General features: G+C 47.9%; 4 protein-coding genes, 1 long non-coding RNA gene and 1 pseudogene across 26 annotated transcripts; 2 read left to right on the forward strand and 4 right to left on the reverse strand.

Annotated features, from left to right (window-relative positions):
• Positions 1-4947: 4947 nt before the first annotated feature.
• On the forward strand, positions 4948-56405 carry LOC125152807 (cytoplasmic tRNA 2-thiolation protein 1). Of its 6 annotated transcripts, XM_047835246.1 has the most exons (7): positions 4948-5199; positions 8599-8859; positions 10774-10887; positions 30606-30732; positions 31012-31107; positions 53571-54115; positions 55699-56405. In XM_047835246.1, the coding sequence occupies exons 4-7, from the start codon at positions 30680-30682 to the stop codon at positions 56271-56273; spliced, it is 1269 nt and encodes a 422-aa protein (XP_047691202.1). In that variant the 5' UTR covers positions 4948-5199; positions 8599-8859; positions 10774-10887; positions 30606-30679; the 3' UTR covers positions 56274-56405. The 6 variants fall into 6 exon arrangements, with proteins under 6 accessions (XP_047691202.1, XP_047691201.1, XP_047691199.1 ...); XM_047835245.1 differs by lacking the exon at positions 10774-10887 and having other exon boundaries at positions 4954-5199; XM_047835244.1 differs by lacking the exons at positions 53571-54115; positions 55699-56405 and adding an exon at positions 37013-39249 and having other exon boundaries at positions 4985-5199.
• On the reverse strand, positions 19434-51975 carry LOC125152808 (uncharacterized). Of its 4 annotated transcripts, XR_007147329.1 has the most exons (5): positions 51466-51972; positions 41326-41589; positions 40535-40851; positions 39821-39929; positions 39275-39323 (listed from the first exon to the last, which is right to left on the reverse strand). XR_007147329.1 is itself a non-coding variant. In XM_047835251.1 (3 exons), exons 1-3 carry the CDS (start codon positions 51882-51884, stop codon positions 19455-19457), a joined length of 690 nt encoding a protein of 229 aa, XP_047691207.1. In that variant the 5' UTR covers positions 51885-51975; the 3' UTR covers positions 19434-19454. The 4 variants fall into 4 exon arrangements, 2 of the variants coding, with proteins under 2 accessions (XP_047691207.1, XP_047691206.1); XR_007147328.1 differs by having other exon boundaries at positions 39821-40851; XM_047835251.1 differs by lacking the exons at positions 39275-39323; positions 39821-39929; positions 40535-40851 and adding an exon at positions 19434-19461 and having other exon boundaries at positions 51466-51975.
• LOC125152809 (uncharacterized) lies at positions 55093-55813 on the reverse strand. Its single transcript, XR_007147330.1, has 2 exons — positions 55675-55813; positions 55093-55274 (listed from the first exon to the last, which is right to left on the reverse strand). It is a non-coding gene; the product is annotated as an uncharacterized LOC125152809 (long non-coding RNA).
• A 7270-nt stretch (positions 56406-63675) lies between the features above and the next one.
• On the reverse strand, positions 63676-76339 carry SIGLEC5 (sialic acid binding Ig like lectin 5). Of its 12 annotated transcripts, XM_047834936.1 has the most exons (10): positions 73319-73689; positions 72869-73240; positions 72367-72645; positions 71983-72027; positions 71628-71748; positions 71191-71448; positions 70815-70945; positions 70475-70574; positions 69788-69869; positions 63676-64129 (listed from the first exon to the last, which is right to left on the reverse strand). In XM_047834936.1, exons 1-10 carry the CDS (start codon positions 73353-73355, stop codon positions 63938-63940), a joined length of 1617 nt encoding a protein of 538 aa, XP_047690892.1. In that variant the 5' UTR covers positions 73356-73689; the 3' UTR covers positions 63676-63937. The 12 variants fall into 12 exon arrangements, with proteins under 12 accessions (XP_047690892.1, XP_047690884.1, XP_047690891.1 ...); XM_047834928.1 differs by lacking the exon at positions 73319-73689 and adding exons at positions 74029-74143; positions 75820-75834 and having other exon boundaries at positions 70815-71105; positions 71191-72027; XM_047834935.1 differs by lacking the exon at positions 71628-71748 and having other exon boundaries at positions 70815-71105.
• On the forward strand, positions 73354-75175 carry LOC125152593 (syntaxin-12-like; annotated as a pseudogene).
• A 7754-nt stretch (positions 76340-84093) lies between the features above and the next one.
• LOC125152714 (sialic acid-binding Ig-like lectin 14) lies at positions 84094-106350 on the reverse strand. Of its 3 annotated transcripts, none has more exons than XM_047834940.1 (8): positions 106292-106350; positions 89640-90014; positions 89138-89416; positions 88744-88788; positions 88106-88156; positions 86064-86321; positions 85820-85955; positions 84094-85679 (listed from the first exon to the last, which is right to left on the reverse strand). In XM_047834940.1, the coding sequence occupies exons 1-8, from the start codon at positions 106326-106328 to the stop codon at positions 85610-85612; spliced, it is 1251 nt and encodes a 416-aa protein (XP_047690896.1). In that variant the 5' UTR covers positions 106329-106350; the 3' UTR covers positions 84094-85609. The 3 variants fall into 3 exon arrangements, with proteins under 3 accessions (XP_047690896.1, XP_047690895.1, XP_047690897.1); XM_047834939.1 differs by lacking the exon at positions 106292-106350 and adding an exon at positions 90092-90286; XM_047834941.1 differs by lacking the exons at positions 88106-88156; positions 106292-106350 and adding an exon at positions 90092-90283.
• Between the last annotated feature and the right edge of the window lie 13982 nt (positions 106351-120332).

Below are 120332 nucleotides of genomic sequence, written 5' to 3' on the forward strand. Positions count from 1 at the left end.
CACCCAGGCACACTGCCCCCCCCCCAATAGACTATTTTTTAGAACAGTTTTCATTTTACAGAAAATTGAGCAGATGGTACAGAGAGTTCCCATATATACCCACTTCTCATCACGGTCTCCCCTATTATTAACATCTTGCATTAGCATAATACATTTATTACAATTAAGGACTCAATATTGATACATCATTATCAACTAAAGTCCATAGTTCAAACTAAGGTTCTGTTAGTGTATTGTACAGTCTAATGGGTTTGGAAAAAAGCATATTATCATGTATCCACCATTACCTGATCTTACATACATGTTATCATATATGCATGACATATACTCATCATATATAACATGCAAATATATTTGTGTATAATAAATACATTTTGTATAGTGTATTTATATATAGTACCCAGGTTTTAATGAGTTTCGATAAATGTATTCACCACCCCCCCCAATCAAGATGTAGAATATTTTCATCACTACACACATTTCCATCATACTGTTCCCTCCCTGAGGCAGCCTTTACTGATTTCTATTGCCATAGCTTAGTTTGGGTCACACTAGGACTTCATAAGATGGAATCATATTGTAGACTCTTACATCTAGCTTCTTGTGATGCCTGCATGCTATCGTATACATCAGTGGATCACTTGTTTTATTGCTGAGTAGTATCTCAGGAGCAGGGAACCCAGAATCTGCTGCTTCCTATGTCTGCCCTCAAGTTCTAGAGAACAGTTCCAGGAGCTTCTGCATACCTTGTATGGTCCATCCTGCTCCTCTGGGGCCTCAGCAGGCATGTCCTCTGGGCTTTATCTCTCAGTCTCTCTTGCTGACAACTCCACTTCCCCCAGGCCGGGTGAGCATCTGATGGCTCCCATCAGAGCTGCTGGGAAGAGTCTGGCTGGGGTGTGAAGAGACCTGCAGCCTTGGTGATGTGGTCTGACCTGGGGGTTCTGCAGAGACACCAAAAAGTCCTGGAGAGGCAACACCCACATGGTCTCCACGTAAAATTTCCGGGCACCCTCAGGTAAAGGTCATTGTGCTAGACAGTGAGAGTAGTCAAGGCTCAAACTCAGAAAAATCAAACTCTACTACTAAGAAAAAGAAAGAAAAAAGAAAGAAAATACCAGGAGATTTGGACTAAGCTTAATGAAATTTATGATGACGACGAGTGTTGTGATGTAGTAACTCAGGCTAAGGAGGCAGCTCAATGAGACAACAATCAAGAGGGGCCTCCTGGAGGAAGAGGGACTTAAGCAGAGTAAGATGGACAAGTAGAAGTGTACATCTGATGATTTTGGAGTAGAAAAGCATGCTAGGAAGAAGGAAGAGCAGAGCAAAGACAACTGTGGATCGAAATGGCCTTGGATTTTCAGGTTGTGGAAATTAATCCTGTAAGGCAAGAGGGAAGGAGTGTGTGTGGAAATCTGGAGGGCAGAGGTGAAAAGAGGAAAACTTGGCAGGATATAAATATAAGCATAAATATAAATATGTGAAATATGTGTGTTTATACACACATACATTGTGTATTATATATACGTTATATATAATCTCAGAGTTGGGAATGACAGCATTAGAAGTTGACTTATAAACTAAACTACAGGGGTACCTGGGGGGCTCAGTCAGTTAAGCATTCAATTCTTGATTTCAGCTCAGGTCACGATCTCACAGTTAGTGGGTTTGAGCCCCACCTCGGGCTCTGTGCTGACAGCTCAGAGCATGGAACCTGCTTCGGATTCTGTGTCTCCCTCTCTCTCTGCCCCTCGCCTGCTCACACTCTGTCTCAATCTCTCAAAAATAAATATACATTTAAAAAAATTCAACAAGTCTTTCTTGGAGGCCTCCTGGCTTGCTCAGTTGGTGGAGCGTGCAACTCTTGATCTTGGGGTTGTGAGGTCTAGCACCATGTTGGGTGTAGAGATTACTTAAAAATAAAATCCTTAACTTTTTTTTCCTTGGGCACATCATAGGAACCTAATATTTGTTGAATGAATGAAATAGAATATTTTTCTCCAGTGACAGCTCATTCTTATTATGTAAAATCACTGTTTCAAACATTTTGAATATGATCATTGTAGAGGCTGCTTTTAGGCAACAACAATGGAATAGAGAAAGGGCCCACAGAGACCAACAGAGCATCAACTGAAAACAACCAGGCCCATCAGGCTGATGGGGTTTGGCAGTGGTGGTGGGGGTCCGGAGCTGATGGCCAAGAAAGAATTCTTGAGACGTCCTTGGTGCAAAAAGGTGACTTATTAAAGGACAGAACCCTTGGGCAGAAAGAGCCACACTGGGATTGTGAAGAGTGACTGATTATATACTATGGAATTGGGGGAGGGAAGACAAAAGGGAGGACTCCAGGACTTTCATGTGCTAAAGAGGACTCCTAAGATAAGGGAGGCCTTGCTATTGTTAAGCTAAGGTTGTTTTCCCTCCTGTAGGACATTAACTTTTGGACAGTAGGGGGTTCCTGGAGAAATGTTCTACTCTGTATTTGCCTCAAGTATTTGTCAATGGGCTGTAGGTTATGAGGAAATCTAATTTTACCTCCCATTTCCTTCTTGCCTTTGTTCCCCACATCACTATGGAGAGGAGGGTGATGTTAGGGCTCCAGGGAACTGAGTCTATGGGTTTCTGGAAGATTGCCTTTTTCTTGTAATTTACTAAGACATAGGTAAACTGATGGAGACTCCTGTCCTGCATGACTGTGCTCTCTGTCAGTTAACCATTCATTTCCCCCTTTCCTTTGTTCTTGGGCAGCTGGGAGTCCCTGAGGGATATCACACATATCCCACCTGGCAGGGTGTTTGTGGGGTGAAGGCTTGCCTTCTGCTCCCACATCAAGGTGACCCACCTCAAAATATCCATAGGCCCTAACTAATCAACGGGTTACTTACAACCAGGCACAGTTACCAAATACCAAAAGGGGTTTCCCCCTTAAAATTCGTTTTTAATGTTTATTATTTTTGAGAGAGAGAGAGAGAGACAGACAGAGAGCAAGCAGGGGAGGGGCAGAGAGAGAGAGGGAGACACAGAATCGGAAGCAGGCTCCAGGCTCTGAGCTGCCAGCACAGAGTCCGACGCGGGGCTCGAACTCCCTGACCACGAGATCGTGACCCGGCTGAAGTCGGACGCTTAACCGACTGCGCCACCCAGGCGCCCCTAATGTTTATTATTTTTGAGAGAGAGAGAGACAGAGAGCAAGCAGGGGAGGGGCAGAGAGAGAGAGGGAGACACAGAATCGGAAGCAGGCTCCAGGCTCTGAGCTGCCAGCACAGAGCCTGACGCAGGGCTCCAACTCACAGACCGCTAGATCATGACCTGAGCCTCTCAATCGACTGAGCCACCCAGACACCCCAAGGGTCTTACACCTTTAAATACAGCCCCCACCCACTACCTCCCTGCAGACAGTGTCTCCCTCACTGTCTTTCCCCAGTCCCCTTCTGGTGTATTCATTAAACTTCTATTTCCTTGTTCTGCCTTGGGTGGATTCTTTCACTACCCATGCCGCCACCGGCTCTCACACAAATCGGGCTAGGTACCCCGCCAAAAGCACAACTTTATGAAACAAGAAACTGAAGAACAGAGGGGTTAACTAACTTGCCCAAATCTGAACAGCTGGCTTCAAACCCAGGGAGTCCAGCTCCAGAACCTTTGTACTGAATTATTATACATACTGCAGTAAATGATGTGGAAATGTTGGGGTTTGGAGCTGATCACCAAGAATTCTTGAGATGTCTTTGGGGCACAAAAGGGTTTTTATATTAAAGCACGGGGACAGGACCCAAGGGCAGAAAGAGCTGCGTTGGGGTTGTGAGGAGTGACTGATTACATACTTGGGAATTGGGAGAAGTAAAGATTGGGGGAAGTTTCCAAAAGGATTTTCATATGCTAAAGAAGATGTGAGGGATCCCGGAAGTCTTAGCTACCCGCAAGCTAAGATTGTTTTTCCCTCTAGCAAAGCAGTAACATTAAAACAGTCGGGAGTTCCTAGAGGAACATCCTACTCACCTGTCTCAAGTATCTGTCAATGGGCTGCAGGTTATAAGGAAATTTAATTTTATCTACTTTTCCTCCTGCCTTTGTTCCCCACAACAGCAAATGCCTACAGAACTTTGTAAATAAATAGACAATGGGGACTGAGAAACAGAAAGAGGAATTACTTCTGAACACTAGGTCTGGCTTTGTCTCTCTTTCTGTCTCTACCATTTTCTTACCACAGCTGCAGCGCACTGGGGAATGGCTCCTCTCTATCAGTCCTGAAGGGCCAGTCCCTGTGTTTGGTCTCTGTGATTGTCAGCAACTCCTGCCAGACTAAGCTGGACCCTTGAGAAGCAAGCCCCCAGCCTACCCAGTCCTCAGAGCCTGGGGTCCCAGCTGCCTCCAGGGGAATCTGGTGATGGATGGAGAGTTTGAGTGCCAGACTCAACACCCTCTGGGATCCCATTTGCCTCTCACCATTAGCATCTCTGTTGCAGGGTGAGTTGTGGTAGGGAAGAGGGAGCAGAACACCTGGATTTTGAGCAGTTATTTATTTTTCATTTTTTAAAGCTTTCTTTAAAATTGTTTATTTCTTAAGATTTTATTTTTAAGTAAACTCTACACCCATTGTGGGACTCCAACTCACAACCCAGAGATCAAGAGTCGCATGCTCCAACTGAGCCAGCCAGGCACCTCCTGAGTGTGGAGTTTTAAATCAGTGTGAAAATACAAAGAAAAGGTATTTTTCCGGATATACAATGCCAGTTTCTCCTAGAAATACATATACAAACAAGTAAGTAATACATCTGCCAAGGTGGGATGGATCCTAAGACTTGGTGAGGTTGCAAACGCCCTCCCTGGCTGTACGGAATGGAAGTCTTTGGAAAATGGCGGCCTCCGGTATCATAATCCTCATGGACGCGGCCATGTCCTTCCCTTGACAACCGCTGTAAGAAGATGGCCCGCCGAATAGACTGTAGTACGCCATGATAACTACTGGCAGGGCGTGGCCTCACGGCTTCTACTAAGCCTGCGCACCATTCAATCGCCGGCGCGCCAAGAAACGCCCACGGGAATCGAACCCAGGCCGGAAGTGGGCCAGCGCGGCCATTTCGCTAAGGTTGTTAACTGGGTCTAACCTGTCCGTCGCCTGCGTGGGACGCTGCGGTGATTTAGGATGTCAGCAGTGGACGTCCTGTGGGGCCAATGAGGGGAACTCGGCTTGCGGTGAGTGTGACGGGCTCGGGGGACGAGTGGCGAGGGTCTGCGAGTGATGGGGTCTTTAGTGACGGGAGCTGTGGGGTAGGCGGCGGCTGCTAATCTGAGTTGGGTGATTGGCTCGGTCATTGTCAGTCTTTGCGTGTTTTCCGTGTGTCTAAGTATTTGGAGGGAACTTAAATTCCAAGTGTGTTTTAATACCAACTTTTATACTGTTGGTCCTTGACAGTCGTTCATTTGAGGACGGCGAACTGGCTTCTTGGACGGGCCTCAGGTGGCACTGGGGACGCTGGGGGAGTGACTCCCTGGAGGCAGTGATTGATGCAGGGGCAAGCGGCTTCAGGGATTGGGGGACTTGGAGGGTCCCATTGTAACATCGGGGACCAGTGTACTTGGGGACCTATAGAAATCAGTAGAGTGGGGCGCTGAGGGTAGCTTATGGGAGCCCATCGACTGGAGGCCTAGGGAATCTGTTATGGGGGTTTCCACGGTCTCTCCTTAGGTCCTTGTGGACGTGATAAGGGTCAGAAATTGGCAGTGGAACAGATGGATGAGGATCTCCTATTGGGATGCATTAATTGGAAGCCGGTGTTGGGGATTATTCCGGGTTCTGTGCAACTCAGTGCCTGGGAGAGAGACCTTTCTTGGCAGCCTGTGGAGCCTGGCTGTGACCGTGTTGTGTCGGGGGAGGCATTAGGCGACCTTCTGGCCATCCTGTGGTTCACTCTTCGGGGATTTCTGGAGGTCCTTGCTGTCATGACTGCATTTGGGTGCAGCGTTGGAAGGCAATTTATTATGTATTGTCAAGACATGGTAGGTGATCGGGGTCCTGATGCATGTCTGCAGGTTTTGGGGTGAAGGTAGGGGTTAAGTGCAGTAAACTTACTTTATTTTGGGAGGGAGAGGTAGAGAGCAAGCAGGGGAGGGGCGGAGAGAGAATCCCAAGCAGGCTCTGCTCGGTCAGTGTGTAGCCGGATGCTGGGCTCGAACGCAAAAACATTGAGATCATGACCTGAACTGAAACCCAAGAGTCAGGCGCTTAACCGCCTGAGCCACGCAGGCGCCCCATAAGTACAGTAAATTTAAGTTTTATCTTTGTTAGAAAAGTCCGGGCTGTCTAGGGTGTTATGGATGGGCACGGAAATGTCCAGAAGCTTAGACACACCAGCGTGGCCGGCTCAAAGCCTCAGCTCTCTGAAGGCAACGGGAGATAGAGATGGATGGTGTTTATGGAAGCTGACCGGGTAGGGGACCACGTGGGATAGAGGCAGCTGTGTGCAATTTAGGAGACACAAGAGAGGGGCACCTGGGGCGCTCAGTCGGTTAAGCATCTGACTTCGGCTCGGGTCATTATCTCACGGTTGGTGAGTTTGGGCCCCGAGTCGGGCTCTGTGCTGACAGCTCGGAGCCTGGAGCCTGCTTCGGATTCTGTGTCTTCCTCTCTCTCTCTCTGCCCCCTTCCCCGCCCACTCTCTGCCTCCCTCTCTCTCTCTCAAATATAAATAAACATTGAAAAATATACGTTAAAAAAAAAAAGGAGGCGGAGGAAAGTCTGGTTCTCTTTCCTTCCTTCTGCGGACTGAGTGACCGCAAGGCAAATTGTGTAACGGCACTCAGCTTCAGTTTCCTCATCCACAAAATGGGTATAATCGTGATGGTAATGTTTAGTTGACAGGGTTACGTGCAAATAGAACCAGGTACCTGATAACCTTACTTAATTTGCTGATTTTTATCCAGCGTTCACCGCATGCCGCGCAGGTGCTGGAGGCGTCGTAAGCCTCATCAGCATGTACCAGTTTCCCGTCGCCTGTGATGAAAACTTGCATTTCCATTTTGGAAGCTGCAGTTAAAGTAACATCTTCATATTCTCACAGCTAAAAGGTGGCAGAGCTACAATTCACCCGTCCTCTAGAGCAAACTCTTACTGTGATTAGGATCTTGGGGCGCCTGGGTGGCTCAGTCGGTTAAGCGTCCGACTTCGGCTCAGGTCATGATCTCGCGGTCCGTGAGTTCGAGCCCCGCGTCGGGCTCTGTGCTGACAGCTCAGAGCCTGGAGCCTGCTTCAGATTCTGTGTCTCCCTCTCTCTCTGACCCTCCCCCCATTCATGCTCTGTCTCTCTCTGTCTCAAAAATAAACGTTAAAAAAAATAATAACTGGGATCTTCTGAGCTTTTATTCCATAGCAGTGTGGTTTTGGAGTGGTGGTGGGGGTTCAGAGCTGACGGCCAAGAAATCTTCAGGGGTGCCTGTGTGGCTCATTTGGTTGAGCGTCTGACTTCGGCTCAGGTCATGGTCTCGCGGTTTCTGGATTCGAACCCCGCGTCGGGCTCAGTGCTGACAGCTCAGAGCCTGCAGCCTGCTGCGGATTCTGTGTCTCCCTCTTTCTCTGTCTCTGCCCCTCCCCCGCTGGTGCACGCACGCACGTGTTCTCTCTCTCTCTCTCTCTCTCTCTCAAAAATAAACATTAAAAAAAAAATCTTGAGACAGATGTCTTTGATACACAATGGTGATTTTATTAAAGCATGGGAACAGGACCCCTGGGCAGAAAGAGCCGCACTGGGGCTGTGACAGGTGACTAGTTATATACTATGGAGTTGGGGGAGGGAAAGGCAAAAGGGAGGTTTCCAAAAACGATTTTCATGTGCTAAAGAAAAGAAGACTCATAAGATACTAGAAGCCTAGCTGTTGTTAAGCTAAAGTTGTTTTTTCTCTAGCAAAGCATTAACATTAAGACTGTAGGGAGTTCTGGGAGGAATGTTTCACTCTGGCCTCCATGCACTGCAGGTTATAAGGAAATTTCATCTTATTTACCGTTTCCTTCTTGCCTTTGTTCCCCACATCTTTATGCAGGGGAGGGTGATGTTAAGGCTCCAGGAGACTGAGTCTGGGTTTCTGGAGGTTAGGCTATTGATAAGATTGTCTTTTTCTTGTAATTTACCAAGACTTATGTAAACCCACGGGATTCCTGTCCTGCTTGACTGTGACCTCGGTCAGTTAACCAGGTCAGTTAACCATTCGTTTTCCCTTTTCCTTTGTTCTTGGGCAGCCATGAGTACCTGAGGGATATCACATGTATCCCACCTGGTGGGGGTGGGGGTTGCGGATGTCGGCTTGCCTTATGATCGATCACACATCAATAGTATCTAGCATAGGGGCACCTGGGTGGCTCAGTCAGTTAAGTGTGGCTCAGGTCATGATCCCAGGGTCGTGGGATCGAGCCCCGCATCAGGCTCTGTGCTGACAGCTTGGAGCCTGCTTGGGATTCTGTTTCCCTCTCTTTCTCAAAATAAATAAATAAACATTAAAAAAAATATATGTCTAGCACAGTGGCCTTCCCCGAAGGACTCTCGAAAATCCTTGCATGGAGCAAATGTTCGATGAATGACTGTGTGGGTGTTCCCTTTCCAGGACTTCCCGGTGGCTCTGCAGAGCCCCCGGATCAGACCACACCAATGACGCTGCCGGTCTCCTTAGAAGCCCAGCCAGACTCTCCCCCGCAGCTCTGACTGAAGCCTCCAGATGCCCACCCAGCTTTGGGCTCCCAGGAAGAAAGGACTTGCCCACAAGAGAGACCGAGAAGTGAAGCCAAGAGGAGACATGACTGCTGGTGAGAATTTGCCCCAGAGGTCCCAGGCCCTGGGTTCAGAGGAGCAGGATGGACCATGCGAGGTAAGCAGGAGCCACTCCAGGGACAGTTTCCAGAAATTGAGGGCAGATACAGAAAGCAGCAGATTCTGGACTTTGTGTCACTCAGACCATGTGCATCCGCCTGCTGAGAGCGGGCCGCGGGGGCTGATGTCCCCTCGTTCACAGGCCATCTGTATTGTAGAGGAAACCAAACCGGGCTGATGGAGGGGAGGCTTGGCCCTGGGGCAGAGGAAGAGGAAAAGGTAGCTCCTGATGCAGGTGAGAAGCCCCAGCCACTGGCAGGGAAATGCGAAACTTCATCCACCACTGGGTGTGTCTGCATGTTCTCAGCCTCTTGCCCCCTACCTGACTTCTCTTTACCTGCTGGCAGGGGTTTGCTTGGTTTCCTGTCTCCGCACAGGTTACAGGAACATAGGATACTAGAGCGAGAACTGCCTTTTAAGGACACGTGTGGGTTTTCCTGTTTTCAAGATGAATAAAAATGCCAGAGAATAGTGTTTCTAAGTTGCCCCAGATATTAATATTTAATATATGGAAATAAGAAAGAAAGATTGTTGGGTATACTCAAGACTTCCTAAATTACAAGTTAGTCTGTGTATTTAAGGACATTGTGTGTGTGTTTTTTTTTTTTTAATTTTTTTTTTTTTTTAACGTTTATTTATTTTTGAGACAGAGCATGAACGGGGGAGGGTCAGAGAGAGAGAGACACAGAATCCGAAACAGGCTCCCGGCTCTGAGCTGTCAGCACAGAGCCCGACGCGGGGCTCGAGCTCACAGGCTGTGAGATCATAACCTGAGCTGAAGTCGGCTGCTTAACCGACTGAGCCACCCAGGCGCCCCAATGTTTATTTATTTTTGAGAGAGAGAAAGATAGTGTGAGCAGGGGAGGAGCAGAGAGAGAGGGAGACACAGAATCCGAAACAGGCTCCAGGCTCTGAGCTGTCAGCACAGAGCCCGACGCAGGGCTCGAACTCACGGACCGCGAGATCATGACCTGAGCCAAAGTCAGCCGCTTAACCGACTGAGCCACCCAGGCGCCCCAAGACATTGTGTGTTTTAAAACAGTAATGGGTGGCCATAATAATAAACTGTGTGTCACTGCCTTGTGACAGGTTTATAATCAGTTACAGAGAGATGTCCTGTTTTTTAAGTATAGTAAATGCATGGGTTATTACCACTGTGAACCAACATACTGTGAGAAGATTATATATTTCAATTATGTTTAAAATCCACTCCACCTGACAAACATTTGATAATAGAAAACATCGAAGAACATTAAAACTATTAAAAATAAATGCCGAGTAAAAATCATTTAAAAATTAAAAGATATTGCCGCAGATATTTAAAAGTCATTCTTTTTTTTAAAAATGTTTATTTTTTGGGGTGCCTGGGTGGCTCTGTCGGTTAAATGTCTGACTTCGACTGAGGTCATGATATCGGGGTTCGAGGGTTTGAGCCCCTCATCGGGCTCTGTGCTGACAGCTCAGAGCCTGGAGCCTGCTTCTGATTCTTTGGCTCTCTCTCTGCTCTCTCCCTGCCCCTCCTGTTTGCACTGTTTCTCTCTCAAATACATAAATAAAAACTTAAAACGTTTATTTCTTTTTGAGAGTGAGAGCGTGAGCAGGGAAGGGGCAGAGAGAGGAAGACAGAGAATCCCAAGCAGGCTCTGCACTGTCCACACAGAGCCTGATGTGGGGCTTGAACTCCCAAACCGTGAAGTCATGACCTGAAATCAGGAGTCAGACGCTTAACCTACTGAGCCACCCAGGTGCCCCCTAAAAGGCATGCCAAAAATGAAAAGGTAAAACACCCAAATTTCACCCAGAACTGTCCAAGATCTTTGTTGTGTGACTGTTAGTTTGCTCGGGCTGCCGTCACGAAGTGCTACAGCCTGGGTGGCATAAACAACAGAAATGTATTTTCTCATGATTCCAGGGGCTGGAAATGCAAAGTCAAGACGTCAGCAGGGTTCTTCCTTCTGAGGCCTCTCTCCCTGGCTTGTAGATGGATGGCTTCTGACTGTCCTCGTGTGATCTGCCCTCTGTGGGGGTCTGTGTCTCATTTCCTTTCCTTTTTTTTTTTTCTTTTTTTCTTTTTTTCCCTTAATGTTTACTTATTTATTTTGAGAGAGGGAGAGAGGATCCAAAGCAGGCTCCTCACTGGGGAGCAGCTCGATTTCATGAACTGAGATCGAGACCTGAGCTGAAATCAAGTCAGCTGCTAAACTAGCGGCTTAACCAGCTGAGCCACCCAGGTGCCCCTTAATCTTTTATCAGGACCCCCAGTCATACAGGATCAGAGCCCACTCTACTGACCTCATTTTAACTTGGTTACCTCTTTTATTTATTTTTTTTGAATGTTTCTTTATTTTTGAGAGAGAGGTAGAGACAATGCGAGTGGAGGAGGGTGGGGCAGAGAGAGAGAGAGACACACACACATACACAGAATCCGTAGCAGGTTCCAAGCTCTGAACCCACAAACCACGAGATCATGACCTGAGCCAAAGTCAGACAGACAGACAACCAACTGAGACACCCACGCTTTTATTATTTTTTTATTTTTTTATTTTTTACCTTTTTTATTTATTTTTGAGACAGAGAGAGACAGAGCATGAACGGGGGAGGGGCAGAGAGAGAGGGAGACACAGAACCTGAAACAGGCTCCAGGCTCTGAGCCATCAGCCCAGAGCCAGACGCGGGGCTCGAACCCACGGACCGTGAGATCGTGACCTGAGCTGAAGTCGGACGCTTAACCGACTGAGCCACCCAGGCGCCCCTTGAGACACCCAGGCTTTTAAAAGACCATGTCTCCATGGTACTGGGGGTTAGGACTTGGCCATAAGAATTTTCTTGGGTGCGGGGAGCTTGGAGGGGAGACACAGTTAAGCCCATAAACGGTGACAAACAGTACATCGTAGGTAAATGCCTTTCCTTTTGCCTTGATATGTGTTGAATTGTTAAGAGCAGGATTGAAAGCGTGTTCAAGTGGGTGTTATGACACATGTTACCTCATATCGGCTCATTTCCTTTTAGATGATGAAAATAATTTTGCCGGCTTGCCCTGGTTTTCGTTTTGCCGTTTCAGTAGATCCTCCCGTTGCTAATTCAGATTTTCACTCAGCTTCTCTGTTCGTCTTAGGCTATTTGCCACCAACATTTCGCATAGTCTTTTCATCGTGGTCTTCCCTCGGCTTCTGCCAATATTGTGTTGTTGTTCTCTACTTTTTAAGCCTGTTAATCTGATCAAAAATAAATAGATGCCACGGCTGCTTTAATTTGTATTTTTTACGTTGTCGTTGCTTTATTGGTCTTTTTAAATTGGAGTGTAGTGACACAATGTTACGTTGGTAACAAGCGTACAACATATTAAATTGACAAGTGCTATCATCTGTCACCACAAGTGTTTGCTACGCTGTATCTTTTATCCTTGAGACTCACTGGTTCCGTAGCTGGAAGCCTGTACTCCCCACTCCCCACCTTTGCCCATCTCCCCATCCTCCTCCCCTTCGGCAACCACTGGTTCTCTGTGTTTATGGGTCTGTTTCTGCTTTGCTTGTTCAACCGTTTTGTTTTTTAGATTCCACATACAGGTAAAATCATACGGTATTCGTTTCTGACTGATTTCACTTAGCACAAGACCCTCCTGGTCTATTCACGGTAAATACACACACGTATGTCTAACGTTTATACGCACCCCACATCTTCTTTATCCGTTCACCTGTTGATAGATACTTAGGTTGCTTCCATATCTTGGCTGGTGTAAATAATGCTGCAATAAACATAGCTTACCTCTTAAAAGACTGTGTCTCCAAATACAGGCACACTCTGAGGTACTGGGGGTTAGGACTTCGACAAGTCCTAACCTTTTCAAGGCAGTGTTTCCATTTTCTTTGGGTAAATATCCAGTAGCGGAAATACTGGATTGTGTGGTATTTCTATTTTTAATTTTTAGGGGACCTTCATGCTGTTTTCCACAGTGGCTGCACCCATTTACATTTCCACCCACAGTGCGTGAAGGTCCTTTGGTCTCCACATCCTTGCCAACACTGTTACTGTCTTTTTGTTTTTTTGTTTTGTTTGTCTTTTTATATGAAAGATATTGTCAAATTGGTTTCTATACAACACCCAGTGCTCATCCCAACAGGTGCCCTCCTCAATGCCCATCGCCCACCCTCCCCCCCCCCCCATCAACCCTCAGTTTATTCTCAGTTTTTAAGAGTCTCTTATGGTTTGGCTCCCTCCCTCCCTAACTTTTTTTTTCTTCCCTTTCCCTCCCCCATGGGTTTCTGTTAAGTTTCTCAGGATCCACATAAGAGTGAAACCATATGGTATCTGTCTTTCTCTGTATGGCTTATTTCACTTAGCATCACACTCCAGTTCCATCCATGTTGCTACAAAGGGCCATATTTCGTTCTTTCTCATTGCCACGTAGTACTCCATTGTGTATATAAACCACAATTTCTTTATCTATTCATCAGTTGATGGACATTTAGGCTCTTTCCATGATTTGGCTATTGTTGAGAGTGCTGCTATAAACATTGGGGTACAAGTGCCCCTATGCATCAGCACTCCTGTATCCCTTGGGTAAATTCCTAGCAGTGCTATTGCTGGGTCATAGGGTAGGTCTATTTTTAATTTTCTGAGGAACCTCCACACTGTTTTCCAGAGTGGCTGCACCAGTTTGCATTCCTACCGACAGTGCAAGAGGGTTCCCGTTTCTCCACATCCTCACCACCATCTATAGTCTCCTGATTTGTTCATTTTAGCCACTCTGACCGGCATGAGGTTGTATCTCAGTGTAGTTTTGATTTGTATTTCCCTGATGAGGAGCAACGTTGAGCATCTTTTCATGTGCCTGTTGGTCATCTGGATGTCTTCTTTAGAGAGGTGTCTATTCATGTTTTCTGCCCATTTCTTCACTGGATTATTTGTTTTTCAGGTGTGGAGTTTGGTGAGTTCTTTATAAGTTTTGGATACTAGCCCTTTGTCTGATATGTCATTTGCAAATATCTTTTCCCATTCCGTTGGTTGCCTTTTAGTTTTGTTGATTGTTTCCTTTGCTGTGCAGAAGCTTTTTATCTTCATGAAGTCCCAGTAGTTCATTTTTACTTTTAATTCGCTTGCCTTTGGGGATGTGTCAAGTAAGAAATTGCTGTGGCTGAGGTCAGAGAGGTCTCTTCCTGGTTTCTCCTCTAGGATTTTGATGGTTTCCTGGCTCACATTCAGGTCCTTTATCCATTTGAGTTTATTTTTGTGAATGGTGTAAGAAAGTGGTCTAGTTTCATCCTTCTGCATGTTGCTGTCCAGTTCTCCCAGCACCATTTGTTAAAGAGACTGTCTTTTTTCCATTGGATATTCTTTGCTGCTTTGTCAAAGATTAGTTGGCCCTACTTTTGTGGGTCTAGTTCTGGGGTTTCTATTCTATTCCATTGGTCTATATGTCTGTTTTTGTGCCAATACCATGCTGTCTTGATGATTACAGCTTTGTAGTAGAGGCTGAAGTCAGGGATTGTGATGCCTCCCGCTTCGGTCTTCTTCTTCAAAATTACTTTGGCTATTCGGGGCCTTTTGTGGTTCCATACAAATGTTAGGATTGCTTGTTCTAGCTTCGAGAAGAATGCTGGTGCAGTTTTATTGGGATTGTATTGAATGTGTAGATAGCTTTGGCTAGTATTGACATTTTGACAATATTTATTCTTCCAACCCATGAGCACGGAATGCTTTTCCATTTTTTTGTATCTTCTTCAGTTTCTTTCATAAGTTTTCTATAGTTTTCAGCATACAGATCTTAGGTTAATTCCTAGGTATTTTATGATTCTTGGTGCAATTGTAGATGGGATCAGTTTCTTTGTCTTTCTGTTGCTTCATTATTAGTGTATAAGAATGTAACTGATTTCTGTACATTGATTTTGTATCCTGCGACTTTGCTGAATTCATGTATCAGTTCTAGCAGACTTATGGTGGAGTCTGTCGGGTTTTCCATGTATAATATCATGTCATCTGCAAAAAGTGAAAGCTTAACTTCATCTTTCCCGATTTTGATGCCTTTGATTTCCTTTTGTTGTCTGATTGCTGATGCCAGAACTTCCAGCACTATGTTAAACAACAGCGGTGAGAGTGGACATCCCTGTCGTGTTCCTGATCTCAGGGAGAAAGCTCTGAGTTTTTCTCCATTGAGGATGGTATTAGCTGAGGGCTTTTCATAAATGGCTTTTATGATGTTTAAGTATGTTCCTTTTATCCCGACTTTCTCGAGGGTTTTTATTAAGAAAGGATGCTGAATTTTGTCAAATGCTTTTTCTGCATCGATTGATGGGATCATATGGTTCTTATCTTTTCTTTTATTAATGTAATGTATCACATTGATTTGTGAATGTTGAACCAGCCTTGTAGCCCAGGAATGAATCCCACTTGATCATGGTGAATAATTCTTTTTATATGCTGTTGAACTCAATTTGCTAGTATCTTGTTGAGAATTTTTGCATCCATATTCATCAGGGATATTGGCCTGTAGTTCTCTTTTTTTGCTGGGTCTCCGGTTTGGGAATCAAAGTAATGCTGGTTTCATGGAATGAGTCTGGAAGTTTTCCTTCCCTTTCTATTTTTTGGAACAGCTTGAGAAGGATAGGTATTATCTCTGCTTTAAATGTCTGGTAGAATTCCCCAGGGAAACCATCTGGTGACAACCATCTCTTATTTGTGGGAGATTTTTGTTAACTGATTCAATTTCTTCGCTGGTTATGGGTCTGTTCAAGCTTTCTATTTCTTCCTGTTTGAGTTTTGGAAGTGTGTGGGTGCTTAGGAATTTGTCCATTTCTTCCAGGTTGTCCAGTTTGTTGGCATATAATTTTTCATAGTATTCCCTGATAATTGCTTGTATCTCTGAGGGATTGGTTGTCATACTTCCATTTTCATTCATGATTTTATCTATTTGGGTCCTCTCTCTCTTCTTTTTGAGAAGCCTGGCTAGAGGTTTATCAATTTTGTTTATTTTTTCAAAAAGCCAACTCTTGGTTTCATTGATCTGCTCTACACTTTTTTTAGATTCTATATTATTTATTTTTGCTCTGATCTTTATTATTTCTCTTCTGCTGGGTTTGGGGTGTCTTTGCTGTTCTGCTTCTATTTCCCTTAGGTGTGCTGTTAGATTTTGTATTTAGGATTTTTCTTGTTTCTTGAGATAGGCCTGGATTGCAATGTATTTTCCTCTCAGGACTGCCTTCACTGCATCCCAAAGGTTTGGATTGTTGTATTTTTATTTTCGTTTGTTTCCATGTATATTTTTAATTTCTTCTCTAATTGCCTGGTTGGCCCACTCATTCTTTAGTAGGGTGTTCTTTAACCTCCATATTTTTGGAGGTTTTCCAGACATTTTCCTGAAGTTGATTTGAAGTTTCATAGCATTGTGGTCTGAAAGTATGCATGGTACGATCTCAATTCTTTTATACTTATGAAAGGCTGTTTTGTGACCCAGTGTGTGATCTTGGAGAATGTCCCATGTGCACTCGAGAAGAAAGTATATTCTGTTGCTTTGGGATACAGAGTTCTAAATGTATCTGTCAAGTCCATCTGGTCCAATGTATCGTTCAGGGCCCTTGTTTCTGTATTGATCCTGTGTCTAGATGATCTATCCATTGTTGTTAGTGGGGTATTAAAGTCCCCTGCAATTACTACATTCTTATCAATAAGATTGCATATGTTTGTGATTGTTTTATATATTTGAAGGCTCCCGTATTCAGTGCATAGACCTTTGTTAGCTCTTCCTGATGGATAGACCCTGTAATTATTATATAATGCCCTTCTTCATCTCTTGTTACAGCCTTTCATTTAAAGTCTAGTTTGTCTGATATAAGTATGGGTACTCCGGCTTTCTTTTGACTTCCAGTAGCATGATAGATAGTTCTCCATCCTCTCACTTTCAATCTGAAGGTGTCCTCAGGTCTAAAATGAGTCTCTTGTAAACAGCAATTAGATGGGTCTTATTTTTTTTATCCATTCTGATACCCTGTGTCTTTTGGTTGGAGCATTTAGTCCATTTACAATTCAGTGTTATTATTGAAAGATAGGGGTTTAGAGTCATTGTGATGTCTGTAGGTTTCATGCTTGTAGTGATGTCTCTGGTCCTTTGTGGTCCTTGCAACATTTCACTCACAGAGTCCCCCTTAGGATCTCTTGTAGGGCTGGTTTAGTGGTGATGAATTCCTTCAGTTTTTGTTTGGGAAAACCTTTATTTTTCCTTGTATTCTGAATGACAGACTTGTTGGGTAAAGGATTCTCGGCTGATTTTTCGTGTTCATCACATTGAAGATTTCCTGCCATTCCTTTCTGGCCTGCCAAGTTTCAGTAGATAGGTCTGCCACTAGTCTTATGGGTCTCCCTTTATATGTTAGAGTACGTTTATCCCTAGCTGCTTTCAGAATTTTCTCTTTATCCTTGTATTTTTTCAGTTTCACTATATGTCATGCAGAAGATCGATTGAAATCACGTCTGAAGGGAGTTCTCTGCGCCTCTTGGATTTCAATGCCTTTTTCCTTCCCCAGATCAGGGAAGTTCTCAGCTATGATTTGTTCAAGTACACCTTCAGCCCCTTCTCTCTCTTCTTCTTCTGGAATTCCTATGATATGGATATTGTTCCATTTGATTGCATCACTTAGTTCTCTATTTCTCCCCTCATACTCCTGGATTTTTTAAATCTTTTTCTCAGCTTCCTCTTTTTCCATAATTTTGTCTTCTGATTCACCTATTCTCTCCTCTGCCTCTTCAATCCGTGCTATGGCCGCCTCCATTTTATTTTTCACCTCATTTATAGCATTGTTTAGCTCCTTGTGACTATTTCTTAGTCCCTTGATCTCTGTAGCAATAGATTCTCTGCTGTCCTCTATGCTTTTTTCAAGCCCAGTGACTAATTTTATGACTATTATTCTAAATTCTTGTTCCGTCGTATTGCTTAAATCGTTTTTGATCAATTCGTTAGCTGTTGCTACTTCCTGGAGTTTCTTTTGAGGAATTCTTCTGTTTCGTCATTTTGGGTAGTCCCTGTGGTGGTTCCAAACTGCAGGGCACTTCCCCTGTGCTGTGTGGAGTAACTTGTGTTGGTGGTCGTGGCTGCAGTGAGACCCGATGTCTGTCCCCAGCCCACCGCTGGGGCCACAGTCAGACTGGTGTGTACCTTATCTTCCCCTCTCCCAGGGGCAGGACTCACTGTGGAGTGGTGTGGCCCCTGTCTGGGCTACTTGCACACTGCCAGGCTTGTGGTGCTGCTTCGATGGGATCTGGCGTATTAGCCAGGGTGGATCCGCAAGGTGCACAGGGGTGGGAGGGGCAGGCTCAGCTCGCTTTGCCTTCGGTGGTCTGCTTCGGGAGGGAGGCAGACCTGTCGGAGGGATGGATCCCCAGAAGCACAGTGTTGGGTGTTTGCGTGGTGCAAGCAAGTTCGGTGAGGGGAACTGGTTCCCTTTGGGATTTCGGCCCTTTGGGAGAGGGAGATGGCGCTTGCCAGCACCTTTGTTCCCCGCCACGCGGGGCTCTGTCCTCCGGGGCTCAACAACTCTCCCTCCCAGTGTCCTCTTGCCCTCCCCGCTCTCCCCGCTCTCCCCGCTCTCCGAGAGCAGAGCTGTTGACTTTTAACATTCCAGATGTTAAGTCCCGCTGGCTGTCAGAACACACTTGGTCCGGCCCCTCCACTTTTGCAAGCCAGACTCAGGGGCTCTGCCTTGCCGGGCGGGCTGCCCCTCCACTGCCCCGGCTCCCTCCCGCCAGTCCGGGTAGCGCACTGCCTCTCCGCCCTTCCTACCCTCTTCCGTGGGCCTCTCCTCTACGCTTGGCTCCAGAGAGTCCATTCTGCTCGTCTTCTGGCGGTTTTGTGGGTTATTTAAGCAGATGTGGGTAGAATCTACGCGATCGGCAGGACGAGGTGAGCCCAGCGTCCTCCTACGCCGCCATCTTCCTGTTACTGTCTTCTTGATACTAGCCATCCTGACAGGTGTCAGGCATATTTTTTGGGTGTGAATTAACTTTTTTCTTGCCCTTTGATTTATAATTTATGTTTATATTGTATATTTTTGTTTGCCTTAGCCTCTGGTTTTCAAATATATTTTCTAATACTCATCACCCATATACGTACATTTCTGAGACATTTGGCACTTTTTCCTTTGCAGGTGGTTTTGGTTTTATTTGTACATAGAAAAGATTGTTTTGGTAGGCTTGTAAATAACAGCTGTCTTTGCAAGCACCGCTGTGTGGCAGATGATGGAAATTGTGTGACAGTCTAAGCTTCCTCTCGCTGGAAGGTCTGTCCTGTTCCACTTACCTCTCCTCCCAAAGACCAGCTGTTACATAGACTTACACAGTGTTCCAGCTTAAAAAAGCAAACAAACAGCTGTCAGCATTGTCTCTTCTCCTTAGAGGAAATGAACTTTTACCCTATTAACTATTTTGGTATTTACTTCCTGATCTTTTAATGACACTCTTACAAAGCTGTGTGATACTGAGATTTAGGAGAAACGAGGATATTTGGTCTTCATCCATGGTTCCTGGCTCACAGCCCCCCAGATCCTTGGAATTTTCCTGAGCCCTAAGCAGCAGGGGCATCTTCTGTCATAATATTTGGTCTTGTCTTCAGTTCCTGGCAAAAAAAACCAAACCCTTTAGAGCCATGACCCTGGTGTGTGTAAGCCCCTGTCCACCACTATTGGGTGTATACAAGTAAGGGGAATTTTGGAAATCCCCTAAGGATGGTGGTTGCCAAGGGAACCAGCCCTGTGATTGGAGGGTCGGGGCTTCCAGCCCCACCTCTTCACCTCCAGAGATGGGGGAGGGGCTGCAGGTGGAATCAGTGACTCAAGGCCAGTGATACACTCCAAGTCAATCACAGCTATGTAATAAAGCTTCCAGAAACACCCAAGAGGGTGGGGTTTGGGAGCTGCCAGGTGGGGTGGAGGTGCCCCGAGAGTGGCTCACTGGAGGGGAGCATGGGAGCCCTAGCCTCCTTCCCCCACACCCCCTGTCCAGGGCATGTCTTCACCTGGCTGTTAATTCATATCTTTTACTGTCTTTATAGTGAGTGATCCAATGGAGTAAATGGGTTTCCTTAATTCTTCGAGCTGCTCTAGCATGGTTTTTTGTTTTGCTTTTTTTTAATGTTTGCTTATTTTTTTTATTTTATTTTTTAAAAAAATTTTTTTTTTACGTTTATTTATTTTTGAGACAGAGAGAGACAGAGCATGAACGGGGGAGGGGCAGAGAGAGAGGGAGACACAGAATCGGAAGCAGGCTCCAGGCTGGGAGCCATCAGCCCAGAGCCCCGACGCGGGGCTCGAACTCACGGACTGCGAGATCGTGACCTGAGCTGAAGTCGGACGCTCAACCGACTGAGCCACCCAGGTGCCCCAATGTTTGCTTATTTTTGAGAGAGAGAGAAACAGCATGAAAAGGGGAGGGGTAGAGAGAGAGGGAGACACAGAATCCGAAGCAGCTTCCAGGCTCCAGGCTCCAAGCTGTCAGCACAGAGCCCGACGTGGGGCTTGAACTCACAAACCATGAGCTCATGACCTGAGCCAAAGTCGGACGCTTAACCCACTGAGCCACCCAGGCGCCCCTTCTCTAGCATGTTAATTGAGCCCAAGAAGGGGGTCATGGGAACCTCTAATTCCAGCCCCCCACCCACTTGCTGATCAAAAGCATGGGTGATAGCCGGGGCTTCCAGGAGAGTGCCCTCACCTGTGGGATCTGACGCCACCTCCAGGTAGATGGTGTCAGAATTGAGCTGTAGGCCACCCCACTGTAGGGATCCCGCCTGGTGGTGTGAGGGGATCCCCCTTCCTCCACCCATACAGTGGAACTTGGTCCAGAAAAAAAAAAAAAAGCACTACCTCAGAGTCTGCTCAGGTTGCCATTGAGCATCTTTATTTTATTTTTTTGATTAAAAAAAAGTTTAATGTTTATTTTTGAGAGAGAGTGGGAGTGGGGCGCGCGCGCGCACACACACACATGCGCACACACACACACACACACACACACTATCCAAAGCAGGCCCTAGGCTCCAGGCTGGGTGCCATCAGCACAAAGCCCAATGTGGGGCTCGAACCCATGAACCTGAGATCATGACCTGAGCTGAAGTCAGAGGCTTAACTGCCTGAGCCACCCAGGCGCCTGGCATCTTTTGTGTTCTTCCACCCTCAGCACTCACGTGCATGCCTTCATGCCTACTCTTCCTAGAGGTCAGCTTCTGCTCAGAGTAGTATGACCTGTTTCGTTTTGTTTGAAAGTTTGTTTATTTTTGAGAGAGACTCCCAGGCAGGCTCTGCACTGCAGCTCGGAGCCTGATGCAGGGCTCAAACTCATGAACTGTGACGCTCAACTGACTGAGCCACCCAGGTGCCCTCACAGTCCCCGTTGTAAAGGGAAATCGCTTCTCCTGTGTGGCTCCTTTACCCACACAGAACATGGCGCCTCTGACTCTCCTGGTCACCAAATGTGTGGAGATTTTTCCCCACAGCCACTCATTTCCCTGTGACACCAGCTGGGTGTCCTGCAGTTTGTCAGCAGAAACTCCTGGGATGCCACGATTTGGTCACAGGCAAGGGGAAGCTTTGCTGCCACGATTTGCAGACTGGGGAGATCACAGCCTTCGGCTGTGAACGGAAAGCCCACTCCAGAGGGGAAGGTTTAGGCTTAAATAGGCAAAACCCGCAAGTTTGTCCCCTTGTCGAGGGTGGTCAGACCCCAGACTTCAACCTCAGGAGCAGACAACAAGCAGGACCCAGCCCTCCGTTTCCGGCAGTGGCTCCAGGGTGTGGTGGCTGAGGAGGAGCACGATACCGTGTGTCTTCCCGTGAATTTTGCTGAATTTTGTGCGGGCCCATTGCCACAGGCCGTGCTTTTATTCTTCAGGGTCATCTGGCCTGGTGAAAATTTCTGTTTTCTCTCCCTTGCCATGAGGGAACCCATCTTGTCAGTTAGCTGTTGCTCTGATTATTGGGGTCTTTTGTTCTCAACGTTAAAAAAAATTTTTTTTCTTGGGGCACCTGGGTGGCTCAGTCGGTTGAGTGTCTGACTTCGGCTCAGGTCATGATCTCTCAGTTCATGAGTTCAAGCCCCAGGTCGGGCTCCGTACTGACAGCTCAGAGCCTGGAGCTTGCTTCAGATTCTGTGTCTCCCTCTCTCTCTGCCTGTTCCCCACTCATGCTCTGTCTCTGTCTCTCAAAAATGAATAAACATTTAAAAAATTTCTTTTTTTCTTTAAGTGTATTTATTTTGAGAGAGAGAGCAAGCATGAGTAAGAGGGGGGGGCGGAGAGAGGCAGAGAGAGAATCCTAAGCAGGCTCTGTGCTGTGAGCACAGAGCCTGGCGTGGGGCTCAAACTCATGAATTGTGAGATCGTGACCTGAGTAGAAATCAAGAGTCAGACGCTTAATCAACTGAGCCACCCAGGTGCCCCTTTTGTTATCAAATTGAACTCCATTCTGGCACTGTCTAACCATAGATAGGGTCAGATCCCACAGGGTAAGGGCTCACCCTACAAGGCAGCCCCTCTCCCCCAACTTCAAATGCCAACCAAAACTCCAATGGCCTTCGGAGGTTCCTAGGATCCCCGCCTTGGGTTTAGTTAATTTTCAGGAGTAGCCCCCAGAATTCAGAAAACCATTACTACGATACCCGTTTGCTGCAAAGGATATTAACTAATAAGAATCAACAGCCAGATGAAGAGATCCATCAGGTGAGATTCCAAAGGAGCTTCTGTCCCCAGTCAGAGGCCCCGAAGGGTGCCCTGGGGACTGGATCTGGTTCCACAGTCGGGAAGCTGTCCAGACCCCGCCCTTGTGGGTGTTTATGGAGGCTTCATGACGCAGGCAGGGCGCACGAAATCATCGGTGATTGGCCATTGTCCACCTCCAGCCCTTCTCCCCTCCCTAGAGGTTGGGGGTCAGTTCTAACCCTCCAGTCACTGCTCTGGTTCCCCTGGCAACCAGCCCCCCATTCCTAAAACTCACCTCATCAACATAGTAAGAGACACCTTTATCACTCTTCCTCACTTAAGAAATTTCAAGGGTTTGGGGCACATGGGTGGCTCAGTCACTTGAGTATCAAATTTTTGCTCAGGTCATGATCTCACAGCTCATGGGTTCGAGCCCTGCATCGGGCTTTGTGCTGACAGCTCAGACCCTGGAGCCTCCTTCAGATTCTGTGTCTCCCTGTCTCCTTGCCCTGCCCCTGCTTGCACTCTCTCTATCAAAAATAAAATCAACATTAAAAAAAGTTAAAAAGTTTTCAAGGTTCTTTTGTTTGTTTGTTTTAATTTACATCCAAATTAGTTAGCATATAGTGCAACAATGATTTCAGGAGTAGATTCCTTACTGCCCCTTACCCATTTAGCCTCCCACAACCCCTCCCGTAACCCTCAGTTTGTTCTCCATATTTATGAGTCTCTTCTGTTTTGTCCCCCTCCCTGTTTTTATATTTTTGCTTCCCTTCCCTTCATCTGTTCTGTCTTAAATTCCCCATATGAGTGAAGTCATATTTGTCTTTCTCTAATTTCGCTTAGCATAATACCCTCCAGTTCCATCCATGTAGTTGCAAATGGCAAGATTTCATTCTTTTTGATTGCCGAGTAATGCTCCATTGTATATATAGACCACATCTTCTTTATCCGTTCATCCATTGATGGACATTTGGGCTCTTTCCATACTTTGGCTATTGTTGATAGTGCTGCTATAAACATGGGGTACATGTGTCCCTTCGAAACAGCACACCTGTATCCCATGGATAAATGCCTAGTAGTGCAATTGCTGGGTCGTAGGGTAGTTCTATTTTTAATTTTTTGAGGAACCTCCATACTGTTTTCCTGAGTGGCTGCACTAGTTTGCATTCTCACCAGCAGTGCAAAAGAGGTCCTCTTTCTCCCCGTCCTTGCCAACATCTGTTGTTGCCTGAGTTGTTAATGTTAGCCATTCTGACAGGTGTGAGGTGGTATCTTTTTTTTTTTTTTACAATTTTTTTAAAATATATGAAATTTATTGTCAAATTGGTTTTCATACAACACCCAGTGCTCATCCCAAAAGATGCCCTCCTCAATACCCATCACCCACTCGCCCCTCCCTCCCACCCCCATCAGCCCTCAGTTTGTCCTCATTTTTTAAGAGTCTCTTATGCTTTGGCTCTCTCCCACTCTAACCTCTCTTTTGTTTTTTTTCTTCCCCTCCCCCATGGGTTCCTGTTAAGTTTCTCAGGATCCACATAAGAGTGAAAACATATGGTATCTGTCTTTCTCTGTATGGCTTATTTCACTTAGCATCACACTCTCCAGTTCCATCCACGTTGCTACAAAGGGCCATATTTCATTCTTTCTCATTGCCACATAGTACTCCATTGTGTGTATAAACCACAATTTCTTTATCTATTCATCAGTTGATGGACATTTAGGCTCTTTCCATAATTTGGCTATTGTTGAGAGTGCTGCTATAAACATTGGGGTACAAGTGCCCCTATGCATCAGCACTCCTGTATCCCTTGGGTAAATTCCTAGCAGTGCTACAGCTGGGTCATAGCGTAGGTCTATTTCTAATTTTTTGAGGAACCTCAACACTGTTTTCCAGAGTGGCTGCACCAGTTTGCATTCCCACCAACAGTGCAAGAGGGTTCCCGTTTCTCCACATCCTCTCCAGCATCTACAGTCTCCTGATTTGTTCATTTTGGCCACTCTGACTGGCGTGAGGTGATATCCGAGTGTGGTTTTGATTTGTATTTCCCTGATGAGAAGCGACGTTGAGCACCTTTTCATGTGCCTGTTGGCCATCTGGATGTCTTCTTTAGAGAGGTGTCTATTCATGTTTTCTACCCATTTCTTCACTGGGTTATTTGTTTTTCGGGTGTGGAGTTTGGTGAGCTCTTTATAGATTTTGGATACTAGCCCTTTGTCTGATATGTCATTTGCAAATATCTTTTCCCATTCCGTTGGTTGCCTTTTAGTTTTGTTAATTGTTTCCTTTGCTGTGCAGAAGCTTTTTATCTTCATGAGGTCCCAATAGTTCATTTTTGCTTTTAATTCCCTGGCCTTTCGGGATGTGTCAAGTAAGAAATTGCTACGGCTGAGGTCAGAGAGGTCTCTTCCTGTTTTCTCCTCTAGGGTTTTGATGGTTTCCTGGCTCACATTCAGGTCCTTTATCCATTTTGAGTTTATTTTGTGAATGGTGTGAGAAAGTGGTCTAGTTTCAACCTTCTGCATGTTGCTGTCCAGTTCTCCCAGCACCATTTGTTAAAGAGACCGTCTTTTTTCCATTGGATATTCTTTGCTGCTTTGTCAAATATTAGTTGGCCATACGTTTGTGGGTCTAGTTCTGGGGTTTCTATTCTATTCCATTGGTCTATGTGTCTGTTTTTGTGCCAATACCATGCTGTCTTGATGATTACAGCTTTGTAGTAGAGGCTGAAGTCTGGGATTGTGATGCCTCCTGCTTTGGTCTTCTTCAAAATTACTTTGGCTATTTGGGGCCTTTTGTGGTTCCATATGAATTTTAGGATTGCTTGTTCTAGCTTCGAGAAGAATGCTGGTTCAATTTTGATTGGGATTGCATTGAATGTGTAGATAGCTTTGGGTAGTACTGACATTTTGACAATATTTATTCTTCCAACCCATGAGCACGGAATGTTTTTCCATTTCTTTATATCTTCAGTTTCCTTCATAAGCTTTCTGTAGTTTTCAGCATACAGATCTTGTACACCTTTGGTTAGATTTATTCCTAAGTATTTTATGCTTCTTGGTGCAATTGTGAATGGGATCAGTTTCTTTATTTGTCTTTCTGTTGCTTCATTATTAGTGTGTAAGAATGCAGCTGATTTCTGTACATTGATTTTGTATCCTGCAACTTTGCTGAATTCATGTATCAGTTTTAGCAGACTTATGGTGGAGTCTATTGGATTTTCCATGTATACTATCATGTCATCTGCAAAAAGTGAAAGCTTAACTTCATCTTTACCAATTTTGATGCCTTTGATTTCCTTTTGTTGTCTGATTGCTGATGCCAGAACTTCCAACACTATGTTAAACAACAGCGGTGAGAGTGGACATCCCTGTCGTGTTCCTGATCTCAGGGAAAAAGCTCTCAGTTTTTCCCCATTGAGAATGATGTTAGCTGTGGGCTTTTCATAAATGGCTTTTATGATGTTTAAGTATGTTCCTTCTATCCTGACTTTCTCGAGGGTTTTTATTAAGAAAGGATGCTGCATTTTGTCAAATGCTTTTTCTGCATCGATTGACAGGATCATATGGTTCTTTTCTTTTATTAATGTGATGTATCATGTTGATTGATTTGTGAATGTTGAACCAGCCCTGCAGCCCAGGAATGAATTCCGCTTGACCATGGTGAATAATTCTTTTTATATGCTGTTGAATTCGATTTGCTAGTATCGTATTGAGAATTTTTGCATCCATATTCATCAGGGATATTGGCCTATAGTTCTCTTTTTTTACTGGGTCTGTCTGGTTTAGGAATCAAAGTAATACTGGCTTCATAGAATGAGTCTGGAAGTTTTCCTTCCCTTTCTATTTTTTGGAATAGCTTGAGAAAGATAGGTATTATCTCTGCTTTAAATGTCTGGTAGAAATCCCCTGGGAAGCCATCTGGTCCTGGACTCTTATTTGTTGGGAGATTTTTGATAACTGATTCAATTTCTTCGCTGGTTATGGGTCTGTTCAAGCTTTCTATTTCCTCCTGATTGAGTTTTGGAAGTGTGTGGGTGCTTAGGAATTTGTCCATTTCTTCCAGGTTGTCCAGTTTGTTGGCATATAGTTTTTCATAGTATTCCCTGATAATTCCTTGTATCTCTGAGGGATTGGTTGTAATACTTCCATTTTCATTCATGATTTTATCTATTTGGGCCATCTCCCTTTTCTTTTTGAGAAGCCTGGCTAGAGGTTTATCAATTTTGTTTATTTTTTCAAAAAGCCAACTCTTGGTTTCATTGATCTGCTCTACAGGTTTTTTTAGATTCTTTATTATTTCTGCTCTGATCTTTATTATTTCTCTTCTTCTGCTGGGTTTATGGTGTCTTTGCTGTTCTGCTTCTATTTCCCTTAGGTGTGCTGTTAGATTTTGTATTTGGGATTTTTCTTGTTGCTTGAGATAGGCCTGGATTGCAATGTATTTTCCTCTCAGGACTGCCTTCGCTGCATTCCAAAGCGTTTGGATTGTTGTATTTTCATTTTCTTTTGTTTCCATATATTTTTAAATTTCTTCTCTAATTGCCTGGTTGACCCGTTCATTCTTTAGTAGGGTGTTCTTTAACCTCCGTATCTTTGGAGGTTTTCCAGACTTTTTCCTGTGGTTGATTTCAAGCTTCATAGTATTGTGGTCTGAAAGTATGCATGGTACGATCTCAATTCTTGTATACTTATCAAGGGCTGTTTTGTGATCCAGTATGTGATCTATCTTGGAGAATGTTCCGTGTGCACTTGAGAAGAAAGTATATTCTGTTGCTTTGGGATGCAGAGTTCTAAATATATCTGTCAAGTCCATCTGATCCAATGTATCATTCACCCTTGTTTGTTTATTGATTGTGTGTCTAGATGATCTATCCATTTCTTTAAGTGGGGTGTTAAAGTCCCCTGCAATTACCACATTCTTATCAATAAGGTTGCTTATGTTTGTGAGTAATTGTTACATATCTGGGGCTCCCGTATTCGGTGCATAGACATTTATAATTGTTAGCTCTTCCTGATGGATAGACCCTATAATTATTATATAATGCCCTTCATCTCTTATTACAGCCTTTAATTTAAAGTCTAGTTTGTCTGATATAAGTATGGCTACTCCAACTTTCTTTTGACTTCCATTTGCATGATAGATAGTTCTCCATCCCCTCACTTTCAATCTGAAGGTGTCCTCAGGTCTAAAATGAGTCTCTTGTAGACAGCAAATAGATGGGTCTTGTTTTTTTATCCATTCTGATACCCTGTGTCTTTTGGTTGGAGCATTTAGTCCATTTACAATTCAGTGTTATTACTCAAAGATAGGGGTTTAGAGTCATTGTGATGTCTGTAGGTTTCATGCTTGTAGCGGTATCTCTGGTACTTTGTCTCACAGGATCCCCCTTAGGATCTCTTGTAAGGCTGGTTTAGTGGTGATGAATTCCTTCAGTTTTTGTTTGTTTGGGAAGACCTTTATCTCTCCTATTCTAAATGACAGGTTTGCTGGATAAAGGATTCTTGGGTGCAATTTTTTCTGTTCATCACATTGAAGATTTCCTGCCATTGCTTTCTGGCCTGCCAAGTTTCAGTAGAGAGATCTGTCACGAGTCTTATCGGTCTCCCTGTATATGTTAGAGCACGTTTATCCCTAGCTGCTTTCAGAATTTTCTTTATCCTTGTATTTTGCCAATTTCACTATGATATGTCGTGCAGAAGATCAATTCAAGTTACGTCTGAAGGGAATTCTCTGTGCCTCTTGGATTTCAATGCCTTTTTCCTTCCCCAGATCAGGGAAGTTCTCAGCTATTATTTCTTCAAGTACACCTTCAGCACCTTTCCCTCTCTCTTCCTCCTCTGGAATACCAATTATGCATAGATTATTTCTCTTTAGTGCATCACTTAGTTCTCTAATTTTCCACTCATACTCCTGGATTTTTTTCTCTTTTTCTCAGCTTCCTCTTTTTCCATAATTTTATCTTCTAGTTCACCTATTCTCTGCCTCTTCAATCTGAGCTGTGGTTGTCTCCATTTTATTTTGCAGCTGTTTATAACATTTTTAAAAGCTCCTCCTGGCTTTTCCTTATTCCCTTGATCTCTGTAGCAATAGATTCTCTGCTGTCCTCTATACTGTTTTCAAACCCAGCGATTAATTTTATGACTATTATTCTAAATTCACTTTCTGTTATATTGTTTAAATCCTTTTTGATCAGTTCGTTAGCTGTCGTTATTTCCTGGAGATTCTTTTGAGGGGAATTCATCCGTTTCATCATTTAGGATAGTTCCTGGAGTGGTGCGGGACTGCGGGGCACTTCCCCTGTGCTGTCTTGAATAACTTGCGTTGGTGGGTGGGGCCGCAGTCTGACCTGATGTCTGCCCCCAGCCCACCGCTGGGGCCACAGTCAGACTGGTGTGTGCCTTCTCTTCCCCTCTCCTAGGGGCGGGATTCACTGTGGGGTGGCGTGGCCCGTCTGGGCTACTTGCACACTGCCAGGCTTGTGGTGCTGGGGATCTGGCTTATTAGCTGGGGTGGATCGGCAAGGTGCATGGGGGCAGGAGGGGCAGGCTCAGCTCGCTTTTCCTTTGGTGATCCGCTTCAGGAGGGGCCCTGCAGCACCGGGAGGGAATCAGACCCGCCACTGGAGGGATGGATCCGCAGAAGTACAGCGTTGGATGTTTGAGTGGTGCAAGCAAGTTCCCTGGCAGGAACTGGTTCCCTTTGGGATTTTGGCTGGGGGATGGGTGAGGGAGATGGCACTGGCGAGCTCCTTTGTTCCCTGCCAAACTGAGCTCTGTCGTCTGGGGGTCAACAACTCTCCCTCCCATTGTCCTTCTCCAAGCAGAGCTGTTAGCTTATAACCTTCCAGATGTTAAGTCCCGCTTGCTGTCCGAACACACTCCATCCAGCCCCTCCGTGTTTGCAAGCCAGACTCAGGGTCTCTGCTTGGCCGGTGGGCTGCCCCTCTGCCCTGGCTCCCTCCCCCGAGTCCGTGTAGTGCACACCGCCTCTCCGCCCTTCCTACCCTCTTCCGTGGGCCTCTTGTCTACACTTGGCTCTGGAGAATCCGTTCTGCTAGTGTTCTGGTGGTTTTCTGGGTTATTTAGGCAGGTGTGGGTGGAATCTAAGTGTTCAGCAGGACGAGGTGATCCCAGCATCCTCCTATGCCACCATCTTCTTCCTCAAGCCTTTATCGTGAGGTGGTACCTCATTGTGGTTTTGATCTGTATTTCCCTGATGATGAGTGATGTGGACCATTTTTTCATGTGTTGGTTGGCCATCTGGATGTCGTCTTTGGAGAAGTGTCTATTCATGTCTTTTGCCCATTACTTCACTGGATTATGTTTTCGGTGTTGTTTGATAAGTTCTTTATAGATTTTGGATACTAACCCTTTATCTGATACGTTGTTTGCAAATCTCTTCTCCCATTCTGTCGGTTGATTGTTTCCTTTGCTGTGCAGAAGCTTTTTGTTTTGACGAGGTCCCAGTAGTTCATTTTTGCTTTCGTTTCCCTTGCCTCCGGAGACGTGTTGAGTAAGAGGTTGCTGTGGCCAAAATCAAAGAGGTTTTTGCCTGCTTTCTCCTCGAGGATTTTGATGGCTTCCTGTTTTACATTTAAGTCTTTCCTCCATCTTGAGTTTGTTTTTGTGTATGGTGTAAGAAAGTGGTCCAGGTTCGTTCTTCTGCATGTCACTGTCCAGTTTTCCCAGCACCACTTGCTGAGGAGACTGTATTCCATTGGATATTCTTTCCAGCTTTGTCAAAGATGAGTTGGCCATATGTTTGTGGGTCCATTTCTGGGTTCTCTATTCTGTTGCATTGATCTGAGTGTCTGTTTTTGTGCCAAAAATTTTTTCAAGTGTTCTAAGAGCTCTATGCCAGACAGCTGGAACTAACCACAATATCACGAGTATGTAGTAAGATTGCAGGGTATTTCTAAAAAGTTTTAATCCCCCCAAATACAACATTAAGTGGGTGGTTAGTGGAGAGCCATGTACATCATGGGGAAAAAATCATTAAGAACAGGTCTGCAGGTGACCTCTTTCCAATAAGGAGTAATTTCGCATTGACCTGGGGTTCGATGTTACAGGTATCAGTGTCATTTGAGGATGTGACCATGGACTTCAGCAGGGAGGAGTGGGAGCAGCTGGGCCCCGCCCAGAGATGCCTGTACTGGGACGTGATGCTGGAGATCTGCAGCCACCTCCTCTCCCTGGGTGAGCACCCCTCTCCCTCCCCCCGACCCCCGCCGGAATCTCGGACAGACCTCGTCAAGATTTCCCTCCTTGTTGTGGGACGCAGCAGGGCAAATGAAGTATGTAATCTGTTTGCCTTTGATTTGTCCCTGTCTGGTCGTTCCTTTAGGGCCCTTTCGAATAGTACTTCGTTCCTAAGTAAAAGATGTTGACTTTTCCGAGGAGCCGATGCAAAGCTTCACTGAATGGGCTGTAAAGCCCAAGACCACATACAAATCCGATATTCTTTCTCACGAACAGGGTACCCCATTCCCAGGCCAGAGATGATTTTCAGGATGGAAAAGGAAGAGGAGCCATGGATAAGGGAGGCTCAGCTCCCACATCAGTGGCATCCAGGTGAGTGACTGTTTGTTACCTGGCAGATGCGTGGACATCTCTGGGTGGGGGGGCGGGGGCATTATTCAACTGCCACCCTACCCATCCCCAGGTGGGTGGACCGCATGCCCCGTGCTCTCCCGGTTTCTACAACTAACGCTGTGATGGCCGTGGGGGCAGGCGTAAGAATTTCTCAGAGGTGACTACACAGGAGCGGGCTTCCCTGATCCCTGGACACAAGCGTACTTAGTGTGACTAAGTAAACCATAGACTCTTCTGATGGGCTACAGAATCCGTGCTCTGGCGTGAGAAGGCTCAAGGACCCACCCTTGTATGCCTTGATCAGGTTTCTCCTGGCCCATATGATAGGCCATTGGGCTGTTTCTTGTTTTAACGTCATTTAGCTGATACCGAGTTAGAGTATCTCCTCATATCCATCGTGATCGGGCTTTCCGTCTGTACGTTGCTTCTACATCTTGTTCGGTCCTTTTGTGTCCATGGAGTTTTCGTAAGGCCCTTTTTCTTTTTTATTTGCCCCCTGAATTCACTGGTTTGTCTTTTCTATGGTGGATATTCTTCCTTCTTTTCCCCTAGTTGTGGCTCCTCCCCCTCAGAGCCTCAGGCTTACCCTCTGGTCATCCCTTCATATGGTGGTAATTCCCTAGAAGGGCCCTTCTCTTCACAACACCAAGCCTCAGGGTTTTCTTGTGATCTCTAGATCAACCCCTCCAGTTCCTGTGCCTAAACCCTTCTCTTACCTTATTCAGTGGTGTGGTGGACAATTAATGCAGGATGGCTCACTTCCCTTATTTGCTGGAGATCAGAAATTGGAATCCTTACCAAATCAAACATTTTTCTCAGCCTTTTACATTTTGTCAGATTCTTTGTTTTGTTTTGTTTTAAGTTTATTAGAGCAGGGCACGTGGGTGGCTCAGTCAGTTAAGCGTCTGACTTCGGCTCAGGTCGTGATCTCATGCTCATGAGTTCGAGCCCCACATCGGGCTCTGTGCTGACAGCTCAGAGACTGGAGCCTGCTTCGGATTCTTTGTCTCCTCTCTCTCTGCCCTTCCCCTGCTCATGCTCTGTCTCTCTTTCTGTCTCTCAAAAATAAATAAAAAACATTAAAGTTTATTAGAGCCAGTGAGTGGGGAAGAGCAGAGAAAGAATCCCACGCAGGCTCCGCACTGTCAGCTCAGAGCCTGGAACCTGCTTCAGATTCTGTGTCTCCCTCTCTCTGCTCCTCCCCTGCTCACACTCTGTCTCTCTCTCAAAAATAAAAGCATTAAAAAAAAAAAATAAAGTCAGACACTCAACTGACTGAGCCAGCCACCCACGTATTTCTACATTCAAATGTATCTAGAGAGTTTCATTGCTTGTGCTGTACCCAGTGTTCCTATTTTCTTCCGTGTCTACTACAGAGATGGATATACATCAGTATAGACAGTATATACTGTCTGTAGGATGATCCTGTCTGCGTGGTCTGATTGATCTCCACTTTCCGTACTTAATCTTCGTTATGTCAGTATCGAGCATGAGGAAACCATTCAGGGTATAAAAATTATTGAATTTCTGAAGATGGGCAAAAAATAATGCTTTTTTCTATTTTGGAAGGAAACAAAATACCTGCTGAGGTAAATTCAAAGACACCAAGATTGGGGCACCTGTGTGGCTCAGTCGGTGAAACGTCTGACTTCGACTCCCTCTCCTTTGCCCCTTCCCTGTTTGTTCTCTCTCTCTCTCCTATGTCTCAAAAACAAAGACACCGAGATCATCATTAGAGTGGGTAACAACATGAGATGTTAAAACCATCAGCCTTTTGGCATTAATGTTGTCTGTTTAATGGAGGCCAACTCAAAAAGTACATATCAGGATGAAGGGTGTAGGGAGTGACTGCTTATGAAGGTCCAAGGCGATGGCATCAGCCCAGAGGAGTGGCATTGGGGGTAACGTGAAGGACACGGTACTTGTAACTGCTCTGCATGGCAGCTGTGAGCTCTAAAGCTAAATTGGGGTAGAAGAGGTGAGAGTATGCTTGGATTTGGGAATAAATTAGACTTTTTTTGGAAACAGCTTTGTGGGGGGGGGTTTGTTTTGTTTTTTTTTTAATATTTGAGGGAGAAAGAGAGAGATAGAATCCAACTGGTAGAGGGTTAGAGAGAGAGGGAGACACAGGCTTCAGGTTCTGAGCTGTCAGCACAGAGCCCAACGTGGGGCTCAAACCCACAAACCATGAGATCATGAGATCATGACTTGAGCCAAAGTCGGATGGTTAACCGACTGAGCCACCCAAGTGTTCCTATTTGTTTTTTAAATGTTTATTTGTTTTTGAGAGAGAGTGACCAGGAGAGGGGCAGAGTGGGGGGACAGAGGACCCGAAGTGGGCTCTGTGCAGAGAGCCTGATGCAGAGCTCTAATTCACAAACTTTGATTCTGTCACTTGAGCCGAAGTTGGGTGCTTAACCGACTGAGCCACCCAGGCGCCCTGGAACAGCATTATTAACGTTAAGCTGTCTTGGAGAATTATGGACAAGCTTTTCAGCATAGTGCTGATATTTTACATTGAGCATCTTCAGTAGTGATGTACATTTCATTGGGTTCTCCAAGAGTTTTATGATCTGAATGAACCGTTCAAAATGGTCAAATCACTGTCTGGGAACTCAAAGTAGAATGTCTTCAGGAAATGTGAAAGCCAGAGTTTAGGTAAAATTGCTATGTAAGAACGCAGAATGGAAGAAAAAAACAAATAGCCTGATATAAAAAGTCAGGGACTCGAGTAGACGTTTCTCCAGAGGTGACATATGAGTGGCCAACAAGTATATGAAAAGATGCTCAGTATTAGGGTGACGCAAAGCAAAACCACAGTGGTAACCAACTCACCCGCTAGACTGGCTACTGTTAAAAAATCAAAATAGTAAGTGTTGGCAAGGATGTGACCCTCACACTGTTGTTGAGAATGCAAAATGATGCAGCCACTATGGAAGACGGTACGGTGATTCCTCAGAAAACTAAGCCTGGGGGCGCCTGGGTGGCTCAGTGGGTTAAGTGTCCGACTTCGGCTCAGGTCATGATCTCATGGTTCATGGGTTCGAGCCCCACGTCAGGCTCTGTGCTGACGGCTCAGCGCCTGGAGCCTGCTTCAGATCCTGTGTCCCCTTCTCTCTCTGCCCCGCCCCTACTCGCGGTCTGTCTCAAAAATAAATACACATTAAAAAATTAAGCATAGAATGACCATATGATGCAGCCAGCAATTAATTCCACTTCTGTATATATATCTGGGAGAATTGAAAGGATCTTGAAGAGAGATTTGCACACCTATGTTCACAGTAGCTGAGAAGTGGGTGCAACCCAGTTGTCCATTGATGGGTGAACGGATTAAGAAAATGTGTGTACACACCATGTGATGTGATTCAGCCTTAAAAAGAAAGGTAAATCTGACCCATGATATGATATGGATGATTCTTGAGGATATTATAAGTGACAAACAGACAAATACTATCTGATTCCAGTCACAATAGGAGGTTAGGAGGTGTCTAGAGAGAGTCCTGTTCACAGAGACAGAAGGCAGGATGGTGGTTTCCAGAGGGGGGAGGGGGAGCTGCCACTTCAGTGGCATCGCGTCTGTCGCAAAATAAAAGTTGTGGAGGGGCGCCTGGGTGGCTCAGTCAGTTAAGCATCCGACTTCAGCTCAGGTCTTGATCTCTCGGTCCATAGTTCATAGTTGGAGCCCCGCATCGTGCTCCGTGCTGACAGCTCAGAGCCTGGAGCCTGCTTTGGATTCTGTGACTCCTTCTCTCTCTGCCCCTCCACCTCTCATGCTCTGTCTCTGTCTCTTTCTCAAAAATAAATAAACATTAAAAAAAAAAAAATTTAAATAAAAGTTGTGGAGAGATGGGTTACACAACAGTGTGAACATGCCTGACACTGTTGCACTTAGAAAGGCTGAAGGGGTAAATTTTACACTATGCATTTTTTTTAACCAGTTTTTTTTAACAGTTAACGCTAAAGACAAAAAGCATTCTCATTTTTTAAAAAAGTGAATGATGAGTGAGGTTTGGGCACAGGACAAAGGTCTGAGATACAGTTTCTCCAGGGGACTGATAGAAGAAATAAGATACGATGTTCTCTTCACAGTCAGTATTCAAATCTCAGGGCAGATGAAGGAATAATAAAACGCCGTCACTCTTTTTGTATTTCTTTTTTTTTTTTTTTTTTTTAATTTTTGGATGTTTATTTTTGAGAGAGACAGCACGACTAGGGAAGGGGCAGAGAGAGAGAGGGAGACACAGAATCCGAAGCAGGCTCCAGGCTCTGAGCTATCAGCACCGAGCCCGACGCGGGGCTTGAACTCACAAACCATGAGATCATGACTGAGCCGAAGTTGGACATGTAAGTGACTGAGCCACCCAGGCACTCCTTCCTTTTCTGTTCAGCATCTCTTGCATCTTGTGTTCTATACTAGTCAACTGGATGAGCGATGACTCTGTTCTTGGTGGATAAAAAACGGTACATTAGGTTAGCATAAGGCTGAAAGTTCTACAGAGAGCAAGGTTCAGTATAGTAATTTCTAGAATACTTTTCTCTCCTGTAAAAAGTTCAAAAGGCAGATGAGCAGGAAGCCTCACTTCTTGTATTCTCTGGGTGTCTAAGGTTTTCCCTAGCTGTTGCGCTGTGCTTTAGGACACTGTCCATGTGCGTGACTGGTGGAGTCTTTTGGGTTTTCCACGTAGAGTGTCCTGTCATCCGTGAAGAGTGCAAGTTTGACTTCTTTGCCAAGTCGGATGCCTAATATTTCGTCTTGTTGTCTGATTGCTGAGGCTCGGACTTCCAACACTATGTTAAACAGCAGCAGTGAGAGTGGACATCCCTGTCGCGTCCCTGATCTCGGGGGAAAGCTCTCAGTTTTTCTGTCAATGTGCGCGACTGAATGTGCACTGCATCCCAAGGCAGGTTCTGTGAGGCGGAAGGGGGGTGCGGGGTATCGAGAAGCTGTGGTCTTTCCCCCCGGGGCCGGAATTGGTGCATCACGTCGTATGCGTATTCCATCAGCCAAAACCATCTGCCGGTCACATCTCATCACAAAGGACGTTGAGAACTGTTACGTAGCTTGGCAGGCACATACCTGGTCACGGTTACTTCTATGAAAGACGGTGACACAGATTTCGGGGGACAGCTTGCTTGTCCACTCTTCCAGTGTTCCTTTCCTGGGTTGTAAATTCATTTCTAGGTTCAAGCAAACAGATTTCAGCTTCCTGGAGAGTTGCCTTTGGGCAGCGGTACCCTCTTGCTGCTTGGCCATGTCAGGGCTGGTGCCGTCTCCGTTTTCCAGACGACACGCAGGGCGGGTGGACTCACCAAATCCACCTTGCTTCTGACAAGCGGGGGGAGACGGGGGATGAGTCATGACTTAGATCCGAAAGCTAACGAAGAGCTGGCCGCCGAGCCCCTCCGGCCTGCCCCGGCCGTTCTCGGCCGTTGCCCCGTGCTGCCCGTGTCTGTGTTTCCTGGAGTCGTCCATAGGTGTGCGTATCTGTGGGTCTCTGGACCGTCTGCCTGCGGAAGTGGAGCCAGGCTGCCCTTGTTCGAATCTGACTCCCGCCAGAGCTCAGTGAGGTGACTGTGGTCAGTTCCTTATGCTGCACCTCCTCCTCCATGAGACAGGGGTAGTAAGTGCCATTACGCATGGAGGGGTGTGAGGGCTGAAGGAGTTTCTGTGGCACGATGTCGCACGGTCTGGCACGCGGTCGTGCCGTCCGCAGACAGGCTGACACGCAGTAAAGTCTGTGGCCGTTTCCTCGTCATCACCAGCCTCGCCCCCGTCATTATCCTGCGACTTGCAATGTCTGTGTTCGGTCTCCATCCGCTCCTCTGACGTGTCCTCCTTCCTCTGTTAACTTGTGCCTACCTCTTCATCTTTTTCTCCTTCTAGAAGGGGAGTTTGGACTCAAAACCTCACGACAGAAAATTTTTGAAAAAGCTTCGTTTCGTGACGGTAAGGAACTTGTGGCCCCGGGAGGCGGGTCACGGTGCTCTGTCTTGGGAGATGTGAACCCCACAACGAGGGGTCTGCAGAAGCAAGGGAAACCTTCGCGGCACGGGGCTCTCCTCAGTAGGGAAACACCGGATACAGAGAGAGACCGCGGGTGTAAAGTCCCGGGAAAAATCGCTCCTGTGAGGCCCCATCTTGTTTCTCCACAAAAAAGACCTCCTAAACGTGGCTCATTTGTGAAAAGTTTGAAGCCCAACCTAGAAGGAAGTCCTCAAAAGCAAAGCGACGGCACAGAACACCTCGATGGGACTGTCGGCTCTGGCCGGCTACTCCCCCATAGCCCTTCCGGTCCTGGCTACAAGAACGTTCGTCCAGGAGAGAACCTGTGTGAAGGGAATCCACATACGAAAGTCGGCAGCCGTAAACCGCCACACGCACAACATCGAGTTCATACCTGGGAGAAACCCGATAAATGTGCCGAATGTGGCAGGGGCTTCGGCCAGAAGCCACCCCTCGAGCAGCAGAGATTCCACGGCGTGGAAAACCTCCAGGAGAGCAGGAAATGCACGACGAGCCTTGCCCCGCGGCCAGACCTCGGCGCGTATCTGCCCGCTCACGCAGGACACGTTCCGTACATATGTAAGGAGTGCGGGAAAGTCTTCGCTCAGAGGTCGGAACTGACGACACACCAGAAAAGCCACGCTAGACAGAAGCCCCACAAATGCCAGGAATGTGGAAAAGCCTTTTTCCAGGCGTTATCTCTCTTCAGACACCAGAGAACCCACACTCGAGGGAAGCTCTACGAGTGCGGCGAGTGTGGGAAAGGCTTCTCCCAGAAGTCCACCCTCGCCATCCATCAGAAAATCCACGCCGGCGAGCGGCAGTATGCGTGCGGCGAGTGTGGGAAGGCCTTCACCCAGAAGTCCGCGCTCAGCCTGCACCGGAGGATCCACTCGGGGGAGAAGGCCTACGCGTGCCTTGCGTGCGGCCAGGCCTTCGTGCAGAAGGCCCACCTGACCGTGCATCAGAGAAGCCACACCGGAGAGAAGCCCTACAAGTGCAGCGACTGCGGGAGAGCCTTCATTTGCAAGTCGCAGCTCGACATACATCGCCGCATCCACACCGGGGAGAAGCCGTACGAGTGCCGTGACTGTGCAAAAGCCTTCACGCAGAAGTCACACCTCAACATGCACCGGAAGATCCACACGGGAGAGAGACAGCACGTGTGCCGTGACTGCGGCAAGGCCTTCACCCAGAAGTCCATCCTCAACATGCACCAGCGCACCCACACCGGAGAGAAGCCCTACAAGTGCAGCGACTGCGGCAGAGCCTTCACCTCCAAGTCACAGTTCAGAGAGCACCAGCGGGTCCACACGGGCGAGAAACCCTACGTGTGCGCCGCGTGTGGGAAGGCTTTCAACGGCAGGTCCAATTTCCACAAACATCAGATGACTCACACGAGAGGGAAGACCTTTGCCTGCCACACATGCGGGACCGCCTTTGGCCAGAAATCAGAGCTGATGGCACATCGGAGAACTCACGTCGGACAGAGGCCTCACGAATGCGGGGACTGCGGGAAATCCTTCAGTAAGAAACCACAGCTCCAAGTGCACCGGCGAATTCACACGGGAGAGACGCCCTATGCGTGTCCTCAGTGTGGGAAGGCCTTCAACAACAGATCCAATTTTAATAAACACCAAATAACTCATACCAGAAACAGACCTTATGAGAGCAGTTATTGCATGAAAGGCATTACCCAGACATCCGTTCCCAGTATGCATCAGCAATAACATAAAGTGAAACAAAGTCTAAATTTCTCGAAGGAAAAAAAAATCTCCGTAGAGTCTGATTCAATTGTGTATTACAGAATCCATGATTCAGAAGAACCCCCGGAATGCGCTGCATTGTTGCAAAGGTACACCTTGTTTTATATGAAGGAAATCACTTAGACAAGAACATTTAAGAGTGAGGGGAAGTGTCCATATTCGTACTAACCTCGTTAAGGATTATAAAACTCTTTTGGGAAGAAACCCGGACTAACCTTGAGAAAAGTGTCTCTGTAGAAAGTAGTACAAGAGGGGCGCCTGGGTGGCTCAGTCGGTCAAGCAGCCGACTTCGGCCAGGTCACGATCTCGCGGTCCGTGAGTTCGAGCCCCACGTCGGGCTCTGGGCTGACGGCTCAGAGCCTGGAGCCTGCTTCCGATTCTGTGTCTCCCTCTCTCTCTGACCCTCCCCCGTTCATGCTCTGTCTCTGTCTCAAAAATAAATAAACGTTAAAAAAAAAAAAAGTAGTACAAGATAAAATTTTGCCAGATTTTTTGATAAATGCATAAATGTGATTTTGTGATGTATACTGGTCTTCACGGGGCACCTCTTCTCTTACACGACTAGCCCAGCTCTCCCCTCCCCACTTCTTTCCACCCCCACCACTTCTGGCGAGCATCTCCGTAAATAACCAGCGTCAACCTTTCGGTGTAAACTTTTTCCCATTTTTATACAGCCTCCTGGTCACTTCCCCAGGGTCAGCAAACTGGCCATCGGCCAAAGCGGGTTACCCACCCGGGTTTTTTGAATAAAAATTTTACCAGACACAGCCACGTTCATCTGTTTGTGTGTGGCGGCCGCGAGTAACCCGTGGCAGAGCCCACGTGGCCTGCAAAGCCGAGAATATTTACCCTCCGGCCCTTAAAGGAGATTGCCAGCACCTTGTGTCCGCACACACTCATCCCTATGCTCATAATCCTACACCTGTGTCGGAGCTCCGTCCTTGGTTCTGTCAGTATCGGATCCTGTCACAGGCGTGTGTGCCTCGTTCTTCTCGAGCTGCAACACGTCCGTTCGGTGGCTGCACCATATGCTGTAGGGTGAACACGCTCTAACATATTCAACCAGCCTCACAGGTTTTACTCTTCCCCACTTTTTTTTTTTTTTTTTTTTTGCTACAAGAAAGAATAGCATAGTGTTGTCAGACACAGGCCCAGGAGCCAGGCACCTGTATCTGATCCTGCGTCAGTTGGGCAAGTGTTTAATTCCTGGGTTTCAGAAGGACGATGCCAACCGTCCTTCTGTGAGAAGTAAACGGGAAGGTCCGTGTTAAGCACTTGGAACCAACAGATGCGTGGAAGTGAAAGGCGGGGGATTAAGGCTGGTGGGGAGAAGTGAGTAAAATCAGCTCTCCTTAGTAAGAAACCAGGTGGGAGCTCTGGTCCCGGGGATTCTGTTCCAGCCTCCAGCAAACCCTCAGCTTGGCACTGGGGCTCCTAGGGCTGTGAAGTTGATGTCCATGGGGAGGCTGGTGTGGACGGGCTGTAGCTCCTTGGAGAGCAGCCTGGAGCCCTAGGAGTTCATGCCATCTGCAGCTGACTGGGGCCAAAAAGCCAGGATGGGGAGAGGGGCAGCCACACGAGCCCAGGACTTAAGGACCGCCCAAGACAGAACATTCTACCTCCAACCCCAGTTTACCTCTGGCGGCTCTGCTCCTGGCAGGGGTCCCGGCCCTCCAGCAAACGGTGGTGGCCGGAGAACAGACTGGGTGGTAAGAGGAGTGTCTTTGCAGCCTTACAGGGGGGAGGGCAGGGAGGCCAGGTGGCCTGCGCCCCCCACGCCGTGGAGGGACCTGCGGCTCCCTGTGGGCTCCTCAAGCAGCACCCCCTTCCCTGGCAGCCATGTCCTCATCCTCATGATCCCAGCCCCGGTGGGAGTTGGGGAAGCCGTTTATCCTCAGGTAGCGAATGGGGCACGGGGCAAACATGCCTCCAAGGAAGCCACAGTAGGGGAGCCTGGAGAGGCAGAGAGAGCTGGGAGCCAGGAGTTTCAGGCAACAGGGCCCTGGCCCTGGCTCTCTATCCCGAAGCTTTATTTCTGCGTTCCCCCTTCTCCACTCACCCCGCTGATAACCTCTCCCCTGACCCTTCGGGTGTCCCCTTCCCTGATCTTGCGGTCGCCCTTCCTCTGCCTCTTCAGACGGGTCCTCGGCCCCTGGGATATCCCCTCCTCTAAATCCTCTGACAGGCCCACCTGATAACCACTTGATGGCCCTTTCTCCCCAGATCCCTAAGAATACCCTTTCCTGCCCCCTGGCCAGCCCCTCCTTTCATACATTCCTCTTCTCTGGCTTTTGTCATGACCCCCTCTGTCTACCACTGGACCCCTGTGACACCTGCATCCAAAAGGAAGGTTCTTCCCTGTCTACCAGGATTTTCCCCGCCCCATCGTCCCAGAGTCGGCCCCAGGGATCAGGGCCTGGACCTTACAGATGGGCAGGGCAGCATCCAGGGAAGCGCAGGGTCTGGCCAACCGTCCCCCACAGGCGGCCCCCTCCCTCCATCCACTCATAGCTGGACTTGTCTATACCAACAGACACAAGGTGGGGGGGGAAGATGTCACAGATGTAGAGGTCGCTGTCATCCTCTGGGAGGAGGTTCACATGGTGGAAGGAGGCAGTCTTATTCCTCTGTGCGGCCTCCCAGAAGCCCACACTGTGCAGCCTGCCCAGCGCTGAAGGCGGTATTGCGTACCTGGGATGGACAGAGATGCTCAGTGCTCCCTCACCAGCAGGCAGGAGCATGCCCCCACCTGCCAGGCCCCTCTTCTCCCCTTTCCAAGTACCATTCTCTTGCCTGGACTCTCTTCCCACCAGAGCTGGCAAACCCAGACCCGTCCACAAGGGCACAGTTCAAAGGTTCCCTCCCATGGAAAACTTTCCTTGGATTCCCACCCCCATCCTGGGCAGGGTCACTATCTTTAGCCTCCCAGCTCTGCCTCCTTGGCCATGTTCAGGGTTCTCAAGGATGATCCCCTGCAAGAGATCATCTGAGGGAGGCAGAGATTAGGGTGAGCAGGGACCACCTACATTTAAGTTTATTTTGAGAGAGAGAGAGAGAGAGAGAGAGAACGCACAAGTGGGACAGGGGCAGAGAGAAAATCCCAAGCAGGCCCCACGCTGTCAGCATAGAACCTGACTTGGGGCTCAATCCCACAAACTGTGACATCATGACCTGAGCCGAAATCAAGATTCAGACGCTTAACCAACTGAGCCACCAGGCGCCCCCATCATGACCACCTTAATCATTACCATCACCGTCATGTTCATCATCAGCGCTAATTAGCACTGTCAGCACTATCTTCATCATCTCCAACACCATCGACACAGTCCCCTCCCTCCATCACTATTACCATCGCCATCCTCACCGCCGACAGCAGCGGCATCTCAATCATCACCACCAACGGAATCACCATGATCATTAGCACTATCGTTACTGAGCACCTACCATGGGCCAGGCCTTGGCCTCGCAGCTTTATAATGTCATTAACTCAACGAATCCCTCCTGCAGCCCAGTGATGGAGGTGTTATTATCATCCTTGTCTCATGAATGAGAAAACCATGGTGCAGAGAAGTTCCCCAAGTTCATACATGATTATACTAAGTGACAATGTGATGGGTGGATGATGGATGGGTGGACAGACGGATGGATGGACGGATGGACAAACAGATGGACGGACAGATGACTGGTCCCACACTCTGACCACACAAGTAGTAATGGGCAAGGCTGGGATTCAAACAAACATCTAAGGGACTCCAAACCCAGTGCTTTAAGTGACTGCTTGGCTTCACTGCCCAACCTGGCCAGCCCTGGTCTCAGGGAGACTCAGACTTGGCAGGACTGAGCCTTTCAGAGAGTCATTTAAGCCGATCCCGCACTCAGCCAGTCTATAGCTCAGGCTCTGACTTCCCCCAGTTCAAGTTCTTGGCTCACAAATCCAGCCCCACAGGCACTCTCTGGCCCAGACGCTGTCAGCCCAGAGACTGAAGACTTCAGTGTTGACTCCACAGCCATGTTCAGACCCATCTTCTCGCATCCGACCCTCCCCTTTCCGACTGCACCTGATTCACCATGTGTATGGCACTCTGTGGGAAGGGGTGCGGGTGGGAGGGCAGGTGCTGCTGGTGCCGGACTTGCCCGTAGTAGGGCACCGCAACTGTGTGCAGCCACATCCAGCAACCAAGTGGCCAGTACTGGCCTCCCAGCTCCACCAGCAGGTTCTTTCCCACCACCTCCATCGTCACCTCCACCATCAGGTTCTCTGGGATCGTCCCCTTCAAGGAGCCATCTGAGAGAGGTCAGAGTCCTGTCCCACAACCCCCACAACCTAGCTGGTTCAATCATGTCCCCCCAAAACCATGTCCACCAGAGCTTCGGAATGTGACCTTATTTGGAAACCGGGTCTACACAGATGTAGACATTAAAATGCGGAAGTATCGGATTGGGGTGGACCCTAAATGCAACGACTAGTGTCCTCATAAGAAGGCCATGTGAAGACCTGGAGAGAAGACGGCCATGGAGGCAGAAATTAAAGTGATGAGCCTACAAGTCAAGGAAAGCCAACAGCCATCAGAAGCTAGGGGAGGGACATAGGATGGTTTCTCTCTGAGCATCCAGAAGGAACACCCTGCTGACATCTTGACCTTGGACTTCTGGCCTCCAGAACTGTGGGAGAGTAACTTTTTTTTTAAGGTTTATTTATGATAGAGCAAGTGTAAATGGGGGAGGGGCACAGAGAGGGGGACAGAGGATCTGAAGGGGGCTCTGCACCGACAGCAGCGAGCTCGATGCGGGGCTTGAACTCACGAATTGTGAGATCATGACCCAAGCCGAAGTCAGACGCTTAATCAACTGAGCCACCCAGGCACCCCAACTTTCTATTAAGGGTGCCTCCCCTGGGATGGTTCTCAGACCACCCACTCTCCCTACACTTAGACTGCCCTCCTCGGTTTTTCTTTCACTGAGGGGGTTCGAGGGGTGACCAGCCCCCCGCTGTGGCTCCTCCCCCTCTCTCTAGCAGCCGGTATTTTTGCCAAAGACGCCACACCAGTATCTCCTAGCCAAAATGCCCTTCTTACAGCTGGACCCTTCCCGAAACTCCCGACCCAGATACAAGTTGAGAACTGATGACTGTTTAAAGACCCTAAGTTCTGGGGCGCCTGGGTGGCTCAGCCAGTTGTGCATCCAACTTCGGCTCAGGTCATGATCTCATGGTTCGCGAGTTCGAACCCCACGCTGGGTTATGCGCTGACAGCGCAGAGCCTGCTTCGGATCCTCTGTCCCCCTTTCTGCCCCTCCCCGACTCTCCCTCTCTCAAAAATAATACAATTTTTTAAAAATAAATTTAAATTTTGTTTTTAATTACAAAAAAAACAAAGACACTAAGTTCTGGGGTGGGTGGTTCTGATGCAGCAACACATGATCAGCAAAAACTCTCCATCACCTCTGGGGCCACCAGCCCTGTAACTTCTGCTTCCAGGTCCTGCCCTGCTCCCCAGGGAGTCCTGCTGGCCAGAGGCAGGGCTGGGGAGTGTGGGACGCCCCAACAAGCTTACTGATGTAGGGTGGGATGAGGGGGCAGCTGGGCAGGTCCTCCTTACTGGTGTCCACGGGGGGGATCTGGCTGTGGATCCTCTCTCCTGCTCGCTCTCTCTCTCTCTGCACCCCACTTCAAAATAAACTTTAAAAAAAGGGGGTGGAGGAGGAAACAGATCAAGAGTAAAGAAACAGAGACTAACTCTGGGCAGTAACACTTAAATGGAGCCCTGGAGGACGAGGAGGAGGTGGAAAGGTCCAGAGGTGGGCAGGGGGAGGGTCCAGGGGCATTGAATGGTTACACACAGGCCGGTGTCCTTGTCAGTCAGTCCACAAGCACGCTTTTAGATGAAGCAAAACATTATCTCATTGGATCTCAAATGTGGGGCAAGACACGAATGTCATCAGGGACAGAAAATCCTTAAAATTTTGGAGCCCTGAAACGAGAGTCCAATTTCAGCTGCAAACTCTCTGTTGTGGGACAGGCAGAAAGAGCTACCCACTGGCAGAATTTCTCTTCAGCTTTCCAGCTGGAAAGACAGCTTACAAAGGAGCGTCGTTGATAGAAAACCACTCCTGAATTCGGACACCCCTCCTTTAAGCAAAGCGAGAAGAAACAAAACCCCCAAACATGGCGGAAAAGCATCCCATTCACACATAGAAGACAACGGATCGTCAAGTGCCTCTCGGGAACCTCAGCTGGATTTGGTGCTGCCCTTTGGGACCAAAACCAGTGTCTGAAGCATCCTGGTAGACTTGCCCCAGCAGCCATTTATGAATGTATTTGCTGGGCTCAAAACAGCAGGGCTCACCTAATGCCCGTTTCCCAGCTGTGAATGCTGCGGGTGTGGACGGTGCCGTAGTCCTGCCATGCTGGCTGGTGTCCAGCTGCTATGTAAACCGAGCAGGTGCCAACAGAGACTTGGAGGTGACTGTTTCCCCTTTCTAGGCAGGGGGTCAGTGAACTTGTAGGAACGAGGAGTTTTCCACGGTATATGTGCTCTTGGGAGCATGATTATTATTATTATTTTTTTAATGTTTATTTATTTTTGAGAGAGAGACAAAGAGCAAAAGTAGGGGAGGGGTGGAGAGAGAGGGAGATACACAATCCAAAGCAGGTTCCAGGCTCTGAGCTGTCAGCAACAGAGCCCGACGCAAGGCTCGAACTCACAAACCGCGAGATCATGACCTGAGCCATAGCCAGACGCTTAACCGACTGAGCCACCCAGGCACCCCTATTATTATTTTTTTTAATGCTTGTTTATTTTTGAGAGAGAGAGAGCACAAGTGGGGGAAGAGCAGAGAGAGAGAGTGGGGGTGGACACAGGATCCGAAGCAGGCTTTGCGCTGACAGCGAGCTTGATGCAGGGCTTGAACTCACCAACCGTGAGATCACGACCTGAGCCTAAGCTGGATGCTCAACCGACTGAGCCACCCAGGCGCCCCAGACATGATTCTTCACACAGGATTCAGCTGCATCTGGTGGTTTCTGTGGAGCCCGCAACTAAGCAAGCGTGGATACGTACCATCTGATGTCAGAACACCCAGACCCCCTCAGACCCACATTTCCACACTCCCTCCTCCTCCTGCGGGACAGGAAAGGCTTCTATCTGAAGTGTGGTTTGTCTCCTGGAGTGCCCAGTAAACATAACCCCTCCCTCGCCACAGGCACTGTAGAGCCTGCGAGTTTTGTAGACTATGAGCCATCATTTTCTCATTCCTCGTTTTATCACAAATCCCTGTTGCAAGTACAGAGGTTATGACTTAAGACAGGGTGTTACTGTTATTTGGGCTCTTGGTGGCAAAAATTTAACTGTGAACAATGATTTCCTTTATTTTTATTTTGAGAGAAAGAGAGAGACACAGAGAGGGAGGAAGAGAGAGAATCCCAAGCAGGCTTCATGCTCAGCAGAGTCCGACTCAGAGCTCGATCTCACGACCGTGAGATCATGACCTGAGCAAAAATCAAGAGTCAGACGGGTAAACAACTGAGCCACCCAGGCGCCCCAACTATGAGCAATTATTTTTTTTAATGTTTATTTTTGAGAGACAGAGACAGAGACAGTGTCAGCTGGGGAAGGGCAGAGAGACAGGGAGACACAGAATCCAAAAGAAGGCTCCAGGCTCTGAGCTGTCAGCACAGAGCACGACTCGGGGCTTGAACTCAGGAACCGTTGAGATCATGACCTGAGCCGAAGTCAGATGCTTAACCAAGTGAGCCACCTAGGTGCCCCTGAACAATTATTTTTTTTTTAAAAAGAACTTGGCAGCATAACTGTGTGACTATAGGTGTGAAAGCCTAAGAGTGTATTCCTGTTACTTCTTCAAAAAACAGAAAAGGATCCATTCCACTAGTGTTGAAAGGTGAACCAGCTAGGATAAAATCAATTGCATATGGTTTCCCAAAGTTACGTAAGATTTCAAGAAAAAAAGTCTGACATCTTAAACAGCAACCTTCACTCATGTTATGTGACTCAAATTAGCACACCTACATTTTCCAAGTGACAGGTTTCCAAGTTTCATTTAATAAGGTGTATGTTCGTTTGGAGAAAGCAGGCTCTGTCTGGCTGCCATGTTGTGTCTGTACATCCCTTAAGAGCCTATTATGACCCAGGAGACCCAGAGTCTCCCCCAAGGAGTCTAGACTCTCTGGTTCCGCCCAGGAAGTAGTCCCTTCCTCCTGGAGGGTTCCTAACATACTCCCAGCCCCCAGCTCTGTTTTTGGAGTCAGGCTGAGGGGGGCTGTGGTTTGAGGATGACAATGCCTAGCGTTCTCTCTGCCCCAACCCACGTTCATCAGGTCCCTCTTTCATGAAAAGGGAGAGGGCCTCTGGCTGACCTGTCACACACACTACCGACCCTCCCAGGCCCACACTCTCCAGAAAACACATGGCCAACCAGAGGGAGGATGCTGAAACCAAGCCATCCGGAAGCCCCTCATTCCCAAGAAACTCTAACATTAGAAAAGTGGTTCTTCTGTAAGAATGAAACCTATTTTCTTCTTCACGGGGAAGTTCTCTTTCGGGCTGGATCTGATAGGCTCAGACATACATGCCCCAGACCAGACTGTGTGTTCGCTCTAAAGCAACCCCTAAGCTTCTTGATGTACGTTCAAGAAGGTGGGAAACGTATCTGTATATATAGAACCTGTTTTATCTAAAAGAGGTCTTCAGAGTGGGGTGTATACACAACTCCCCACACAGGAGTGTACGTCTACTCTACCCCTCGAAGGTGACTCTTGGTCCATGTCGGGACATCCTGTATTCAGAACAACCAAAGCATTACAGCTTAGAGGAGCTAATTAAAAAAAAAAAAAAAATTTAACTGGAATGTTTTCAGGGACAAAGTTTTCAAGTGACACCGAATAAAATATTCAGGTAAAAAATTAATGATCCCCATTAGACATGGTGTGCATTTTTCTCTTAGGTACCTAAAGCTTATGTGAATCATGTCATAAAATAGTCATTCTATTAACAAACAATCCCCATCTCCTGTCACCTCATACAATGTATAATGACTTCTGGCTCTGAGTGACAAGAAAAAAATTTAATGTTGAAAAATGTCAGATATCAATTTAAATTTTTAAAAATATTTATCTATTCATTTATTTTATTCTATTTTTTTAAATACATTTATTTATTTTTGAGACAGAGACGGAGCATGAACGGGGAAGGGTCAGAGAAAGAGGGAGACACAGAATCTGAAACAGGCTCCAGCTCTGAGTTGTCAGCACAGAGCCTGATGCAGGGCTCGAACTCACGGACCGTGAGATCATGACCTGAGCTGAAGTCATCTGCTTAACCGACTAAGCCACCCAGGTGCCCCTCTATTCATTTATTTTAAAAGAAAGAGAGAAAGAGTGCATGCATGTGCAGGGAAGGGGCAGAGAGAATTCCAAGCAGGCTCTGTGCTGTCAGCGCAGAGCCAGATGGGGGGCTCGATCCCACAACCCTGGGATCACGACTTGAGCCGAAATCAAGAGTCGGACATTCAACTGCCTGAGCCACCCAGGCACCCCAACAATTTCCCCTAATCTAAACCAACACTAAGCTTTTAGGGTTTATAAACTAATGTAATCCACAAAGGGAGTCCTGACCTTAATCGAACACTAACCCAGTGTGGATCCATTTCATCTTCAAAGCCACCCTTTGATTTCACAGATAAGGTCACTGAGGTCTAAAGTCACTCAGATGTAAGAAAAGAGCATGAATCTGAATCTAGGCCTCTGTGTGATTCCAGAGTTCTTTCCACTGCCTGGTTGAGGGTGTCTTGGGGGCTGAAGGTGACAGAGGTCAGGAAAGGATTCCCCAAAGAGGTAGCATTCTGGGTAGTTCCAGAAGGGTAAGTAGGCATTCAACACCAATGCCAAGTGATGGAAAGACACTCTAGGCAGAGGGAGAAGGAGTCACCAGAGAGCTTGGCACGCGTAAGTAGTGGAGGTGATGGCAGCCAGATCTACGGAGCACTTACTGTGGCCCAAGAGCTGTTACAAGTATTCATCAAGTGTGCCCTCTTCTCAACCTCAGGACTACTGACATTTTGGGCATGTTAGTTCTTTACTATTGGGGCTGTCCTGTGTGTTTGAGATTTATAACACTGCTGGATGCCAGTATGCCTCAACCCCAGGTGTGACAACCAAATCTGTCCCTGCCAAATGTCCTCTGGGGGCCAAAATCATCTCAGATTGAGAACCACTGCTCTCATCATGTGAAGGCTGTACCATTATTATTTCTACCTTACAGGTGAGAATATGTAAGCTGTCCACAGTTACACAACCAGGTTGGTAATCCCACGATCAGAACCAAGCTGTTCTGTCTTTAACCACAATACCACGTGGCAAGTTTCCTGCCTGGGCTTCATGCTCACTGGGCTACAGATCACAGTAGGAGACAAGAAAGGAGAGGTAAGCCAGCAACAGCTCAGCAAGGGCCTTGAGTACCTTGCCTGTTCTGTACGAGGCCTTGTGCCTAGACGCTGGGACCCAGATGCAAATCCAACCGAAGCCCTCTTTCAAGGAGCTCCCAACCCAAAGAGACACTGAAACAGTCACAGTCACAGCCCAAGGTGATGGGGCCTCTGACAAAGTGAGCCTAGAGGTGGCTTGTTAACGCAGTGCAAGGTAGGATGGGTCCCACAGTCTACCTGGAAAAAGTACATCCACATGGCTACTCGGATGACGAACAGGAATCAGTGTGGTGGGGAGGAGGGGTGAGGGAGGGAGGGTCTTCAGGAAGAGAGGACAAAACGTGCAAACACCTGGCAGAAAAGTTACTTCACTGGCGATTGTGGGGGACCTGCCAGAATCTCAGGGATGGGAGAGGCTAAAAAGTCATCAAGGGCATGGTTGCAAACACCAGGCTGAGGGATTCGACCTTACCCTGCAGGTGATGAGAGCTAGTCATCTGCCCTCTCCAGAAACCCCCAACACCAACTTACAGTCTTTTCCACTGGAATATTAATTAACATGTTGCAGCAAACAAAACATAAAAATGTTTGCAAAACATCCGTGAGGAACCTCTGCCCAAACTGTGCCAGCTTGCTGGTGAATGTGGCCACTAAGGACTACAGGGACTGGTCCCATTCTCAACACTCCCAACCACTGCCACCCCAGGGAAGTGACATAAGGGACCAGCACACCCCCACCCCAAACACTTATTAAGCACCAAGCACTGACCTTCATGCTTTATATGATGTTTTTAAATATACTTTTTAATGTTTATTTACTTTTGAGAGAGAGAAAAGAAGAGACAGAGCACAAGTGGGGCAGAGAGAGAGAGGGAGACACAGAATCTGAAGCAGGCTCCAGGCTCTGAGCTGTCAGCACAGAGCCTGACGCGGAGCTCACACTCACGAATCGCAAGATCATGACCTGAGCCGAAACCAGTCGCTTCACCGACTGAGCCATCCAGGCACTCCCAAGCTTTACATTAACTCATTTACCTCTTTATCCCAACAACTGCTTTATCACCCCCACAGAGGACACTGAGGGACAGAAAGGTTCAAGGTCGCATGACTAAGCAAGTGGCGCAGGCTGGCTTTCATATCCTCTTGTTGCCAATGACGTCTAGTCTTGAGGGTAATCCTTGTTATTAACTTCTCACTCAAAAGTATACAGGTGGTGTTGAGATCTACTCAAACATTTAATTAGAGAAACTTGCAAAGTAGGAGACTAAAACCAACACAGAAACTAGTTTTGGGGCAGAAAAATGAATGTACATCACCGAAGAACACCACTCGGGCCAGCGTTCCTCGGCTTTGGCACTATCGTTTCAAACTGGATAATTCTTTGCAGTAAGAGGCCAGCCTGTGCACACTGTATTCAGCACCACACTTGGCCTCTACCTACCAAACACCAGTCCCACCCCTGCCCTGGTCCGTGGTTGTGACAACCAAACACGTCTCCAGATAGTGCCAAATGTTCCCTGGGGCACAAAACCACCCCAAACTGAGGACTGGCTTAAAAACTGTCAGTTTTGAAACTTCATCTCCTTTCTTGAAAAGAACTATTAGGCTTGGTCCCCAAAGAGAAGCCGACCTTGATTAGGAGAATTAAATGGGAGGAGAATAATGAAAGTTTACTGTTTGGCGCATACACACGTGCCATATTAACTCATTTATGTTCACAAACAGCCTGTGGGGCAGCCTCTGATGTTAGGCGCACTTTACAGAGGAGGAATGTGAGACGGTACGTGCAGAGCACCTGCTAATTGCTCAGCGAGCACAGTTCTTTCCCCCATGTCCTGGCTAGCGGCACTTGTAACCTCTGGGTTCCCGCAGCCCCTGACATCTGGTCCCTCCACATCAAGTTTCATCACCCTCAACTCCCCACCCAGGCATGACACTCCTGTGTCCCCGAGGGCAGGACCCGGCACACAGGAAGCCTCAGGAAATCACTAACGTAGGAGCCCGATAACCAGGGTTCAACCCTCGCGACAGCTTCAGATACTCAAATGTGCCCCAGCACCCGGGAGAGTGCTCGGTTTTTTGCTTTCGGAGGCTTGTGCCCTCGGAAACCCTCCGTGTCTTGGGGCTCACCTGTCCTCCATCTCGAGCTCTGCCTTCAACTCCACAAGGCTGGAGGTGCGCGCACTCGTCCGTGCGCTACACCTGAGCGTAGCTGCCCACTGGATTCCGCCCCCAGCCCGGTACCCGCGTGGGGAACCGCAAACCGCCCGTTGTCGGCTCCGCGGACGCAAGGCGCCCCCAGCACGCACCGCCGCGGCTCTGGGAACCCGCGCGCACCCACTCCCACGCCTGCGGGCGGAGCGCATAAAAGCCCACTTCGTGCACCCTGCGCCGGGCGCCGCAGCCCAAGCCTTGCAATGTGCGGTTGCACGCGCGGCCTCTCCCTTGCGTGCCCTTATCCCTCTCTTCCCCCCACCCCGACAACTCTCCAGTTGCACCATAAATTCTATCATACTTCCATAAGACCAGAAAATCTGGAAAGCATTCATTCCTTCTCTAGAATAAAGTGCACAGTGTACGGCGGCACACACAAATCAGACGGCCCACCTGTTTTTGCGCAGGCGGAGACGGGAGACGTGCCGGCCTGGCCGGGAGCACTCTGGGAGACTTGGGCGGAGAGCGTGACGTCACGGCGAGGTTGGCAGCGTGTGCGCCCAGCTGGTCTCGCAGCTGAAGGCGATGCGGGCCAAGCCGCCGCGCCGGCACCTGGGAGTCGTAGGCGGGTAAACCCAAAGCCTTCTGGGAATCGTAGTCCCTCCACAGGCTTCCGCGTTTTCTCGGAGCCTGGACTTCCCAGCGCGGGTTCTACTCACGTGAGTTTCCCCTCCTCAGCGGGCCGATCTCCGCTCTTTGTTGTGCTGCGGTGTAGGAGTTGAGGGTCTCCATCTTACCTTCCCACGCATTCCGGTAGGCATCCCTGGAGAGATGGCACCGCTCTCCGCGATCCCCCAACGCCTGTGTCCGGTGCCCCTGCTGACCCGCTTTGGAGCCTGTCTAGGTTCTGATTCCTAGCTTCCACCCTCAACCTGAGGGCGGTTCGAACGCAGCCTCCTCTGCCCTGGTTACAATCTAGAGTGATCAGGGCTGGCCTAGGGGGTGTCAGGCGGCCATGAGAGCCCAGAGGAGGCGCCAGACCCAGCTCAGGTTTCAGGAAAGACTTCAGAGCAAACAAAGGACCTCCAAATTACCATGCCCAAACAAAGTTAGATTCTCTGGACTAAATCTACGCCTCTCGCAGTATTTCCCTATTCTTCCCTCTTTCCTACGTCCTCCCCATGAAATGGTCCCACTATCCTTGCAAGTGCTGAAGGCAGAACTTTGAAGTCGTCAGTCCCCTGTTTCTCTCATTTATTGCCTCTTTCAACCAAGTCTCGTGTGAGTCCAACCTACTCTATTTCCAGAAGAGATCCAGAATATGACCACTTCTCTCCACTTCCACTGCCTCTACTCAGCCCTTAGCCACATTACGGCTCATCTGGACCATTGTAGGAGCCTCCTCACTCTCTCCACTCTCTGTTCCCACGCAGCAGCCTGAGGCATCCTGTCAAAATATAAATCACATCCTGTCACTCCACAGCTTTCAACCATCTGACGGTTCTCAGCTCATTCAGAATAAAATCCAACCTTTTCACCCTGCCAACCTCCAAGCCCCCGATCTTCTCTTGTCCTCACCCATAACTCACTTTCCAAACAACTGAATATAGGCCCTTCCCTTCAGGTCCTTTGCCTTTGCTATTAACTATCTGGAACATTCTTCCCACCCTGATCTAATTGCCTGACTCCTTCTCATCCTTCTGGCCCCAGTTCAGAGGATAATTCCCTCATATTACTCCTTATATTTGTCAAGTGTCTTGGTTATTTACTTATCATGGGTTGGCTCCTCCCCTAGAACGTCGTGCCTGCAACCTTTCCTATTTTGTTCACTGCTGTTCCAGTATCGAACGCATTTTGGGTAGATGGGAGGCAATGAATGGATACCTGTTGAACGAAGGAATGAATGATGAAAAGCTTACGCTGAGACTTGAAGGTGCCAATCCTGCACATGTGCTGGGAGAGGGTTCCAGGCAATGGGTATATGCACTCTAGGCGCTAGCTAACCAGGCAGGCTCCCCGGAGGCATCGACCCCGCCATCCGGAATCCGCACGTAACCTGCCTCCCCTCTCTCCCTGTCCAGGGGCAGCCAACTCCTCCCCGCCCGCCCGGAACCCGCGATGCCCGCTCCGCAGTGCGCCTCCTGCCACGCGGCGCGCGCCGCCCTCCGCCGCCCGCGCTCCGGCCAAGCGCTGTGCGGCGCCTGCTTCTGCACCGCCTTCGAGGCCGAGGTGCTGCACACGGTGCTGGCGGGCCGCCTGCTGCCGCCCGGCGCCGTGGTGGCCGTGGGCGCCTCCGGCGGCAAGGACTCCACGGTGCTGGCGCACGTGCTGCGCGAGCTGGCGCCGCGCCTGGGCGTCTCGCTGCGCCTGGTGGCCGTGGACGAGGGCATCGGCGGCTACCGGGACGCGGCGCTGGCGGCCGTGCGGCGCCAGGCGGCGCGCTGGGACCTCCCGCTCACCGTCGTGGCCTACGCCGACCTCTTCGGGGGCTGGACGATGGACGCCGTGGCCCGCAGCACGGCCGGCTCCGGCCGCAGCCGCGCCTGCTGCACCTTCTGCGGGGTCCTGCGGCGCCGCGCGCTGGAGGAAGGGGCGCGCCTCGTGGGAGCCACGCACATCGTGACGGGTGAGCGCGGGCGCCGCAGCCGAGGGGCGCGGGGCGGGCGCTGCAAGGGGGCTGGGCGCGTGCCCAGCAAGGGGTGAAGGAGACGCCGGGGGTGCCCGAAGTGGGGGAGCTCCACGAGAAGGGGGTGCGCACGCCCGCTGAGGGTGCGTGGGCAGAGTGTGTGCGCGCCGGGGCTGGGCGCGGCAAGCCTTGAGTCACTGCCTTCGCTTTGGCGGTGGAGGCGTGCAGGGGTGCTCTCCGGGGGCTGCGGCTGTGTTCCCTGCAGTTTTCAAAATGACATTCTCTGTGTCCCTTCACAAAAGGAGGCGAGTGAAGTGACACCACCCATCAGAAGCCATCTGTAGTCTGAAACGCAACTCTTTAGACCCCCCTTCTCTGTCGGCCTCTTCTCTCTGAGAACTTGAGAACTTACTCTCTCCCAACCGTTGCTTCAACACGTGACTGTTGACCATCTCCTCTGTACCAGAGGCTTTGTAGCCTCGAGCAATACCTAACCTCGGTTACCTCATCTGTAAAACGGGGTTATTAATAATATCGAGGTCCCAGGGTCGTTGGGAATAAAGTGAGTTCTGTGTGAGGCACTTAGACCAGAGACTGGCAAACAGCAGACCTTACAGAGATGTTTGCGTCCTGATGCTGCCCAAGACAGCCTCTGCCTCTGCCCTCCCATCATGTCCATAATTGTAACCCGGTAAGTGCTGCTAAGGAAAAATCACACAGACTTTGCCAGTTTACAACAGGAGGACCCAGTGAAGGGGGAAGCCTGGAGTTAGGAAGTGGTTCCTGAGTGAGCCTGACCTGAAGGCCGTCTGAGTAACCAGTGAAGGGCAGACCCAGTTGTTGGGGTCTGAGCAGAGGAGGTGGCTGGTGCGAAGGCCCTGAGGAGGGGAAGTGTGGCCAACTGGAGAAGCCCCAAGAAGACCAGTGTCTGTCGGACCAGACAGACTCAAGCATAAGACGACAAGATGCAGACTAGGTAGACGTTTAGGTGACGTTTATGGTGACTGTTGGGTAAATACTGAAGCTCTCGCTGGCCTTCCCGCACGCGGTGATCCGCATTCCCCGGCACTGGGACAGCAGCCTACTTGACAACCTCCGCTGACCGTTAGAGGCCGCTTTGACTTCTCCGGTGCCGTGTGACGTACACCTTCAACTGAGACTGAAAAGATATTTGTGGCATAAAGCACTTCTACTACCCTCCTGAAAAAGCAGCCGGCACAGGGCCTGGTTGGCGATACGTGGGTGGCAAATGAGGGCACCCCGGGTTGCCTCCTGGAGGCCTGTGTGTCCCCTCTCGTTTCTCACTGTGCCCACCGCCCACCTCCACCAGGCTGTCCCGCGGTGCCCAGGGGTCTCCATGGCCCTGTCCGGCCCTCCCTGCTGTTCTCCACGCACCGCCCCCCCCCCCCCCCCCCATCTCTCTCCTGGTCCTGGCATCCTGCAGTGTCTGGGGGTGGGGTGGGGGTCTCCAGCCCGGGTCGCCCACTCTGTGCCGCTCTCCAGGGCCCCTCCCCGTCGGTCTGGGTCCCTGCTGCCCCACGGCGGCGCCCCCATCTCACCGGCTCCCCGTCTCTCTCCCCCAGGCCACAACGCCGACGACATGGCGGAGACCGTGCTCATGAACTTCCTGCGGGGCGACGCGGGGCGGCTGGCCCGGGGCGGGGGCCTGGGCTCGCGGGGCGAGGGGGGCGCGCTGCCGCGCTGCCGCCCCCTGCAGCTGGCCTCGCAGAAGGAGGTGGTGCTGTACGCGCACTTCCGCCGCCTGGACTACTTCTCGGAGGAGTGCGTCTACGCGCCCGAGGCCTTCCGCGGCCACGCGCGCCACCTGCTCAAGCTCCTGGAGGCGGCGCGGCCGTCGGCGGCGCTGGACCTGGTGCACTCGGCCGAGCGCCTGGCCTTGGCCCCGGCCGCGCGGCCCCCGCCCCCCGGCGCCTGCTCCCGCTGCGGGGCGCTGGCCAGCCGCGCGCTCTGCCAGGCCTGCGCCCTCCTGGACGGGCTGCAGCGCGGCCGGCCCCGCCTGGCCATCGGCAAGGGCCGCGGGGGGCGCGACGAGGAGGGCTCGTCGGGGCCGCCACCCCCGCCTCCCAGCGACCCCGGCTCTGCGCCGGGCCCCGCCGCCGGGGGATGCGGGGCTACCTGTAAAGAGCGCTGCGAATAAACCCAAGGGACCTCCGCCCGGGCTTCGGTGCGAGGCTGGGAGGGGGACGGACGGGACCGGTCGCCGCCGACCCCGCAGAAGCTGGGGGCCGGGACTCCTGGGTCTGAGGGAGGAGGGCCCGTGGGGCCAGGACTCCAGGGTCTGAGGGAGGAGGGGCTGGGGGCCTGAACTGGGTCTGAGGGAGGAGGGGTTGGGGGCCGGGACCCCTGGGTCTGAAGGAGGAGGGGCTGGGGATCAGGACTCCTGGGTCTGAGGGAGGAGGGGCTGGGGGCCAGGACTCTTGGGTCTGAGGGAGGAGGGGCTGGGGGCCGGGACTTCCGGTCTGAGGGAGGAGGGGCTGGGGGCCTGGCAAAGGGGCTGGAGGGGCCAGTACTCCTGTGTCTCAGAGCCGGTAGGAATTAGGGGGCTGCTTGCCTCATACTCTGCCAGTTTCTGGGCATGCTCAGGAGAGTCTAACGCTTCTGTAGGACCTACTATGTGTCATGTCTGCCTGTTGCACCATAAGCAAAACCGCTTCATTTGAGGGACTCTCATTTCCAGTAACCTTGATGTTTACCTTTGAGCAAAGGTGGGGGGCGGGGGGCGGGTGGACAAAAAACCCTCATTCCCCGCACCTGGTTGGCTCAGTCAGAAGAGCATTCGACTCTTGATCTCGGGGTCGTGAGTTCGACCTCACGTTGGGTGCAGAGATTACTGGAAGAAAAAAGAAAAGAAAACTTTAAAAAGAACTCTCCAAGGTGCCTGAGTGGCTCAGTTGAGCAACAGACTCTTGATTTCGGCTCAGGTCATGATCCACGAGCAAGGAGCCTGCTTGGGATTCTCTCTCCCCCTGTGCCCTTCTCCTCTGCTTTCGTGCATGCGCGCGCTCTCTCTCTCTCTCTCTCAAATAAAAAAACAAACAAAAAAAAAAACACCAACTATCAGCCGTGGAACTTCTAGTATTTGGGAGAGAGGCATAGACAAATCAGTATGAAATCTGACCTCTGATGATGTGAGCTATATATGAATAACAAAGAGCTTAACGCAAAAGTGTGAAGGGGGTGCTGTTTCAGTTTGGGAGGTCAGGGCCTTTTTGAGAAAGTGACTCGGGAGAAGACCAAAATAAAGCAAGGGAGGTTTCCAGCCACGACAGAGTATATCATGCCAGAACTTTTCCACTGAGGCCAACTGGAAAAGCAGCCAGGATCCCACAGAAAAGAGGCTCATTCTGCTGGAGGGGCCAGAAGCGGAAGCAGGCAGAAAACAGGGTAAAGAGGCTGGGGATCTGAGCAGAACTTTCAACGGTGTCATGGGACCGGACACAGAATTGGAGTGCAGAGCTACGTGGGCAGGGACTGGAAGGGCCAGAATCTGGGGGGAGGGAACAGTGTTGAGTCAGCCCGACACCTGCTCTTGTCCCCTGGGCAGCCTCATGAAACAGGATAAACACAGTCTGAAGTTCAGGGTCTCCTAAAGAGTAGAGGCCCAGTAAGCACCCGTTAGGACCCAAGTAGGGTTACAAATTTGAAGTAAGGGTCCCCCGGAAGTAGGCCCATCCACAAAAACACCAGAACCCAGCTTCAAACACACTCAATTCCAGAGCGGATTAAGAAGACTCCTGACTCCGAGAGCGCTTGGGTGACTCAGTTAAGTGGCCGACTCTTGATTTCAACTCAGGTCATGATCTCACTGTGAGTTCAAGCCCCACATCAGGCTCTGTGCTGACAGTTCAGGGCCTGCTTGGGATTCTCTCTCTCCCTCCTTTTCTCTGCCCCTCCCTCCCTTCTCAAAAATAAATAAACTTTTAAAAGTGCAACAGCAAATATCAACCCGCTGGAAAGTGAGGAGAGGGAGGGTTTTCTGGACAGGGTGAGGGCAGAGTCAGCCCTGAGGGGCAAGGCATCCAGTGTTCTGTGAGAAATGCACTGTGTCTCTGAAGCTGAGTCCCCAGGATGAGTGGATTTTCAGAGGGTGACTAAGGAGAAGCTTGGACGTGCTCTGGCCAGCATCTCTGTCCCCTAGGACAGAATATCACGCCAGTCAATCCCCTGACTTCTGATCTCTGCATCTGAGGCAAGTCAGGGAACTACCTCCAGGGGGCGCTCCGCCCATCCTGCCAGACCTGGGGACCTCCCAGCCCAAGGGTTGGTGCTGTCCATGGTTCTGGAGCAAAGCTGGGTGAGTTCAGGAAACCCCAACTCTGCCAAGGACCCCAATCCATAGGTGCAAGGTCCCGAGCTCTAGGCTAGCAGGGCACCTAGGTCGCAGCAATTTCTGAAAGTCCGGGGCCTTCTTAGGAAGGAGAAGCCAGAAGAAGGGGTGGAGTGGACTGGGCTCATCTCTGTGCTTTTCCCCTCAACCCTCTTGTTGCCTTAACATGCTTTTCACCTTGTGGTGTCTGCTGGCGGAGGGACAAGGAGGGACAAGGTCTTCTCTGGGGTTCCAGGTTATGTCATGCTGCTGGCCCTTGGACCACACTTTAAGAAGCAACCCTGTGCCCGGATCTCCCTCCGAGCAGAGGATTAGGAAAGAGATGGAGATTCACTGGAGGTCCTCATGTGCTGACTCAGGGTTGTACCTTTCTGCATATTGCCCCGTTGAACCCTCACAACCAATCCTAGAGAAGACTGGCTAACAATTCTCCTCATCCAGTGGGAAACTGAGACTTGATGTGATAAGCCACCTTCACAGGGTCTCACATCATTGTGAGATCACTGTACGTTTGGGGGCTGGGGTTGTGATCCACACAAACCTGACACCATAGATAGTGACTCCTGAACCCACTGTACCCTGGTCCCCGGAAACCAGATGATGCACACTGGGAAGGTGTTTTATTTATAAGGGATGGAGACCATCAGACAATAGTCCGGGACTGATGGTGACAGCAGACAGCAGAAGGAGAGACCACCATGGGGTGGGGGGAATCTAAAGGTATCAAGATCGTGTCTCCAAGGACCAGTCCCCATGTCATCTTCTAACAATTTCGGGAGACTCTGCCCTAGTGGACATGCAACATGCTCGCTATTAGTGACAGAGTGGATTTCACTTAGCATTTGCCAGTGGAATGTCCCTAGAAGAGGAAGTTCTCCTGTGAACTTCATATTTTAGAGAAGCTACCAAGCTTGTTAGGCCTCCCCTAAGAATTAAGATCTCGGTGTGATCTATAGAGAGGGTAGTTTTTGAGAATGTTAAGTCAGCTATAACGGAGCAGGGAACTGGGGAAGAAGCCGGGCATAATGGGGAAGAATGTGCAGAGATTTAAAACAAAACAAAAACCAGGCACCTGACTGGCTCAGTTGGTGGAGCATGAGGTTCTTGATCTTGGGGTTGTGAGTTCAAGCTTCGTGTTGGGTGTAGAGATTACTTTAAAATCTTTTTTAAAAACCCACACACATCATCTTACACCTGTCAGAATGGCTAAAATCAAAAGCAAGAGGGGTGCCTGGTTGGCTCAGTCATAAGAGCATGTGACTCTAGATCCCAGTGTCTTGAATTTGAGCCCCACGTTGGGTGTAGGGATTATCTAAAACAAGATAAACATCAGGAAAAAAAACAGGGGTGCCTGGGTAGCTCAGTTACTTAAGTGTCCAACTCTTGATTTCGGCTCAGGTCATGATCTCATTGTCGTGAGATCGAGCCCCATGTCGGGTTCGACACTAGGCATGCAGCCTGCTTGGGATTCTCTCTTTCCCTCTCTCTCTGCCCATCCCCCACTTGCATTGTCATTCTCTCTCTCTCTCTCAAAAAAAAAAAACCCAAAAAATAAAAACACAAGAAACAACAAATGTTGGTGAGGCTGTGGAGAAAAAGGAACCCTCATGAGCTGTTGGTGGGAATGCAAACTGGCACAGCCACGGTGAGAAGACAGTATGTAGGTTCCTTAAAAAGATTAAAAATAGAACTACCATATGATCCAGTAATTCTACTGAGTATTTACCCAAAGAATACAAAAACCACTAATTCCAAAAGATATACACACCTCGATGTTTATTGCAACATTATTTACAATAGGCAAATTATGGAAGAGAGAAGTGTTCATCCAGAGATGCGTGGGTAAGAAAGACGTGGTATGCACACACAATGGAATATTGCTCAGCCATAAACAAGAATGAAATCTTGTCATTTACAACAACATGGATGGATCTAGACGGAATAAAGCTAAGCGAAGTAAGTCAGCCAGAGAAAGACAAATACCATATGATTTCACTCGTGTGGAATTTAAGAAACAAAACAAATGAACAAAGAAGAAAAGAGACAAATTGAAAAACAGACTCTTAACTCTAGAGAACAAACAGATGGTTACCAGAGGGGAGATGGGGGAACTAGGTGATAGGGATTAAGAGTACACTTATCCTCATGATGAGCACTGAGTAAGATATAGAACTGTTGAGTCACCACATTGTACCGGCTGAAATTAATATAACATTGTATGTTAACTATACTGGAATTAAACTAAATACTAAAGTAAAATAAAATATAAAGGAAAGGAAAAGAAAAGACAAAATATAAAAGAAAACCCACAGGCCCAAAATGGCGTCACTTAAGTTAACACATACCTAACTTCAGTTTCAACCTCATATAACCAAGGCACAGAGTCACAAGTGCACCTGCTCCGAGGATCCCAAACAGACTGGGTTGGCCACATGCTGCCGACAAAATCTGAAGGCAGAGACGTAAGCGGAGGTGGAACAAGAAAGGGATTTACTCCAGTGAGGCCAACCCCGGGGAAGACGCAGGACTAACGTCTCACTCTGTCTCCTGAGTGCTGAAAATATTCATAGGTTTATATAAGGAAAATGTGGGATGAAGGGCAGTGGGGACATGTGGCTGGGCAGTAAAGGTCAGGTTGATCACGGTCTTGGGATTAGTCATGCTGGGTCTTGCTGGCCAGGGCAGTCTTTTTTATTGCTTGAGGGAGTAGTTTCAGTTCCCAACGAGGGATGCTTTGCCTGCAAGGTCTTTTGCCTGAGTGAAGAAATACGCTGGAAAGAAGAACTTAATTAGAAAGTACAGACCAAGGTCAAAGTGGAGATGATTAAAGTCCTTGTTCTCTCCCAGAAATACAGTCTTAACCTCATTTGTTCAGACAGCTCTTCCTTCTACCTTCCCCCTTATGGGGCCAAACCGCCCCGCAGATTCTTCTGGGGCTTCGCTGTAAATGTTCACGTCTTTTCACTGACACCCGCCCCTTCAGGGGGTTAGTGGTCTGGATCCTAAGCATTGCCTTCAGTCTCTCAGCAGATGCAGCAACGTATGAAACGCAATTACGTGCTTGTCGATCTTATGTTCTTCCAGCTTGCTAAGCTCTCTTGTTCGTTCTCATCATTTGTATGTAGACATTGAACTGTTTTATAGTCAGGAATTTTTTTAATCATTTATTTTTTTTAATTTACATCCAAGTTAGTTAGCATATAGCACACTTATAATATCAGGAGTAGAATGCAGTGGTTCATCCCCTGCATATAACACCCAGTGCTCATCCCAACAAGTGTCTTCCTTAATGCCCCCTTGCCAATTTAGCCCATCTGCCCTCCCACAACCCCTCCAGCAACCCTCAGTTTGTTCTCTGTATTTAAGAGTCTCTTATGTTTTGTCGCCCTTCCCATTTTTGTATTATTTTTGTTTCCCTTCCCTTATGTTCATCTGTTTTATATCTTTTCCTTATGTGAGTGAAGTCATATGGTATTTGTCTTTTTTTGACTAATTGCACTTAGCATAATACCCTCTAGTTCCATCCACATTGTTGCAAATGGCAAGATTTCATTCCTTTTGATTGCCAAGTAATACTCCATTGTGTGTGTGTGTGTATACACACACACGCAATATATATATATATATATATTCTATATATATATTCTCTATATATATTCTATATATATATATTCTATATATATATTCTTTATCCATTTATCCATCAATGGACATTTGGGCTCTTTCTATGCTTTGGCTATTGACAATCAGTGCCAATGAGTTGGCCACAAGGACCTCTCCATCCCCTAAAGGAAGACGAGGTCATCTGCACAAGAAGACCCCTTATCTTTACCCCACACACAGGAGGAGAGCAGTCTTGCCTGAAACAATCCTTTCCTGTAGCTGATAACTTTCTTGCTCGCCTCCTTCTAGAAAAACTTTTCTTTTGTACGGCAATCAAAAGCATAGTGTCAGGCAGTTGGGATCAGAAAAGCTTGTTGAAGGCACCTGGGTGGTTCAGTTGGTTAAGCATCCAACTCTTGACTTCAGCTCAGGTTATGATCTCACAGGTCGAGCCCCGCATCTGGCTCTCAGTGTAGAGCCCGCTTTGAATCCTCTGCCCCTCCCTCACTCGCACACTCTCTCAAAAATAAACATTTTTGAAAAAGAATAAAAACTCAACCGAGGGGGCGCCTGGGTGGCTCAGTCGGTTAAGCGGCCGACCTCAGCTCAGGTCATGATCTCGGTTTGTAAGTCCCGCGTTGGGTTCTGTGCTGACAGCTCGGAGCCTGGAGCCTGCTTCGGATTCTGTGTCTCCCTCTCTCTGACCCTCCCCCATTCATGCTCTGTCTCTCTCTGTCTCAAAAATCAATAAATGTTAAAAAAAAAAAAAAAACTCAACCGAGGAAATCTGGGCATGTAATTGGCTCTATTCAAAGGCTCGTGAGTTTGGCAGTGTCCCTTCCGGTAAGGAGATGGGTGCCCTGAGGAGTTGTAAGTAGCAGAAGGTGTTTAAAGGCAGGAGGATGGCATGAGGAAGTATTCTCAAAACAAAGGAAGGATTTTTCCCCCCAGATCGGGCCATCTTTTTGGGGGAAGATCTTACCCTGCAGGTGACCTCACCAGTGCTGATCAGGAAATTTCAGACCGACTGTTTAAAGGCCACATTTCTGGGAGAGGCTGAAACCACAGTGAGTCTTGGGTTTGCTGTTGTGGGGGCAAGTGCCTCCACTCGGGGCCCATTGTTTCTTTTCCAACAGGAGATAGCAGGGGTTGGGGGGGTGGTTGGTGGACTTCAAATGCCAGGGGTGGGGGCAGATGTTTGTGATGTATTGTCTAACCCTAGGGAGCCTTGAATGGGTTTGTGGAGGAGACTCAGGGTCAGCTCTCTGGCTGTTGGACGGATCCCTGTGGGGGCCCATAAATGAGACAGGGAAGGGACTGGAGGTCAGGAGGTGATGGAATGTGCTGGAAGAATGGACAGCTACAAGTGGGACGCAGAGAAGACCCCACAGAGATGATAAGATGCTGTATCGTGAAACCAAAATCCAGGCTGAGGGGCTGGTCTTTCACTGGGGAGGCTTTGAAGGAGAATGACACCAGCCGGTTGCTACTGTGTGCCGGGGCGGTCACCCTCAGCCCCAGGGTAACTTTCCAGCAGGACCTTTCTGTCCAAAGAAGACAGATCAGTAGGCACTGAGCCCCATGGTGCGATAGGACCTCTGTTGGCTGATTTCTCTGTGTTAATTTCTTTACTGTTCACAACCACCTTTGAGGCAGAAGGCATGATCTCTGATTTACGGAACGGGAAACTGAAGCACGCAGAGATGAAGTGACTTGCTTGACAGGCTACGTTTGAGCCCAAATCTGCTCTACCCGGGGACACCCGGACAGTCCTGCTCCTTTATATCGCCACAGGCTCCACGCACTTCATCAGTTGGCGCCTGACTTCTCCTCTCCCCGCAGGGGCTGGGATTCCTGGCTCCAGGCGGCCCTCACTTGCTCCTCCTGATCTCCGAGTACTCACTGGTGCTGGTGGCCTCCTGGTCCTGAGGTTCCCTCATCTTTATCCCGTGAAAGCTGAAGGAGGCGTAATGGAGCTCCTGCTGCTCCCCCGAGGGAGGGGCATCCCCGGCAGGGGTCGTTTGATCTGGAGGGCTGTCTGGCCAGGGCTTCTTCCTGGAACCCTGAGCGAAAGAGAAACGAGAGAGTCGGAGAAGGAATGAGGCAGACGTGGTCCCCCTCAAGGGAAGTTGGGCTAATGGGACATTTGTTCATTCATCCTCCTATTCACACACATTTCCTACGAACCCAATGATTCACTCATCCATTTATTTTTTTAAGTTTACTTATTTATTTTGAGAGAGAGAGAGAGAGAGAGAGCAGGGGAGGGCCAGAGGGAGTGAGAGAGAGAACCCCAAGCTGATAGTGTGGAGCCCGATGCTGGGCTCAAACTCACGAACCGTGAGATCATGACCTGACCTGACCTGACCTGAAGTCAAGAGACACCTACCCCACTGAGCTACCCAGGTGCCCTTCATGCATCCATTTAAAATTCTGTAACGCTATGACTGATTAGGCCATACTGAAGGCTTACTAATTACATTTAATTCACACACACACACACACACACAGTATGAATGATACTTATTCCCATTTTACAGACATGGTAGACTGAGGCGGGAGGCCCAAGATTACTCATCTAGTAACAGACAGGGCCAGGAACCAAACTCAGGTCTGTTGTGTTATTGGAAATAAAAAGAGGAGAAAACATGTGAACAAAAATAGTGGAGATAAAATTGAATTGAAGAGAGGTAAACCATTCCAGCTGAAAGGGCCCACAAGCGCAAGAAAAAAGACCAGGGAAACCTCACACACCAATACAGTATAGTAAATTTTAAGAATATCAAAACCAGGGTGCCTGGGTGACTCAGTCAGTTAAGTGTCCGACTCTTGGTTTTGGCTCAGGTCACGATCTCATGGTTCGTGAGTTTGATCCCCACATCAGGCTCAGCACTGCTGGACGGAGAGCCTGCTTGGGATTCTCTCTCTGCCCCTCTCCTGCTCTCCCTCAAAATAAATAAATAAGCTTAAAAAAAAAAAAAGCTTTAAGAAGAAAAAAGAGAATATCAGAACCAAAGGGAAAGTGTAATGTGTTTTCAGTTTGGGTTTTCTTGTATTAAGACTTCTGAGGACTTGTGGGTTTGAGAACATTCATTTAATGCTCTGATCAACCGAGCTCCACCAACTGAGCCAGCCAGGCACCCCAACCTAGGATCCTTTACAAATTTTTTTAATTTTAACTTATTTTATTTTTTATTTTTTAAAATTTACATCCAAATTAGTTAGCATATAGTGCAACAATGATTTCAGGAGTAAGTTCCTTAGTGCCCCTTCCCCATTTAGCCCATCCCCCCTCCCACAACTCCCCTTTTTAATTTTTTAAGTAGGTTCCACACCCAACGTGGGGGCTGGAACTCACCACCCCAAGATCAAGAGTCACATGCTCGTCCAACTGAACCAGCCAGGCACCCCTGTGATATTTGTTAAATCAAAAAAAAAAAAAAAAAACCCTGTTAAAAATAGTTCAATGTCTACATACAAATGATGAGAACGAACAAGAGAGCTTAGCAAGCTGGAAGAACATAAGATCGACAAGCACGTAATTGCATTTCATATGTTGCTGCATCTACTGAGAGACTGAAGGCAATGCTTAGGATCCAGACCACTAACCCCCTGAAGGGGCGGGTGTCACTGAAAAGACGTGACCATTTACAGCGAAGCCCCAAAAGAATCTGCGGGGTGGTTTAGCCCCATAAGGGGGAAAGTAGAAGGAAGAGCTGTCTGAACAAATGAAGGAACTGGCTGGTGTTCAGTCTTTAGTCACTTACTGCCCACAATCCGTGCTCCACAGACCTCTGTTTACCAGAGGCCAGAGTCTGAGCGTGCTTACTTTCCCCATCACTGATTCAGGGGAGTGAGTCATGTGTTGAAATATGGGATCTTGGGGCGCTGGGGTGGCTCAGTCGGTTAAGCGTCCAACTCTTGATTTCAGCTCAGGTCGTGATCTCATGGTTCACGGGATGGAGCCCCGCATCGGGTTCTGCACTGACAGTGCGGAGCCTGCTTGGGATTCTCTCTCTCTCTCTTTCTTTCTCTCTGACCCTCCCCCACTCATGCTGTTGCGTGTTCTCTCTCAAAATAAATAAACATGAAGAAAGAAAGATTCTCTCTCTCCCCCTCTCCCTCACTTCTCTCTCTCCCTCACTTGTGCGTGTGCACTCTCTCTCTCTCTCAAGTTAAAAAAAAAGAAATCTCTTAGAAGAAAAATACATCCGCAGAGAATGCATGAGATCAGGTGTTTCTTCTTCTGTATCTAAAGTCTAAAAGGATGAGTTGATTTTTGAAGGAAATGACACTATATTTGCATCAAATCAGCTGCTTTGATTCAGCAGCCATGGCAATGCTTTTAATTTTTAATTTTTTTAATATTTTACTTATTTTTGACAGAGAGAAAGACAGACTACGGGCAGGGGACGGGCAGAGAGGGAGCCACAGAATCCCAAGCAGGTTCCAGGCTCTGAGCTGTCAGCACAGAGCCTGACGCAGGGTTCGAACTCATGAACTGCAAGATCAGCCGAAGTGGACACTTAACCGACTGAGCCACCAGGCGCCCCAAAGCCATGACAATTTAAAACAAGAATATCACAAACTTTTCAGACAGTATCCATATCTCTGTAAAAGAATGGTTCAGCAGGCTTATGAATCATATCTAAGAATGCTCCAGCTACCAAACCAGCAAGACTCTAAATGACATCTAAGACCAATCTGTAATTTTTTTTTAATGTTTTCATTCCGCATGTCAGCGATAAGTGATCAGAAAATGCACTTTTAAAAAGATGGCATTTATAACAGTAACAAAACTAGTATTAAGGAAGAAAACTGACAAAAGGTTGGCAAGATGTGTTGAAGGATTTCTACATCTTTCTTGGGAAAAAAAACCTTAAACTAATAGATAACCTGTTTTTGCGGACAAGGAGACTTGAGTTTATAAATAAGTATATTCTTCCCAAGTTGATCTACAGATGCAATGTCATTCCAGCCAAAACACTAACAGGAGTGTTTTTTGGAACTTGATAAACCGATTCTAATACTTAATAGAACAGCAAAAGTCCAGGTATAGCCAAGACACTATTTAAAAGAAGATTAAGGAGAGGATCCTGCTCTATCAGACAGTAGGACTTAGTTTTGGGTCTGTAGATTCTATTGCCTCTATAGACAGTTCTGACTCAGGGACAGTAAAATCAACCACTGGAACAGAATAGAAGGCCACAGACAGAGGCCACGCATGTATAGACTTCTGATGTCTGACAGAGTAGAGGGCAGATCAGCAAAGAGGAGAGAGAGACATTATTCCACACGTCGAGGAGGAACATACATAGATCAAAACTGCACACCACACACAAATCAACTCCGGGTAGATTAAGGCTTCACATGTCCAAAGGAATACGTAAAACTTTTAGTAGAAACTATACTTGAATATCATTCTAATCTTAGGAGAAGAAAGACTTTTTTAGGGGCACTCGGGTGGCTCAGTCGGTTAAACGTCCGACTCTTGATTTCTGCTCAGGTCATGATCTCGAGGTTCCTGAGTTGGAGCAACGCGTTGAGCTCCGCGTTGAGCTCCACGCCACGCTGACAGTGCGGCCCCTCCCCTGCTCATACTCGTGTGCCCTCTCTCTCTCTCTCTCTCTCTCTCAAAATAAATAAATAAACTTTAACAAATAGTTAAAAAAAATTAAAATTAAAAAAGAAAGATTGTCTTAAATGAAACCCAAAAGGCATTCAACAGAAAAGAGAAGATCAGGGGCACCCAGGTGGCTCAGTTGGTTAAGCCACCAACTCTTGATTTCGGCTCAGGTTGTGATCTCATGGTTTGTGAGTTCGAGGCCCACATCGGGCTCTGTGCTGACAGGGAAGAACCTGCTTGGGATTCTCCCTCTCCCTCTCTCTCTGCCCCTCCCCTGCTCTCTCTCTCTCTCTCTCTCTTTCAAAATAAATAAATAAATAATTAATTTAAAAAAAAGAAAGCTATGTCAATCTATCTTTTAAAAAAAAGAACAGAGAAGATTAGTGAATATGGTTATATTGCAATTAAGAACTTATGTTCATCAAAGGTCACCTTTAAAAAGTGAAGACAAATTACTCACTGGAAGATATTTACAGTGCATATAACTGAAAAAAAAGAAACCAGTATGAAAATGTATAAAGCTCTCCAATCAATTCAGTAAGAAAGTCAAACACCCTATGGGCTGCAGGGAAATGGGCTGCAGATGAGACCAGGAATTTTTTTTTTTTAACATTTATTTTATTTTTGAGAGACAAAGAGAGAGAGAGGGCAGGGGAGGGGCTCTGAGAGAAGATCCAAAGTGGGCTCTGTGCCCAACGCGGGGCTCGAACTCTGAATGGTGAGATCATGACCTGAGCCAAAGCCGGACGCTTAACTGACTGAGCCACCCAGGCGCCCCGGGACCAAGCATTTTAGAGAGGAGGTGTTCATATGCCATTGAAGACAGAGATTTTTCATGCTCCTTGACAACTAATGAAACGCAAATCAAAACCATAGCAAGAGAGTGAGATGACCCAAAAAATCGAGAAAACCAAGCACAGAGACTATATAGATCAACAGGATCCAAGAGGCACAGACGGGTGTACACATGGATGCGATTGCTTTGGAAAACCATTTGTCATGATAGGAACATTCACACACCCTCTGACCTAGTAATTAAATTCTTATGTAATGTTGCCAAAAAAACAAAAAAAAAGAACGCTCGTATGTGAATCCAATGAGATCTGGAGCAACTCAAATGTCCAGCAAGAGGAGCTTAGGCAATAGACATGATCATAAAACGATACACCGTAAACAGGTAACTGCAGCTAACAACAGGGATGAATCTCCAGGACCTAATTTGCAGGGTTGATGAGTCCACAAAGGGAGCCGGAGAAGCGCGCACAGAGGGTGCCACCCTTTGTAGGTTCAGAAATAGTTACACGAAACAGCGCGTATCTCAGGTATACACACATATAAGGGGTAACAGTGGCAACCGGGTTCATCGTTGCTCATCATATTATGGACAAAACGAGCCCGTTCCAGGGACTGGTCATGAACAACGCATTCCGGATAACTCCATGTAGGGCCCAGAAACGGCCCCAGTTTCATAAAAGGGCAGAAGGGACATGGTGGACAAGGGTGGAGTGAGAGACAACTGCAGCCCCCGCCGGCAAAGACATCCCAAACACGACGAAATGCAGTGGTGTCGTGGGATGTGCCCCTCGAGACGGGGCTGGACACGGAGCTCTGGGGACGTAGAGGAGGAAGGCGTGGGCGTTGGCAGGGAAGGAAATGGCAAAGCTTTCCCAGAGCAGAAGATGTTGATACGTGAAGTGGGGTGACGGAAATGGGGACAGAAGGGCATTTCTGGTGGGAGGAGCTGTACGTGCAAAGGGTCCAAGCGGTAGGGGAGACCGCCAGAAGGCCAGTGTGGCTGCGCCATAGCCGGACCAGGGCTGGAGTGGCCATCAAGGGACACCTCCTGAAGGACTTCAAACATGGGACAAGGAATGTGACTTGATTCTCAAAGCACTGGGAACAAGCATCATTGAAACTCCAGAAGGGCTGGAAGGGAAGTAGGGAAGAGTGGAGTAGGGAAGTCACCTCCCAGGTGACTGCTCAGGTGACCAGGCTGGGGCAGGGGCGGGGAAATGCTGAGGAGCTCCGTGTGGAGTCCCAATGGACAGGTCCAGAGCCCCCCCCCCCTGCACGAGAAGACCCCGGCATCACTCACCCAGTCGACTGTACCCATGACAGGGTCTTCATTAGCCATGCCCTCTTGACTCCTAGACGCTTGCTTCCTGCGGGCTTTCACCCTAAAAGGAGAAAGCAGCACACTGCAGCCACGAAGGCTCCCGTGGGCAGGCTGTCTGCTCCCCGGCCAATCCGCTGAGGTATCCGGTCTGGAACCAGACTCAGACCTTCCTGACAGGCCAGGATAGCACTCCATCCCCCTGGGTGACCAGAGGTTTGGCCAGACTGAACTTCCATCACGAAAGATCCGTCTAACACAGAAAAACTTGTACACGCCGGGGCACCTGGGTGGCTCTGTCGGTTAAGCTCAGGTCGTGATCTCGCGGTTGGTGAGTCCGAAGCCTGCATCGGGGCTCTGTGCTGACAGCTCAGAGCCCGGAGCCTGCTTCGGAGTCTGTGTCCCCCCCTGTCTCTGCTCTCCCCCTGCTCATGTTCGGTCTCTCTCTGTTTCTCAATAATAAATAAGCGTTAACATTTTTGTTTAAGTCCAGAAGAAGCAAATCTAGAGAGATGGAAAATAGACTGGTGGTCCCCTAGGACTGGGGGAGGATGGGGACAGGATGAAAACGAAGGAGTGCCTTTCTTATCTCGAGCTGCCCTACTCAGCCCTGTACTTCTGGGATGAGGGACCTCCCCGCACTCCCTGCGCCTCCCCGAACAGACTTACACCCAGAAGACGAGGAGACACAGACACAGGCACAGCAGAGCCATAGCTCCGGCGCCTCCCACAGCTGCAGTCGCGGTTTCTGCCAGGGAGAGCGACTTCCCTGCGGAGAGAGGGAGACCGAATTGCAGGACTCAGTCTCTTGCCTTCCTAGCTCCTTGCAGAACTCACTGAAGGGCCTGCTGAGGCCCGAGATGGACCACCCTGTCCCACCAATCGCCCCCCCCCCGCCCCACGCCCACCCAGACCATCTTCTCTAGGATGCAGACTCCTTCCCCACCCCTACCCCCACCCCCACCCCCCACCCCCGGCTCTGCCCACCCTTCCCCCACAGCCCCCAGACCTGGCAGCAACACCAGGACGGCGTCGGTGCTCTGGGTCCCGTGCTCATTCCGGGCCTCGCAGCCGAGTCTGAGGTCGGAGCGCAGCGGCCCCCTGAGGCTCAGGGAGCTGTTGGCCCAGGGCCCCTCGGAGCTGGAGGTGACGGTCAAGGAGGCGTCGCTGTGGTTCCCCTTCAGCAGCCCCTCCCCCAGCCGCCAGCGCAGGGTGGGGGCCGGCCGGGCTCTGGCGGAGCAGGTGCAGCCCAGAGCCTCGCCCTCCCAGGAGCAGGAGGGGCCGAGCAGCCGCGGGGGGCCTGCGTGGGGGTGGGGGGGCAGGGTCAGCGACGCCTCTGCTCCCCAGGCCCCGGGCGTCCCGCCCCCGGGGGTCCCCACACTCACAAACCACAGAGAGACGCAGGGAGACGTGCTGGGAGCCCAGCGAGTTCTGAGCACGGCAGGTGAGCGTTCCTTCCTCCGCAGCCCCGACTTGAGGCAGCTCCAGGATGTGGGTCCTGTACATGGGGGTGGCATTCAGGGCAGGGGACCCCCGGAACCAGCTCAGCTCGGCGGGGGGGTTGCTGGCAGCAGCACAGAGCAGCCGCAAAGCTTGGCCCTCCCAGATGAGAAGGGATGAGGTGTTTTCCAGAATGCGGAGGGCTTTGGGGGAGAGATGTAGAGAGAGGAGAGAGAGGCATTGAGACAGCTGCTGGAGACCGGCAGTCTCCACGTCTCCCTCCGTCCCAGGATCTGGTTGGCATCTCCCTCGCCTTCCCTGGGCCACTGACTTGGGTCCAACAAGGCTCAAAGGCTGGGCTTTACGCCCAAAAGAGGTTGACCTCAAGTGTCCGGGCTTCACATCTTCAGAGAAGGCTCGGTGCCCCCACTGGGACACGCCTGGACTGTTTGGTGGCCTCAGTTGGTGAACTCTGAACTCGGCAGGAAACAGGATGGAGGAGGCTGGGGCGGGAGGGGAGGAGGAAAACCACAGCAGCGCCCCGTAGAGGTGAACAGAGTGTGCCTGAGCAGCCACTTTTGCACCCAGGCAAGGTGGAGGAGGGAGGGTGGTGATCTTTATCCGTGCTCTTCCCTTATCTGGTCCCATTCCAGCTACGATCCCCATCCCACATGGTGGAAGCCGCCTCCCCCATCCAAGGCCAGGTCCCAGCCCCCAAGAGGACAGTTCTTTCCTACCTGTGACATTGCTGAAGATGCTGATGGTGAGGTTGTGGGGGGCATCTGGGGTAGAAAGATATGGTCCTGCTTCAGAGGTGAGGATTGGGATGGAAGCTGACCCAGCACCCACGGAGGGGTGGGGAGCACTGGGAAGGGGTGGGGTGCACTGGGAAAGGGTAGGGAGCACTGACAAGGTGGGGAGCACTGACAAGGTAGGGAGCACTTGGAAGGGGTGGGGTGCACTGGGAAGGGGTGGGGAGCACTGGGAAGGGGTGGGGAGCATTGGGAAAGGGTAGGGGAACACTGAGAAGGTGAAGATGGCCGTCCTTGCTCTCTCTCCTTGCCCCACACCAGCTCAAACCCCACTACCCTGGGGGACCCTGCCCTCTCCCCAGCACTCACAGGAGACATTGAGCCAGATGGTTCTTTCCACGGTGGCCTGAACTTCTGGCAGTTTCACCTGACAGGTGAGCTTGGTGCCATGGTCCTGCGGCCTCGGGGTGAAGGTCACCACTGAGGAGTGCAGGGTCTCGGGGTCCAGCGAGTCCAGAGCAGCCCCCACCCAGGAGAATGTGAGAGGTCTTCCCCCTTCGCAGGACCCCGGCAGGCTGCAGGTCAGCTCTGCGGGCCAGCCAGACTTGAGGGGCTCCGGGAAGTGGATGTCGGGTTCCTGTGTCAGGGCTGAGGAGGAGACAGGGAGGTGCCCGGGCCCCAGGGAGGTGGGGACCCACGGGGTGACCCTGAGAGGGTCCGGGCCTCAGGGCCCAAGCTGACCCCGGGCCCCGTTATCTCTTCCAACCGTCCCAGCCGCAAGACCCGGAGCAGGGAATGTTCCGGCGTCCTGTGCCTGCTCTAAGAGGGGGTATCCGCATCCCAGAGCCCTCCCCCGGGGCCCCTGCTGTACCTGCCACCCGCAGAGTCATCGTCGTATGTGTGTAAGTATATCTCACGTTTTCTCTCTCCACTCGGAAAAAGTAGACTCCCTCGTCACTCCTCATGGCGTCTCTGATTCTCAGGGAGCAGTTGTTGGCCCAGGGGTCCCCGACGAGGCAGAATCGGCCCCGGGCCTCTGTCCTCACTGTTCTCTGTGGGTTGTTTGTAGCCACCGGATAACGGTTGCTTGAGGTGTCCTTTTCCCGGAACCAGTATATGTAGAGCATCGTCTGGGAATACCACAGGTTCCAGGGGTAGGAGAAGGAACAGGGCACGTGGACACACAGACCCTCCTGCACGGTCACGGATTCCTTCACTCGGAGCTGGTACTCTGGATCCTCCCCTGAGGGGGACACGGAGGCTCAGCCGGGGCTCCAGCCCCTCCCACCTGTGCCCAGCCCTCCTCCCGAGGCCCGCTCACCCCCCAACAGCAGGGGCAGCAGCAGCAGGGGCACCATGTCTGCACCGGCCAGGGCAGGAGCCCGGATCCAGGTCCTTCTGTCAGGGAGGGAAATGCCCCAAATGTGGGGTGAGGCCAAGGAAGCCCCAACAGGAAGCCGTGTGTGACAGAGCTGTGGTCACCACGGAAGGGGAACTTGGGCAGCACAGGCCGTGGGGGGTAGGGGGGTGCGGTGAGTTGGGAACTAAGACATTATCTTGTCTCATCTCCGCATCTGACACAGCCCGTGAAAATACCGAGGGCCCCGGAGGCTGGGGTGCTCATCCAGATGTGAATCTGAGGGTGGTCACCCGGCCAATGCCATTTAAGTCAAGAGTGAGGTGAGCAAAGGGCAAGAGCAGCTGGGAAAGAGAAGCAGGGAGCCTGTGGGCAGCCTCAGCCCCTTCCCCCAGCCCTTTCTCTTCCCAGCTCCCCATCAGCCTGTGCAACCAGGCGGGGGCTGCTTCGAGGAGTTTCGTGCAAGACCAGTGGGTCTTAGGTCCTCCTCATGCCCTACAGTCCCTTTTACCAAACCTGGGGCCCTCCGAGCCCCAGCCCCGGGACTTCAGCAGTCACAGGTGGGCGGGGACGCCCAGCCACTGCTCAAAGAATTTGCTGAGCCTACCAGGAAGTCAGCAGGACTCAAGCAACAGGAGGAAAATTTGCAACAGTTGTAATAGTCCACAAAGCACCTTGCCCAGGAAATAACAATAGTTAGGAACTGGACTCTCCGAAAGAACAAAGGACGCCAACTGAATGACTTCTCTGCAGCCTTAAAGGATTTCCAGGCTGGGTGGAGAGGAGGGTCTGCAAAGGAAAAGGAGAAGATCGCCAGAGCGAGAGCCGCATGTCTCCCTGCAGAGGGGAGGCCATGAAAGAGCAGCGCCTGTCCTTTGATGGCCACGACGAGTGGGACCAGATGCAGAACCAGGGGGATGACGTGGCCACCTCGGAGCAGGAACTGGAACTGATTAAAGAGAGGGAAAGGGCAATTCGGCAGCTGCAGGCTCACACTTTGGACGTCCGTCAGAGGTTTAAAGATTTGCCCGTGATGATCCGTGACCAAGGAGACCCCACTGACAGCACGGAAGCCGACGGAGAAGGCCCAGAGGTGCGTGCAGACAGAGCCACGCCGGTCAGTTTCCGCAAGCAGCTTACGATCAGAAAAGAAAATCTCGCAAGAACGTCTGTATTCTGGTGCTTGTCCTGTTGGTTATCACTGTTCCCTTGGTACTTAGTATCTGACAGATTTATACATGAAGCGATTGCCTCGGAGCTACCCTCTGCTTAGCTGTAGGGGGTCCTTCTGGAACAGACTGATCCGGGGAAGAGAGCAGAGGCCGGATCGTCATAATTGAGTTAGAAACTAGCTACCCAGTAGACAGTGTGTATCAATTTACACACACACTCTATTGATTTCTCAAATTAGGAGTTAATTTACGTGCATTTTGCTTGCTCTTGTATTCTGAGTGCCCTTCATCCCAAGGGCTTACTGGAATTTCCGTTGTAGACATTCTTGTTTTGACAGGTGACACCAGGGTCTTGTAATACCGCCCTTTTAGTGTAAACGAGATTCATCTTTTTACCAGCAACTGGGATAGAATTACTCTCTGGCACCCAAGATCTCGGAGTCTGGCAGAAACTATATAATAAGCCAGCACTTTTCATTATGGAACCTTTTCATTTGAATTTCTTTATCTGCTTTGAAAGATTTTTAGCAATGTGTTTAACTGGAAGGCAGTTTCTTTTCTCTTTTAAGCAACGTTTATTTCTTTATTTTGAGAGAGCACGAGTGGGCACACGAGCAGGGGAGGGGCAGAGAGAGAGAGAATCCCAAGCAGGCTGAGCTGAGAGCTGGACACGGGGCTTGATCTCACGAACCTTGAGGTCATGGGCTGAGCCGAGATCAAGAGTTGGTCGCTTAACCAACTGAGTAGCGCAGGCACCCCTGAAGTTTTCTTTTTTTTAAATTTTTGTTTTTAATGTTCATTTATTCTTGAGACAGAGACAGAGCGTGAACAGGGGAAGGGCAGAGAGAGAGGGAGACACAGAATCCGAAGCAGGCTCCAGGCTCCGAGCTGTCAGCACAGAGCCCGATGTGGGGCTCGAACTCACGGACCACAAGATCATGACCTGAGCCGAAGTCGGATGCTCAACCGACTGAGCCACCCAGGCGCCCCTGAAGTTTTCTATATTATCTGCTGGTGTCCATAGCAGCTCACCCATATGCACACTTCACTTTCTGAAGTGGTGAATTTAGTTAACAGTAAATTTCCCTTGGGGGACCACACAATGTTCCATCTTAAAGTATGGGCACCAGCCGTAGAACAAAGCCCTGCGGGTAGCGTTTGGCTGACAAATCGTACCGCAGAACATCGTCCCTGTTTTCTATAATCAGAGAAAATGGCCAGCACTCACTCCCACGATCCTCTTTTTCCCTAGAAGCTCCTCTCCCATCACCGCTTAGCCTTCTCGATTCTTACCTCGATCTTCTTGTGGTGACCGATTTCTTCTTTCCGTGCAGATCTATAGAGTGTGTTCGGTTAAGTATTCTGATGCGCCCGGGGCTTCCAGAATGGAAGAGACCCACCTCTGCTCTAGAGGAGGGTGGAGTCTAGTTGAAGTAAATACAAGGGAAGCACCCTGAGGGGACAGACGGAGCAGAAGGAGCACCTCCTCCACTGGAGGAGGGAAATAGACGCGGTAGGACCAGAAGGTATTGCAAGTATGGATTTCTGTTATCCCGTGAACATTGGAGCCGATGCCAGTCGCTCTTGGCGTGGAAGATCCAGTGAACAAAAGCGTGCGGCTTCTCTCGCGAAGCTTGCAATTCCGTAACGGGAAAGGACAGGACCCGAGATGATCCGTAGTCGCCTTCGTCTAGAACAGGGGTCCGGAACGCGGGCATGCGGCCAAATCCGGCCAACCACTTTGTGTACGAGTCTGACTTACCCATCCGGTCGTGGCCTACGGCTGCTTCTGTGCTACAGTAAGAGTTGAAAAACCGTATGCGGAGACACGATGGCTGCAAATACTGGCCCTGGCCCTTTAAGGAAAATTTTGCTAAACTCTGATAGAAAATCAGATGAGGAAGTGGTGAGCCCCGGGGGAGAGGGGAGGGCATCTTCTGAGAGAGATCCTTCCGACGAACCCATGGCGATAAGGCGACATTTGAGCACAGACCTCAAAAAAAAAAAAGGAAACAAAAAAACCCTCCGGGGTTCATCTGCCTCAGTCTGGATAGACAAGGGAGATTTAGACACAGCATGCTTTTGGAAGGCAAACAGGAATGGTGTGGAGGGGTTTCATCTTGTTGCTGCTGCCTGGGGTTCTGTGGTCCCGGTGCACGGTGAATATTGCCATGGCCATGAAAAGGCCGACCTTTCCACCGTAAGGATTGTTGGGCATTTGATGGCAGGGAGATTCGCAAAGCTATGCTGAGGTGGGCTTAAAATTTTGTCCTTGTGGGGCACCTGGGTGGCTTAGTCGATTAAGTGTCCAACTTTGGCTGAGGTCATGATCTCATGGTTCGTGAGTATAAGCCCCAATTCCCAATCTCTCTCTCTCTCTCTCTCTCTCTCTGCATTTCTCGCTTACTCCCCACCCCCACAAAAAAAAAAAAAAAAAAAAAAAAAAAAAAAAAAAAAACTAGTCCTTGTGAACCTGGCAAGAAAGTAAAGAGTCATTTTTATAAATAATACTGGTTTGGAATAGTGATATTAGACTTATGTTCCTAGGAACATATGAAGAGATTACTTTCTCCTCCCATGTTTTAGACTGAAAAAAACAAGAAGAAGTTTCAATAAAACATTGCTGTCTTGGGGCACCTGGGTGGCTCAGTCGGTTAAATGTCCAACCCTTGATTTTGGCTCAGGTCATGATTCCAGGGTGGCGGGATGGAGTCCCGTCACACTGAGCCTGGAGCCTGCTTGATATTTTCTCTCTCTCCCTCTGCGCCTCCCCTCTGATCGTGTTTAGTCTCTTAAAAAAAAAAAAAAAAGATTGCTGTCTTGTAATTAATCCTTTCTAAAGAGAGAAAGGGGAAAGTCCTAGAGATTCAGTGTGACTTACCCTCCAGCTGAAAACCACTGCTGGTTCTGGAAAAGGATCATTTACCATTTCCTCAAAACCATTCAAGTGCAGGCCAGGAAGGAAGGCATTTCCGGACCCAAATCCAGGGGAGGGGGGGAAGCAGGGGAAGGGTCAGGGTCAAAGCCCTTCTGCCCTGACGGGTTTTGGGAACACGGCATCCTCAAATGATTGTCTTTGCGGATCTGAGGGTCTTGTGGGACAGTGATGGCCCAGGCCACGCAAAATGACAGATCAAGGGAGATCGGGACCCCACTGGGCAGGGACACTCCAAATCTGTGACTTTAGCAGAGAAGCAGCATTACCCTGCTGCCATGAAGGTCATGAGGCTCTACCTTTCAGGGACCCTTTCTGAAAGCACTGGGAGGGGCTCAACCTTGATAAAGCGTTCCTCAAATTGCACCATGATCATAAACACTTTAGACATTCCCGTAGCAAGCTGTAGGATTGAAAGTCAAGTTCTTGGGGCTCCTGGCTGGCTCAGTAGGAAGAGCGTGCCACTCTTGATCTCAGGGTCATGATTCTGAGCCCCACGTTGGGTGTAGAGGTTACAAAAATCAATACATAGAAACCTAACATATATACACACACACACACACACACACACACATATACGCCAGAGAGGTATTGCAAACGACTGATGAAAGGAGTCTAATCCTTGTGAGATATCTTATTTTTTGGATTTTGAGCATTTTTGCTTTTGCAATTTGACATGGTGCATTTTTTTTTAAAAAAATTCATATATGGGGGCCCCTGGATGGCTCAGTGGGTTGAGCCTCTGGCTTCAGCTCAGGTCATGATCTCATGGTTCATGGGTTTGAGACCTGCATGGTAAATCTGCTGACAGCATGGAGCCTACTTGGGGTCCTCTGCCCCCTTCTCTCTCTGCCCCTCCCCAACGCACCCCTCCCCCTGACTTCAGCTCAGGTCTCGATCTCACAGTTCAGCAGTTCGAGCCCCGCATCAGGCTCTGTGCCGACAGCTGTCAGTCTGACAAATCTCAAGCTGCGATGACCAAAAAGACAAGAAACAAGTGTTGACAAGGATGTGGAAAAGAGAGAACTGTTGTGCACTGTTGGTGGGAAGGAATGTGAATTGGTGCAGCCACTCTGAAACACAGTCCAGAGGTTCCTCAAGAAATTAAAACCAGAACTACCACATGATCCAGCAATGGACTTCTGGCCTGTATCTGAAGGAAATGAAAGCACTCACTCAGAAACATGTGTGCACCTGTGTGTTCATTGCAGCAGCATTTACAATAGCGAAGATCCGGGGGCTCCTGGGTGGCTCGGTCGGTGCAGCGTCCGACTTCGGCTCAGGTCACCATCTCCCAGTTTGGGAGTTCGGACCCCTTCGTTGGGCTCTGAGCTGACAGCCCAGAGCCTGGAGCCTGCTTTGGATTCTGTGTCTCCCTCTCTCTTTCTCTGCTCCTCCCCTGCTCATGCTCTGTCTCTCAGAAAGAAATAAAAGTTAAAAAAAAATTTTTTTAAGGGTGCCTCGGTGGCTTAGTTGTTAAGCATCTGATTTCGGCTCAGGTCATGATCTCACTCACGGTTTGTGAGTTCAAGTCCCACATCAGATGAACATGAGCCTGCTTCTTTCTCTCTCTCTCTCTCTCTCCACCCACTCTCTCTCTGTCCCTGGTGGGATTCTCTCTCTCTTCTCCTCTCCTCTGTCTCTTCCCCTTGCTTTTGTGCCCTCTCTCAAAAAAATAAAATAAAATAAAAATAATATCTTTAAAAAATATTTTTAAATGTGTAAGTAAATCGAAAAATATGTCATGTTAATGGGTTTAAAATAATACTGTAGGGGCGCCTGGGTGGCGCAGTCGGTTAAGCGTCCGACTTCAGCCAGGTCACGATCTCGCGGTCCGTGAGTTCGAGCCCCGCGTCAGGCTCTGGGCTGACGGCTCAGAGCCTGGAGCCTGTTTCCGATTCTGTGTCTCCCTCTCTCTCTGCCCCTCCCCCGTTCATGCTCTGTCTCTCTCTGTCCCAAAAATAAATAAACGTTGAAAAAAAAAATTAAAAAAATAAATAAATAAAATAAAATAATACTGCATAAAAGTCAAGTCTACCTAAATTCATATGCAGAATCAGAGCCATATATCAACCAATCCCCCGGAGTGATTTTTGAAGAACTTGATATTTTCAATATAAAATTTATATTGGAGTAGGGATCCGTGGCTGACTGAGTCAGTAGAGCATGGGACTCTTGATCTCGGGGTTGTGAGTCTGAGCCCCACATTGAGTGTAGAGAATACTTAAAAATGAAAATATCTTTAGGGGCACTGGGTGGCTCAGTCACTTAAGCGTTGACTCATGATTTGGCTCAGGTCATGATCTCGCAGTTCCTGGGTTCAAACCCCACATCGGACTCTGAGTTGACAGTGTGAACACTGCCTGGGATCCTCTCTCTCTCTCTCTCTTTGCCCCTCCCCTGGGTGCACTCGCTCTCTGTCTCTCAAAATAAATAAACATTTGAAAAAATAAAGTCAAGTCCTGAGACCTAAGTCACAGTTCTTACTAAGACTCATGAAAAAAACATACATCTGCACACACCAGGGGGGGCTAAAGTTGAAAGGCCTGGTTTTATCCAGTGTTGGACAGAATGCAGGGGACCCAGACCTCTTCAGACCCTGCTGGTGAGAATGTCAATGAGCACGGTCACTTTGCAAAACTGCCTGACAGGACGGCGGGTCCCCTTAGTCCACAGTTTCACTTTGTGTGGTTTCAGTTCCCCTGAGGTCAGCTGCGGTCTGGATGCTTTTTCCTTAGGACAACCAGAAGGTCAATGGCAGCCTAGCGCTACATCACAAGCCTACCTCATTCCCCTCGCTTCGTCTCAGAAAGTAGCGCTTTATCATCTGCATCGTCGCATTCAGAAGAAGGGTGAGGACAGCACGAGTGGAAATTCTGAGAGAGAGCCTGAGAGATCACATTCACATACCTTATAGGACAGTATATGGTTACCACAGTTATGCTTTGTTATTACTTCCGCTGGTTCATATCTCACTGTGCTTCGTATGTAACTTTATGATAGGTTTGTAGAGAGAGAAGAAACATAATATATATAGGATTGTTGGTTCAGGCATCCCCTGGGGGCCTTAGAACATACGCCTGACACAAAACACCCTTGGGTTGAGTGCTGGGGATGCGGGGAAGAAGCTTTTGTTCTCACGCTGAGGGAAAGGACATCAGCTTGCCTGTGACAATCACACATCACCCTCAGGAAGCCTCCCACGTATCATGCTGGGTTGGCAGCTTTGGGTTCTCTGCAATGAGTAAGTGTGAGAGATCCGGTCACCTTCTGTGGATGTTAAATCTGAGAAGGATGAAGGGCGCCTGGGTGGCTCAGTCAGTTGAGCATCCAACTCCTGATTTTGGCTCAAGTCGCGATCCCAGTGTCTCCGGATTGAGCCCCGCATTGGGCTCCGCGCCGACCGTGGAGCCTGCTTAAGATTCTCTCTGGGCGCCTGGGTGGCTTGGGCACGTAAGCGTCCGACTCTGGCTCAGGTCCCGGTCTCACGGTTTGTAAGTTCGAGCCCCACGTCGGGCTCTCTGTTCTCAGTGCAGAGCCTCCTTCTTGTGCTCTATCTCCGTCTCTCTGCCCCTTCCCTGTGCTCTCTCTCTCTCTCAAAAATAAACATTAAAAAAGAAAAAGATTCTCTGTCTCTCTCTTCTGCCCTCTCCCACCCTCTCTCTAAAATTAGAAAAAAAAATTTTTTTAATGAAAAAAGTCTGAGCACGGTGCGGGATTTGCTGTGCTGGTTTGTACCATAAAACTCAAATCTGCCGCCGTAGCATAAAACTGAAATAAGACAGTCAGGTGCAGCACAACTTGCCAACATTTCAGTGAGACAGAGGCACTGGGAACGGAGTGGTAACCCCCGTGCCTGAGCGTATGGTGCCGTGCGGCCGGGCCGAGGTAGGGGGAAGCGATTCTCAAGGGCTCCAACCACGCCAGCTGTGCACCACGGGCAAGAAGAGAGAAAACCCAGGGGGCTGTGCCTGCTTTCTCGTCTGGCTTCCACTGGGCGGCATTATCCGTCTCCTGTTCCCAATCTGTCTGTCTTGACTAGGTTTATAGAAGGGTTTCGTTTGGGTACGGAAGACAGAACACAAAAACGACCATTTTGGCCATCTTGACCCTTTTGTTTTATTCTTTTGTAAAGTTATTTATTTTTGAGGTGGGGGAGGGGCAGAGACAGAGAGGGAAAGAGAGAACCCCAAGCAGGGTCCCCAGTCCGCACAGAGCCCAACACGGGACTCAGTCCCACAGCCTCCAGATCATGACCTGAAGCGAAATCAAGAGACGCTTAACCGACAGAACCACCCAGGCGTCCCTGGACCATTTTATTTTATTTTTTTTAATTTTTTTTTAACATTTATTTATTTTGAGACAGAGAGAGACAGAGCATGAACGGGGGAGGGTCAGAGAGAGAGGGAGACACAGAATCTGAAACAGGCTCCAGGCTCCGAGCTGTCAGCACAGAGCCCAATGGGGGGCTTGAACTCACAAACCCTGAGATCATGACCTGAGCCGAAGCTGACCGCTCAACCAACTGAGCCACCCAGGCGCCCCTACCCCTGGACCATTTTAAAGTATACACTTCAAGTGGCACCAGTGTGGTTCAGCGGGTTAAGGGTCCCACTTCGGCTCAGGTCATGATCTCACGGCTCGTGAGTTCGAGCCCCGCGTCGGGCTCTGTGCCGACAGCTCGGAGCCTGGAGCCTGGAGCCTGCTTCGGATTCTGCGTCTCCCTCTCTCTCTGCACCTCCCCTGCTCGTACTTTCTCAAAAATAAGCAACTGTTTCAAAACATAATAATACATGAAGTATACACTTCAACAGTATTCAGTACACTCAGCCTGTTGTGTAACCATCACCATCGTGCATTTCGAGCACTTCCTCAAGTTCCCAAACTGAAACTCTGTACCCAATAAACACCAGCTCCCCATTTCCCCCTCTCCCAGCCCCTGACAGCCGCCATTCTACTTTGTGTTTCTGTGACTTTGACCACGGTCCATGTACCTCACATTTTCTGTCTGACTTCTCTCCCTTAGCATAACGTCCTCAAATTCACCCACGCCGTGGCATGTGTTCGAAAGTTCCTCCGTTTCACGACTGAATAAGGTCCCATCGTGTGTATACACCTCATGTGGTTTATCCATGGAGCCATGGATGGACACTGGTCGGCTGCCAGCTACTGAGGAAGAAGGAGCTGTGAACACCGATGCACAAAGATCCGTCAAAGTCCCTGCTTTCCATCCTCTGGGCATCTATCTGCCTAGAAGGGAAATTGCTGGATGGAGCAAGATTAGAACTTTGAAACATGCACACGGGGGGGCGCCTGGGTGGCTCTGGTGGTTACGTGTCTGACTTTGGCTCAGGTCATGATCTCACAGTTAGTGAGCTCGAGCCCCACATCGGGTTCTCTGCTGTCGGCAAGAGCCTACTTTGGATCTTCTGTCCCCTTCTCCCCCTGCCCCCTGAGCGTTCTCTCTCTCTCTCTCTCTCTCTCTGAAAACAAATACAGAAACTCAATAAAGGCTGGAAAAATTAAAATATTAAAAGAAAACATGAACATGGTGATGGGGATGTGAATTCACGTGACTATTCGGGAGAAGGCTTTCATGATATTCTCTGCAGCTGATTACACGCCTACCTCGTGATGGAGCAGAGTGCTAGCGTTCCTTCTTTTTCAGTGAAACTTTCCTATCGGGGGCGCCTGGCTGGCTCAGTCGGTGGAGACTGCAACCTTAGGGTCATGAGTTCACACCCCACGTTGGGCATGGACCCTACTTAACCAAATTTAAAAAATCATATAAATAAATCATCACAAATAAAAGCCAAACCCCGGGAACAAATGCAGTCACTGTATTTTAGAATAAACGGATGGCAGGATGTCTAACCTACGATACTAATTAAAAGCAAAAACTGGGGTGCCGGTGTGGCTCCGTCGGTTAAGTGTCTGACTCTTGATTTCGGCTCAGGTCATGATCTCATGGTTTGTGGGTTTGAGCCCTGCATTGGGTTCTGGGCTGACACTGCGGAGCTTTCTTGGGATTCTCTCTCTCCCCCCTCTCTCTCTCTCTATCCCTCCCCTGCTCTCTCAAAAGAAATAAATAAACATTAAAACAAGCAAAAAGAATACCAAAACCAAAAATGAATTACTGATGCATGGAACAACATGGATACACCTGAAAAACTTAAAGCTGAGAGAAAGAAGTCGGACCCTAAAGCTTGTGTAGTATCTGAGCCCCCATTCGTAGCGCACAAAAAACGGGCGCTGCGGATCCGCAGGGACAGAAGAGAGGGAGGCCATACAGTTGTAAATGTGTGACTTGAAGGGGCCTAAGACAAACCCAATGCCTTCAGCTGGGCACTCAAGGCTCCAGCATTTCTCACCCTGCCTTCTCTCCCACGGTGATCCTGTCTCTGGTGCTTCCGGAACTCCTGCCACGTGGCGGGCAAGGGGCCCTCCCCTTCATCTGCCAGGGCCGTCTCAGGTCTTGGCACATCCCCACCCTGACTGCCCGCCCACTGCTCACCCTCCCCACCTTAGTGGTGGAACCTGACCTCCAGGAGGAAGTGGAAAGAATCTGTAGGTTGAGCTTGGTGGGGGAAGCAAGGGTGTTGACACAGGTAAGCACTGATAGAGTTGCACTCTTTAGATTTGCATATTTTACTCTATTTAAGTTAGGCCCCCAAACACAATGAATAAACGAAAAGTCTTGGTTAGAAACTGTTCAACAAAAAAGAAGAGAAGATTAAAACATAATTTTGCTCTAGAAATTTCTATAGACATTAAATGATAAAATCAATTGTTATGTCTCACTTTTAATCAAACTCGTATATACAATTTTTTATTTTTTTAATGTTTATTTATTTTTCAGAGAGAGAGAGAGAGAGAGAGACAGTGTGAGCAGGAAGGGGCAGAGAGCGAGGGAGACACACAGTCAGAAGCAGGCTCCAGGCTCTGAGCTGTCAGCATAGAGATTGACTTGGAACTCGAACCCACAAACTGAGATTATGACCTGAGCCAAGTCAGACGCCCAACGAATGCACTGGGCCACCCAGGCGCCACTGACTTGTATTTATAATTACACGTGATGTTCTGGGGGTGCCTGGGTGGCTCAGTCGGTTAAACGTGCCACTCTTGATTGAGGCTCAGGTCAATGACCTCAAGGTTCATGAGTTCAAGCCCTACATCGGGCTCTGCACTGCCAGTGCAGAGGCTGCTTGGAATGCTCTCTCTCCCTCTCTCTTTCTCAAAATAAATAAATAAACTTTAAAAATCCTGTGATATTCTCTTGCAATTATTATGAGGTAGGCGTCTTTCGGGTGGGAAAGACGCGTTCCTGACTCCACCATGCATTGACGTCTACACTGAGCAGGAAATCTGGGAGACCAGAAAGTCGGGGGTTAGGCAGGTAACTTCTGGGTCATGAAAATAAGCCTGAATGAAGCTCATTCCTTTCGCAGGGGCAGGGCTGGGGATGGAGAGCAGGAGGGTGGGAGGGGTGACACCAGCAAGGAGGAGCCGGCTGAACAGAAGGAGTCACCCACAGGCACAGACGGGGGAGAGGGGGTGCCCGTGGGGTGTGTACTAGTCAGATTGTTCGTTTCCTGTATCTTGTGACTTTTGACGTGTTAAAAATCTTGCCATCCCTGGGGAGACGGCCCCTCCAGGCCGGGCCGGGTCTTAAAGGTAGCAGAGGGCTCAGTCCCTTCAGAGCAAACCAACCAATCCCCAGCGTGTCCCCCAAACACCCCTTTTCTCTCACTCCCACACCAGGCCGCCGTTTCCCCTACCCTAAGACACCCAGGACAGGAACCAGACACCTAGAGCCCCCCTCTAGGCCAAGGCCCCCCCAGAACGACTCAAACTAGCTGGTCCCGAGCTGCCCTCCCGGCCTGGCGTTTCCCACAGGTCTCTGTCATCTCTGGCGAGGCTTCCCTGCACCTGCCTCTGCCCCTGTGGCCCTGAATGGCGTGGTGTGCCACAGCCCCTGCTGAAACCTAAGTAGTCCCTTCTTCTGATGGCGCGGCCTCCCCACATTGTCACTCGGTCCGCTCTCCAAATTAAACTCCCAGGAACTGAGCAGGCTTGAGTTGAGAGCTTCCAGGAAGAAGCTGACCACGAGGGCCCCATATCTGTCCCTCTGAGCTCCAGGGCCACACCTCAGTCCCGTCTCCAGAGGAAGGGAGGCTCGGTCTGGACTCTCAGCCCTGCTTCCTGGCGGCCTCCACACCTGCAGGGACAACATGGGTCTCAGATCAGAGAGTTGTCCCTTTCATTATAACTCCAGGAGGGTGGGACAGCTGCGTGCCACCTGGAACTCAGGGACTTCCTGGAGACTGCCCTGGGGTGGGGGGGGACAGGCCCGCTCACCTGGTGTAGTAGATCCAGGTGAGGCCATAGGTGAAGAGGAAGCCAGCCCCCATGAGGGCCCCTCTGAGCAGGGTGAGGACCAGGGGCCAGGAGCCCTCTTGCTCGTCAGTCACACAATTGCAGGAAGACGGGCTTCCTGGCGAAGCAGGGGACAGAGGATGAAGTCCTGCCCGCAGGCCCCAGGCCCTTCCACATCCAAACACCCGCCAGGCTGTCCACCCCCACAACCCGTGTTGCGACTCACTCTGCACAGAGAGGCTGAAGGAAATGTGCTGGGAGCCCAGCGGGTGCCGAGCCTGGCAGGTGAATTCCCCTTCATCTCCAGCCCCTACGTGGGGCAACTCCAGGACCCCGGGTGCGGAGGGCTGGGAGGCGCTCAGGGCTTTCCCCTCCCGGGACCAGCTCAGCACGGCAGGGGGATTGCTGTCAGCCACGCAGACCAGCTGCAGGAACTGGCCCTCCAGGACCGGCAGCGACATACCGTTGCACAGCGTCTTGGGGACTGGGTAAGAGATTCACCACAAGGTGGGTGGAGCCGTGACATGAGTCCCTTCCGGATTGTGCCCGCAGAGCCAGCAGTGGAAAGACAGGGCCATGCCACAAGGGCTGATGGCGGGGCTACTCGTGGCTGATTAACGACCCTGGCGGTCAAGTCAGGCCACCAGAAAGAAGGGGGGCTGCGCTGAGGTGGGGAGGGTGAGCCGTGGGCGGGCAGCTCCCGTGGAGATGTGCCAAGACTTGAGGGCCTGGCACGTGAGGGGAGGAACACCTGCGCCTGGGCAGGGAGAACCAGGACAGACACCGTCCCGATGGATCCCGGTGGGAGAGAAGGTGGGGTGAGCCTTGAGGGCCGGACTGAGCGCCTTGAGCTTTGCCCTGAGGTTACTGGGAAGCAGTAGGGGCTGTAAGCAGGGGAAATGCAGAATCAGCACTGGGTCCAGAGAGATCCTGCTGGGGCCAAGTGGGGAGTGCAGGGGAGGGATTAACCAGGAGGCAGGGAGGCTGAGAAGGAGGCTGAGGCGAGGGTTCAGGGTCCAGGAGCAGACTGGAGCTGGGTCTGGGGCCAAGGGCAAGAAGAGGGGAATGATTTGGGAAGTGAGGTCCTCGAGACTCCCCGGTCCACCAGATCAGAGAGGCAGGAGAGCAGACAGCAACTCCAGCCCAGGGAGCAGAACCTGGAGAGTCAGAAGGTGGAAGGGAGGCTGCCAGGGAGCGGGGGAGGGTAGGGGAGGTGTGGGAGGGGAAGCGAGTTGAGTTGGTGCCTGATGGACACAGTTTCGGTTCTGTGAGCTGGAGGGAGCCCTGCAGACCGGTTACACAACACCACGAATGGACTGGACATTGCTGAGCTCTACCCTTAAACACCCGGAAGGTAGTGTTACCTGTGTCTGTTTCACTACAAGTAACATAGACTTTGGGGCGCCTGAGTGGCTCTGTCGGTTGAGTGTCTGACTCTCGATTTCAGCTCAGATCTTGATCCCAGGGTAGTGGGATCGAGCCCCGCGTAGGGCTCTGGGCTGAGCTTGGAGCCTGCTTGAGATTCTCTCTCTCTCCCTCTGCCCCCCTCTCTCTCTCGCGCGCTAAAATAAAACTTAAAATGAAGTTAAAAAACCACAGACCTTAAAACTAAGGAAGAATGGAGAAGGTCAAAAGGAACCAACGTCCAGTTATAGAACAAATAAGTCACGGGATGTAACGCGCAGGCACGGAGACCGTAAGTAATAGCGGTACCCCAGACTTGAAAGCTGTTGGGGCGCCTGGGTGGCTCAGTCAGTTAAGCGTCCGAATTTGACTCAGGTCACGATCTCGCGGTCCGTGAGTTCGAGCCCCGCGTTGGGCTCTGGGCTGATGGCTCAGAGCCTGGAGCCTGCTTCCGATTCTGTGTCTCCCTCTCTCTCTGCCCCTCCCCCGTTCATGCTCTGTCTCTCTCTGTGTCAAAAATAAATAAACGTTAAAAAAAAAATTAAAAAAAAAAAAAGAGGGGCGCCTGGGTGGCGCAGTCGGTTAAGCGTCCAACTTCAGCCAGGTCACGATCTCGCGGTCCATGAGTTTGAGCCCCGCGTCGGGCTCTGGGCTGATGGCTCAGAGCCTGGAGCCTGCTTCCGATTCTGGGTCTCCCTCTCTCTCTGCCCCTCCCCCGTTCATGCTCTGTCTCTCTCTGTCTCAAAAATAAATAAACGTTAAAAAAAATTAAAAAAAAAAAAAGAAAGCGGCTATGAGCGCAGATCTTAGATGTTCTCACCACAGGAAAAAAGAACAGTAACTACGTGTGATAAGGGATGTTACCTGAACTTGCTGTGGTGATCATGTCACAATACAAATCATTATGTTGTATAGCTAAAACGAACACAACAATACAACGTTATGTGTCGATTAGTCCTCAGCCAAAGTAAAACATAAACAATACATACAAACCAGAGAAAAGAAGAGGCAGCAGCCAAAAGCAATACAGGGTCCATGATGGGAGACGCTGGTGAGGTGGGGGGGGGGGCAGACCCAGACCACAGGGCTGAGGAGTGGGCGAGGGTCTCAATCCCCAAGCCCTGAACCCTGAGCCCTGAGCACGCAGAGACCCAGTTCCTATCACAGCCCCAGGGAAGAGAGGCTCTTTCCTGCCTGTGTTGTGTCCCTGCAAATTGTGGGTGGTCATCAACTGCGGTGTGGCTGAGAGGGGTGGGCTTCTGCCCTTTGTTCCAGAAGCCCCGTAAGTGAAAACCTTGGACGGGGTGTTCAGACTTCCCCCAGTGTCCTCCGGGAAAAGGATCCCAGGCCTGGATCCCTCTTCCCCCCATTGCCCTCTGGGACCCAGCCCTCCCTCCAGCACTCATGGGAGACAGTAAGCCAGATGGTCCCTTGCTGGGAGCTGAACCCCCACCCCCACCCCAGGCCAGGCCCCAGCCCCGAAGAAGACAGTTCTTTCCTACCTGTGACATTGCTGAAGATGCTGATGGTGAGGTTGTGGGGGGCATCTGGGGTAGAAAGATATGGTCCTGCTTCAGAGGTGAGGATTGGGATGGAAGCTGACCCAGCACCCCCAGAGGGGTGGGGAGCACTGTGAGGGGGTGGGGAGCACTGAGAAGGGGTAGGGGCGCATTGGGAAGGGGTAGAGACACTGAGAAGGTAGGGAGCACTTGGAAGTGGTGGGAGCACTAAGAAGGGGTAGGGGAGCACAGAAATGGGTAGGGGAGCACTGGAAAGGGGTAGGGAGCACTGAGAAGGTGGGGATGGCCGTCCTTGCCGTCTCCCCTCCCTCTACTCCCAGAACTGCTCAAACCCCACTGCCCTGAGGGACCCAGCCCTCCCCCAACAAGCACTCACAGGAGACATTGAGCCAGATGGTTCTTTCCACGGTGGCCTGAACTTCTGGCAGTTTCACCTGACAGGTGAGCTTGGTGCCATGGTCCTGCGGCCTTGGGGTGAAGGCCAGCACCGAGGAGTGCAGGGTCTCGGGGTCCAGCGAGTCCAGAGCAGCCCCCACCCAGGAGAATGTGAGAGGTCTTCCCCCTTCGCAGGACCCCGGCAGGCTGCAGGTCAGCTCTGCGGGCCAGCCAGACTTGAGGGGCTCCGGGAAGTGGATGTCGGGTTCCTGTGTCAGGGCTGAGGAGGAGACAGGGAGGTGCCCGGGCCCCAGGGAGGTGGGGACCCACGGGGTGACCCTGAGAGGGTCCGGGCCTCAGGGCCCAAGCTGACCCCGGGCCCCGTTATCTCTTCCAACCGTCCCAGCCGCAAGACCCGGAGCAGGGAATGTTCCGGCGTCCTGTGCCTGCTCTAAGAGGGGGTGTCCGCATCCCAGAGCCCTCCCCCGGGGCCCCTGCTGTACCTGCCACCCGCAGAGTCATCGTCGTATGTGTGTAAGTATATCTCACGTCTTCTCCTCTCTCCACTCGGAAAAAGTAGACTCCCTCGTCACTCCTCATGGCGTCTCTGATTCTCAGGGAGCAGTTGTTGGCCCAGGGGTCCCCGACGAGGCGGAATCGGCCCCGGGCCTCTGCCCTCACTGTTCTCTGTGGGTTGTTTGTAGCCACCGGATAACGGTTGCTTGAGGTGTCCCTATCCTGGAACCAGTATATGTAGAGCATCGTCCGGGAATACCACGGGTTCCAGGGGTAGGAGAAGGAACAGGGCACGTGGACACACAGACCCTCCTGCACGGTCACGGATTCCTTCACTCGGAGCTGGTACTCTGGATCCTCCCCTGGTGGGACACGGAGGCTCAGCCGGGGCTCCAGCCCCTCCCACCTGTGCCCAGCCCTCCTCCCGAGGCCCGCTCACCCCCCAACAGCAGGGGCAGCAGCAGCAGGGGCAGCAGCAGCAGGGGCACCATGTCTGCACCGGCCAGGGCAGGAGCCCGGATCCAGGTCCTTCTGTCAGGGAGGGAAATGCCCCAAATGTGGGGTGAGGCCAAGGAAGCCCCAACAGGAAGCCGTGTGTGACAGAGCTGTGGTCACCACGGAAGGGGAACTTGGGCAGCACAGGCCGTGGGGTGGGGGGAGTAGAGCGGAGCTGAGAAACCATCTCCTCCTGCCTCCCTGCCTGTTGCAGGGGAGCCCGGGAGTAACTGGAGATGGACCGAGGCCTGTCTAGGCGGATAAGGCCCCAGAACGGTAGTAGCCCTTTCCTCGGGCACCCTGTTTGCACAGGGAAGAGAAGGGAACACCACCTGGCTAGCTCCCTGGGATGGGAGCCCATGGGCGCTGGAAGAGATCAGACAAATGCATTATCACACGACGGGGCTCTAAGGAGAGGCTCCCAGGCTGAGAAGCCAGGCGGCATCAGGGAAGGTAAGTTCTCAGGGACAAATACATCAGGTAGACGTCACTCGGTCCCCAGCAGTCCCTAGAGATGTGGTTGCCACCAGTGACCCTGTGGCCTCCTGACCCCTTGGATATGGGTCCCCCTTCCCACCACTGTCCTCATCCCAGGCCGCCTCAGACTCTGGCCCTGGTGTTGACGCAGAGTTGACCCAAGAGCCGGGCATTTGGAGTGTGCGGGTTGAGGGCTGGAGTCACCAGGTTGGAACCCAGACAGCTATCTACCTACCACTTCTCCTGCCACCTGCTCAACTTTGCCAAAATTAGTTAGCCTCGCAGTGCCTCAGTTTGCTCATCCATAAAATGGGGCCACTACTGCACATGCTATGTGACCTTAAATGAGTTCACGTGTATCAGATGCCTAGGGCAGTGGCTGGCACTGGGTATTTGTTCATCCAAATTCTGTTTCCTGGACACCTCCCATGTGCCAAGCCCTGTTTTACAGCTGGAGACGATGCGTTTGGGAGTGGAGGTGGGGGTCCAGAGCCAACAGTCAAGAAAGAATTCTTGAAATGTCTTTGGTGCAAAAAAGTGATTTTATTAAAGCACAGGGATAGAACCTGTGGGCAGAAAGAGATGTGCTGGGGTTGTGAGGAGTGACTGGTTATATACTGTGGCCTTGGGGGAGGGAAAGGCAAAAGGGAAGTTTCCAGAAGGACTTTCATATGCTAAAGAAGACTCACAAGAGGGGCACTCGGGGGTGGCTCAGTTGGTTGAGTGTCTGACCTCAGCTCAGGTCATGATCTCAGGGTTTGTGAGTTTGAGCTCATCATTGAGCTCCACACTGTGCACAGCCTGCTTAGGATTCTCTCTCTTTCCCTCTTCCTCTCTCTCTCTGTCTGCCCCTCCCCCACTCACACTCTCTCAAAACAAATAAACCTGAAAAATGCAAAAACAAAACAAAACAACAACCAAAAAAAGAAGACTCACAAGATACTAGAGGCCTTGCTATTGTCAAGCTAAGGTTGTATTTTCCCTGAGTAAGACATTAACATGAAAACAGTGGGGATTTCTGGAGAAATGTTTTACTCCACTGCCTCAGGTATCTATCTGTCAATGGGCTGCAGGTTATAAAGAAACTTAATTTTACCTCCCATTTCCTTCTGTCTTTGTTTCCCACATCATTCCCCCCTGAACCATTTTGACCCTGAAACCTTTAAGGTTGCTGAGGGTGGAAGGTCTCATCTGTAGTTTCCTCCAGCTGAACAGAGGCTAGAGATGTCCCCACCTATGGGTCAACGTTGGTCAAGTGGGGTATTTATATACAATTACCAAAGGCAGAGGCAGCCATTCCGAGGTGGACAACATATATGAACCTCCTGGAGTAGAAAGGATCATCTGTCAGCTACAAGTTATAGCAGTATAGGAGTTTGGGTACCAGGCAGGGAGACACCAGAAACGACAACAAATTAGGGTTAATATTATTATAAGAACAAGCCTGATAAAAACAGCCTTTGGTAGTTAATCTGAACTTTCCTCAAGGCCTTCATTGTTGTTAGAAGAGAAATTTGAGGTTTTCTACAGGTTCACAGGAATAAGGAGGTGCGTCAGCTGGCATACTAGATTCCTTTGAGGAAGGTACAGGTTTAATTCCTGATATGTCAGTCCATGAGGAATGTCCTTCTAACTTTACTGCCGTGGAAGGGAGTACATAATATGACCCGGTAGGAGTCCTTCCATTTTGGAGTTAAATCCCCTGTTGTATTAGACTTCCAATTGAAACAGGGTGCTGCCGGAAAAAAACCACCAGACGCCGAATAGAAGCGAGGCAAGATTTTATTCACAGGAGGGCCAAACCTGACCTCCTGATCTTAAAGATAAAAGTGCAGAGAATGGCCCCGAACAAAGGCAGCAGTGAGCTTATATGGATTTTAGCAAGTCAGAATACGTCATTATTTAGTTAAGCAATTATAATTTACAGCATTTCATGGTAGCCAATTATATTGTGACATACAGACGTTAGTTTTGGTGGGAACCTATCAATTTAAAGTTCTTTGTCCTTAAGAGGATTTAAAATGACCAATCATAGCTAGACACCTGAGATACCGTGGGGCAGTGAGTACATGACTTTTTACATGTTGGCCTTGCCTAGGCCAGATCTTGGTAGAAGGGGTGGGGGAGCGTTTTGCATCCTGTTATCTATTTAGCAAGCAGGCGAGGTCACAGAAGCGAGATAGGGCGGTTAGTAATTTCCGATAACCCTAATAGGGAACTACATAAGCTTTTGTCTCAATTATTCATGAAAGGTGAGTTTAAGCCGAACTTATATCAATAAGCTTTCTGATATAAGTTGACCTATTACACCGATTCTTTAAAAAAAATTTTTTAATGTTTTTATTTATTTTTGAGAGAGAGACAGAATGCGAGCAGAAGAGGGCAGAGAGGGAGACACAGAATCCGAGGTAGGCTCCAGGCTCCGAGCTGTCAGCGCAGAGCCCAAAGTGGGGCTCAAACTCATAAACCATGAGATCACGACCTGAGCTGAAGTTGGAGGCTTTACTTACTGAACCACCCAAGTGCCCCGAGATTTCCAGTTCTTTAAATAAACTAGGTCTCCTGAGTTTATATGGGATGGGTTTCTAGTAACTGTCAGATCAGGTTTAGGGAGGATATGGTTTGCATATTCATTTAGAGATTTATGAATTAACCCGGCCTCAAGCAAATAATTTAACAGAGCATGATAGTCTTTACCTATTGATAGGTCTACTGTGAAGGAAGGCCTTTTGGAAGCAGACTGAAAACCTTAGTTTGGAGAGCCATAGCCAAATCAAGACTAATTCTTTTGTAAAACAAGTCCAGTTTTAACAAACTTTACATTGGGGCGCCTGGGTGGCTCAATTGGTTGAACCTCTGACTTCGGCTCAGGTCATGATCTCATGGTCTGTAAGTTCAAGCCCCACGTTGGGCTCTGTGGTAACAGCTCAGAGCCTGGAGCCTGCTTCGGATTCTGTGTCTCCCTCTCTCTGACCCTCCCCTGTTCTTCCTCTGTCTGTCTCTGTCTCAAAAATAAATGAACATTAAAAAAAAATTTTTTTTAAACACCAAACTTTACATTATTTACATAATGTAAATAATTATTTACCTAAGCTGCCTAATTATTTACATAAGCTCAGCAAGAATAGTGATTGGCCATATAGATCTTTTAAAATCTGCTTTGTTGGAACTTTTCATGAGGAATCTAAGTTGAACTTTTAGTAGCCTCTCTAGGCCAGAAGCCAAGCCAAATACTTGCCATCAGACAGGCCTGTAAGGCCTGTAGAGTTGGGTCAACTCCTCTTTACGAGGTCCCCAAGATATCCTGAGGTTCCTGCACCTGCCAGGAAGTGACCTTCTTTACTCACCTGGTGAGGCTGCTGGGGACCCTATAAGCAAGGTATCAGGCCAACATTTCCAAGGGACTTTATGACTCCACGTTTCATAAAGTCAACCTTAGTTCCTTAAAGTCACCTGGTTATATCTGAGTCTATGCATGTCTCTCAAATAGGACATTCCAGTCAAAACCCTGGTAAAATAACCAACGTTTCTAATGGTGTCCTGTTACATGAAGAACAGATTCCTTTTTTTTTTAAGTTTATTTATTTTGAGAGAGAGACAGAGAGAGCAGGTGGGGAGGGGCAGAGAGCAAGGGAGAGAAAGAATCCCAAGCAGGCTCTGCGCTGACAGCAGGCTCAAACCCACAAACCATGATATCATGACCTGAGCCAAAACGAAGAGATGCTTAACTGACTGAGCCACCCAGGAGCTTCGAAGAACAGATTCTTACTGAATTTATGTGAATAATTATGATGGCCATGAAAGAAAGAACACTCAAGGGGAGTTTTTTGAATTTCAGAAGGTTCAGGTAGACAGAAAAGTTAAATGCTTCAATTTGTTCACAAATGAATATTTTGTCACATTTTTTTTTAATTTTTTTTTTCAACGTTTATTTATTTTTGGGACAGAGAGAGACAGAGCATGAACGGGGGAGAGGCAGAGAGAGAGGGGACACAGAATCGGAAACAGGCTCCAGGCTCTGAGCCATCAGCCCAGAGCCTGACGCGGGGCTCGAACTCACGGACCGCGAGATCGTGACCTGGCTGAAGTTGGACGCTTAACCGACTGCACCACCCAGGCGCCCCTTGTAACATTTCTAAAGGGGTCACAGATACCTTAAGAGAAAGTTTCCTTAACGTGGAAGGGCAAACATTAGAGAACAGCAATATTTTAAACAGGAGTCACAAGAACTACAAATGACAAAAAGACTCAAAAACGGACAAGGTTAGAGATCTGAGGAGAGTGCGTTATGATGCAATTGACAGGGAAATTCAGTCGCTTCCGTGGCACACAACACTTCAATAATTAAGACTATCAAGTGATGCCCTTATACCAAAATATATTAAAACTTTAGGAATTGCCTAGCATATCTCTAGAATAGTTATAGCATTTACCCAAATGTAACCCAAGGCTTATTGTTTGTTTAACCACGGTGACGATAAAAGATTGCAAAGGCAAATAGTTAGGGTTATTTGGGTGTTAGCAAAACCTAGTTCCTTTAATACTGAGAAGTGTTGACTGAGTCATCAAAGACCTGATAAAGACAAAATATAAAAACTGGTTTTCTGGGCAGACAAAAGAGGAAAAAACAAAAACCTTTGTTTACATTTTCTTATCAAGAGCAGACCAACAATCCAAGAAAGCTTTTTTGTTTTTTTTAACGGAAAGAAAGCATAATTTCAATCTGATACCAGTGTACTTTTAAAATCCATTCATTTCAACTTTAGTCCTGACCACACATAAAATTCCTTTCCAAAGACTTCCCTTCATAAACCTTTCACAAGAACTTTTTAAACCAGAGTTTCTTTATTTCCATCTATCTAACTACATTTAGCAGAATTTTAACTCTTAGAAACCTTCATCTCCAGTGAAAACTAGTAGTAACTGATTGTGAACTGTGATATCAGAATTCTTTGGATGGGCAAACTCAAGTATTCTTAGTTTCTCTGTAATAAGTAAGAAACAAAAACGTTCAATAATCAATGCTTTAGCATTTTATCTCATTTGGAAAAGGCTTAAATGCCCAATGAATTCAATCCCATTTATCATGCAGGCAAAACTTCAGAGTTTCAAGTTACCAAAGGCTGAAAGCGATCTTAACAACTACCCATAAAAACCTTAAGACAGAAAAAATTAACCATCATTTTCAGTCATCTTTTTGCTGCCAAATTGCAACAGAGAAAACATGAGTTTGTTTGACCTTCAGTAAACCTAGGAAGAATAAAAGTTTCATATTTAATGCTGATAACTCTAAAGGCATGTGTATCTTAATTAAACCAACAAACTCAATTTAGATTAAACACCAAATCCTGTTCCACTTGGGTCCACTTAAAAGACCACCAACTTGTTCCCCGTGGTCAATTTTTACCTGGGCCACTGGTGGGGAAATCTGAAGTGGGTGGTCCAAGGCAGGTGCTCTTGCTCCTTGACAGAGAGGAGGGGAGGAGGAGCCAGTGGTGCCAGAGGCACCGAGGATGGCATAGGTACCAGTTACAGAGGCTGCACCGAACGTGGTGCAGAAATAGGAGGAGGAGGGGGAGGCAGAAGAGGCGAGGTGCTCCCAGAAGGCAGAAAAAGAGGCTTCCTGGTTCTAAACCTCATCAGCTCAGACAGGTGAGCAGACACCATGTGTGTTCTTTTTTTTTTTCCACCAAAGTGGATATAGCAGTCCGTGTTGGGCCTGAGAAGACAGAGAATTTCCTGAAACAAAGGGAGTTTCACCAGCTGCTTGGGAATATTACTTAAAGCCCCCATCCCAAGGTAGACTTATCAGAGACACTTGGTTCCAATTAAAGTTATTAGCTGGGTGAATGAATGAGGGAGAAGCCCCCACATCTATTAGGAGAAGAATAGTGAGAGACAGATGGTATACTTTTCATTAGAGGTGGCCTGTATTTCCTCTAGCAATGTGGATTTATTCAGAGGAGTCCTGTTCAGATAATAAGAGGCCCTTAGCTCTCAGTCCTGATTTAGAGCCATAAAGGCCTGGATCTAGGGCACCTCCATTCATTTGTCCTGTTTCCTGCAGAAGAGATCTAACTGCTAGATCCTACTGAGGCCATGCAGTGTTACAGAAGATCAGTCCTTTCTCAAATTTTACAATCTGAGTTGTTTCCAGTGGGTTAAAAAAAGCATCCCGGGGTGCCTGGGTGGCTCAGTTGGTTAAGTGTCCAATTTAAGCTCAGGTCATGATCTCACAGTTCATGGGTTTGAGCCCTGCATCTGCACTGACAGTGTAGAGTCGGCTTGGGGTTCTCTCTCCCTCTCTCTCTCTCTGCCTCTCCCCCACTAGAACTCTCTCTCCCAAAAATAAATAAATAACACTTTAAAAAAAAAAGGCATCCGAAGGGAGAGTCCTTGGGGACTTAAAGAAGGTCAGTTACTAAGAAAATCCCCCCCCCCCCCCCGACTCGTGGTGGTGTCCCACACAGCATATGTCAGAGGTTCCTGGTGTCAAAGCGGCCCAAGGCATCCCTGGAACTAAATTGCTATGATCACCACCTGCCATAAAGGCCCTGTAGAAGAGAGGACGGCCCTCCCCCTGCTTCCCCATTGCAGTCTAGACTACAATGGATGCTGGCATAGGGACTGAGTTTGCCTTGCTGAGAAGGCTGTGAAGAACCCATCATTTTTAACCCATGGAAAACACTGGAAAAGTTTACAAGGTGAAATTACCCACTTATGTAGTAGAAAACAATGATGGAAAACAGTAAAGCTAGAAATCCATCATTATCTAAGTGACATTCCAACACACGTAGTCCTTACAGCCAACTTCCTAGCAAACAGTCTCTGACTGGGTTTTAATTCAGTCAGGTACTGGTTTTGACCAGCTTTGCGGGAGGTCCCACAGCCAGAAGCTGCTAGACTAGAGATGTGGAGGGGATCACATAAGACCAACGAGGAGAAAACCTCACAAGGGAGTCTTAAGATTGGAAGCTATGCTAGTCACTTTGGTGGCAGTCCCGTGCCCAAGATGGACAACTTTGTGTAAGGACAGGAATAAAGAGAGGGCATCAAGTTTCTGGGCCTTATTACCATTTCATCCAGGCTACTAACTTCCAGCCAAAAGGCAGGCTTTCTCCTCCCCATAGAGTAGCCATGGGCTAGAGGACTGCAGCCCGAGCAATTGACATGAAAATGTTCCAATAAGACCATACTCCTTGAAAAGCCCCTGAAATGAGAGTAAAGGAAGAAAAGAGAAAATACTCAGCAAATTTGCACCGAAGCTCAGAGTCCAGATGCAAAGACTAGGAGTCCCACGTTGGACACCAAAAATGATGCGGTTTTGTAGCGATGGTTGGATTCAGAGCCAACAGCCAAGAAGAATTCTTGAGATGTCTTTGGTGCAAAAAGGTGGTTTTATCAAAGCACAGGGACAAGACCTGTGGGCAGGAATTGCTGCACTGGGGTTGTGACAGGTGACAGATTATATACTACGGAGCTGGGGGAGGAAAAGGCAAAAGAGAGGTTCCCAAAAGGATTTTCATTTGCTAAAGAAGACTCCTAGTGAAAGGGCGGGCCTATGCCAGCCGACTCCATCTTGTTCTGTGTCCTTCACCTTGACCACACCTCCTCCCCTTGAGTAAACCCCCCCTCACCTGCCTAACAGGAATCGGACCCTTCCCCAGGACCCTTCCCCAGCCAATCGGCTGAGGCCATAGCCATTACCTCACCAACTGCCCCCAGGCCCCAATAAAACCTTTGTCCTTTTGAAACTCGCTCTTTTTCCCTGGTATCTCACCGCTGCGTCCGTGCAGGTAGGGGATTGAGCTCGAGCTAGCTCGAATAAAGGCTCTTTGCTTTTGCATCGGACTCGGCTCCCTAGTGGTCTTTGGGGATCACAAATTCTGGGCATAACACTAGGATCCTGGAAGCCTAGCTATTGTCAAGCTAAGGTTGTTGTCCTCTCTAGTGAAGCATTAACGTTACGGCAGTAGGGGTTCCTGGAGAAATGGTAGACTCTGCCTGCCCCAAGTCTTTGTCAATGGGCTGCAGGCTATAAGGAAATTTAATTTTATCCACCATTTCCTTCTGTCTTTGTTTCCCACATCACATACAATGGAATATTACTCAGCCATCAAAAAGAATGAAATCTTACCATTTGCAATGATGTGGCTGGAGCTAGAATGTACTACGCTAAGCAAAGTAAGTCGATCAGAGAAAGACAAATACCATGTGATTTCACTCATATGTGGAGTTTAAGAAACAAAACAGATGAGCATATAGGAAGGGGGGCGGAGAGAAGAGAGGGAAACATACCACAAGAGACTCTTAACAATGGAGAGCAAACTGAGTGAGGGTTGATGGAGGGAAGTGGGTGGGGGGTGGGCTAAATGGGTGATGGGTACTAAGGAGGGCACTTGTGGTGAGCACTGGGTGTTGTACCTAAGTGATGAGTCACTGAATTCTACTTCTGAAACCAAGATCGCAGGGTATATGAACTAAAATTATAAATAAATAAACAAAAAACCAAATAAAAGCATCTTGATTTCCTTTTGGAGGACAGCCATCGTCCCATTATCAACCCGATTCCCTATTCTATGGGTGAGTCTGTGAACCAACACTAACCAGTGGGCATATTTCATCACCGATAACACCCACGGTCAATTTGTCGGCTCCTGGATAAGCCTATATCCATTTTCCTCTAACGAGTTTCCAGGACTTCTGCTATACCTTCGGGAAATATAGCTGCCCTGTTTCTCCTGGGGTCTCTGAAAGGGTAAGATTCAAGCCTGGAGCTGTCAGGGCCCAACTGGACTACAGCCTGCCTGAGAACAAAGCCAACAGAGGAGAGCAGAGCTACAGGGGTAGCAAATTTTTTTAAAGGATTTCGGTGACATCGACCAAGCTCTAGAACCCTCTGTGCCACAGGCCAGTGTATTTCAAAACCTTTCAGCCAGCAGAGTGTGTTACTGTGATTTATAATAAGAAATATATATTTGGTCACTGTCCCAGTTCCCGGCAGAAATGTCCTAAAACCCTTGGAGAATTTCCTTAGTGAGGAGAGCAGATAAAGGTTTCTTTTGTTATGCTAATGAGGTAACTTGGAAAGCACCTAAGGGGTGGAGCTGGTTGCCAGGGGGAACAACCTTGCTCTTAGGATGTTGGGACTTTCTGGGGGCATCTGGGTGGTTCAGTCAGTTAAGCATCTGACTTCTGCTCAGGTTATGGTCTCACGGCTCTGTCTCCCCCTCTCTCTGCCCCTCCCCCACTTGTCTCTCTCTCTCTCTCTCTCTCTCTCTCTCTCTCTCTCTCTCTCTCCCTCTCCCCCCTCCCGCAAAAATAAAGAAATATTAACAACAACAACAACAAAAGGAATGCTGGGACTTTCAGTCCGAGCATGTTGACTCCCAGGGAAGGGAGAGAGGCTGGAGGTTTTGTTCAAACACCAGTGGCCAATGATTTAAGCATTCAAGCCTATATAATGAAGCCTCCGTAAAACCCAAAAGGACAAGGTCCAGAGAGAGCTTTCAGATGCATGAACCAAAACGCATCCGTGTGCCACCGTGTAGGTTCCCAAACTCACAGGGACAGAGGCTCCTTTGTTCAGGACATCACCCTACGTACCTCTTATCTGGCTATTGATTCCTAGCCTTTGATATTCTTTGTAATAAATTGGTAACCTAGTGAGTAAACAGGTTTTCTGAGTGTGTGAGCTGCTCTAACCAATTAACTGAACCCAAGGAGGGGGTCTTGGGAGCCTCTGATCTACAGCCAGTGGGTCAGAAGCACAGGTGACAAGCTGGGACCCCTGATTGACATCTAGGGGAAGGGGGTGGTCTTGTGGGACTGAGCCCTTAACCTGTGGGATCCTAGGCTGTTTCCATGTAGCCAGTGTCAGAGTTAAGTTGAACTGTAAGACACTCAATGAGTGTCCGAGAATTTCCTGGATGTGTAAGGAAAAAGACGTTGGAATTGGGAGAATTGTAGTGAGTTAATACTTTTTTTTTTCCCCCTCCATTAGGCCAGTTTGAACTGGGCTGGTCTTACACGTACTCAAAAGGTCTAACATCCCCTCTCCACTAACCATCGTGCCCATGCCCGCTTGCCTCAACCCCTGCAGAGGCAGAGAGAGGTTACCTGCTCTGCCTCAACCCCTGAAGCTGCCAGCACCTCCCTGTGAAACTTGACTTCACTTTCACAGCTCATAAGCCTTCCATGGACTTCCGGGAAAGACACTGACATATGTTCATGCTTTAAAAAAAAAAAAAAAAAAGTTAATTAATTATTTTGAGAGAGAAAGAGAGAGTGTGGGGGGAGGGGCAGAGAGAAAGAGAGAGAGAGAGAATCCCAAGCAGGCTCCCAGCTATCAGGGCTGAATCCCACAAACCATGAGAACATGACCTGAGCCCACATCAAGAGTCAGATGCTTAACCAACTGAGCCCCCCCTGGGGTGCCCCCTGAAACAGTTTTAGTTCATTGGTCGCAGTTTAACATTTGGAGATCTCAGGGCGCCTGGGTGGCTCAGGCAGTTAAGCATCTGACTTCAGCCCATGTCGTGATCTCACAGTTCATGAGTTCGAGATCCATTTCGGGCTCTCTGCTGTCAGTGCAGAGCTGGATTTGGATCCTGTGTACCTCTCCTGCTCACGTGCTCTCTCTCTCTCTCTCAAAAATGAATGAACACAAAAAAATTTTCGGACATCTCTTCCAATAATCTGAATGTCCACCCTTTCTTGAACGTATTGATCCTCTGGCGTACCCATATGACAGATCAGCTAGGGCTGAACGGAATCTGCAGGGCCTTAATCGGCGACATTCTCCCAGCCAGTGCCGTGGTCTCAGTGGAACTGGGGCCAAAGCTCAGGTCCCAGTTGTCAGCATGTATGCCTGCCCCACTACTGTCCTTTACCGCACGTCTGCTACCTCATTTTCTGTCCCTGCCTTTCTACTGTAGGGGTTTGATTTTGCATCTGCTGGGAAAATAGATGCCCTGACTCATGAAGCAAAAACTTCATTTCTCAGCCACGGATCTTGTTGAACCTGAGGCAGGGAAGCAATCAAAGTCCAAGTGTGCCCCCTGCTGGACAAAGTGCGCTCAGCACGCTTGGCCCGTAAACCATGGAGTGAATTCCTAGGATTCCCAATTTAGATGCCTAAAAAACGCTCCAGCTCTCTCTTCCAACACAATTTTGACAAATAATAAAGGAGAAAAAGAAAAGAGAATGAAAAAATTATAAAGAGGGGTGCTCGCCTGGCTCCGTTGGTGGAGTATGTGACTCTTGATCTCAGGGTTGTGAGTTCGAGCCCCACATTAGATGAAGAGATTACTTAAAAATAAAAGATTTTTTTAAAGAGTATTTATTTATTTATAAAAGAGTATTTTAATTTATTAACTGCAGGAAGCAAAACAATGGTAGGCTCTAGCAGCTTCCACTTATATGGAAATTGAAGAAAACTTATATGAGCAATAATAAGAAAGCAGAATACAGGGGCACCTGGGTGGCTCAGGCGGTGAAGCATCTGACTTCAGCTTAGGTCATGATCTCACAGTTAGTGAGAATGAGCCTCGTGTCAGGCTGTGCGCTGCCGGTGAAGAGCCTGCTTGGGATTTTCTCCCTCACTCTGTCTGTCTCTCTCTGTCTCTCTCTCTGCCTCTCCCCTGCTCGAGCAGGTGCATAGGTGCGCGCTCTCTCTCTCAAGATAAATAGAAATAAAACTTGGAAAAAAAAGAAAGAAAAATGCAAATGGAACTGGTAAATCGAGGGCAAACTATTAAGGAGAAAATGATGACAATGAAAAATTAAAATGGGACTTAGAAGCATAAAATACAAGACTCCGCACACAGAAAATAAACACGAGTGGCATGGTTTCCAAGTTCAGGAAAATCACACAGGATGCGGGGGAAAGACCCAAAGGGTGAAAATAATGAGAAGGACGGTGACAGCTCTGGAGGAACCACATTAGAGAACTCTGTTCAGCTCCTTGCTAATAAGTAAAACACGTGGGATGAATGGATGATTTTTCAGAAACCTAAGTTGCAAAAATATTCCCAGGAAGAGATGAACATATTAAATAGATTGGTCACGATGAAATAAACTGACAGAGGGGCGCCTGGGTGGCTCAGTGGGTTAAGCGTCTGACTTCGGCTCAGGTCATGATCTCGCGGTCCGTGAGTTCGAGCCCCACGTCAGGCTCCGTGCTGACAGCTGGGAGCCTGAAGCCTGCTGTAGATTCTGTGTCTCCCTCTCCCTCTCTCTCTACCCCTCCTCTACTCATGCTCCGTTTCTCTGTCTCTTTCAAAAATAAATAAACATTTAAAAAAATTCTTTGGAAATAAATGGACAGAAGCATATTATTTTAAACTATCAACAGACAGACGATTCTGATTCCACATAAACTAAAGATAAAAATTAAAACTTCCTGGGGCACCTGGGTGGCTCAGCTGGTTAAGCATACAACTTCAGCTCAGGTCATGATCTCATGGTTTATGGGTTCGAGCCCCCTGTCAGACTCTCTGCTGTCAGCTCAGAGCCTGGAGCCTGCTTCAAATTCTGTCTCCCTCACTCTCTGCCCCTCCCCCACTCACGGTCTGTCTCTCTCTCTCAAAAATAAACATTTAAAAAAAATTTTTTTTAAATAAAACTCCCAAATTATAGAGTCAGCACTGCATAATATAAAAATTGAATATGGTAACACAATAAGGGAAAACTACAGACACATAGATAACAAGCAATAGAAACCTCCAGTACTGGGCGCCTGGGTGGCTCAGTCAGTTGAGCACCCAACTCTTGGTTTCAGCTCAAGTCATGATCCCAGGGTAGTGGGATTGAGCCCCATGTTGAGCTCTGCACCGAGCGTGGAATGTGTTTAGGATTCTCTCTCTCTCTCCCTCTGCCCCTCTTCTCTACTTGTGCTCTCTCTCTCTTCTTCTCTCTCTCTTCCTCTCTTTTCCTCTCAAATAAAAATAAATAAATAAAAGAAACCTCCAGTTTCTTTTATATAATTAAATAAATATTATACAAACACACACACACACACACACACACACACACATACCATGGCCAGATAGATCTCCTAATTTTCAGATACCTTTCCCAACAATAATCCCCTTACATAGGATTATTTCCTTTAATTTACAATTCTACTTGGGCGCCTAGCTGACTCAATCAGAAGAGCATGGGATTCGATCTCAGGGTCGGGAGTTCAAGCCCGACGTTGGATGTAGAGATTACTAAAAATAATACATGAACTTAAAAAAAACCTTGAGGGGCGCCTGGGTGGCTCAGTCGGTTGAGCGTCCGACTTCGGCTCAGGTCATGATCTCACTGTCCGTGAGTTCGAGCCCCGCGTCGGGCTCTGTGCTGACTGCTCAGAGCCTGGAGCCTGTTTCAGATTCTGTGTCTCCCTCTCTCTGACCCTCCCCTGTTCATGCTCTGTCTCTCTCTGTCTCAAAAATAAATAAACGTTAAAAAAAAATTAAACAAAAAAAACCTTGAGAGTTCTACTTACCAATCTCTCAGGTCACATAAAACCAAAGACAAGTTAAATGCTTCCTTGTAAAACACTGCATTGGCAGCCTACCCCAAGACCTACGCCTTGGGCCACTGCTCTCTGCCATCTTTACTCATTCCTGAAGCAATTTATTCCAGTCTGAAGTCTTTAAAGACGACAAAATGCTGGTAACTCCCAAATGTGTACCTTCCTTCTGATCCTCTCACCAAAGCTCCAGGTTCCTCAATTTACTTGCCTGCTTGGGGTATCTAATATGTCTCTTAAACTCATCATGCCCAAACCTTAGTCTAGATTTCTGCTCCATGTCTGCCCTTCCCACAGCCTTCCCCATCTCGGGAGAGCTTAACTCCATCTGTTCAGGCCAAAGTCCTCAGAGTTATCTTTGTCTCCTTTCCTCATTCACCCTACATCCAGCTGGAAATCCCCTCGGCTCTGCATGCAAAATATATTGAAAATTCATCTTCTCCTTTCCCCGCCCCGTCCCTCCTTCCTTTCCTGTCTCTTCTTTTCTCTTTCTCTTCTGATCAGGAGGGCTCAGGTACAAGACGGATACCTGTGTAGAGTGGTGGCCTAGAATGAGGTGTCTCAAACACAGTGAAGAGGGTGTCTACTCAAGAATGTCATAGAGGAGGGGTGCCTGGGTGGCTCAGTCGGTTGAGCATCTGATTTGGGCTCAGGTCATGATCTCATGGTTTGTAAGTTCAAGCCCCACATCAGGTTTGCTGCTGTCCGTGCAGAACCCACGTCAGATCCTCTGTCCCCATCTATCTCTGTCCCTCCCCTGCTCATGCTCTCTCTCAAAAATAAATAAACATTAAAAAAAAAGAAGAAGAAGAATGTCATGGGGGAATGTCAGAACCTGAGCAAGATGAGGAGGGCATTTGCATGTGTTTACTCTCTGGAATGACCCAGCAGAATGAGAGGGAGTCCTTGGTGGAGGAGGGTGGGAACATCCCAGCCTGGAAAGCAGAGCCAATAAGGAGGAATGGTGGCTGAGAGGGAGAGCTAGTTACACTCAGAGGGACTGATGAAATAAGTATACATATGATGGATAATGGGAAACAGGTTCCCCGTTTTTCAGAGAAGGGATTTACACAAGCAGGAAAGCGGAAACTAGAATGGCCCATGTGATAATTGGATTGGAACCGGAGGTAAAGGAATGAATGCATGGACTTCAATATTCATTTTGTGAATGAATTAATGAATGTGTGCAAACAAGAGACTATTTCCAGCGAAGTCAGGAACAAGACAATGGCACCTGCTATCACAATTATTATTTAACATTCTAATAGTCGGGTTCTTGGTTGCGAAGGAAACCAATTTGGGTTAACAACAAAAAAGAAAAGGGGTTCATTCATAGGACATGGGGCAGCTGAGAAAGCTAAAGTACCAAGTTTAGAAAATGGGTCAGAACCCAAGGAAACAATGAAAGGAGAATCATCGCCAAGTTTGCCTAGGGACAGCCTGGTTCAGTGCCAAAGCCATCAAAGTGAGCACTGACCCCTTCTTGATGTCTTTATAAAGTCTCAGTGTGAGTTCAGTCAGACACCTGCATGCTAGGTTTCAGGGAAAGCAAGTAATCTAGCCGTTAGGTCCTTAATGGTAGGAAGTGGGCCCTCACAATGACAGAATTCCCAAACAGAGAAGTAGAGTTCAGCTGCTCAGTGCAAACACGGGTTAAGAGTGCCAGCCAAATGCAATTACAAAACAGAACCAAATAAGAGGTATGAATACTGGAAAGGATATATCCTTATTTTTTGCGATTAGTGGGATTGCATCCCTGGGAAATCCAAAGTGAACTGGAAACACTGTTAGAAACAACATGATACCTCATTAAGGTGTCGAGTTACACCACAGATTTTCAATTTCAGCACTACTGATCCGCCTTCCATTCACCCGATGCCAGGAACACCCCTCTCCCCCAATCAGGATGAACAAATGTCTCCAGACCTTGCCAAGTGCCCCCAGGAGGGAAAGCAAAATTGTCCCCGCTTGGATTGGGTTGTACAATCAATATAAAAAAAAAATCAATAACTTTCTTACATTAAAAAACACCCAATCCAAAATTATAATGGAAAATATTTTTTGTTCATACATAAATTACCTTAAAAATCATATTAGATCCATCTGGAATGACACTGTGTATTGTTTGAAATACACATCTAATTTTACCTGTTGCAGAGCCTGGGTGGCTCAGTTGGTTAAGCATCCAACTTCAGCTCAGGTCATGATCTCACAGTTCATGAGTTCAAGCCCCACGTCAGGCTCTGTGCTGACAGCTCAGAGCCTGGAGCCTGCTTCGGATTCTGTGTCTCCCTCTCTCTCTGCTCTTCTCCTGTTCATGTTCTGTCTCACTCTCTCCTTCAAAAATAAATAAACATTAAATTTTTTTTAAATTTTACCTGTTGATTCTTCGTAAGATCTTGATGAGTATATTTATCTTATATCTTGCCAAGTCAAAGAACTTGATAAGGAGTTCTGTTTCTCTGTAAATTCTCTTGGGTTTTTTAGGTGAAGGATCATATCATTTTCAAAAGATGACCAGCTTGCTGCTCATTTCTCATATCTACACTGTTTATTTCAATTTCCTGTCTAGCTGCCTGTGCTAGCATTTCAGAAGCAATTACAATTGGGTTAATAGACCACCCGGTTCCTGGCATAACTGGGAAGACTTTAGAATTTCACCATTATCACTAATGACTCTTAAATTTCTTTAGCAGTTGAGATGGCTGGACTCTGTTGGATTTGATGTGATTATTTTCTAGATATTCTGAAATAGCAATTTTGATGGGCCTATTGTCAGAGAACGTTTGTTTTCCTTCCATTTTGGCTCTGTGTATGTGTGACTTTTACCATTTTGTGATAGATACGATGACTCATTAATTACATGAAATAGATCCTCTACACAATGTGTCTAATAGTACTTTCCATCTGTGCTGTCTAATATAGTGGTCACTAGCCACATGTGACTAAACAGTACTTGAAATATGGCTAGTTGTGACTAACTGAATATTCAGTTTTATTTCACTTTAATTAATTTAAACTTACGTAGCCATATGTGGCTAGTGGCTACTGTATTAGACAGGACAGCTCTAAAATTTTATTTATTTTTACCCATTGATTCTACCATAGCCAAGAGGTGTAAATTAAAATCTCTTAGTACAGGAATACCTGGGTGGTTCAGTCAGTTGAGCATCTGACTTTTGGTTCTGGTTCAGGTCATGATCTCACAGTTCATGGGATTGAGCCCCTCGTCTGGCTCCACTCTAATAGCACAAAGCCTGCCTGGGATTCTGCTTGGGATTCTCTCTCTCTCTACCTCTCCCCTGCTCACTCTCTCTAAATAATTAATTAATTAATTAATTAATTAATTAAAAAATCTCTTAGTACAGATCAATATTCGTGTATTTCTCCTAATGTTCGGTGGTTTTGCTGTTTAAGTTGTGATGCTATACAATCCTGGACTTTAGCCTCTACTACAAAGCTATAATCATCAAGACAGCATGGTATTGGCACAAAAACAGACATATAGACCAATGGAATAGCATAGAGAACCCAGAACTGGACCCACAAATGTATGGCCAACTAATCTTCAACAAAGTAGGAAAGAGTATCCAATGGAAAAAAGACAGTATCTTTAGCTAATGGTGCTGGGAGAACTGGACAGCAACATGCAGAAGAATGAACCTGGACCACTTTCTTACACCATACACAAAAATAAATTCAAAATGGATGAAAGACCTAAATGTGAGACAGGAGACCATTAAAATCCTAGAAGAGAAAACAGGCAACAATCTCTTTGACCTCGGCCATAGCAACTTCTTACCTGACATGTCTCTGAAGGCAAGGGAAATAAAAGCAAAAATGAACTACTGGGACCTCATCAAGATAAAATCTTCTGCTCTGCCAAGGAAACAATCAACAAAACTAAAAGGCAGCCAACAGAATTGGAGAAGATATTTGCAAATGACATATCGGATAAAGGGTTAGTATCCAGGGGCGCCTGGGTGGCTCAGTCGGTTGAGCGTCCGACTTCGGCTCAGGTCACGATCTCGCGGTCTGTGGGTTCGAGCCCCACGTCAGGCTCTGGGCTGATGGCTCAGAGCCTGGAGCCTGCTTCCGATTCTGTGTCTCCCTCTCTCTCTGCCCCTTCCCCGTTCATGCTCTGTCTCTCTCTGTCTCAAAAATAAATAAATGTTAAAAAAAAAAATTAAAAAAAAAAAAGGGTTAGTATCCAAAATCTGAAAAGAATTTACCGGGGCGCCTGGGTGGCTGAGTCGATTGAGCGTCCGGCTTCAGCTCAGGTCATGATCTCACAGTTTGTGGGTTCGAGCCCCGCATCAGGCTCTGTGCTGACAGCTTCGAGCCTGGAGCCTGCTTCGGATTCTGTGTCTTCCTGTCTCTCTGCTCCTCCCCCACTCATGCTCTGTCTCTCTCTCTCCTTCAAAAATAAATAAAAATTTTTTAAAAAATTAAAAAAAAGGAATTTACCAAACTCAACACACAAAAAACAAATAATCCAGTGAAGAAATGGGCAGAAGACATTAATAGACACTTTTCCAAAGAAGACATCCAGATAGCTAACAGACACATGAAAAAATGCTCAGCATCACTCATCACCAGGGAAATACAAATCAAAACCACCTCACACTGCTCAGAGTGGCTAAAATGAACAACTCAAGAAACAACAGATGTTGGGGAGGATGTGGAGAAAGGGGAACCCTCTTGCATTGTTGATGGGAATGCAAACTGGTGCAGCCATTCTGGTAAACAGAGTGGAGGTTCTTCAAAGAATGAAAAATAGAATTACCCTATGACCCAGCAATAGCACTACTAGGAATTTATCCAAAGGATACAGGAGTGCTGATTCACAGGGGCACATGTACCCCCATGTTTATAGCAGTGCTATCAACAATAGCCAAATTATGGAAAGAGCCCAAATGTCCATCAACGGATGAATGGATAAAAATGATGTGGTAAAAAACAATAAAAAATGATGGAATACTACTCAGCAACAAAAAAAGAATGAAGTCTTGCCATTTGCAACAACATGGATGGAACTTGAGGGTATTATGCTAAGTGAAATAAAGTCAGTCAGGGAAAGACAGATGTCATGTTTTCACTCATATGTGGAAGTTGAGAAACTTAACAGAAGACCATGGGGAAAAGGAAGGGGAAAAATAGTTAAAAACAGAAGGGAGGCAAACCATAAGAGACTCTTAAATTCAGAGAACAAACTAAGACTTGATGGGGTGGGGTGGGTGGGGGAATGGGTGATGGACATTGAGGAGGGGACTTGTTGGGATGAGCACTGGGTGTTGCATGTAGGTGATGAATCATGGGAATCCACTCCCAAAGCCAAGAGCACACTTGGCTTGACAAGTGAATTATATATATAAATAGCTAACTTGACAATGAATTATATATATAAAAAAAGACATTTCTATTGAGAAAAAATTGTGATGCTATATTATTTGGTATGTAGAATATCATGGGTGTTATTAGATCATTCTTGTGTATATATATCTTTTATTCTCATAAAGTATCTCTCTTTATCCTGTTTATGGCTTATTGTCCTAAATTCAACTTTGTTGTATATTAAAATTGAAGCCCTGCTTTCTTTTTCTTTCAATTGGTCTCACATGCCTTGGCCCATCTTTTCATTTGCAAACCTTCTGCATCCATTTGTTTTAACATGTTTCTACTATTTCCAGAAAATAGTTGGGTTTTACTGTGTGATCTGATGTGATAATTGCTTTTTAAAAAAATGTAGAATAAGCACATTTAAATTCATTTCTATGACAGATATATTTTCCCTTAGTTTTATCAACATTTTAATGTTATACTTTCTGTTTTTATTGCTTCTTTTGAAATTATATTTCACAATATGGTCTATATTTCTTTTTGTTGTGTGTGTGGGGGTGTGTGTGATCATTCTTCCCTATGAGCAATGACAAAATTAGAATATTTCCACTTCCTTTCATCCCCTCCACACCCAATTTTTAGTTGATTTTGCTGTTTTTCTTAGTTCTGGTTTTTACTTTTTTTTTTTTTCCTTAAAGTAGGCTCCACACCCCATGTGGGGCTTGAACTCACGACCCTTAGATCAAGGGTCTCATGTTCTACTGATTGAGCCAGCCAGGCGCCCCTGGTTTTTACTTTTATATATATTTTTAAAATGTTTTATTTATTTTTGAGAGAGACAGAGACAGAGTGTGAGCGGGGAAAGGGCAGAGAGAGAGGGAGATACAGAATCCAAATCAGGCTCCAGGCTCTGAGCTATCAGCACAGAGCTGGACATGGGGCTCAAACTCACGAAACTGAGAGATCATGACTTGAGCTGAAACCAAGAGTCGGTCTCTTAACCGACTGAGCCACCCAGGTGCCCCTATCAGCATTATAGGCTTATAAATTTATACTTCTGTTCTGTGATGACAATCCCCATCATTGTCTTACTCTGAGTCCAGCAGGTAAGTAGAGTTGGTGTTCATCATTTTGTAGGAGGGTTGGTACAGTTGACTGGTTGCTCCATAGCTGTTCTTTCCCCCTTTTATTGTTCTCACCTCCTGCTGAAGAGACTGAAATGGCAAGAAGCTAGTTCTCCACTTTTTAAATGATATCTGGGGCGCCTGGGTGGCTCTCAGTTGGGTAAGCGTCTGACTTCGGCTCAGGTCGTGATCTCAGGGTCCATGAGTTTGAGCCCAGCATCGGGCTCTGTGCTGACAGCTCAGAGCCTGGAGCCTGCTTCAGATTCTGTGTCTCCCTCTCTCTCTCTCTGCCCCTCCTCCACTCACGCTCTGTCTCTCTGTCTCTCTCAAAGATAAATAAACATTAAAAAATAAATAAATAAATGATCTTTAATTCACTACCTACAGACAGTTGCTTCCACCGACGCTCATGAAGGTGGCTACAGGCTGATCCAGGCTTTTATGGCTCCTACAATCTACGATGACAGAGCATGTAGGGTCCTTACTCTTTCCTGTCATTCATTTATCAAACCTCTTAGAAAAGTAATGAAGGGTGTTTGTTTGTTTGTTTGTTTTAATGCAGAAGAATATACTATCAATTTGTTGTTATCAAACTAGTGTAATATTGGAATAGGAATAGAAAAATAGATCAAAGGACATGATAAGGAATCCAGAATAGATCCAAGTCTACATGAGAATTTTAAATATAACAATGGTGATGGTCCTATACAAATGAGAAAGAATAGTGTATTTAACAAACAGGCCTTGGGGTGCCTGGCTGGCTTGTTGGTAGAGCATGTGACTCTTGATCTTGGGGTTGTGGATTCAAGACCCACATTGGGTGTAGAGATTACTTAAAAATAAAATCTTGGGGCGCCTGGGTGGCTCAGTCGGTTAAGTGTCCGACTTCGACTCAGGTCATGATCTCATGGTTCGTGGGTTCAAGCCCTGCGTCAGGCTCTGTGCTGACGGCTCAGAGCCTGGAGCCTGTTTCAGATTCTGTGTCTCCCTTTCTCTCTTCCCATTCCCCTCTCACGCTCTGTCTCTCTCTTAAAAATGAACAAACATTAAATAATTTTTTTAAATAAATAAAATCTTAAAAACAACAACGCTAACTTCTTTAAAAAAAAAAACAAAACAGGTCTTGGCTAAACAGACCTATCTGAAAATATAATAAAGCTGGACTCCCATCTCAGGTCACATCACATACAGAAAGGCATGAGAGGATTAAACTTTTTTTTTTAAGTTGTGAACATATTAGGAGAAAATCAAGGCAATTATGCGACTGTGGAGGTAACTTTAAGCAGGAGACCAAAAGGTCTGGGGAAAAAATAGTCATGTGACTATATGGATATAAAAACTTTTGCCAAGGGGTGCCTGGGTGGCTCAGTCCATTAAGCATCCGACTCTTGATTTTAGCTCAGATCACCATCTCATGGTTCATGACAAAGAGCCCCGTGCCAGGCTCTGTGCTGACAGTGGAGAGTCTGCTTGGGATTCTCCCTCTCCCTCTGCCCCTCCCCCACTCGCCTTCTCTCAAAATAATTAAATGAAAACATTAAAAAAAAAAGAACTTTTGTCAAGAAACAGACTCTTAACTACAGAGAATGGACTGATGGTTACCAGAGGGCGGATGGGTGAGGGGATGGGTTAAATAGATGATGGGTATTAATGAGGGCACTTGTGATGAGCTTCGGATACTGCATGTAAGTGTTAAATCACTAAATACACCTGAAACTCATATTACACTGTATGTTAACTAGCTGAATTTTTTTCTTTTAAGTAGTCTTCGCACCCAGCATAGAGCCAGACCTGAGCTGAGATCAAGAGTCGGATGCCTACCTGACTGAGCCACCCAGGTACCCCTAACTACTGGAATTTAAATAAAAACCTGGAGGGGAAAATAATAAATACTCTCTATATGTGAAAATAAAAATACAAACTTCTGTATAGCAAAATGCACCCAAACAATCATCAGTGTACCGAGCGAGGGTCATGGATAGTACATCTTTCAATACTGATGGCTATTAAAAATCGAGATCCATTCGCCTACAAGAAGTTAAAAAGAGAGAAACAACTCAATAGAAAATGGGCAAGGAATGAGAATAGAGAATTCATAGAACAAAATAAATCCAAAAAGCTAACCATGAAACAAATGCTCAAATTAACCAGGAGTCTGAAAAGTGCGTATCCGAGTAACAATACGGTGCCCCTTTAGATGGCAAAATTATAAGGCATTTGAACACCCTTCGCTGGCGTGAGTGTGACGAAAGAACACGCTTACATGTGGAAGTGATATGGCATCGGCCACTAGCGTTACATCTACACACTGCCCTGATCGCAACCATCCCACTCTAGAGAATTAATTCCACGGAAGCAGAGGTAGAAACACGTAAGGATGAACAAACAGGGATATTAATGGTAGCATTACTCATGGGAACAAACCAAACGAAACCCACAAAACTGAACACCAACTGAACGCTCACCAGCTGAATCATGGATGAATGAACTTCGGCTCACTGACATCACTGAAAACAAGCCAAAATGGAAAAAAAAAAAAAAAAGCCAACTATCACAACAAATTGAATGAAGACGCAGGTATGAGAATTCTGTTATCTCCCATTAAGCCGGAGACTAAAGAGGTTTGCAAAAACGTAAAACAATCTCTCGCTCTCTTTTAAGGTTTTATTTATTTAGGTGATCCCTACAACCAATGTGGTTGTAATACTTTTGACAGCAATTCTCATTGGATGAGGATTATAAAGAAACCACAAACTTAATTAGAAAAAGAATTAGGCAACCCAATACCAAAATTGCCTAATGCCCTGAGCAGACTTCACAGAAAGTCCAAATGACCACGAGTTACATTACAAGGTTCTTGATAACTTTATTATTTAAAAATATAACAGGGGCGCCTGGGTGACTCAGTCGGTTAAACGTCTGACTTCGGCTCAGGTCATGATCTCACGGTTCGCGAGTTCGAGCCTGCCGTCGGGCTCTGTGCTGACAGCTCGGAGCCTGGAGCCTGCTTCGGATTCTGTGTCTCCCCTTCTCTCCATCCCTCCCTTGCTCCCGATCTGTGTCTCTGTCTCTCAATAAGAAATAAACGTTAAAAATTAAAAAAAAAAAAAAAAATATATATATATATATAGAGAGAGAGAGAGAGAGAGAGTAAGGTCAGTAGTAATATATCAATGTTAATTTCCTGAGTTAAAATTTTTTTTTCTTTTTACATTTATTTATTTTTGATAGATAGAGAAAGAGCACAAGTTGGGGAGGGGCAGAGAGAGAAGGAGACAGAATCCGAAGCAGGCTCCAGTCTCTGAGCTGTCAGCACAGAGCCTGACATGGGGCTCGAAGTCACAAACCACGAGATCATGACCTGAGCCGAAGTGGACGCTTAACCGACTGAGCCACCCAGGTGCCCCAATTTCCTGAGTTTTGACATTTTTTTATTTTATTGCAATAAATTTAACATGAGATCCACCCTCTTAACAATTTTTTTTTAATCTTTACTTATTTTTGAGAGAGAGCACACAAGCAGGGAAGGGGCAGAGAAAGAGGGGTACAGAGGATTCAAAATGGGCTCTGCTCTGTCAGTACAGAGCCGGATGCAGGGCTTGAACTCAAGAACTGTGAGATCACAACCTGAGCCAAAGTCAGAGGCTTCACCCGCTGGGCCCCCCAGGCACCTCCCCCTCTAACAAAGTTTAAGGGTACAACACAGTGCTGTTGATTGCAGGGACAGTGTTGTACCACAGATCTCTAGAACTCATTCATCTTGCTCACCTGAACTTTATGTCAGTTGATAAGTAATTTTCCATTTCCTCCTTCCTCCAGCCCCTGGCAACCATCATTCCACTCTCTGATCCTGTCAATTTGACTATTTTTAAAAAAATTTTTTTAAACATTTATTTACTTTTGAAAGGCAGAGAGAGACAGAGAATGAGCAAGAGAGGGGCAGAGAGAGGTGGATTCTGGAGGGGCAGAGAGAGGGGGAGACACAGAATCCGAAGATGGCTCCAGCCTTCGAGCTGTCACCACAGAGCCCGACACGGGGCTCGAATCCACGAACCCTGTGATCATGACCTGAACTAAAGTCAGACACTTAACTGACTGAGCCACCTAGGCGCCCCAAATTTTGACTATTTTTTAAAAGATTTTATTTTTTTAAGTAATCTCTACACCCAATGTGGAGCGCGAACCTACAACCCTGAGGTCAAGCATTACATGCTCTACCGACCGAGCCAGCCAGGTATCCCTGAGTTTGACTATTTTGCATACCTCATGTAAGTGGAATCATCCAGCATTTGTCTTTCTGTGCCTGGCTTACTTCAGTTAGCATGATGTCCTCAAGGTTCATCCATGTTGTTGCATGTTGCAGAATTTCCTTTCTTTAAAGCTGAATTAGATCCCATCATATGTATATACCACAGGGGTTTTGTTTGTTTGTTTGTTTGTTTGTTTCAATCCATCCACCTGTCAGTGGACATACAAGTTGTTTCCACATTTTGGCTATTGTTGATAATGCTGCAATGAACAGAGGCACTAATATCTCTTCAAGATCCTGCTTTCAATATTTTTGGATAAATTTCTAGAAGTGAGATTGCTGAATCATAGGTAGTCTCTTTCTAATTTTTCAAGGAAGCTCCATACTGTTTCCAATGGCACCCCTGCCATTTTGCATTCCTACCAACAGTGTGCAAAGGCTCTAATTTCTCCACATCTTCAACACTTTTGGGGTTTTGTTTTGTTTTGTTTTATATAGCCATCCTGACAGGTGTGAGGTATATCTTATTGTGGTTTTGATTTACATTTCCATAATGAGTGATGTTAAGCATTGTCTCATGTATCTGTTGGCCATCTATGTGTCTTCTTGGAAGAAATGTCTATTCAATTTTCACCTCATTTTTTAAATTGAGCTAAATTTTAAACTAAGGCTTTTATTTTTTTTTTTACTCTTGAATTGTAGGAGTTCCTACATTTTAGAGATTAACTCCTTATCGGATATATGGTTTGTAAACATTTTAGAGATTAACTCCTTATCGGATATATGGTTTGTAAATATTTTCTCCCCTTCCATAGGTTGTCTCTTCACCCTTGATTGTTTCCTTGGCTGTGCAGAAGCTTTTTAGTTTGATATAGTCCTCCTTGTTTGTTCTTGCTTCTGTTGCCTGTGCTTTTGGGGTCATATCCATGAAATCAGTGCTAAGACCTTTGTCATGAAGCTTTTCCCTGTGTTTTGTTCTAGGAGCTTTATAGTTTAAGGTCTGATGCTTAGGTCTTCAACCCATTTTCAGTTGATTTTTGCGTAGGCTATAAGATAAGGGTCCAATCTGATTATTTTGCATGAACATTCAGTTTCCCCCACACCATTCGTTAAGGGATTATTCTTTCCCCATTGTGTATTCTTGGCACCAGTTATATAAGAAGTTAACATTAGGGAAAGTTAGAGGAGTATGTGGGAATTCTCGGTACTATTTTTGCAACTTTTCAAAACACTAAAATGAGTTCAACATAAAGAGTTAAAACTGTATGATGATCTAACTTTAACATTTTAACAGTAGAGAGTGGGAACGATGATTTCTAGGCACTTTTATTTTTTTAATGTTTATATATTTTTCATAGAGAGAGAGAACACGGCAGAGGGGGGTGCAGAGAGAAAGGGAGACAGAGGATTGGAAGCGGGTTCTGTGCTGATGGTAGAGAGTCTGACTGGGGCTCAAACTCACAAACTGTGAGATCATGACCTGAGCCAAAGTTGGATGCTTTACTGACTGAGCCACCCAGGTGCCCCCTTGGCACTTAACACCTGTTATTTCTTTTTCTCTCTGTTCACCAAACTGCACAGTTCTGACACTAAGTAAATGCTCACTTTGCCAGTAAAGGATCCCCGTGATAGTGATGTCACCATCAGGGTATTAAGCTTTCCTTCCTCCCTAAGAAGAGAAAGTGATTGAAGGAAAGGATTACTTCCTCTTCGGGAAAATTTGGTCAAAAGCAATGATGTAATTTCATTAAAGATGTTCCACAGACTGAATCTTTGCTGCTTTCTCAACCATTTCAGAAGCATATGTAAGATTCTTGCTCTCAGCTATATATTTCTTGTGGAATATTACATAAAGATGCATAAAACAAATGTATTCATATGCACGAGTAATTTTGTTTTATTTTCACACATGAGTAATTTTATTTTATTTTTAAATTTTTTCGGTGTTTGTTTTTGAGAGAGAGACAGAGACACAGTGTGAGCAGGGGAGGGGCAGAGAGAGAATCCGAAGCAGGCTCGAGGCTCCGAGCTGTCATCACAGAGCCTGACGTGGGGCCCGAACTCACACACCGTGAGATCATGACCTGAGCCGAAGTCGGACGCTTAACCGACTGAGCCACCCAGGCGCCCCTACACACGAGTAATTTTAAAGTAAACACTCTAGGGGCGCCTGGGTGGCTCAGTCAGTTAAGCGTCCGACTTCGGCTCAGGTCATGATCTCTCAGTCTGAGAGTTCGAGCCCCGCATCCGGCTCTGTGCTGACAGCTCAGAGCCTGGAGCCTGTTTCAGATTCTGTGTCTCCCTCTCTCTCTGCCCCTCCCCTGTTCATGCTCTGTCTCTCTCTGTCTCAAAAATAAATAAAAACATTTAAAAAAATTCAACACTCTATTGTCACATAGGTCAAGAAACGAAATATACACAATATTTCAGAATCTCACGCATGTGTTTTCCTTTTCTTCAGTGGTAACTCCTCCACACCTCCAGAAGTTTGCAACATTCTAACTTTTTGATAAACTTGTCCTCAATCTTTTTTTTTTTTTTTTTTAATGTTTATTTATCTTTGAGACAGAGAGCCCAATGCAGGGCTTGAACTCCCAAACCATGACATCATGACCAAGCCAAAGTCAGATGCTCAACAGACTGAGCCACCCAGGCACCATTGCTCTGACTCTTCTTTTTAATGCCTTCACTTAGTTTTCTTTTGCCTGTTTTCAAGGATAGATATTTATGCACATGAAACAAGACTTTCTGTATCCTTTTGTATCTTATTTTCTGCAACACAGTGTGTGTGAGAATTCTATACATAGTTGTATGCTTCTCAGCAGGCCCCAGACTTTTCAGTTTCCAGAGGTCTTTACGCTATGAAAAAAAGAAGTATTGAGAGCCCCAAGAGCTTTGGCTTATGCAGTTTATAACTATGAATACTCACCTTATGAGGAATTAAAATAGAGGAACTTTCAAAATATTTATGTATTAATTCATTTAAAAATCACATTTTAAAATTGCAAGTTAACACAAAGAATGTATTTAATAGAAAACACTCTTTTAAAACAAAAGTCAATGAAAAGAATGGCATTGTTTTACATTTTTGTGACTGCTTTTCTTATGTTTATTTATTTGTTTTGAGAGAGAACGTGAGCAGGGGAGGGGCAGAGAGAGAGAGAGAATCCCAAGGAGGCTCAGTGCTGTCAGCACAGAGCCGGACGTGGGGTTCGAACTCACGAACTGGGATATCATGACCTGAGCTGAAATCAAGAGTCGGATGCTTAACGGACCAAGCCACCATCAGCCTGTTGGGGAATGTTTTTAGTGTCTGCTTGATGGAACAGATTGTGGGACTTCCCAGCCTCCATAATTGCATAAGCCGATTCCATATAAACAATCTCTTCCTATGTATCTATACCCTATTGGTTCTGTTTCTCCAGACCACCCTAAGAGACCCATCCTCCAAGCCTACATGTCCCACCGTCTTCAGGTACCGTCGTTTCCTTCCTTGTCCCATCAGATCTGGGGGTGGTAATGGCTCCCCACCATTGCTGGTACCAGAAATCCCACTATCCCTTACTGGACCTCTTCATCCTGCCACACCTCTGTAACTAGTTATGTTTAATTGGGCCATTAGCTTATGATCAACTGAGCCCTTCACAGGGCCATGAGTTTCACAGTGAGATTCTGATGGAAACATCTATACATTGACCACTTTCTTGCTCTGTCCATCTCACACCTTCCAGCTGGGACCATTTCCTTTTTGTGATTTAAGAACCTTCCTCCAGAGAGGGTGTAAGTTTGCTTTTCCATTTGCCATGGCAGCAGCAGGGTACCACTTTGATCTGGGTTCCCTTCATTCTGGGAGCCTGTTGAAAACTATGGCTCATTTTCATAATCAGAGCAGCTCAGAATGCTTTTCTTATTTCTCTGAGTTCCCCCTTAATAAACCTAAGCTGGGAGAGGCACCTGGGTGGTTCAGTCGGTTGAGCATCCGACTTTGGCTCAGATCATGATCTCACAGTTGGTGAGTTCAAGCCCCGCGTCGGGCTCTCTGCTGACAGCTCAGAGCCTGGAGCCTTCTTCAGATTCTGTGTCTCCCTTGCTCTCTGCCTCCCCCACTCTGCTGTCTCTCTCTCTCTCTCTCTCTGTCAAAAATAAATAAACAAAAATTTAAAAAAAAAAAACCCTAACCTGGGAAACTCCTCACTAGATTGTCCTATCTTTCATGATTTTGCAAGAACTATTGTTAGCATTTTATCCACTGCTTTTAATTGTTTTCAGTAGAAGGGCTGATTGAAATAACCCAGCCTGACATTATCAAAAGCGAGAAAGCCCTGCCCTCTCTCACATTATTTCTTTCCCCTGAGGTTTTTGCAGACACTGGCTACTTCACATAATTACTCAGGAATAATCTATTCTTCCATCTCGAATGAGAAACATGACAATGGAGCAAGGCCATTGACTTCCAGGATGTCAAAACTGTATTAGTCATCTTTTGCTGTGTAACAAATGATCCCAAAACTAAGCAACTTAAAACAACACATTTATTGGGGCACCTGGCTGGCTCAGTTGGTAGGGCATGTGACTCTTGATCTCAGGGTCATGAGTTCAAGCTCCACGTTGGGTGTGGAGACTACTTAATTAAAAGAAAAAAAACCCAACACATTTATTATCTCAAGGTTTCTGTGAGTCAAGGGTCTGAGCATAGCTTATCTCAGTCTTCTGTTTCATACTTTCTCACTAGGCTAAAACCAAGGTGCTGATCCAAGGCCTGCAGTCTCATTTGAAGGCTCTACTTGGAATGACTCACTTCCAAGCTCATTCATTGGTTTTGTGCAACATGCTTCATAGGAGGTTGTACCGAGTGCCTCAGTTCCTTGCTAGGATTCCCTCAGGTTCTTGCCACCTAGGTCCTTCCAAAATGGGAGATCACAGTATAGCCACTTACTTCATTAATAATGAAAGGCAGGAAGGCAATAGAGAGAATTTGACAGAAATCCCAGGCCTGTGTAACCTGATCTTGGAAATGAAATGACATCCCATCACTTTCACCATATTCTATGAGTTATAAGCAAGTCAATGGGTGCGGCCCATACTCAGGGGAGCTGGGTTACACAAGGGCATGAGTACCAGGAAGTGGAGATCATTGGGAGCCATTTTAGAAGGCACCTACACTACGAGAATGGGGTCTGAATTTCCATCTGTGAGCCCGGTTTTCAACAGCTACACACCAATTTTGGCATCTTGGTAGGAGCAGGATGATGGCAAACTTTTTATAACACGTATCTGTATAGACTACCTCCATGCTCCAAGCACCTTGGTTTGGCTACCTCTTCAGTAGGCTCATCAGATAAGCCAACCGCTTTTTCTATAAGCAACTCTCAGTTGTCAGGAAGTCTTGATATGTTAATATTGCCATGCAGAGTATACCATAAAATCTCTTCTTGGGGCACCTGGCTGGCTTAGTTGGAAGAGCATGACCTTCTGT

This window comes from Prionailurus viverrinus, chromosome E2 (genome assembly GCF_022837055.1).
Source record: "Prionailurus viverrinus isolate Anna chromosome E2, UM_Priviv_1.0, whole genome shotgun sequence".
Taxonomy (NCBI): Eukaryota; Metazoa; Chordata; class Mammalia; order Carnivora; family Felidae; genus Prionailurus; species Prionailurus viverrinus.

What these genes read in the sequence shown, in the direction of transcription:
- LOC125152807 (XM_047835243.1), top strand. Translation starts at nt 8,710, where the DNA reads ATGCCCACCCAGCTTTGGGCTCCCAGGAAGAAAGGACTTGCCCACAAG. An exon ending in AGCAGGATGGACCATGCGAG is followed by an intron (nt 8,860 to 30,605) that starts GTAAGCAGGAGC and finishes TCGATGTTACAG; the next exon opens with GTATCAGTGTCATTTGAGGA. An exon ending in CAGCCACCTCCTCTCCCTGG is followed by an intron (nt 30,733 to 31,011) that starts GTGAGCACCCCT and finishes TCTCACGAACAG; the next exon opens with GGTACCCCATTCCCAGGCCA.
- LOC125152808 (XM_047835250.1), bottom strand. Translation starts at nt 51,884, where the DNA reads ATGAATGCTTTCCAGATTTTCTGGTCTTATGGAAGTATGATAGAATTT. An exon ending in GAGCTCGAGATGGAGGACAG is followed by an intron (nt 41,590 to 51,465) that starts GTGAGCCCCAAG and finishes TGTCCATCCCAG; the next exon opens with GTACGCAATACCGCCTTCAG. An exon ending in GGATGCTGCCCTGCCCATCT is followed by an intron (nt 40,852 to 41,325) that starts GTAAGGTCCAGG and finishes CTGCCTCTCCAG; the next exon opens with GCTCCCCTACTGTGGCTTCC.
- SIGLEC5 (XM_047834925.1), bottom strand. Translation starts at nt 73,355, where the DNA reads ATGGTGCCCCTGCTGCTGCTGCCCCTGCTGTTGGGGG. An exon ending in GCTGCCCCTGCTGTTGGGGG is followed by an intron (nt 73,241 to 73,318) that starts GTGAGCGGGCCT and finishes TGTCCCCCTCAG; the next exon opens with GGGAGGATCCAGAGTACCAG. An exon ending in TGTCTCCTCGTCTTCTGGGT is followed by an intron (nt 69,870 to 70,474) that starts GTAAGTCTGTTC and finishes TTCTCCTTTTAG; the next exon opens with GGTGAAAGCCCGCAGGAAGC.
- LOC125152714 (XM_047834939.1), bottom strand. Translation starts at nt 90,143, where the DNA reads ATGGTGCCCCTGCTGCTGCTGCCCCTGCTGCTGCTGCCCCTGCTGTTG. An exon ending in GATGACTCTGCGGGTGGCAG is followed by an intron (nt 89,417 to 89,639) that starts GTACAGCAGGGG and finishes TCTCCTCCTCAG; the next exon opens with CCCTGACACAGGAACCCGAC. An exon ending in CTTCAGCCTCTCTGTGCAGA is followed by an intron (nt 85,956 to 86,063) that starts GTGAGTCGCAAC and finishes CTGCTTCGCCAG; the next exon opens with GAAGCCCGTCTTCCTGCAAT.